Source organism: Condylostylus longicornis, unplaced genomic scaffold (assembly GCF_029603195.1).
Source record: "Condylostylus longicornis isolate FDR11 unplaced genomic scaffold, ASM2960319v2 ptg000076l, whole genome shotgun sequence".
Lineage (NCBI taxonomy): Eukaryota > Metazoa > Arthropoda > Insecta > Diptera > Dolichopodidae > Condylostylus > Condylostylus longicornis.
The window spans coordinates 2,159,040-2,303,218 of NW_026578044.1; the positions used below are offsets into that span (position 1 = coordinate 2,159,040).

At 28.6% G+C, this 144,179-nt stretch overlaps 2 protein-coding genes and 1 long non-coding RNA gene across 3 annotated transcripts in view; 2 read left to right on the top strand and 1 right to left on the bottom strand.

Annotated features, from left to right (window-relative positions):
• LOC129612727 (uncharacterized) overlaps positions 1–2,605 on the top strand; it is a 14,567-nt gene extending 11,962 nt beyond the window's left edge. The window contains exon 3 of the long non-coding RNA XR_008697271.1: positions 1,817–2,605. This is a non-coding gene — a long non-coding RNA (uncharacterized LOC129612727). The remainder of the gene's footprint in view (positions 1–1,816) is intronic.
• Positions 2,606–3,657: 1,052 nt separating this feature from the next.
• LOC129612717 (uncharacterized) lies at positions 3,658–91,202 on the bottom strand. The gene is made up of 18 exons (XM_055526473.1): positions 91,112–91,202; positions 86,547–86,679; positions 85,031–85,236; positions 80,991–81,104; positions 56,164–56,367; positions 55,534–55,685; positions 53,600–53,744; positions 45,554–45,681; positions 45,212–45,371; positions 41,136–41,350; positions 39,751–39,832; positions 33,628–33,787; positions 31,267–31,403; positions 28,000–28,305; positions 26,993–27,303; positions 14,454–14,579; positions 11,814–12,398; positions 3,658–4,002 (listed from the first exon to the last, which is right to left on the bottom strand). The coding sequence occupies exons 1-18, from the start codon at positions 91,200–91,202 to the stop codon at positions 3,895–3,897; spliced, it is 3,363 nt and encodes a 1,120-aa protein (XP_055382448.1). The 3' UTR covers positions 3,658–3,894.
• A 9,495-nt stretch (positions 91,203–100,697) lies between these two features.
• LOC129612719 (uncharacterized) lies at positions 100,698–101,846 on the top strand. The gene has a single exon (XM_055526474.1). It carries the CDS (start codon positions 100,698–100,700, stop codon positions 101,844–101,846), a length of 1,149 nt encoding a protein of 382 aa, XP_055382449.1.
• Positions 101,847–144,179: the final 42,333 nt, after the last annotated feature.

The following is a 144,179-nucleotide window of genomic DNA, read 5'->3' on the forward strand; positions in this document are numbered from 1 at the left end:
TTCCAATAAATTTTTACGATACTTTATGTGACAAAATGTTGAAAAAGCTTTTGGTGTTGACCAAACTATGATAGAAATAATATAGTGAGAAATATAGTAGTACATTTGTAACTTTTTCTATTTTGATTTCGTGTTTCCTTCTATGGACCCGACCAAGTTTAGTAAATTTAATATCATTTTCAAAGCCCGTACTGGGTTTGCGTCAATAGAAAAGAATGTGACAGGATCTTATGCAAAAGGAAACATTTGCCCGATTGCTAATTCGTTGAATGTCTGAACATGCGGAGTATTAGACTCTTTAACAAAATTCTTGATGATGATTGCCTGAAATGATTTTGTAATAAAATCAGGACAGGAAAGTCAGTTAGGTCGCCAATTTGTGAAATATCCACTTTCGAATGAGTAGTTAAACAAAATAAAAATTAAACAATATAATTTTTTTTACTACAATGAACTTTTCATGTTAAATAAATTAAGTAATTATGTAATTGTAAAGTAAAATTTTGATTATTAATTTTAATTGTTTTAATAAAATAAAATATTTTGCAATATAGAAAATTTTCAATACATAATTGATTTAACTTTAGAAAAGTTCACAATTTTATTTATTCAATATTGTTTTGTTCTACTAATTAAATTATAAATAATTTAAAATAATTTAAAAAATTTTTATTTAAAATTTTAAATTAATGATATGTATTGTAAAATTGGAAATTTTAATGAAAATACCTTAAAGGGATTTTCTTTAATAATGTGTTATTTGTAATAATAAATTATTAAATTAATCATTTTTTATTTTAATGAACAATTAGTTAGAAAAAAATTCTTTTTCTGAATAGCTCTTAACTGAATTTTGAGAATTGACTTTGAATGTTTTCTAGCAGTAATAGTAAACGTCATATAATTGATATATTTGTATCGATTTTTTAGGATATTGTACAGAATTATTTCTTCAAAATATTAAATTTAAATTATGGGTACACTTTTATTTTTTTAAAAAATTAACATTTTCTCATACTTTTGTAATTAATACTGACTTGGTTTACAATAACATAATTTTTTACTTTCTACATACTATTTTAATTATGTATACCGTTTTCGTTCTTTTAAGTAAAATGAACTTTGCTTTTTCATCTGTCTCATTGTTACTTATTTGTAATATTAATTTTTGTCTTTTCATATAAGAGAGTTTCCATTCAAAAGCATATGGCACAATAAATTACACAAACCACACTTTTAGTTTGAATAGAACGCAAGTTCTTAAAAGTTCTAACTTGACTCCCGCTGTGCATACTTACTTTTTACTGATATAGAAAAGTATTAAATTTTTATGCGAACTTTTAGAAAAAATTTTCAAAATATTTTTTTTTATTTTCAATATTTTATTAAGGAATTTGAAATATATATACAAAATTAAATATAAATTATAATAAATTTTATTAAATTATTTTCCATTTATATTTTTTTAATAACATTTGAAATCTTTATTTACAAAAATTCATATGAATTTTTTTTTAATTTTTTAATTCTTTTTTTTTCTTTTGTTAATTTCCTGTATATTTGTTTTTCATTTCTCCTTACCCAACGACATTTTTAATTTAATTACCTAATCTCTAAAATTTAACAAATTATTTTTATAATTAAAAATAAATATTTTTCTTTTTTTTTCTCTTTTTACTTTTTACATTATTTTTCCTTTTTTTTATTAATTTCATTTTATATAATTTTTCTTCTATTCAAAATTCAATCAATTTCTTGTTTTTTTAGTTTTAATATTCAATTTTTTTATAATTTTTTTTAACTTTTTTTTTTTTAGGCTATTATTATTGGTTGACAATATTAAGTTTAAATTCGAAACGAATATTACTGTTTCAACAAAATTTGGTGGAACAAATGGAATGGTTACTGTTGGTTCAATATTTCAATAAGAAAAAGCTCAATCGGAACATTATAGGATTTGGGTTTGGTAACTTAAAATTTGTAATTTTAAAAGAAAGTGATTTTTTTTGTAAAGAAATTCAGTACAGTCTTGTTCGTACAATGTTTGAGAACATTTTTTAGTGTCGATTTCAAATGAACATTCTGATATATTTTGTTAAGTAGAAATATTTTAAGTTGATCCAAATATGCCGCAAAATGCTAGTGTCATTATAAAGAGAAAAAAACTATGTCCGTTTATCAAAGTGCAGATCTAAATACTTTAATATTAATTATTCATATAAATGTTGGATTTAGGATTATTTTATCTCAAGAAATTTTATTCCCAAGAAATTTTATAAATACTTCAAAAATATGCAAAATTTTTTGAACACAGCTGATCACATTTCGCTGAACATGATCTGAACACATTTCAAATATTATATTTGAATGAAATCAATTTAGGATTTAGCAACTTAGAAATTTTTTTAATTTTATACTCGGAATAAATTAAGAAACCAAAAAACTTAATACAGTCAGCCACTAAAAATAACTTGTTGCATTTAATTATCCTAACTTTATTTATTTATTTATTTATTTTTTATTGAATATTTTAACTATTTTTATTCGAATTTTCTCCTTATTTTTGTTTTTAACTAGTTTAATTTTATATTTTAAATATACAATAGGTTTTCTTTTTTGTGTCTTTTGATTTTTATATTAATGCTCAAAATTAGCTATAAATACAAAATTAGTTTGAAAATTTTTGTTATCATGTCTACAATATTTTAGTTTTAATTTATTTTTGTTTAACTAGGTGACAATGTTATTGTTATTTTTTCTTTTTTTGTTAATTTTTCTTTTTTCTTTTTTTTTATAATTTTCTAATAAATTAATTTCTATTTTTTATTTTATTATCATTAATGCTAGTTAATATTTTGGTTTAATTGTTTAACCCTCTTTTTAATTACTTTCTATCAGTTATTAAATTTTTTAGCTTCCTTGATTTCCAAAATATAGCAATATCGCCGTTATTATCAAGTGAATTAGCTTAAACATTACTTAAAGAATTGAGTTTAAACATTTATTTGGCGAAAATTGTTAATAAGCTGAAATCGGCTTATTTATGCTTTACAACATGAATTGTTTAATTAATCTTGAACGTGAATAACTGCTGGGTTTTGGTTTACATTTAATTTGTTGAGCTAAATTTAGTCATGAATCCTTAAATTCAACTTGTATATAAATTACGAGCTCGTATTCAGCTTAAGTTTAAAATTAACTATGAATTTAACGTAGCGATGAATTTCTGAATGCACCTTATACATGAATTGCTAAATTCAGTTAAGATTTATAACTGAATTCATGGTATGAATAGCTGAATTCAGCACATACTTGAGTTTTTGAATTAAATGCAGGCAAAGTTAAGCTTAATCATCAATATTAAATTAAATGAGCTGAAACATAAATTTATTGAATTCAGATTTGACGTGAATTGTCGAATTTATTCAGCTTAGATACAAATTGATCAATTCCGTTTAGGTATGAATTGTTGAACTTAGCTTAGCCATTAATGTTATATATTTGTTATTGGATTCACCTCAAACCAATATTTCTAAACCAGATCTAAAAAGCATATTATGTACTGCATTTTGGAATTCAAAGTTTGCCTTTTATGTTAAATATTTTTTTGCTTTAATTAAAAAAAAAATTCCTTTATTTAAATGTTTTTTTTAGTTATTTAATTTTTTTTACAAATTCTAATTTTCATAATTTTTTAATTTTCCTCCTTTATTTAATTTGTTTTGTTTTTAATTCCATTATAATTTTTAATTTTCTTTTATATGAATTATTTTTCAATTTAAAAAATATAAGAATTAATTTTACATTATTTTTATATAATAATTTTTTTTATACTTTTTTATTATTTTAATTAAAAAAAAAATTTAGAATTTATTTAATTCTAATATTTTAGCGTCAGAATCTTGTTGCATGATTTCTATCTGTTTTTGATTTTATTGTATCATCACCATTTATTTGACTAGTTTCTTCGGGAACTGTTTTAAGGAGGCCTGTATTAGAGTTCTAATTTGAGAAAATAAAGAAAGAAAGGAATTTTTGAGTTATTTTTTAGTTTTTAATTTTTTTCTAATAAAAAAGTTTAAATTTTTTCTAATAAATTTAGTAAATTAAAATAAAAGTAAGAACATTCAAGCTCTCAAAGTTAAAAATCCTTAAAAAGAAACTCAGAGAATTTTGAAAGTAGTTTCATTTCTACTTTCTTTTACATTTCGGATTGGAAAAGCTATTAACAAATATATGTGTAAAATGCATCGTGCAAGAATTAATTTATTATTTCATTTAATAAAAAAATTTTCATTGCAATTCTACAAAAATAATAAAAAATTTACAAGGTTATTGAGTCTTATTTCTTCTAATAGATGCTGGCAATTTATTTAAATTTCTTACTTTATTTCTTTGATTGTGTTTTTATGCATAATAAAAAAATTTTATTTCTGCATAATGGTAGTGCACATTAAAGCTATAAAATATTTATTATATATTTCTTATTATTTTTTAGTATTTTTCTATAGTATTTGAAAAATCAAAGGAAAATGAATTAGGAGGAAAACAATACTTTGTAAAATTAAAATAATATGGTAGAATACCAAAAGAAAGAGCGGAAAAAATAATATAAAAGAGATTATTATTTAAATGCTCGTATAACCTAACCTAATTTGTGTGAAACTCTTGTCGATTAGATGCTAATTAAAATTTTACAAATCATAGCTATTTCTATAAAAAATTAATGTTAATAAGCGTAATAATCTATTGTAATTTGTCTTTGCAGTTGTTGATTATTATAAAAAACAATAATTAGCAATCGTCGCAAAATGAATTTATTATTTTACTCCGTATTGCAGTAATCCAATCAGAAAATTATGCTCTATATGCAAACTATGTGGAATAAGAAATTATTTAAGGATTTACACACTTGGTGTATGCCATTTAGACTTAAGTAAATAAATTTTTATCAGAGCACTACAATACAAATTTTTGGGTCAAACGAAAATACGAACTGAAAATAAGGATAACAATTGTAATCAGTTTAAATAACAAATAAAACATACATATTAAAAATCCGTTGAAATGCAATGACTATATTAAGTATAATATTCTCATTACATACTATGTATTTTACTTTTATATTTAGATATTATATAATTGTTTTAGAACTTGTTTAGGGTTTTATTTATTTTCAATTTACTAGTTTTTGTATTGAAAATAATTTCTACCTCATAATTTGCAAATTTTTTCTTAGTTATATTATGTACTTGTTCTAGGTACCTTGTTTTCTCTATGTATCCCTTGAAAAAAAATGTATAATATCATACTTGGATATGAATATTTTCTATTATTTTGCTTTTCTATTATAAATTATATTATAATAATATAATATTTACTATTATTATCCTTACGCTTTATATATTCTTTAACAGCATTTTACTAATGATATTGTATACTATTAAATATAATTGAGGGTATTTTGTATACAAACATTTTTAATATACAGATTTTATTATAAATTATAATGTTAAGCTAACATACCTATGTACATGTTTATATTCCCAATACTTTAAAATTCTTCTATAAAAATGTTAAATTTTAACAATAGAAATAATACGTATTGGAATTTACAAGCAAGGTTCTTCTATACATAAAGAATAAATGCATCACTGCATTATTATTGTTAAGTATTAAGGATTTCAGTTAACGTAATAAAATTTATATTTATATACATATGTATATATATGAATGTATTTATTATACTTATATATTTAAAAATCTATATCCTTATTATTCATTCATTCGTTAAAAAGGATTTATATTAAGTGAAAAATATTTACTATATAATATTGAACAAAATATTATTTTAATATTAAAAAATAAGGGTTATGGTAAAGGATTTTCATTTGAGGAAGAACTAAATATTTTTGTTATTGTGGTAAATATTTTTTGTATTTGTTACTGAATATTGAAATTCATAATATATTTTGTTGATTTATCAATCAATATGCTCAATGTTTAAATAATATTTTTTGCTACTCAACACTTTAGCAACTCCAATTTCATTGCATTTCAGTAGGTTTGTTAGTAAAACGTAAAGCATAGAATTCATAAAATGTACGATGTGATATATGCTCGTTGTCCATCTAAATTTTTAGGAGAAACATATTGTTATTGTAGAAATTTGTTCCTATGGTAATTCCAAATTAGCAATTTTAAAAGTTGAATTTAAAGTGAAAGCTTTTAAAACAATAGTTCTATAAGATTTATAAAATGCAGGAAGGCAATTTTATTAAAATAACAGCTACATTGTAATGTAGCTTGTAATTTAAAAAATATTTAAAATTCTTTTGTCCAATTAAAGTAGCACAACTTATTTTATTCGGAAAATTACTAAAAAATTCTTTAAATTTTGAATAGTTTGAAATCCTAGATTTATACTTCAAACATATTCAAAATACCGATTTATTTTCTCTAAAATCAATTTTATTATTATTTATGAATATTTCATAGAATAAAATCTAGAAAATTTTTATATAGAAAATTGCATTAAGGAGAGTGAATATCAGAAATAAGGATGCTATATATAATAGAAAATCATAAAGGATATATTATAAACAAGTATAAATATTTATTAACATAATATTTCGGTGTGTGTATTATTATATAACTACTCTTTATAATATATATATAGGTGCATAATTATTTTGTATTCTTTATACATAGGTACTTTGTTAAAATATATTCACTTGATTATATTCCATTGCATTTGAAATAGAAAAAAAATTATATTCAATGATATCTAAAATAGAAAACTAAATATAAGTAAAAAAAGAAGGATTTAAACGAAAAGATAAACAAATATAGAGAAAAAAAATTTATTTATCAACATTAAAGACTCGAATACTATCGTTGTTTTAAACAATACAGTTCGAAATATATAACCAGTGAAAGAAAGAAAACGAAAAAATAAAAATTTAAAATTAAATCTTATTTTTTTTTGTGCAATACAGAAACAATCCATTTGAATTGCTTTTCAATGTTTTTTTTCCTAGTTTTCCTTTTTAAATATCTTGCATCGACCTATAAAAAACCAGTCAAATAACAAAAATAACTATCTATATGAACACACAAAAATATTGCATTAAAGACGCATACCTATGTAAATTTGTGTTATAGCTTGGTTTGTAGTGCATACCTATGTAACATGTATACATGTTAAGGGTGTTTTTTATTTTTTTTTTTCACTTGAAATTCTCAGTGAAATAGAACTTTGATTTTGTAAACGAATTCTACAACCATATATACTTATGTTATTTCTGTTTATTTTTTTTTTTTTAGCAATTTCAAAATGAGCAGACTTGCAACAGAACAAAAAGCCGAGAACCTCTTAAGAAAATTCCTTCGGGAATTCGGGAGGGGTGATATGATTAGGAAGTTTAACTTTGATTGAAATCTCAGTTAGCTGCTGAAAGAATCAAATCCACTTAAAATTAGCGACAATCAGTTAGCTACTTAAAGGGAAGTCAAATGTTCTCCTGTATGAATGGGCAAGGACCAAATTTACAATAAAAATCAAGGATCTAAAAACTGCAATTTACAATTATTTTACAAAAAATTTTCCTGTAAATGTGATACAAACGTGTTACATAAAACAACAAAGCATGTAAAGAAAATCGTACACATTAAAATCCCTTAGAAACTAATAATTGAAATTATTTTTAAGAATGAAAAATCTGTACACAATCATAAAATACCATTTTATGCACAGACAAATAATAATGAATACTGAATACAATATAGAAATTTAAAATTCGAAAAAAGATTTGAAAAAAATAAAAAATGTAAGTGATTGTTAGAAAGCAGAATAAAAAGCAGTTGAAAAACAAGAAATTTAATAAATTTACATAGTCATTATCCTTTACGGAAATCCTGTTAAACAAATTATAATCTATATAACGAAAGTTAGAGCGAAACGAAGAAATTATGAAAAAGAAAAATAAAATAAGTTGAATTCAGACATGAATTTTTTTGCCCCCTATAATCTCGAAAGAATAAATGACAGCATTTATTAGATTTTAAAAATTTTTGTCGTTAAAATAATTGTAAAAAATAAACTGGAATGGAAGATAGCATATTGCAAGGATATCAATTAGAAAGTTTTTTTTGTATTCGTTCCACTAGGTATTTGAAGCTTTTATTCGTATATACTCGTACAATAAGAAATTTGGAATTAAAAAAGATCTAGGTAGTGTAAATTTAAAAAGAGTTTAGACTCCATTAATGAAATTTAGCAAGTCATTCACGAGTATCGAAAACTAATTGTCGAGATATTCTTCAAATGTAGTTCTCAATTTAATTAAATAGCATCAATTTTACATTGTTATAAGAATTTCAATTTTATTTACAAACTTATTAGTCATAAAACGTGTGTAATTAAGTTCTAGATTGTTCGTTTACAACCCAAGAAATAAACTAGCAATTAAGTATATGAATTATAAATGTTAAAGATTGAAAAGATCAATGTGGTATTTACTTTAGAAACATTATTAGAAATCGATCAACATTATTTAATCACATACAGTCTATTTAAAAAGTATAAGTACATATTTGTATTTTAAAATGTATTTATCTAAAACCTTATTCGTCTCATAAGATAATTTCCAGACAGAAATTTTTCACTTAAAAGTTCAATAGTACATTCATATATAAAGAAAATTTTCTTGTATCCCGCATATTACAAAATATGGGTGCACAATTTGTAAGCTATACCAAAATTTTAGACATTTTTTAGCTATTCCATAAAATTATATAGATAGTACATGCATTTAATTTAAATTCAATTTAAAATCTTTTAAACTCAAAGAAAGCAATAAAAAAAAAACAAATCGAAAAAAGTTTAATGCTACCAATAGTTTAAGCAATTTTCTTCATCCTTTACAAAAATTTTAGTAGAAAGAATTTTTATCCAAAATAATTAAGATTCGAATTATAAAATAAAAAGGACCCTGATAAAAAGGATATTTTAAAAATTAATTGATTTTAGGGTGTTCTTGAAATTTTTTCTGTTTTAAATGTTTTTTCTTATAACGAATCCAATTGGACATGTGCTGTACTTTAAAATGGTATTTTCTTATAAGGATTATAGATTAATAAAATAAAGGAAAAGCAACAAAAAAAAAACAAGGAGCAACAAAAAAAGATCGCTTTCTTCCTTAATTATTTTCTTTAATTTTGTTTTCTAATTAATTCAATTTCTTGTCAAAAAAAATGGTATATTTTAAAGGAAAAAGGATAAGAGTAAAAACAGAAAAATAAAAAATGAGACATTTTTTCAATTATCTACAATTTTCTTTAAAAAGATTTTAAATTTTTTTTTTTCGATTTTTCCTTGTTTTTGTTTTGTTAAATTCCATTTCAAATAATTGTTTTTCGAGCAATTCCTTCAGAATATTATGAAAATTTCCAATGGAATCTTGAATGAAAAGAAGAAAAATATGTGTATAAGTGTAGTGAATCGTTGCAAGAACAAAAAAAAAAGCAAAAATAAATGTTTTTATCTTGATTCCTTTATTTTTTATTCTTTATTATTTTGTTTTTGTTGTTGTGCTTTCAATCGGTTTGTTATAAAATTCATTCTTGTTAAAAGATGTTTTAGAGAAAAAATTATTTTGTCAAAAGCAGGGATATTAAATTTTCTATAAGATTATAATAATACACACACAGTAAATTTGTTGATGATCAGAATGTAATCATTTTGTGTACAACAGCAAATGGACGAAACGCTACTTGTTGTTTGAGCTTTATATTTTACGATAATAACTTTAAAAAAATATTTTTTTAGTAATGCTTAACAAAATGGAAGCGAAAAACTAGAATATTGAAAATTCTTTCTATTTTTTTTCTTGTAAATTAAAAAAAAAATATCCGTAACTTAAGAAATGAAATGTGGTGCAACAAGGATTATCAAGGGGGGAAAAATCAAATATATATGACTGGGTATTAACTGGTTATAGTGACAGAAAATTTAAAGTTACACGGGAATAAACTCCTTCATTTACAGATACACTTTGTAAGAAAATAAACTTAATGCAGTGGTTGCACCTAATTTAAAATTGTAATTTGTTTTAAAACTATTAAATATATTTTTTTACAATCATATAATAATTATTATTTCATTCAAATATTTTTTGTTGTATAAAAAAAATGTAAAAATTTCTTAACAATTGGTTTTTTTTTTTTTTTTTTTTTAGCTAAGCAACTTTAGTGAACCAGTAAATAACAAATTATGTAACAGCGGCGAATAAAAATTTTCGTTTTCATCAGAGCGAGTAATAATTCAGTTAGATATTGATGTTCCAGTGATGTTCCAGTTAGTACTACAAATTTGCTAAAGTGAGTACTAAGACTATTTTATTGAAGCTTTAGATAATTTTAGATTTAATGCCGCCAAAAAAGGAATTTTATTTCAACTCTCTATAGTATGTTAAGAATTATGAGAAAATATCATTAGGGAACGATCAGATACATATATGATATTTTTATGTACGGTTCAGTTATATTTAAATTTTTTGGAAGTAGATTAATTATTGGTTTTTATCAATGTTATTAAAAAATGCACACATGCACATAAAGTACTTATCGATTTTATCATGCCAAATGGAACGACAAGGGAAATATGATTGAATGTTTATGCCTCGAGCGCGAGATATTGCCCTTATTAACCTATACTCAAACCCACAATCATTTCAAACCCTGGTTTCGCGAGATGGTGACACGATACTGTTAACTGAAGAGTTTTCGATTCCGTATCTTTTTTGGAGCTTATGTTTCTTTTTTGGAGTCCAAAAATCATTGCTTTTTACTAAATCAATTAATTTGTTAAACTGTCAATACGAGTCTTACATGTTGTAATGTCCAGCATTCAAATTGTATTTGCATTAGTTTTTTTTAAGTATGTCAAATGTAGATTTCACTCTAAATAAGTAACGTAATAAGTCCCCAAGGAGTTTATTCTAAATTGTTTTAAATTTTTTTTTTTTATAAAGGTATAGTTTAAATAATTTTTTTTTGTTACTAAAATATTCTGAACAGGATAATTATAGAATTGTGGAAAATTATTTTAATTACGACTTTTTTTCATTTTAGCAAAAAAAAATGAAAAATCTCAAAACTGGGACAATTAAAATATATAAATATTTTTTTTTTTTGTATAAATTGCATATGAGAGTAGAATTTTAAGTTTACAATTTCCGAACAGAGCAAAAAATATAAAATAACCTTCATTGATCTGGAAAAATTATTGCAGTGTTTTTTTCTTTCTCTTTGTTTCGAATTTTTCAGAATAGTCTAAATTTTTATAAAATCCGGGCATTTTTAGGTCAATGTAATGTAAATAAAAGCCCACTGTTTTCTCTTTTCTTTTGATATTCTAAAAATTGTGAAAGTTAACCGTCAAATTGTTTTTAGGACAAAAAATAGAGAGAAAAAAAACAATAAAATTAAAATAAATACAAAAATCAAATCAACAAAATAAATTTACAAAGTCAAAAGCTAATAAAAACGATTTTCTAGGACGGTAGTTTAAAAAAATGAAATTTTTTTTTTTGTTTTATAAATATTAAAATTGAGAAAAAAAGAAATAAACAACAACACAAAAATTAAAAAAAAAACAGAAAACTTTTTGAAGGATTTTATTTATTTATTGATAAAATACACACCTATGTGTGTAGATTTGTTACAAAAACATGCAAGAACGCTCATAAAAATCAATAATTTATATATATAAAAAATATGTATATATAAAATATATTATGATTTATTCATACCGCATCAGTAAAATGAACTGCAGTAGTACCTTGCTGTTGTTGTTGCTGTTGTATTGTACCAGCTGTTGTAATACCACCAATATTTGGTACTACTACAACGGGTGGATGATGATGATGTACTGTACCACTTAATGATGGTGGTAAACTAACTACAGCCGATGATGAGACTAAACCAATTGCTATTGTACTACCACCACCACCAATATTATTACTACCGTTGATATTATTACTATTAATACCAACACTACCAACTATACTACCTCCACCAACAATCGGGTTATTATTACTAATTCCATTTAAATTTGTTGATGTTAATATACCACCACTACTAATATTACTACTGCCATCACTACCACCACCACCTACACCACTGCTACCACCACTGGTATTAGATGATCCTATACTAGATGATTGTGTTGTTGAATTTGATATTGTGGCCGGTTTATGTGACGTAGCAAAAATTGGTGGCGGAGGTGGAAATGATGTTGCCAATTGTGATGGATGTGACATTGTAACACCAGTTAATGTTGCATTTGTACCATACATTGTACTTGTTGAATACATTGGATGATGTGCCAAGTCAATCTAGTTTGTTTTTTTTTTTTTTTGGTGTTGTAATAAAAATAAATATTATTTGTGTGTGCGAATAATTGGATTTTTTTACTTACATATATAAATTTTGTATTTTATTTAATAATCAATTATATCTTATTTATTAACAGTGTTTATTGGTGAATATATTGTTTTAAAATAGGTTGAAGAACATGATTTTTTGAGTATTGGGTAAATAAATATAATATTATAATTAATGATTAAATTAAATTGTTTTATTTTTTTGAAGTTTATGTTTAGGCATGTAAATCAGTCAAATTATATTTGTTTGCGAAAAATATTTAGAAGAATAGATTCATTACATGCATTTCAGCTCACTATATTCTGAATTAGAGTGATCTGAATTACGCCATGCTCTGAATTCATAATTCTATTACACTTATTCAAAACATATCAGGTGTAGAGTTGTAAGCGTTAACATTATAAGAATAAAGCGTGGAATTTGGTTAATTTTATTTTATTATATTTGTGTCGGTAGTTAAAGCTTTTGATTTTAAAAGTAAACACTTTTACTTATCCACTTCGTCTTTTTAGCTTGGTTTATTTCTTTTGTTATTTTCGTGTTTCTTTAAACTTTTTTGACTTTAATGCAAAAATTTATTTCTCAAAAAAAGAAAAAAAATAAAATATAAAAGGAATTTTTTGATTTTTTTTTCTTTAGTTTTCAGAATCAGTTTTTTTTTTCTTTTTGTGTAAGTAAGTGGTGTTTTTTCTCTTTTTTGCATTTCATAAAATATGTGTGGCCTTCCATAAATAAAAATATACAGAAAATTGGCATAAGATTTGTGAAATCCTTCCAAGGATGTACCAACTGGGACCGATTAAAATAAATTTTTTGAAAGCGAAAAAAAGAAAGAAAAAAATAAATAAATTACAAAATAAGAGCAAAAAAGAAAAGATAAAAAGTAATACAAAAAAAAGGATTCCGATAGGAGATTTTAAGGCGTATTTGGTCGGATAAATAAAACAATAAAACTGTTAAAATGGTTTTTAATTTACGATAAAAAAAAATCCAAATCCTTTTTTTGTTATTTTGGTTTATACGCGTTTTCCTTTTTTCTCTCTTCGTTATATGTGTGCTTTAACCGTCATTACTTTTTCACTTCTGTATTTTGTTTTGGTTTTTTCATATTTCATACCAAATATTGTACATATTTTGATTTTATATTAAAGATTAAAAATAAGCAGGACTTTAAAGAAAGGATTTTCATATTTTTTTGTTTTGTTTTTAATATATAGATTTTTCCTCATATGTTCATTCGTTTTATTTTAATGCAATAGCGCTTATAACTTAAAATTTATATATCCTTATTAATTGTAAGATTAACCCTATAAAATATTAAATAACATTTAATTTAACAGGGCTTCTCAACAGAGGTTGGAAAATATATGAAATTATGATTTGAATTAAGCAACTTTATATATTTAAAAATGTAAAAGACATTGAATTGAAGAGACAATTACATATATGAGAGGATGGTGACCGAGATATAGTATGTGGAAACAGGGAAGGAAAATTAAAGTGCTTAAAATTCATTAAGAAGAAAATTTTACAAGAAAAGAACTTAAGTTATCAGTGAGTTGTATGCAACAAACTGGTATGTATGTATTTTTCTTTTTCAATTATAATTGCATAAAATAAATTTCATTGAACTTTTAGTTTAACTAGATTTAATTAATTAATTAGGTACTTCAAATACAATGTCAAGTTACATTCATAATATTTTGGAGTACAATATGTAAGCATAATATGGAGCATAATAATATGTTTTGTGACATTTTAATGACATAAACAAAATAATAATGTTGTTTTAACACTCTTATGTACATGTACAATACTTTGTTATGCTCATTTATTTTAGAATACAAATTTTAATGTCATAACATTTGGAAGTGAACTTTTATGAAAACACCACACATACCACATCTACATAAATTATATATTATTAATTATGAAATTTCATGGAAATATCTATGTATATATGTACATATGTATATAAAATTTTTCTATATAATTATTTATATTACCTGTGAATAAATATTTGGCTCTGCTCTTTTAATATCTGATTGCCTTGGACGTCCTAATGTAGCACTACAATATGGAATTCTTTGATTTGGTTGTGGGGCAGCTAATTCAGCATAATTTAATTCAGTCTAATTTATATTTTGCAAATAATTGTGTTTCAAAAAAAATTCAATCCAATTCATTGTGATAATGTAAGCATTTTAAAATTTTATTGAAATCAGAAAAAAATAGAGAAGAAGAATAAAGAATAAAGAATTTTTGTAGATCTTGTGCAAAAATTTTATTAATAAAATTTTTATGATTTACAACTATGTTTTAAATTATGAATTTTATTTTTAAAATATTTAAAATTTTTTGTTTCATAATACAAAAATAATAATAATTGATATTTGGGTTTCTTCCACGATATTTCTTATATTTTTTATTTAATCATACTGGAAATCTATGTTGGTTTATTAGATGCTTATCCAATCGCGATCTGCTCGAATTGGTGTAAGGGAGAACACATACATTATGAATAGTATTTTATAGTATTTTAGAGTATTTTAGATAGATAAATGCTTTTAGAATTCAAAAATTTCTACATATGTATATTGTTTTAAATAAATAAAAGTTTAAAAGATATGCAAAACGAAAAACTTTAATGTGAAAATCCAAAAATAAATTATATTTTTTTTTAGCCGCAAGATGTCCCATTACTCTAAAATTTTAAACTTGTCAATAATCTCATACATTATGACATGAAGAAATGTTATTCGGTTTTTTCGTTACATTATTCCGTGACACAACCCTTTGGAGCATCTTAATATTTCAGTTAAATTTCAAATTAATTAACATCAAGCAAGCATATATTACGTAAATTTATATTTTCCATGAACTTTGAAAATTTTGTAAACACTAACTATAATAACACGATTCTCATAATTTTTATTTCTCTTTCAAAATATTTTAATTAAAAATTTTAATATATTATCGACCGAATTTGTAAAATTCTCAAAATTATTATATTTGATCTTTATTAATTTTTCACAGTAACATTTTATAATAAATGTCTATTATAATGTTTACAAAGTCTTTTAATTTCTTGAAAAAAAAATTGGTTTATTAATTGAAATTTTATTAATATTATGTTTATACAATATATATTTAATTACATATCATACCTACATTTACACATTTAAAGGTCCTTAATAATTTTCTTGCAAAATATCATTATGTAATACACGTTACTTATAGTTCACTTTCCTTTGTATTAAATAAAAAATATTTGATTTATACAAATTAAATATTAATTTTTTTTTGTGTATTTTTTCACTTTTTATGCATTTAACAGTCTTAAATATAGTATAATTTTTATATAATGTGTATTATATACAATTTTTCACAATAACATTTAATTTAAGTCTCCACTAATTAAATAAATATTTTTTTTTAATGATTTTTTCCATTATAAAGGTTAATTTTATATATTTTGCAGTTATAAATATTTAAAATTATAGTATAACGGTTAAAAATATTATTTCTCGTATAACAGTTCATTTATATTGATATACATACGTACCCTTATAGGTATTATACGTACACCTATTTAAATAGACATTTTAATGAATAAAGAATGTTTGTTTTTGTGTTTTAGTGTGTATATATACATGTAAGGATATGGCTATGTAATTTTGATATTCTGTTTTATTTTTTTGTAGACCAACTTGTTGCTCAGTTCATTTGACTGACCACAATACATTATAATAATTATAATTCTTATACCTTAAAAAAAATTATAATAAAATATTAAATAAAGTGAAAAAATATTCCTTTATTATTATTATATCCAAAAAAAAAAAAACCAAAAATTCCAAAAATATTCAAAAAAAAAAATGGAGGAAAGTTATATTGTTTTTATTAAACCAACAAAAATATTGTAGAAAACAGAAAATGAGAGAGAGAAAAAAAGGTTAAAAATTAAATAAAGAAAGGTATACAAAAGTATACACATTGAATGGTAAAAAATATGAAAAATTATTAAATAATTTGAGTAAACAAGAGAGGCAAAGGTAACACAAAACAATTTAAAAAGGAAATTAATAAAAATAAAGTACTATATAAAAAAAAATAATTAAAGAGTAAAAGACCGCTTTAATAGTATGACCACTTTATTTAAAATCATAGTAGTAGAAATTTTATTCCTGTCTATCACCGTACAACTTCGAATGCAGGTATAAAATTCCCGATCGATGGATGAGGAGTCAGAACGACCCTCTACTTGAGTCGGATTCAAGCGGGTGATACGCAAAGGGAATCGGTGATCAGGTGTGGGTTTGGGTGTAGGGGGTTACCCCGGTCTGCGATTGTATGTTTTATCATTTATGTGTAATGTTTTATTCTTAATACTCGATTCTGCTGTTTGTAGTTCTCGCACCAATTTCATAAATGATATTTAAAACAATTTCTTTGAAATTATTGAAACTGTTTTTTTTTGGTGTTTGAAAATTCTGAACACTTGAAATTTTTCTAGAAAAATTTTTTTAATTTAGCTTAAAAGAGAAATTTACTACTACGGGAGAATACGTAAGATGGTCACACTATACTATTCAGATCTGTGTTTAAAGTAAGAAAAAGAAACAAAAAAGTAACAATAAAAACCAAAGTGAATAATAAAAAAAAATATTTTTGCTTTTTATGTTTTTCTCAGTTAAATAAAAAAATTTCTTTTCTTTTTTTTAATTTCAATCATTTTCATTTCTCATACCGTGTTATATTATAGGTAGACTACTACAGTTATCGACTTCGTATTGCTGCTGTTGTTCATTGTTAATATAAATGCTGTCATCATTTTTTTCTCCCTCCAAAGTACAAATTGTATTCTGATCCTCTACATTTATATTTTCATTATTGTTTTCATAGAATCCCATAGGAGTATGAGTGGAAGTATAAATGTTACTGAAGTAACGATCTACATTACTGCCGTCACCATTGTAATATAATACAATATTATAAATAGCAGCCAGTTCAGTATGGGTTAAAGTACCGCAATTAAAAATATTTTTAACTCTTGGATATTTTTTATGGGCTATTGAAGTTTTTGTCCTATATTTTGTTAATGTTTTCGTTGTCGTTCTTCTTAATATTAATGGTGATAGCGTTTGTACTCGTAATAATAATCCTGCTGTTGATAATGTTGATAGTAGTGGCATCGATGTAAATGATAGTAATGGTAATATTGGTGGTATATTATAATGTAACGGTGATGTGTACATAATTTTATTGTAATAATAATCTGTTGTTTCTTTTGTTATAGTTGAATTATTATATAGAATTTTTAAAATAAAAATGGCGTTTTTAATGATGGTGTTGTAGTAGTAATCATCCTGTACAGTGTATCAAATTTAATTTTTTTTTATATCGTTTACTTTTCATAAATTTTTTAAATTTTTTTTATTTTTTTTACTTTTTTTGTTGCAAGGAAAGTTGAATTTGAATAAACAAACTTAAATTGAAAATGTTACTTTAATGTTACTTTAGGTTTCTACAGGGGTTATGTTTGCAAATATAATTTTCTGTGAATTGTTCAACAAATTTAATAATTAGACCTGTTAAAATGCTCTAAAAACTCTAAGATAATTTGTTACATGTGTTTGTGTTTAACTAATGTTATGTGTGTACCTAGTGTTTACTGACAACTAAAAAAATGTACTGTTTTATAATATGATAAAAATCGGACAAGGTAACCTTCATTTTTTGAAAATTTTCCAGCTTTAAGTGTAAACATAAGCAGTCTCCAGTGGTCGACATTATAGTCGAATAGTCGACGTGCACCAAAACGCAGTTTTTTACGTCAACTTAACTTATTCAGTAATACAATTTTATTTGCTTAATAAAGTAATAAAATTTTGCATTTCGGTGAATACCTCGTATATTTTAATAATTTTGTTAAAATGAAAATGAAATTACATCCTTTATTCCTCTATACCTCCCTATTTATTTTGTATAAATTATTTAATTCATATGGGTACATTAAAAGCGCATTGTAGGTGTAGAATTTTTGTACTGTATAGTATATTATTGTTTACTAAATTTTATAAAACTTTAATTATTAAATTATATTTTTGAAATATTTTTTCAACAATTAAATTTCAATTTTTTGTTTTATTTGTAGTTAGTGATAATTGCAACAGAAAGTTTTTTAAATAGCTGCAACATATAGGAGCATGTTATTTTTATTCTAAGCTTGAGGACATGTACAAGGGCATAGAGTGCTTATAAAAACTCACAATTTGCAAATACCTCAGACCTTCAAAACTTAAACCGAGTAAAAACCTTAAATTAAAACATCTGTGTATAATTAAACATAGCTTACAAAGAAAAATTGGATATTATACAAAGAGAAACTAATTCCTCATTTGTAACAATCGTAACACAAACGAAATAAACCAAATATTCAGAAACGTAAAATAAAGACACGACTGTCGCCTTAGTAGGCGAATTTAAGCCATTCATGTCGCAGATATTTATTTCACTTCCAAGATCATGTGGTTTACAAGATCATGTGGAAAAATAGCTTTTCTCGCACCAAAATCAGAAAATTTTTATTTTTTGAGTTGTCACAATTTAATTGTGACATATACTAAATCGTACCCATAGTTTAAAAAGTAATAATAACAAAAAAAAAAAAATAAATTTTTTACACTTTTTTGGTCCGCTTATTGTGGCGGGTTAATTTTTTTCTTTATTTAAATAAATAGCGGATAATTTTGTTTTTTCTTGCTTTATTTTTATTATTATTTACTTTTGTGTTTAATTTTTTAACGGTGTTTTCTATTGGTAGTTATTTTTTTTTTTGTTGGTTTTAACTTTCCGGTAATTTCAATATACACGTTCTTTATTTTTTTTGTATTAACTTTATGTTGAAAACTGTTGAACACTCCGTTTGATGATAATTATAGGTAGGATACACACACATTTATGTTATTATAATTTTAAGTACACAATATTTTGTTTGCAGACTGGGGGTACGTTTAAAGTTTTGTTACCTATACATCCTTTTTTTGTTTCAATTTTTGTTTATTTTACTGTTTTTTTTTTTTAGTATTATTACTGCAGCTTAACTTTTTAATCGCACTTTGAAAGAAAAAACAATATTTGTATATATGTACTTATGTACTCGTATATATTAAAAGTGGTTTACCGTTATTATATCGTAAATATCTACATGCTTGTATGTATGTTTTTACATATGTATAATATAATTTTTATGCTTTATAATACAAACATAGGTGCATATTTATTAAATTTTTGGTTTTCGTTGTGTTTCGATTTAAAAAATTTATTAATTTTTAATATTTTCATTTTTCATTTTTTCTTATTAAATTAAAGGTTAACGGTACTTATTCCATTTTGAAATACAACAAATATAAATATATGTATGTATTTATATCGTATGCGATTGTTTTTTATTTGTGTTATTTTATATTTTCGTTATGACGATGAAAATGTTCTCAATGTCTGTACAAAATTAAAGGAAAAAAAATTAATAATAAAATACAAAAATAAGAAAAAAATAACAATAATTTTAATAATAAAAATGAACCCAAACAAAGATGGTAACAACCAAGAGCAAAACAGTAAAATAATATAAAAAGAAAAAGAAAGGTAATATAAGTAATAAAAAAATTAACTTTGGTAAAAATAAAAATTAATATAGAGAGAAAGAAACACAACAACAAACAAACAGACAAATAATTAAAATTCTCGTATAAATGTTAATACACAGTTAATGAAGGCAGGAATGAGAGGACGAATATAAAAAGACAAAAAAAAATTAATTAAATTAAATAATAATTATAATAAAACTCATTTAAGAAATAATTAAAGAAAGGTAAATAGGGATAATTTTTGACACAATTGGTTTTTGTTTTGTCTCTTATTAATTTTTTCTTATTCTCTAAGTTGATCGTCCTTTTCTCAATTTTGATCGTTATACTTATCTTTTAAAGAAAGTTCATTTAAGAGAAAAAAAGCCAAAAAGGATTACAGCAAAATTGAAAAAGAAATTTCTTTCAGTTTTCATTATTTATTTAAAACACATGCACACTATGTGTACTAGTATAAATATTAATGCCTGTGTTATATTTAATGTAAAAAAAGGTAATACACAATCAAAAATTAAGTACTTTAGAAGCAACCAGTTTCAACAAATTAAATTAATGTATTAAAAATTGTTTGAAGTATCAAAATAGTATTCGAAAGATAGCTGAGTCATAGTAGAAAGATAGAGTCTAAATGGTCTTGAAATTTTTATTTTATATTAATGAAATATTAAACAAATTGGTTTAATTTCTGAAAAATTTTTCAGGATCAGGATGAGGAGAAATAGCTGAAAAAGAATTTGGTTAAGCTAGTTATGCACAGCTTAGCGACCGGATCGGATACAGTCACGTAGACCAAACCTAGACCAAACACAGAGCTCCAATGGATATAGTGGACAAGATTATGAGCAAGAAAGGGGTGGCTACTAAACGACAACCCTCTACAGAGGAACCACCTCGGGAAGCGAAAAAATTCAGGCCACCGAACAAACCCTCAAGGGTTACGAAGCAGCCCAGTGAAATCTTGAAAAACCATTTAATCTTTGTAGTTTTACACCAGGCAAAAGATAATGACAGGGTTTTAGCAAGACAGTTGGCGGAAGGTGGAAAATCGGCTCGTGGCAAACTTTCTCCAAATCATGAAGGAAATCATGAAGGTCCGAATGCCTTACACAAAGACTAAGGTTAGCACCAAAGATGCGTCAAACTTGTGACTTGTTTGGATAATAGGTCCTTTGGCCTATACACGAAAGCCATAGTGAGATTAGATCAGATCTGGCTCAGCGTAAGACACGCAGTCGTTGCAAAGGACTATCCCAAGCATATCACGAATTCGTTTTGGATCCCAGCTAAGCATTTGATCTTAGAGATGATCCAAACAGGGAATTCCAACAATCAACTAGAGGGTAGCCAGCGTGAAGGTCACATCACTGTGAGCGTTACCAATGTGCGTCACGTGATGTGAAACAGCTCAGATACCAATACGAGAGGTAAGTTACTTTTTGAATTTATCTTAAATAATAACCTCAAACTGTGTATTAGGGGCTGAAAAATCGGTTATAGATGTAACCTTTGTCTGGCAACTTATTTCTGACTTGGTTATGAATTGAAAAGCATCAGAAGAGCATTCGTTTTGTGACCATCGATATTTAGAATTTGAAGTTCTTAGGTAAAACGCTCCCTTGATATTCAGGAACCGCAAATACGAGTAAAATACGAGTATACGACAATTATAATAAAATCTGTATACATACTACCATTGATGTTTCAATAACAGCTGGTTGAAAAATCCTTTTTGATAAATTTTTTTTCTATACAATTTAATTTTTCAACAAAACAACAGAAGATAAACGTTATTATACATTTCATCCGGGTATATTGCGATTAAAAAACTGGCAAAAATCAAATAGAGAACCAAAATATTTTTTATTCTGTTCCTGCTTTACCAATCGCATTGCATACAATAGCGGAGGTAATGTGATGACATAAAATTTCGGAGATCGATTTTTCGGTACAAATAGATTTTTTTGGTTTATTATGGTAGGCAAGAGTAAATAATCTATTTTTGAAGTGATGTTTATACCCATCAGTCTTCAAGTTCGGTTTGCTATCGAAAGTAACTGATGAACTTTTCCGGGGAATTCGGATGGCTTAAAATGAATCCCTGCTAAGAGTCCAATTAACGTTTCTAGGTATGTTAATTAAAAGCCTTCTAGAGTTCTTAAAAATTGATAGAAGTGTTGAAAAGTCATTTTCATATTTTTATGCAAGATTTTCGCTAAACTAGAAAATACAACTTGCTATTGGTTATGTATAGTATCATCGAATATTTTGTGTGTAACACTAACAAAAGAAATATTTTTTGTAACACTTGAATATTTTCACTCTAATAAGTGAGTGCATTTGTGATTGTATATGAAATTTTATATATATACTTTATATACATACTTTGCATTGTAAAAGTATATGTTAAAGCATACTGTTTTTAAACAAATAAAATTTAATATTCATATACAATTTTCCCATACAATTAATAAAGACATAAAATAAAAAAAAAAAACAAAAAGTTTATTTTTACCACGAAAATTGAATTTTTAATTGCATATAACATAATAATATTTTCATGATACAAAAAATGTATATTTGTAGTAAATAAATGTATAGTTGAAAATATAAAATAATATTTTATAATATGAGCATAAGAGTAAATATTTTTATTACATTAAATTTCATAATATAATAAAAAATATAAAAAAAAGGATTTTCCACAATTAATTGAATTTTCCAATAAAACCAAGGACCTATTACATAAAATTTTACTGAAATTTATATAAAAAGTTTTTGTTTTTTATATTTTATTCTTATTATTTTCATAATATACTATTTATTGAAGTAGGGACATTAAATATATTTTATTTATTAAGAATAACGAAGCAAAAAGGTTCATCTACACTTTTTTGCTGAATCTAGGTTTATGTTTTCGTTAATATAAATTTTTTGAAGTACAACTTGATTTCTCGACGTATAAAATCACAATTTGAAGATATTATAGGAATTACAAAGGGCCTATCTTTATTATTCATAGAGTATGAGAATTCCAAGCAGGCCCAATGACATTTGCTATACTATTTCAAACCCAAACTGTATAAACTCTGTCAAAATTTTTTTATACTATTACTTAACGAAAAATATATGGACGTATAAAATCATAATTTGAAGATATTATAGCAATTACAAAGGGCCTATCTTTATTATTCATAGAGTATGAGAATTCCAAGCAGGCCCAATGACATTTGCTATACTATTTCAAACCCAAACTGTATAAACTCTGTCAAAATTTTTTTATACTATTACTTAACGAAAAATATATGGACGTATAAAATCATAATTTGAAGATATTATAGCAATTACAAAGGGCCTATCTTTATTATTCATAGAGTATGAGAATTCCAAGCAGGCCCAATGACATTTGCTATACTACTTCAAACCCAAACTGTATAAACTCTGTCAAAATTTTTTTATACTATTACTTAACGAAAAATATATAATTGAATACGTTACCATTTCGTAAAAAAATTATAACTATATGAATAAGATTGCTATTTTCGATATATGACTGTGTGCTAAGCACAGGAGCCGATATGTTATCTTGCGTGTACATAAACTTATATTGTGTATATCAATACTTTCAATATATTTACTACACATTATAATAAACCAAATAAATATATATTTTACATAGATATAGGTGTGTAGGTAATAATTTTATTTCATTATATCAAGGAAGTCTTTTTAATATGTACATTGTAAAAAAGAAATAAGAGTATGAGATGCAATAAATATTAAATTATAAATAACTGAGCACAGGGCTACAATTTATGTACTAAAAATATAAATTTCATATATATTACATAATGCATTTCTATGTGTGTAGGTAGACTATATTGTTTTAATTTAAGTAAAATGAAAAATTACTTAACTTTAAGGGATATTTTTATTTTTTAAAGCATAAATTGTCGCGTTCTTATTGTTGATTCCTAATAGGGAAAAATAATATATTGCATATATTTAATGTTATAAAAGTTCAAGAATTATTTAAAGATTTAATTAAAGATTATCTCAATAAAGATTAGATTTGATAATTAAAATAATATCTAGTAATCAAGATTAATTAAGGTCCTCTCTGCGATTATCTACCTTATCGTGATGATTATCTGCGTATGATTGCCTTCCCTTCTTGCTTATCTTTTTGTTTGGGGTTACAGAAAACACGTTTTTGGAGGATAAGCATAAACGTAATGCTTCGAATAACACAGATCAAGTTATTTTGCGCTTTTCACATACAAAAAAGGCACTTCTTCGTAGAGGTTGTAGCCTCATTCTGCTAGTTAATTTTAGTACCAACAGAATCGATTTAAATTGTAATGAACTGTTAAACGACGCCTTGTAAACGTTCACTACAATGAATTAAGGCATTATACGCATTTTGTACACATGTACATAGTCAAACAATCAGTGATTTTTTTTACAAAACGTTAAAGCTTAAAATTTTAATTTTTACTTTATTCCTTTTGTTTTCTTTTTAAATAATTTTCTATTCAGGCTTTTGCGTTCGTATAATTTAACATGACGACCGATCAAATCCGTGTATTAAATTAACCCTAATTTATTCTATAAATAATGGCATATATATTCTTATATATGGATGTTTAATGTTTATTACTTGCACAATTTTCAATAGCCTTAGGAAACTGTAGAGCGCATAATTTTTTTTCTACCCATGTTTTTCTATTTCATTTATTTTTTGTTCTTCTTTTATTCTTCCATTCATAATATGTGCAAGCAAAAAAAGGGTTATTTTAACGAGCATTCATAAAAAAGAGAGAGAATAAAATATGAAGAAGAATGGGTATATGAAATTTAATATCATTACTAACTGTTCTTGTTTATACAACATGGGAACTATACAATGTATGATAGAGAAAAAAAACAAAACAGAGCAGATTTTAAACACAACGTTCAAGCTTTACAAATTTTTTCAAATAACAATAAATTTAGAACATACAAAGTAAAAACATAACAAAAATCAATTTTATATAATGCAAACTCCAGCCCTCCACCTAATTTCTCCTACCTGGATTTAATTTTTGTGAGTTTTGTTTTTGTCTCTCAATAATTCTCTACTTTGCTACAAACTATTGCCGCTTCCCCATCTTTTTAAATGCGTTTTACTATTATAATTTTTATTGTTTTCTTGTCTCCTTTTTTTTATTATTATTTTCTTGTCCTGTAAAAACATTAAATCAGGATGACATCTAAATTCTATACTGAATGGGGATGTGTTGTTATGCTAATGCCTGATTATTATTACTATTATATTATTGTTGATATGGTATGGTAAGAGAAGTAAAGAGAAATAGAGTAATATGATAGAGAGCGAAGAGGAGATTATAATAATGTTAGCATGTACCTACTCCTACTCATATAGATTGTTTGAACAAATGAAAAGGATAGAATATAACGTCAAAATAGATTATAAAATCTCTACTTTACATTTGCATCAGGTGAATGGTTATGTTTTTCACTATTTTTTTTTGTTTTTTTTTTTATACGAGTATACACTCATGTTCATTATATAATTTATTTATATGTGGACATTTTATAATATTGTTAAAGTGAATGAATATTTTTTTAAAGCAAAAATACCTACAAAAAAATATTCTATTTACATATTCTTGTTGTACACATTAATTTCAATAGAATATTTTTTTCTGTTTAATTTTTTATTCTCATATTTGGCTTTTTCTCTTTTGTATTTAGGTATTAAAATTTTTAAAGTAAACACTTATGAGGTGACATCAAAGTCTAAAAGTTTATGTACTATTAAAAACGATTATGAGTCATATAAAAGCGTAGGATACGAAAGAAAAGGATATACTCGTATTATCTATCATTATAAATTATAATGCATATAAGTAATGGAAAAAGTGGCGAAAAAAATAGAAGAAGGAAAATAATGCAAAATTTAGAAGAGGATATTGTTTTATATGTGGAAAGGAATGAATTTATTGCATTATATTGGAAGGTGCGGGAAAATTCAATTCAGAGTTTAAAGAAACATCGAAGGCGGTAAAGAATAAAATAAGGAGCGTTCTGTGAACTTAATTTCGAATTTTTTTTTTGTATGAGGTAGTACCGAACGATTTCTTTTTAATCGTGTGACTTTTGAATTTTATGAAATATAAACAAAATTTCAGAACTCGCACGTCATTTTTATTCACCTTTATAAATTAATTGCTACAATTTACTTTTCAGAAATTTCTTTAAATTTAAAATTCATTTAAATTAAGACCACAAATAGAATCAGTTGATTACAAAACGTGAAATTCATTGCTGACGCAACACCAAACGAGAATAATATTTTTGTTAAATATTAATTATTTGGAAAAGTTTTTCTAATGATATATCTACTTTATTATAAAATGGCGAAACCACCTATGTTAAGCTGGTGTGAAGTTTCAAAAATAAAAACTAATAAAATTGGATAATTAAGCTGACTAGACTGGACCCGTGTAGCAGAGCAAGCGATCATTTTCTAATTAATCAGCTTAAAAAATTCAAGCGCAAGGGAACGTTTCATTTAATGAAAAATGTATAAGAAACTAAAAAATGTTTGAATTTTCGTTAGTAAAGCAAACATGAGCAATCAGTAAGTATTTTAAGTAATATTATGATAGTCTATAAATTGTAATGGAAATATGTCCAGACTTAACTTATATTTTATGATCAAAGAATTACTGAAGGTTTTAGAACATTTTTTTTTTGTCAAATGCGGTATTAGTATTTAATGTAAATATTATGTAGCTATAGTAATTTATCTAATCTGTTATCCTTTTTAACTACCATATTTTATTTTTTTTAATAAGAAAGAAATTTTGCTTATTGTATTTTATTTTTACCTTGTTTGGTTGCGTTGAATATCCAATTTTACTCACTGGAATTAATGTATTATATGTTGTTATATATTGTGGTGGAGGTATTTGATGATGATGATGTGCCTGTTGCTGTTGCTGTTGATGATGATGATTTTGTAATTGTTGTTGCTGTTGTTGTTGTTGTAAATGATTTTGGACAGCTTTTTTATCAATTAAACCATATGTTATACGATCATAAGTTGATGTTACTATAGCATTTTGTTCAGCTAATGCTGCTGTTGCATAGGCACGATTATTACCTTTTGTTGTCCATTCATCATCTTCATCACGATCATCTATATACATATCATATAAATATAACGTTTTTGTAATTAGAATTTTTTATTTGTTTTAAGAATTTAAAAAAAAATTGTATAATTTCAATTTCATTGAAAGCACAACATTTGAGCAACAAAATTCAGCATTTGATTGTAGATTTGTGCAATCGGAATAACAGTGCACCGCTTTTGCATATAAGAATCTATAATGCCCCCATCTGAGCTCGGGTCATGCCCTAAAATACCCGCTCGAGACTCACCCTCCTGATAAACTTGAGCATCTTGTGAGACCTGGAAGACCCCAATTCACAAGCTATGAGAGCAAAACTTTCCAGTGTTGCATACAGCTTTCAAGATTTGTCAGTGCCCTCAGTTTCCAGGCTCAGTCTACTTAGATGCTTCCTAACTCTGCAGCGCCCCGACAAGAATCGGGTAAGAATTGTCATCTGATTCTTAACCAACCCTATAATCTTCTTCTAGCGCTAGAAAAGTCTCCTCTCCGATTCCTTTCTTACTTTATAACGAATAGTATTTGGTTCGATTCCGTAGGAGAGCTCAAATCACAGTAAAATTGATTTTAATATGACATTCATACTCTTTAACATTATAATTAGTTTACTATATTAAAGTTAAAGAGATATCACGTCTTGATTTAAATATGTATAAATGTGCAAACAAATTTTTCGTTTATTAAAATAATATAGATTTAATTACCTTGTGGTATAATATCAGGATTTTTATCAATACTATCAGCACTACTTGTTTGTAATGTATCCCTACCAATTCTAATATCTTGTACTGATTGGCCATTATGTAATGTATCACGACTAACTTGATGTGAATAATTATTACGATCACGTCCCGATGAACCTCTCATACGTACAACAATTACAATTATTAATGCAACCAAAAATATACTACCAACGGCACCAATTAATATACCAAGAAATGGTCGAATATCTTCAATAACCGGAGCATATGCTAAAGATAAGTCTGTTGAAAAGAAATGAAGAACTGGAGCTTTTCATATTAAATTTATTTTTGATAATTTTTTTTTTGTCAAAAGAAAAAAAAACGCAGAAAAAAAATATAAAAATATAATTAATAAAATTATTATTTTCAATTAACATTAATTAAAATCAAAGAAAAGAAATGAAAACATTTTACAATTTTTAAAATTTTTTATGAATTGATGAAAACTTACATGATTTTTAATTATTTTTTACTGTTATGAAAATGATTTTATTTGTTTTTGTAAATATTTATAACAGTATTATACATATATGTATTGAGAAAAGTATGGCGCTTATATACAAAAGAAATTAATATAGTGATGAGTATTTGAAATGAAATAGGAATGCTTTTATACAAATGTAAAATATTGGCTATAAATATTATAAGGAAAAACAGGCTAGAATTGGAGAATGGGGATAATTCTATCGTCTCTGAACTTAGTAAAATCCAAATCTGATCGAAAAATTCCGATCGAATTTGCGATCTTGGTGTTTTTCCCGGAACAACACTAATCTGACGATCAGGTCAATTATTAAACAACTGGAATTCATGAGCTAGCTTCAAAAAGTATTGGAATTCACTAAATTTGAAAACTGTGTGAAAAAGATATTCTGGGAAGGAACCTCTTTTTGCGGTCAATTAAAATTTTACGTGAAGAGTCAATTGGTTGAATAGGTTTATGATGCCGCAAGAATGATGTGATAGTGGACACATAGTAGCCTAATTTTTTTTATTCCTGGTCTAGGAGAAAAAGTGAGATCTGATAACACTTGGTTTGGTTTTCTTACTTTCCATTCTAATTAAAATACTTTATGCCTAAACTGCGATTGGCGATGTCGATTGTGACAGTGGCAGTACGTAGCACCAGGGGTCGGCTTTTCGGATTTCATATATTGACTTTGCCTGAATTAATATTTAAATGCGAAGGGAGACTTGCGCAGACTGGCGAAGACTTTATCAGAAATGAATCATTATAATAAACCATTTTGATTGATAAGTTTTACTGTGAAGTTGAACCCTTTCAAATCAGAATCTTGATCTGAATTAAATCAGTTCTAAAATAAACAATTAATAATACTCTTTGTAAAATTCAAAGCTATCAGTTTTAAATGCAAACACATTACTTAATTTCAATATATTTTAAGCCAATTTTCTACTTGTTTTAAATTTAAATAAAAAAAATGAAATGAAATTAAAAATTAAATTATTCGAAATGAAATTTTTTAATTATTTAATGAATATTATTCTGAAAGCTTATACATACTTTATAAACTTATGTACTTTTTTTTTTCCAAAAAAAAAACTATAATTATCGCAAAAATCATAAAAATAAATTAAATAATGAAAAAAATTGAAAATTCATTTAAATTCATCATGTATTGTAAAATATTTATGTACATTAAAATTAAGAATAAATAAATTTCAATTTAAAGAATTGAAAATTTATTTATTTATTATTTTTCTATTGTTATTTAAAAAAAAATTTTTTAAATATTTCCATAATTATTTTATTACTTCAATAAATTCATAAATCTTTTATATTACATTATATTCCAAGTTAGATTTAAATATCTTTGACGTACAATAATACAAAATTTTAAGTTTATGCTTTATAAAATCATCATTATTAAAAAACATCATAAAATAAGTACTAAGTATTAAATACGAATTACATAAACGTTATACAATAACAAGAAGGACATAAAGAAATCCTCAATCAAAAGAATATTATATTATAAAATTAAATAATAAAAAAAAAAAACAACAAAATAATCAAAGAATTAAAATAGGATTAAAAATAAAATTCTAGGCTTTTTCTTTTTTTTTTAATACAAATATAAAAACTATAACAAAAGACTTTTCTAGGTAGATATATTTAATATTCTGCATTTTATTTAGAGAAAAATTATATTCTCTCTCCTTCTGATAAACGAAAAGATGTAAACAAATAAAAAGAGAGCAGACAAACGAGGAAAAAAAGCGTAAAACGAAAAGAAAACCCATAAAAAAAAGAAAACAAAACTTTTTATTATTAATAATCCTGCAAATAAAAAGAAAACAAAAAAATAATCATAATAATTGTATAATAATATAATTATAACGGTAAACTGAAAGCTGCTGAAATGAATAATAAAGCGAAAATTTAAAAAAAAATATAAACTTTCAATTTGGATAATTCCAATTTTAATTAACCAAATTTTTTCCAGCTATTGAACGAATAATTTCGATTTGGGTGTCAAATGTAGACTTAAGATGAAATATACCAGCTTTAAGCGTTACTTGATTTGAAGCCGGCTTCACTCAAGAGAATCAAAAAATTTTGCTTATTTCGCTTGAAATGTTAATGATGACTGGAAATGTAACAGCCAAACGTCATTTTCAGACCTTCGGGCTCACCTGATGTCAAGTCAGCTGCCATATAAACGAATTAATAGTCAGACCAAAAATTTCACACATATATTATGTACACATACTATTGGTTATCAAGTTTAAGATTTGTAATTTAGTTAAAAAAAAAACATAAAACATATTGTATTGTCAAATCTGACAGCTCTAAGTTGATATATTATGTCAAATTTGATATATTTCACAAAAACGATATTTGTTTAGGTTGTGATTTCATTGAGTCAAAGGAATCAATTTTTTTTTTTTGAATTTGTACAATATTTTTGAAATTCGGTTAATTTGTTTTGGAATCACCTTAAAAACACACAAAAACAAAAAATGAAAAAAGAATGATGAACATTAAAATTTTGATTTTCAAATCACTTTTCATTTTTAACATTCATTCAATCTTTTATATAACATCTTGTGTATATGTATGTAATAATATTTAATTTTCTACTAATACTACTGTATTATAATAATAAATGTCATTGTATTTAAAAATAATAATTTTTAATTTATTCTAAATGTAAACATTTTTATAATATATTCAAATTTTTTTTTTTATTAAATTATTCTTACCTGTTTGCTTTTCAGGATCTTTTAATGTATAAACTTGCATAATGGTTGCATTACTTCTCCCTTTACTATTATGTGCAATTAAGAAAACATTATATCCAACACCTGGAACTAAACCACGTACTTCAAAAAAAGGATTTCTATATGATATTTTAGGAAAAGGATGAAAAAGAAGAAAAAAAGAAAATTGTTACAAAAATTAAATTAAATGAATGTGTATAACGAATAGGTAATGCATTTATACAAAAATCTGGGACAATAATTTAAGTTATTGCATTTTAATATTAAAATAAATTAAAAATTACAAATAATTAAAAATAGTAGATTAAAATTAAAATTTTTATTCTAATACATTTTTTTTAATTGTAGATGCTCGATTTTATACAATGTCAAAAAAGTTATACAATATAAGAAATGATCACTGGTTTGGTGGATGTAGAAGATTGTTGTTGATTGGAATAATGATACTTTGCCAACTAAATATCTATTGTATCTCTTCCTTTTAAAAAATCAGTACGTTAATTATGTCACAACAATGAAGCCAAAGCAAAGTGATGAACCATATCGACATTTTCAAGGTGACATTGTAAGACGTAATGTGACAATAGTGGAACCACCTACTACACTACTTTTGTAGTAAATTTAGTAAGACCTACAAGATTTCGAATTAATAGAACCTACAAGACTTCGAATGGTAAATTTCATAGAAGTTCCTTTAAAGTACAGTTAAATCAATCGTGAACATTTTCTACACTTATTTAAGATTATTTTAAATTTTCACCGAAACTCCGATGGTTTCTCGAAGCTTCAATCTTATTTCCGTTTACCTTCTTCGCTTTAGTAATGCCTTTTATGTTACCGCATTTCGTGAAAACCTAGACACTATGAAGAAGAAAATATCTGTTTTATGGCAGGTGTGGGTTATTTTTTATAATGTTTATTCCTACTTTGCAATATGCTTAACAAATTATTAATTCTCTTGTTTAGGTTTCTATAGAAACATAATTAAAAAATTCATGACTCATTTAAATGTAATGTTGATCTTTTCTTTTCGCTAAGCTATTTTTGATAAACCGCACACGTTTAATTTATTAAATTTTCAATATTTTTTTATTTTAATTAATTTAATTATTTTCTTTATAATAATTTTATATTATTTTTTTTTTAAGATTGTCTTAAATCTTTTATTAAAATTTATTCCATTTAATTAATTTCTACAAAAATAAATGAAAAAGTATTTTAAAATTCATTTTAATCCGAGAACGTCTCTCTTTATTATTTTGAGTGTTAAATTTCATTTTCATTTTAGTTTTTTTTTTTTTTGAAAATCCAAAGAGATTTAATTTTTGAATCCTTTTAAAGAATCGCGTTCTATTTATGCACCTACGTATAAATTTTCTCTATATATTTTTTAAATTGTTTAATTTTTAATTCTCCAGACTTAGTTCTTAATCAGGTTTTACACCTTTTTTTTTTGGAAAATAAATTATATAATAAATTTTAAAATAAATGGAAAAGAAAACCAAAACTGAATAAGGGAATAAAAAAAAGTTCTGAAATAAAATCTTTGAAAGAACTTTTTTTTATCTAAAAGTTGGTGTGGTATTGTAAATTATTCTTTGGAAATTTCTTTGAATTCAAATATTTTTCTTTTTATTCAGGTATTTTTTTTTGCGAAAAGAAACTAAATACAAGATGCATAGCTTCGCGTTTATTTTTTTTGTCTCCCCTTTTTCCAATTTTTTATATTAAGTTGAATTTTTCGCTCAAGATTTCACTTGAATACACTATTTTTTACAAAAATTTTCAGTTGATTTAAAGTAAATTTATATGGTAAAATTAGCACCTGCAGATGTAAGCAATTGCTAGAGTTGATAGAATTGGAATTAGGGAATTCAAACATAATTTTTTTACTGTCATAGAAAATGGTCAATGAAAAAAGAGCGTATTTTCGCAATATTAATACATGGATTAATATATAAACATAAGTTTATAAATCACTTGAAAACTTAATTGATCAAAAGAGTTGAGTTTCTAAAATTTTTCTTAGATCCAAGCTCAGGTCCATTGATTCGCAGTAGGAAATTTTTTTACAACATATTAAAATTGAAAGTTATTATCAATTTACCTTACTACACTGATTAAATTATTTGCCATTAGACATAATTTTTATTTATAATATAAGTTTTACAATTCAAGCTTACGACCAGTTCTCAAATTTTTTTAAAAGCATGTAATTTAACTTAAACCACAATATAATAATACTCTACGCTTTATAACATAGTATAACAATCTACATTTAAGGGTGTCCACTATATATTTATTACAATATTATTTGTTAAAAAACAAATATAATATACTTACTTTGAACGAAAGAATTTTGGATTACGTGTTGTACCATTAACATAAACCTCCATAATAAAATCTTGTTCAAGACCACCATCGAAACCTTCAATGCATTCAATTTGAAAACTTGTCGATGTTAAATTCAGTAATGTACAATTTATCAAAGGATCTGGTTCACCTAGTTTTTTGTTATAAATGTTGTTGTTACCCAAAGATACAAGAGAAAAAAAATATAAATATAAATTCAATTTCATATCCAAAAGTTGTAGAATTTTGTTACGAAAAAACAAAAATTGAAACATTTCTCCATGTTTTTCTTTTTCTCTCTAATTTATCAAGTGTTGTTACCTAACATTTTCTAACATTTTCAAGAGTTAAAGGTTCTATTTGTATACATATTTTGTAATAATAATGTGAAACATTATCTGAAGCTGAAATTTTTAGAAATATTTATATGTAGCTGTACTTGAATATTATATCAGTAATAATATAGACTTGGTTATAGTGTTAGGATATTGAATAGGAATTGTAGGTACTTAAATATTATGGCACATAGGTACATATACCAAAGATAGTGAACGTCATATTACTGTTATATACATAGGTATAATAAATATCGAGTACATACTACGTAAACGGAAAAAAATGTAATACTATTTTTATTTTTTTGAAGTGTACATTCTAAAATTAAGTTCTTGTACTCTCTTATAAGAGGATTCCCAGTTCACATATCATATCGCATATATAGAAAGTACTGCAGTGTATAATGTATTAGAATCATTTATAATTTGAAAAAAAAAAAATATTTTCAACATTTAATTCCGAAATTGTTGTGCAGTATACCAGCATACCTAAAATTTATACAAGTATTTCATAGATACCATGCTCTATTACTCATGTATGCAGATATTAAACTACGAGCATAGGAGTATTGTAGTTATTTTTTCAAATAATATGAACTATTTTGTTTTGTTAGTAGTTTCTTATGAAAAGCTCGAATATGTGTACATATATCTATGTACATAGGACACTATAAAATTTCAAAAGTTGAAGATATTGATGGAATTATACGGCATAGGAATTGTAACACTACTACATTTATTGTTATTTATATTGCAATTGCAAGAAAGGTGATATATTGTATCAATTTTTGAAATGAAAATGATACAAAAGCAATAAAAAAGTGTTTAAAAAAGAAGGAAATGGAATTATAAATTTTTACATAATTATATGTATGTATGTATTATGTGTTTGTATACGAATAGTAAAAGCATCTGAATGAAGTCCTACAAGTCCCAAGTCAATATTTTATTTCAATTGTGGTTAAGATAAACGATGGAAAAATTCACAAGAAGGATAGATCCGTTCTATACTTATTTCCAGTATTGCCTTGGGTTATGTTTAGAATATCGGGATCACAAACTTGAATTAGCAGAAGTAAAAAATTTTCAAACATTAAGTCTCTTAAACGATAACTTGTGTGTGGTATGATATTAAAACGGTTAACTTGCTGTCTTCCTTGTTTTATCTTTTTTCAAAGTTTCCATTTCCAACAACTCTGCGGTTAACTTTCCCGAGCATGGTGGAAGATGCATTTGCATGACGACCTGTTCGTGATTCGCAAGTGAAGTTCGCATTTTGCTCCAAGTAAACGAGGAAGTCGCGGCGCAAGAGCAGCTACTGCCCAAGTCAAAAAAATATTAGAAAAATACCTTAACTTGTTTTTACATGCTTTGATTATTGCACAAACAAAAATTGAAATTTGAAGAGTTTTATAGCGCAAAACAAAAATGATTTTTTAAAACTGAATTTTCAAGATTCAATCTAAAAATTGTAGGTTTTTATACCAAAAAATTTCAATTCGAACCATTGATATTGAAAAAATGTATTGGTTTTTTACAAAAAAAAAGAAAAATTTAAAATTCGTTTATTGAAGTGTCTAAGTCAGAGATTTAAGTTGGGGAACGAATTAGATGATTTTTTTTTGTTTCAAATTGTTTGAACAAGAACAAAAATTAAATTTACTATGATAAATTTTGTTGTTTAGAGTTTATTTTAGGGGAAGACAAACAAAATTTTCCAAATTTTTTTTCCAAAAATATCTTTTAATGTTGAACATATTCACATCACTATATTTAAATTCTTCATCATATATGGAATAATATTTAAATTTGCCAGACCCGGATCTGGCTTGTATGGCGCCTTGGGCGGTTTCCAGAAAGTGTGCTCCCCCTCCCTATACTATAAATAGAAAGATTGTGCTCCGCCACCAAGTACGCTATAAATAGAAAGAAAAAAATGTTTGGAAACGTAATGGAAAAAATTGGATGCGCCGTTTTCCGGCCCTTATTGCAAATGAGTACTTTGTATATATGGTAGATCCAGCCCCGACATTGACTCAAGTATAAATAGGATTGTATGTAAAAAATATTCATGATATAAATTTAAAAATAGAGATTTCTAAAAATTTGTTTTTTTTTGTATTTGTTTGCTACAGAAATTTATTGTATTCCCTTAGATTTCCCTTAGATATTATGTAAAGTTTCTATATAAAAGTTAAAAGTAAAAGTTAAAATGTATAATATTGAGAAATGCAATAAATTTCAATTCTCTTGTTTCATTGGAAGGATAACTAACAATTCCAAGTAAAAAGAGAACATATATTGTGTATATAAGCATATAGATCTTATATATTCTGCTTATTTTCAATATATGAGAACGTATAATGAAAATTTTCTAAATTTTATAACTAAAAGTACATACTCCTTATATTGCTATAAATAATGCAGGCATTTTGTAAGTATTTGTCTTCAGTATTGCACAAATTGCATACCATATACTCACTATATTTATGTAAATGTACATTATTGTATATAAATATAAATATTACCATCAATAAAAGATGATTTAGTTGAAAAAATGATTTTACAATTTAAACTTGTTACTTTATTGTAACTTAATTTGGTATGAAATTTGAATTAAAGAGGGTAGTAAAGCAATAAAGAGAAAATTTTTTAGTTGTATTTTTTGTATTTTAATTATAAAGTCAAATATATAAAATTTTATTTAGTTTATGTAAACAATTTTCTTAATTAAATTGATATAATTGCAATATGAATACATACATATGTAGTATAAAGACTCTATTTAAATATTGACATCATATCTATATCCTTATATTTACATTGATTATTTATCATCAAAAATGCAAAAAGAAAATTAAATAAAATTTTTGCATTTCAATTAAATTGCATATTACAACATAAAAATTAATTGCTTAAAGATTTAAATTTTATTTTCAGAATTCTACACTGCCAAACAATTCAAATGGAGTGAAATATGGGTTGGGTTGAGCTCAAGTTGGTGGTACCAAATTAGATCTGTAATTGCAAGGAGTTTTTAATGTTTTTCTTCTTATAGCATTTTATTCAAGTTTATAATTCTGCGAAAGTTATATACAGTATTCTCTGCAAACAGAAATTTTACTCTGCTGATTTATAAAATATCATTTGTTTTAACTAGAAATTGACAAAAAGGAAATATAAGTATTGAGGTTATTGTCTTTTCAGGAAAAATTGCGATATTTTTGTAAGTATACATTATTACTCAACAATTTGTTAATTTTTGAATATTTATTTTTTTAAGGATCAAAAATGAAACGAATTCCATTCACTTTATTTACGGAAAAAAATGGACAAATGATGAAACAAAGCAACTAATAGTCAAATAAATCAGGACTTAGAATTTTAAAGTTTGAATTCCTAATATACAATAATCCCAGCTGAGACAGCTTGTCAATAATGTAAAATATGTCATTTATGATCAATATTAAAACCAATGATCAATAGTAAAAATTAACAATTAGTCAAAAAAACCGAAGTCATCCACTGCCTTTGCCGTCTTTATTGTGGCTGCTATCATTTAATTCTATGTGTATGCATTAAAATGAAATTTGTCCAAGCTACTAACTGAATTCTGTTATACATTAAGAATACTTAATTTGATTAAAAATTTTAATAGTCTGTATTTCTTCTCTCGAAAAATATGTGCCTATCGATATAACGAATATAAAACTTTAATTGAGACACACAATTAGAATCTTGTTCTTAAAATATCTTACAGTTTTCTTTAAAGTTTTGCAAGAATCATTTTATAAAGGGGTGAAGCTTTATTAAATTCCGGAAACCAAAATGTTAAATAGAAAACTAAATATTTAAAAAAAAAAAAAAAAAAAAAAAAAAGAAATTTTTTTGTCTAAAAATTTTATTTTATTATTAATGCATGCCCATGTGTTGCATTTCATTCTTCTTGCCCTCTCCTCCAAACCACTTTCCATTTTCTTGTCTATATTTAATTCTTAAACATAAATTAATGTATAAAAGTTAAATATTAAACTTTGAAGTTAGAAAGAGAAAAATGAAGAGAAAGAAAACAAATGGACACTTTTCTTTTTCTATGTTTTTTTTTTTATTATTGTTTTGTTTAAATGATGTTCCTTTTAAAAGGATATCCTGTGTCACACTTTATTCCCTCATCCATTATTTAAACTTAATAGTAAATAAAAATTCATTTCCATTTTTCCTTCAGTTCTTATTTTCTTTTTCTTTTTCACCAATAAATATTTAAAACTAAGTCCTGAGTAAAGGAAAATATAATGGAAAAAGGATATTATATTTTTTTAAAGGTGAAATGCATAATGATATATGTATAACTATGCTTCTAGATATTCTATAAAGTGGTGCCTGTGTAACATAAAATATTTGGAATTAACCAAAAATAAGCAAATTTATGTAAAGTTTTTAAGGCAACTAAAGGAACTCTTTTACAACGTTTAATTCACTTGAAAATATTAAGAAAATTTCAATCACAGTAAAGATCTGTTGTACCTCTTGAAAACTAGATCAATCAAAGTTCAATTTCCAAAGGTGTCTAGAATTTGGGCTGAAAATTATATAGGTAATGTAGGTTTAGGTCAAACATTGTTTTCAAGATAACAATAATTTTAAATTATTTTTACTTTCTCATACTATATATACATTATTAAATATTTTCATATAATTGAAAATTCATGAATATGAACTACATGTTTTAGAACCAGATGATGAGACCTTCGTACCTTTAATTTGTTATGTTACAAACGAACTAATATTTCATTATACCTGACGAAATAAATTTACAAAGAACCATGTTCATATTATAAAAAGTGATAAATTATAGGAAGAGAAATGAATACGTATTATTATGTAAGATAAATGACGCTATTTAAAAGCTAAATAACAACATTTCATATTATTCTGTAGGGAGAAACGGAAACGATATTAGCAATTTATTTCAAATTAAATGTGAAAAATTCTGATTTTTAGTTCAAATTCTTTAAAATGTTTTTTTCTTAAGTTTTTGCAATTAAAAATTCAACTTTTCCATTTCCAATGATTTTCTTTTCATTTTCAAATAAGAAATTTCAGTAATAAGCAACAAGCTATTGCAAAAATGGTTTTTTTTTTTTTTATAAAAAATTTATTAAGTCAATGGAAAATTTCAACTCTACTTTTATGTATAATTAAAAGGAAGCTTTAATAGTAAATTTTATTCAATTTGTTTATTTTTTTTGTATGAAAACATTTTAAAAGCATGATGGAAGACGAGGTCTACCATCTCTGCCCGAAAAAGCAAGAAATGGTGGAGCACTTGTCTGAATTAACCCCTACAACTGCTCGCAAAGGCCTTGTAACCCCGATGGAAGTCTCGTGGCTTGTGGTGAGTGCTATATTGCAAATTGTCGGGAGCCTAAATATAGTGTATGTGGAGATGCGAATTATAAAAGATCATATGGGTCGACATGAGATGAACTTAAGGACCCGGTCCCTAAAAAAAAGTAGATAAATACTACTGGGTTCAACTATATAATTAGTAGTTGAATCAACCGTATGATTACTAATAGATCCACAATGGTTGCATCAAATTGCATACTAGAATGTCAAGATAGTTCAGTTAAAAGTTCGGCTATACTTTATATTAAATATTAAATGAAACATGGTATTGACTTGAATAATTTCAAAAACAGTTTGAATTTTCTAAAATAAAAATAAATATGAAGAAAAAAACAGAATATAAAAGTTGAAAAAAAAAACGAATTCTTACCAGCTGGATTGATTGTATATACACATGGTTCAGTTTGATCACCAATTTCATTGCTTGCCCAACATAATAAAGTGCCATAGTCCTTTAGATTGTATTTTTGATAGTGAAAGAAATAAGAAAAATAAAAATTAATTAAATTTTTTTTTAAGAATAATTTTATAAAACACCACCGTATTAGAAATTAAAAAAAATAAAAACTGATTATATGCACACATACAAAGATAGTTACTTCAGAAAATACCATGATAACTGAAAATAAAATAAAAACAAAAAAAAAAATTAAAAAACAAAATTAATTTTTATTAATACACTCGAAGACGAATGAAAGCTATGAAAAAATTATAATTAGTATTTTACATCGTAGGGTGGAGTGGACGATTTGCACCTTCCAACTTTTTAAGGCGCCGGGACTCGATAGGTTATCTCCGATGCGATTTGTGTACACGGAGATGGAAAGTCAAGTATATATAATACTTGGGAGTTATTTTTCATAGTAAGCTTTTGTGAAGGAAGCATTAGGAGTAACGGACTCAACTTTCTTCCAAACGGAAGTATATGCAATTAATATGTCTAAGAGCTATGGCAAATCCATATAATGAAATGGTTCTTTTTTAAAAAAATAAAAATAATTAAATAAAGTAGAAGCTATATACGTGAAAAATTAATAAGCAAATATTTTAAATTTAAATATTTTTTAGATTATTGGTAAAAAACTGATGATCGCAACAGAGATTTTGCATCAATTAAATGCAAAACCATCATTCTATTTTATCCTAAATTATAGATGAATGGAATTTTTGTCTGTAATGTAGGAATTTTGAAATAATATTTAAATATTTATAACTCGTTCTTTTTATTAATACATATTTTTTTTAGGTTTAATGGACGAGAAAAGAGGAAATCCAAAAAAACAAATCTATTAACGAAAACTCACAATACTCTAAATGTGCCTACATTCGAAAATATTTTCAAAACCAAAATAAATTATACCACAAAATGATTTTTAATAATAACTTAAATTTTTTAGAATATTATTAGCGAAAAAATAAATGTGAATACGCTGAATTATTTAAAACAAGAAACAAAAAAAAACCCACAGAATTATTAAATAATTAAACTTAAATAAAAAAAATCAAAAATAAAATTCCACGAGAAAAATTATTTATTTAATACACAAAGTAATTTTTGAATAAAGAAAAAACAAAAAACACCAAAACCAAAAAATTTAAATTCAATACCAAAATTAAAATCATTAATATAAATTGAAATAAAATAAAATAATCAAACATGGAAATTATAATATCCTTTTATATCCTTTTATAATAATATTTTTTTGAATACAAAATGTATATTTCATTTCAATATTATAATTATTAAATACATACATGTTCTGTCATTGGTGTATAATGTGCAATACTACGACTACGATCTATTGCAACTAATGATGCTGCAATATCAACGTATTCAGTGGTTGAACTATTAAATTTCCAAACAAATGAAACTTCTGATGGATTTGCTTCAACTTCACAAATAACTTTAACTGTTTCCTGGCGACCAGAACTGTAAGCTGTACGTTGACCTGGGCGACATACTGGTGCAACTGTTTTTTTTTGTTTTGTTTTGTGGTTTGTTTGTTTTTTGTGTATTAATAATTTAAATTATAGGTTGGCAATGAGAGGGAAAAAAAGAACAAAAACACACATAAAATCAATCAATTTTACTTTTAAAGTGTGAGTGAAAACTACCAAAAATTTTTTTAAATAATACTAAAGTATTTTTCTCTTTGCAAAATTAATATTTTTGTAATTAATTTACGATAATTTAAAACAATTCTGCCGTTTCTTATATGAATGACTAGTAAATTTCTGTTTATATAGAATCTTGTTTAATATGATTTTAGAGCTACCGTGGAAATTACAACAGAAAAATATCATTACAAACAATTCTCTTTGGTTAGAATGACGGGTTTTTCTAATTATTTTTACTTCGTCTACAAAATCTGCCCAATAGGTTTAGATTTTACAGTTTCGCTAGTCTATAGGGAATGAAATGAGTTTTATTCGGTCTTATATATACATATTTAATCTTATTAAGATCAGCGAAGCGAATAGTTTGGTGAATCCAAAGACATTTCAAATTACGAAAGGTGGAGGTTTTGTTTGCGAGGTCCAAAATGTTGCTAGCTCAATTTCTTAAACAAAATCAAACCAAATTTATTGCTGTCACATCAAATTGCTTAGTATTTTCCTTATTTAAAGAAAATCCAATATCATTATATGTGCATATGTATATAAAGAAAACTACACAGTATAAAAAAGTGTCACTTAAGATTTTGAAAGAAATTTTTTGAATTTTAATTTTTAATGTTTAATTTTCCGATTTGTTTTATCATCTTTTATATGAAAGGAAAGCAAAATGAATAAATAAAGTTTTAATCGGATTAAAATTTTACGATCTTTTAAAATATTAAAAATTTTTCAGTCTATTTTTATTTTTTATTGGACTGAAAAAGTACATATATATGTACATGTATTATATAATCTCAAATTTGTTAAGATTTTTAGTAAAATTTGACATATACCAACAAATTATGTATTTAATAAAAAGACAGTGTTGTCAATAGGGCTTACTTTGAAATTCTTAAAAAGTGAAGTTGTCAACTAGATATTATGTAAGTAGATGTGAATAATAATGCATAAAGGAAATTTTTGCTGATTAAAAGCAATTTGATTGCAACACAAAGATTGCTATCACTAACTGTAAGCGATTCCTAAATGCAAGTGTGAAAATTAGTGACTTATAGTCAGCCACCACCCATAGTTCATTATTTGTTATTACCCTGTTAATTTACACAGCCATTGAGTATTCCATTCTTGGTGCTCTTTGCAATGTGAGACGAATACCGATAGGGCCATAACCGACCAAAGGTCAATCTTGCATTCGACAATTGAGACCGACTTCCGCAAGTTCCCTTTCAAGTATGTTTATTATGATTTGTATATCCGCATTATGTATGAGCTAAGATAAGACACTCATAATCCCCATTTGATAAACCTCGTCTTCGTTTTAACTCTTTATTATCTTAACACCTGCCCCTGAACCCCCGCCTGACACCTGAGCGTCGTGAAAGACACCGGAACTCGTTTCCCCTACATGGCCTAAATGATCTTTAGAATATTTCTGGGAACACTCTTATAGTGTAATGCACTCCATATGCCTCCTGTTCAACCTTGCCAAGTGCTTGCTCGAAATCGACGAACGTGCAGTAGGGGGGCTATTCCACTAGTTAGATACCATACTTCTGAGGGTTTAAGAGTGGTCTTTATAGCTTAATTTAATCATAAATTGAAATAATTACTCGAAAAATTTTTAAAATTGTGATTTTTGTGAAAATTTTTATCTTTGTTACATTATAAACCACTGAAAAGTGACAACTTTGTTAGGAACGTGTTTATCTACTTTGTTAGAAGATGAGAGAAAATTTTTATTTTTTTGTATTTTTATATATTTAAATATTTAAATCCTTTAAAACAAGGATGTAAGTATATACATAGAAGCTTAACTAAGTCAATTACGGAAACAGGATATTTTAAATATAAATATAAATGCATACATATGTGGATGTATGTGTACGTTTAATATAAAATAAAGTTTAAACTTATTTCATTTTGTGGAAATTTTTTAATATGTACGTTATGGATTTCATACAAATTTTCTCTATTTTAAAGTCGCATATTAATTTAAATTTTGGTAGCTTACCACGTCTTTATAAGTGTAAGTTCATCAAATGTACATTATTTATATTGCATACTAATATTATTCCTTAACATTTTAATTTCTAAGTAATAGATAGCACGATTTTAATGAATCAAAAACTTGCTTATTCAATAAATGAATTACATTGAAGACTCAAGTATCAAGGGGTTAGTTTTTAAACATGTCACATAATACGAAAACATAATTTTTTTACACGTCTTGTAATTCAAATACGTAAATGGATTCACTTCAAAATATGTACATACTTAAATATCATTTTATTCAAATGGTTCGTTTTTAAATTGAAAAAGCAAAGCATTAATATTTTATTCTCATTATTCTTTCATATATGTAGTTTGCCAAAAAATAAAGGCTTGAATGATTTTAAATAATAATAATTATAATAAAATATGTATAACAAAATATCCAAACATATATTTTAATAATAATATATGTATTATGTATGATATTAAATTTATAATTTTATAAATTAATTCATTTACCAAAATTAAATAGTAATGAACATTATATAATAATAATATTCACAATGTTTTTATGCCAGTGACCTGATTTTGAACATTTTTATATAATGTTTGCCAATAAAAACTGTTATTCAACATAATTAAATCATATTAAATAAGTATTTTAATTAATTTTTTTCTTTTTTCATTAAATTATATAAATATAAACATTATAAAATTATATTTTATTCACAAATCACGGGAGGTTTTGTTTTAGTAGAATTTTTTTAACATTGAAGTATTAAACGAGTGTACAGTGCAGTCCGTTATAACATTCAACACTTTAACTTTAGCCAGTAAGTGGCTGCGTATTTTCAAGCATTGGTCTATCGGGCTTTCCGTCATTATTGCGATCAGTATGGCGAAAACTTCCGCCTAAAAGACATTCAACTCGTTAAGAAGCCGACACAAGGAGAAAACCCTAGAAACGACCCCCTTTCCATTCTTGAAACCAAAGGTGACTGCTTCATTGGTTCTTGTCGAAGTTCAATCTAGGTATATAGTAGTCCATAACTATCATGACCGTAAGGTCCCGGATTCCTGTACCAAGTCTACGCGAGCCTAGCAGCGCTGCTGGCCGGCCGCTTTGTAATATGAAATTTTATCCGAAAGAAATGGAGAAGCGTATTCAAGGCATCCGCAATTGTCGAACTTAACGCCCTAGTGATACCTTTGCGCGCAGTGTGCCTTCTCCATCGTCAGCCACCACATAAGCGCTTCACAGTTGTTTACAAACACATCACTATAATATCAATCTGGTGAACTAAATTAGTCTTCAATTGCTCTTGACTGACTGTTCAATTGCACATTTAACAAACTTAATTTAATATGCTCTTTAAAGTTAATCTTGGTATATTTTTTTATAATTTATAAATATGTTAATCTTAAATATTAAAAAAAATGCTATGAAAATTTGAAATTTTATGCAAAAGTCAATATTTTTTATATTTTTGTTAGTAAATGAAAATTTTAACTTGAAGAAGAAAAATATGAAAAAATTCACAAAATGCATTAAACGCCTATAGCTAATACTTCATATGTCTTAAATTTAAATGGATTTGATAAATTTGCTATACATACATAATATGTACATTGTGTTTTACATAATTATTGTTTATTAAGTGTACCTACATATATATGAAAAAAGAAATAGATTATAGTAAGTATTTGAAAAAAGAAATTACATCGAATATCAAGTTGAACTGCATTGCTTTCACCATCTCCTTCTCTATTACTACCGACACATGTATAAATACCACTACGTGCTCTACTAACATTTTGAAGTACAAGACTTTGATTTGCTACAACAATTCCTTCGGCAATATTATTTTCAAGTGGTGCACCCTAAAGAATTTAAAAAAATATTCATCAATTCCAATATTTAAACTATTAAAATTTTAATATTAAATTTTTGTTATTATTATTAAAATTTTATGAATAAATCCTTTTATAAAATATTAATTATTAATATTGTTTAAATATACACATACATATACTCATAAAAATAATAATATAATAAAACTTACATTATGCCTCCAACTAACTTTATACACCCATGGGTTTGATTTAATATTACATTCAAAAAATACATCAATTCCTTCGCGAAATGTCCCATTATTATTTGTGCCAAGTTCTAATGAAACTACTGGAATGTCTGTAAAGTTATAAAAAAAAATACAAAAAAATTAAATTTTTTAATGACTGATTCTACATAATGTAAATTATAATGAATATATTTTTTGTATATAACTGACGCTTACACTAAATGATATTTTGCAACATATTAATGCTATGAATAATATTTAGTAGGTCATTGCAATGTATACAGAACAATATACGATAATATGGTGACTTAGTTTTCCAGAATATAAAAAAAATAAAATTATGGGTCAATATGCAATGTGAATAAAGTGGAAATAAGTTTTCAACAGAAAATTGCAGACACACAGCTTTATCACTGTATGGAAACAGTTTAGTTTGCAATATTCTTGTAAAGGCACTGGCGCCCGAACAACACTTTAAAATTGTTAATATTTAACAAAAATAATTTACAATGTTTCCGCTGAGTAATCAATTTAATATTTTGAACTTGTGATTTTACACCTGGAATCATGCATAAGTAAAAATTTCTCCACAAATTCCGAATTTCACATATTCATTTAAAGCTTATGATCTGTTTGGAATTAATCACTTTGATAAACAAATACAATAAGCGCTTTTCTAACAATTGTCAATTTAAATACGGTATAATTTTTTTAAATTAATTTATTCATGTCCTTGTCATTATTATTTGTTATTAATTTTTACAACTAAATGAATTTAAAGCCATTTAATTTTCCATTATTATGACTCTACATATATATATAAGCTGAAAAAAGAAACGTTTAAAAATGACGCGATCATTTTTGAGGTTTTCAAATTTTTCATTGTTATTTTTATTGTTATTTTGGCGTTATATAATACCTTACTTGTTATAATCCTCTTTATTTCTAATTTCAATGTTACTAACAACAAACAAAAAAGAAAAAGCGCACAATGTTTCGTACATTGCTATGGTTATACGTAGAAAGAAGAAAAAAAGAGCCTGAATTTTTCATTTATTTGTTGCCAGTCATGTTGAATGAAAAAATATTTAAAAAATCTCATGGTATATTTAATAAAATTTAAACAAAGATAAGAGAAAAAAAAAAGGAAATGAAAATATCCACATACGTAAACAAAGTGAATTTTTTATCCTTTTTTTTTAAATGAAAAAGGACATTTTTGTACATCTGAAAAGTTTTTTAACTCAGCTCAGCTCTTTAATTGTAACTGAACAAAGTATTTAATTGGAGCAGTAAAAAAAAGGTCCTATAGTGCCTGAGTACATAGAAATGATAACCTGATTTTTTTACTCTAATATTGTGCGCTGTTTAAAGCAGAATCAAATTTTTATTTTTTTTTAGTATGAAATTGTCATTGAAATTAGAATAGAAACAAAAATAGAAACAGTACTAAAGCTTATAATAGAAACGTCATTTGAATAGTGTCCTTTTTTTGTGCTTTCTATGTCTATAGATACTAGGTTATAATAAAGTTTATTTCACATACCCGATTGAGGTTGTTGAAATTATAAAATAAAACAAATATTATTAGAAATTGTGTTGTAAGTTAAACATGAAGCTATTATATGAACTTGATAGAAGGCAATATGATTTATTTAGTCAACAATATTAAAAACACGTTTTATTGGACTGGTGGAAAGGCACTAGGAAAATAGAAAATTCATCCAAAGTTAATTAGTTATTTAGAGAGGGTGTCGTACCGTCAATAGTAACCCCATCGGCAAATTCAGCCAAATTCCTTGACAAAATTTAGTATATAACCCATGAACACCGCCGACACCTTCACCAATCCATCAAACCGATATCTCTCCAAAGATCTTGTTCTGGTCCGCAAGAGAGCAGAATACTCGTAGAGACAGTGTATGTGTAGCATATCCTCCACCACTCCGATATCTCGGTATTCCTATCAGACATCCGTTGAGGAAATATCCAGTCTCTTTGGCATTTTTTTAATGAACAGTGTGCATCAAAATACTGAGAAAACTGAGAGCAATACTGAGATACCCCTGCTTAATGCCAGCAAACCACACGTTTTGCTCGTTCCTCTTTCGCTATAGAGTCTTTGTTGTTGCACAAGTTCACACGCCATCCCAAACCAATATATTTCCTCACCTATAATCTTTTTCAACTCACCCAAGGGCGCAAGCACCCAACATTCAATTGTCTTCAGAAGGTTCGTACAGATGAAAAAAATTGTTGGGCAAGTAACGACTATCTGTCATAGACTATTTCCCTAAATGATTCACAATTCTAATTGCTGAACAAGTTGTATAAAAATTTTTGACACCAGTTTGTTTTCTTTCCTACAGATGGCAGCAAACCAATAAAAATCCACTTTGTTTTTTTTTTTTTTTATTTTGCGTTCAGTAAATTTAAATCCACAATTAAACTATTAATATCACTGTTATTGAAATAATACATTTTTTCGATGGAGGATATTTTGGTATTATCAACAAATTCAGGTAAATATACTAAATTATTTCTATTAAAAACATTTCAAAGATTTGAAAATAAGCCAATTAAACTTAGCAACTAAAAAACAATAAAAAAAAATTTAATTCTTCTAGTAATGGTCTTAAACGAAATTAAATTTAAAAAACAATTTAAATTTTTCGAAAATATCATCAATGGAATTATTTTTAATCCTTAATACTTTTATATTTCAATGGCGTTCGAAAAACTACAAGTAATGCTAAAGAAGTTGGTATAAAAACGAATAACAAACACAGAGTTCTGGGAGATAATGAGCCTTAGCAAACAGTAGAATTCACCATCAAAAGAAGGAAACGGAAATATATTGGGTATACATGGGCAACATGGCAACATGAAGGAGATGATTTGAAAAAGAATTTTCACCATCTGGAAAAACATGCGCAGAAAAATTGGACTTCAATGAAGAAGCTTTGAGGAAACTGTGCTCCCTAAGAAAGTGAACGAAAAAAAAGATATTTTTAAAAAAGTAGAATACGGTTTCCATAGAGGAAAAGTTTACTTTACATAACTGAATGAATGCTTGTCTAAAACGCAAAATATTTAAAAAAAATCGCCTAAAAATGAGTTCCTGTCTTTCTAGAACTGTAAATATATGTAAAAAATTTTAAGAAAATGCGTTTGTGTCGCGTATGGAACTCAAAAATTATAAGAATTCGAAATACATTGCGCGTAAGTAACTCTGAGGTTTTAGTTGCTCCATTAAATACTGTTTGAATACCTTTTACTAAAATAAGTAACAGCACGGTACCTACGGCAGTAAATTTGATATTTCATACGAAAAAAACATTTTTACATAGTGATAAAAAGTTGATTAAGATATTGAAACAAAGCGCAGTTTAAAGACTTTAAGACTCTAATTAGCCATGATATGAAGAATTAACAATGACTCATTATCACACTTTTGTTTTAACATTTTAAGTAAAGAAAAAATTGAAACAATTAAGATGCTAATTATCCTCCATTTTTTTTTTATTTTATTACGTAAATATTAATTTTATACTTGTTCTATGTGGAAAAGTTAAATAATATATAAATGTCTTTGACCTCTTGAATTTAAAAATGTAATGTTTGAGTTTTGAGATATGAAAATTACACTATAAGGAATTTTTAATTCGTAATAAAGCTAACAATGGGTAGAAAACAGAATACAAGTAAATTGAAAAAGGTCATTTTACTTATAAAAGTCATTTTTAGCAAAAAAAAAAACGAAATTTTTTTTATTATTAATATTTTTTGTAAAAAGAATCATTTCTAGAGAAAAAAAAAACCCGCTAACTGGAAAAAAAAATTTATAATGCAAATGTGTGTAAAAGTCAGATTAAAAATGCATAAAAAAAAGGATAAAAGGAAAGTTCATCGCTAGTACGACGCTTTTGAATTATGGTACATACTTCTATGTGTAAGTATATAAGGTGTACTAGAGATTAAACAAATGAAAATTCCGAATATTCCGTTAAGTTTGCCATGGTGTATAAGGTTCATTGACCTATTAGGGAACATGGTTCTGTTGTTTAGCGCGCTATACACAAATACGAAGTTTGACGACATGCATTATTGTTTTTTATAATAAAAATCCCAGTCGTCTCAAAATTGTTCGAGTAGAATGTTTACCTCCGTCATATGTGCTTTACATAAAGTGTATAAAAACAATATTCAAACTAACAGAAATATAGATATACTAGTTTACATAATTATGTATCTCACTTTTTTTACTCACTTTTATTCACCGTCAATTCAGAATTCTCCGTTTTTCTAAGCGATATTTCATTTTTAAAATAAGATTACTAATTTTTTCAATTTTTCCATTTTTTCTTAAATTATCGACTGAACGTCTCACTTTCAAACACAAAGCGAATAACTTTTGTATACATTTTAGAAAAAAACGAGGAATAATTTTTCTCACTCGAAAATTATATTGCACAAATGTATGATAACTACTCACTTTCTTTTCACTTGCCGAGTGAAATAGCACGATAGACGATCAGACCCTAATTTGCATAATTTGTGCACTATAACTTAGAATTTCAAATGTTAGTACTGAAACACTCAAATTCATTATAAATATTAAATAATAATTTCAAACGCTGTTACACTTTGTAAGCAAAAAAAAAAAATTATCAGTGTTAATTTAGCCACGCTGTGTAAATTTTATTATTATTGCAGTGTCTTTTATTGTTTTTTTTTTTGTGTATTTTTTCATTGTAAATATTAAAGTACCGTTAAATAACCCAACTTTATTATAAGAAAATAAATTTTAATGTATTGTTGTTTTTATTTCAAATGATCAAACAAAAGCAGTATTTGCAAAGTGTAAGGGATTATGATTAAAGTTTTAAGAAAGGGTCACAAGTACATACAAAACTTATACTGTGTTGGTAGGTACATTAATTTTTAATGGTTTAAGTTCAAGTAAAGTTTTAAAGGGTATAAAAAACGATTTATTAAAATTTTTATCATATATGAGTGTACCTAAATTATAAGGCTCATTATTTTAGACAAAAATATGGAAAAAAAATTGATTAATAACGTTGATTTGCTTAATTATTAGGGCATAAAATATTACAGTGATTATTAAAAAGGTTAAGAATTTAACTTGTTGATTTTGTCTCTTATCTTCCGTATCATGTAAAAATTCGTTACCACTTATTTTCAGCAGCGAAATTTTCAGTATCAGCCATCTTACGATCTCCCTTACTGTATATGCAATGCGCCCGGTAAATATTTAGCTGGAATAAAATCGAATAATTAGTTGTAATTAAAATTTTCCTGGGAAACTTTTAGTGAGTTTGGTAGACAGCCTTACTCGTAACTTAAGCTGTAAAATTTTCGACAGATTTTCTTTCAAACCCCTTGTTGACTTTTACTTAAGACTACATTATATGTCTATTCGTATATTAATCATGGTCCGTCACTTTCATAAATAATCATTCTTTATGTCTTATTATAAAATTCATCATTCTTATATTTAATTAAAATCTAATTAATAATTATAATTTTATTATTTGAAAATCATTTAAATTTTCTTCATTTCTTTCGTTTTGAAACAAAAAAAAAAAAAAGAATTAAATAATTTAAGTTTCATTGCTCTAGAAACTTTGAAATGAATTTTAAATTAAAACGAATTTATATTGAAACTTTTCCATTTTAAAAATAAACGAAAGAGAAAAAATGTAATTCACAATTTTTGACGTCATTAATCTTTTCTTTTCTTTCATTTTTTATGGTACCATCTACTGTTAGAAAAGAGAAAGAGAAAGAAAAAAAATCTAATTAAAGTACAAGCCCTAAAGCTTCATTAAATACATACACACAATAATAAATTAAAAATCTTAACCACAGAAATTTACCGCACCACAGCTACATACCGTCATCACAATTGAGCGTAACGCTATTAAAACTCTAAAATAATATAAAATTTCTTTTAAAAAAATTTTTTTTTGCTATTTCTTATATACAATTTTTGGTTTTTTTTCTTTGCCTTAAAGCATTTACAAATTTCTGCATTCTTTAATAGAAACTAAAAATAACCAGTTTTTGTTTTTCTACACCATTCATATGGCATTACCGCACCTCACTACCATTTTTTTGCTTCCATTTCATTACCAATTTAATCTTAATTTTCTAAAAGAATAAGTTCCTATGATTTAATTACAATCAAATAATTATATATATGAAAAAAAATGGAAAAAAATATGAGTAAAACTTTTTAATCCTTAAAATCATGAAAAATAACACCGCGCCATATACACATTGAACCAAACTAACTAAATTATAATAAATTAAAACAAACAAAAGAAAAAAATGCAATTTAATAGTAAATCACTAACCACCTGGTAAGCCTTTCAGCTGCATTTTCACATCATCTTTCTATAATTCCGATTCCTACTCCCTCTCCCCTCCTCTTTCTATAGTAAATACCTGTTCTCATATTTCTACGTGAAAATGAAAATAAAATTATGAAACATTAAACAATATAATTTTCACGAGAAAAAAAATATATTAAAAAATATGAGAAAAATGAAAAATGCATTTTCTTTAATTTTCAGTAAAAAATTAATTGGGAAAGAAGAGAACTGAAAAAAATATTTAAACATACGGTTGCATCGTTATACACGATTGAATACTCAAATATTGATTCTACCAAGGAAATTAAGTACGAAAAAAATTTAATCAGAAAAATTTTAAAAATTGATTAAAGAGATTTTCAGTTTCTCGACTTTGGTTTCCATCTTTAATATGCATATATTTAGTATAAGCGTTAGCTCTCTTATGTCACCGTATGAAAACAAACGCCTGTACCGAAAATTATTGTCATAAGAAAACTCAATTATAACAGGAACGAAGGGAGGGATGGCAGAACAGTAGACCTCCTTTAAGCGTAAACACTAACTATAGCGCCTGAGAGAAAAATTCATGTAATATGGAAAACACTAAAAAACAGGGGAATCCCAATTAAATTAATCCACATGATTCGAGTGCTGTACGAAGAAGTCGAGCAAACTGGGGAGCCCCAAGCAAAATTATCCGCTACTTGACCGCTGTACTAAGAAGCTGAGCTTGCGGTAGAGGAAATATAAGTGAGCAGTAAATATAATCCAATCATGGTTAAGCAGAGTTTCCGACTTTCACCGCCGCTCTTTATAATCTCTCAAAAGTCATCTGCTTACAAAAAGGAGGAATCTCACTCAACACCTAGAATATCTAGACTACGCAGACGACACCTGCCTTCTCTCCTAGAAGATAAGCAACATACAGAAGAAACTAAAACACCTTGAACAACTTGTCAGGCATGTGATTCTAGAAATAAACATAGACAAAACTAGAGCGATGATAATAAGCATCGCAGATTCGGCTACTTGGGCAGTATCATAACACCTGATGAAGGGGTCCAGGCAGACGTAATTAACTAACTAGAGAAAGAAAAAGCAGGGTTTGGCAAATTCCACCTAATGTTATTAAATTCCAACCAATCGAAAAGCAGCGAGATATCCGGAGCAACTAACCTTAGGATATTCTGGTCCTATGTAAAACTGTTATATGTGAAACTTAACTAACATAATATTTTGTTAAATGAAAAATTTTACTGTAACCTCATTAACGATATATGTGAAATTGAAAGTTTAAATTAAAAATTGTATCCAATTTAAGCATCTTTAACTTATTTCATCACAATTCGATCACATTTACATAAATACATGTGGTAATTTAATTTATTAATTATAAAATTTTTAAAGTTTATTCAATTTTTCTGAAAAATGCGAATTATTCTTTATTATTTTTATCATATATTTTCCTATAATTTTTATTATTTTTATAAAAATGAATATTGTTCAATGTCGATATGAATAAAATTAAATAAATATTCATACATAGTTATAGTATACGATAATTTATTCCAACATATACAATTGTATATATTTATGTGCATATATTTTTACAATAATATTGACATATTTAATATAAATTATTACTTACGATAAATATCCAATTTCCATCCATCTTCAATACCAGATTCTTGTATAAAAGTTTGTTCAGCTCTACATGACAAAAATTTTCCTCTATCATCAATTGTTGGTGTAAATGTTAAAATTGAAGTTGTACGATTTCCTTCTGGATTGGACTGTACATAATAATTTAAATATATATACAATTTATTGGAAAGTGTTACCAACCCAACAGTATAGTGTATAGATACGCATAATCGATGTATGAATAAAATATATAGTTTTGTTTTATATATAGTTGGTTCGGTTGCAGTTGTAAGCAAATGATATAGTAATATTCATTATTATTCATCGAGATTAATCCAATTATTTTTGATTTTTTGTTGTTTTTTTCATATTTTTATTTATTGAGAAATAAAATGAGTAAAATAAAAAAAGAGAGAGAAAAATATAATGAATTTTTTTTTTTAATCAAAAAATATTATCAGAATTTTTTTTTATTTTTTATTTTAAATTTATATAAAATATGCTGATATTATTAATAAATTCATAAATCAAAATGGAATATGTATGAGTACACGGTATGTGTGTGAGTTTGAATCTGTATTACTTAAAAAGTGTGTGTGCATGGTATTTAAAATATTTCAATTTATTTTTATTTCTTTAATTTAATCAATATTAAAACTAAATTGGCATCAATTCAAATATTGCTTTTTTTAATCGAATTTCAATTCAATGCTATTATAAGAATGAAAGGAAGGTGTAAAGTTTGAAAGAACATATAATATTGGAGTATTGGTATGTGAAATTAAATTCTAAATTTCTAATTAAATTGAAATATTGTTCTTAAACTAACTGATTTAAATAATAAAGTTAAAACAAAAGCTTTAAAAAATCTTCAAAATCTTAAAAGCTTTCATGATAATAAAAAGAAATTGTTCGATATGGAGAGTCCGTCAAAACAGAAATACTGCTAAGTAAATTGATAACATGTGCATTATATTGAAGCGTACTCCTTTTCATCTAATCCATCCCTATACTAATCATCCATAATTATTCTGATACCATCCCTATATTCTGATGAAAAATGTTAATGATTGTAAATTTATTGAATTTGGGTGACGGAGCATCTCGTCCCTAGTGGGATCTATTGTAACCCACGATTAAAATCCTTACTAGAGATATGTATCTTAATCAACTTGTGAAATGCCTAGTATAGATCTCCATCTTCCGCAGGTCCTCTGCTGCATAAAAGGTGAGGTCATCCGGAGATTCCCTCCTCTTGGGATGAATGTACTTCTACCAGAAGTTGATACCCTTCGCCTTATTATATACAAGTAAATGCCCTGTTCGGAAACACTCTCTTTCTCTCAATTTTTTTCTGAGTTCGCCTTGGTCATTTGGGCAACGCTGAACACTCTGTCATCATAAAACCATAAGTTGAGAATAACACCACCATGCCCCCATAGTTCCTTAAATGGTCTGCGCACCTAGTGGCATTAGCCACATCAAGCTCTTCATACTTCTGCCATAAAAGCCTACTATCAAACATCACTCTAAGCTCTAAGGTATTCGATTTGCGTTTTCCTCTCAATTTCTTCACCCTACACACGAATTGCTAATTTAGGAAGTTCTCCTAATGAAGGACACTCCCGCATTCTTGCTCGCAAATCAGACGTTATGAAGTGACGAAGACGAAAACGTTATTGTTATATGGGAACTCAAACTTTATACACTTCTGAAGATGTTAAGTAATTAATTGAAGGTGTAAAGAAATGAGGAATTAAAACAATATTTTAATGAAACTCGAGTTTTCATGTTCTAAATTACATTAAGTTGCAAGATGTGCGATAATGTAATAACACCGATAAAAAGAGAAAAGTACTAGTAATTTTAAGTATTGAAAACTTTTTAAAATAAATCAAGTTTTATTAATAACTTTTTTTTTCATTTCCATATACTTACAATTTCATGTGTATTTTTCATTGGTGTACTACCTTTCCACCAAGTTATTGTTGGTGCTGGTCTAGCACCTTCAACTTCACAACTCAATTGATATGAATTATCAGCTGATAAAGGACGATTTTCACCTTGTAATTTAACTGACACTGGTCGTACTGTAAATAAAATGAAAATTAAATAGAATTCTTTTTATGGAGAATATGTTTCCTTCCATGTAATATTTGCGGAAGGAACGACAATATTTTGTATATATTGAAATCAATTTATTTACAATTTTTTTGAATAACATAAATTTTAAATGTTCTTCAATCAGAAGTCTCTGTGCCTGTCTTAATTAGGAAATCACATTTTAATGTACATATGTACATTCATAGTGTTAATAATTTATTATTAAACACAAAATCGAATAACAATGTTAATTGTCATAATAAGCTGTTCTGATGAAAATTTCATTTTAGTAATTGTGACGTAGAATCAGCATTTTTTCAATATTAATTTATAATCAAGCACTTATTCAACAATTAATGGTTTTATTTTTTGTGTTACACTTTTCATTTTTCATTTTTTGACGTTTTTTATTTTTAGATACCTGCCCTTATTCATTTAATATGAAAAAAAAATTGTGGTACTTACAATTCATATCCAGTGTCACTGTACTACTAATTGGAGTTGTTAAATTATTATTTGATGCCAGACATGTCAGTTGCATATTAAGATGTTCTCTCTTTAATTTTTCAAATACTAAAACATTTTTAACACGCCGATCTGACAGTATTGTTGAAGTGTCATCCAATAAAGTGTTTTCATGCCACCAATTAACTTTTGGTAATGGTTGACCTATTATAAAAATAATATGAGAAAAAAATAATGTTAATTGTGAATATTTTTTTAATTTTTCATTTATTGTAAAATTTAAATTTTATATATACATATGTATATGTAATTATAAATGTAAAAATAATTGAAATAGAAGCATAGCCAGAAGAGTGTCAGATTACCATAAAAAAAAAAATTTAGCCTTCAATATTTAAATTAGTGATTATTTTGTTGGGTCTCAAATTAATGTAAGAAAAGTTGTCATTTACCGAAGTTCTTTTCTCAGTAATAAAATAATTGTATTTTTTTATCATAACCTAAATCTTGTCAAACCCATCAATATCAAATAATTTTCTAGAAAAAAATGTTTTCCTTCAATTACGAATACATATTTCCAAATTTCAATTCAATCTTTAGAATAACCGTATGAGTTAAATAACCGTAAAAGATAAACTGTATGAGCGACATATTGCGTAACTTTAGCCATTTTGTAAAATTTCATTTAAGAAATTTTATACTATAGAACAAATTGCTTTCATTCAATAAACAAATTACGTATAGTTAGCAATAATTTAAATGAATTTCATCTGAAAAGCCCTATACTTTATGTAAATGAAAAGCATAATATTTGAAATAGAAATACACTTTGCACATAATATGTACACGTAATTTAAAAATTTAATCCAAAAAACACAATTCTACACAAAAATTAATATTTTAAAATCAATTATTTTAAAATAAATCATAATTTATTGCAATAATCAATATTATAAATTTATCAGATCAAATATAATTATTCACAATTGATATAATCCATTATTTTTGCATACCCACACCTGAATCATGTTAAATATTACGTATTATCTATACATACAAAGCAACAATATAAATATTAAAATAATTTTTTTTTTTGCAAATATTAAATATTTTGTATTTATTTACCAAAAATAATTTCAAAGAGTGTACGCACAAATTATTCACAGATAATCAAATAGGTTAATAATTTATATTTATGGAGAAAACAATATGTGTACTCAAAAAAATCGCAAAATAATAAATAACATAATATATACTGCCTCTTTGTTCGAAGAAAATATGAGAAAACAAAAATTATTATTCTCAATACGTTACTCATAAAATATTCAACTTTTATTGATTGCAATTTAAGCAACTTATGTACTCGTTAAGGCATATATTATTGAATGAGAGGAGAGAAAATGCTAATAAATTGCATATTTGAGGATATATGTACTATATTGTGAATGTCGCTGTAGCAAATATTCCAATATTGAGGCTGCTGTTGTCACAGTGAATCCAATCCGTAATTCTGAAACGGGAAAAATACTAAACAAAGGGCAACATTATAAAATTGCATTCTGCTTTAATTTTGGTGTTGTTTTTAAGTATGGTTATAACAATTTCAACGCCACAATTACGATAATTTACTGCATAACTTTTCAAAATTTACTAAATTTATTGCATGCTCTTACAGAAATAATATACCCAAAAAAAAATTAAATTTTTAAAAACCCAAAAAAAAAAACAAAACAAGGAATTCTTTTCACGTTTCCTTTTTCCAAGTATACAATCTCATTATATTATACAAGAACATGATATAATATCCTTTGTTCTTAGAAAATACTAATAAGAAAGAATTTTTCCAATAAAACACAAGTATAGAACTCTTAATATTGTTCTTTTTCCATTGTACTTTCGTATTTTACATTCAAATCGCATCACAAACATGTGTGTGTAATTATTATAATTATAAAAAAGATATCAACTAATTCACAATTACTGTACTTAAAAAAAATTTATGTACATGTTTTTTTTGTTTCCAAAAAATGTTTTTGCACTAAATTAAATTTTCTGTAATAATACGCCGCCGCGCATTGTTTTGTATTTATAATTATGTTTTTCCAAATGTATACAATATTAATATGCTATAATAATTATTATGTACCCACATACACACGATCAAAGATAATTATTGTAATATATATGTACTATTGTATGCATGTATGCGGGTGTATAAGCGAATTTTACAAAAATAACAATTGTAAAAGTAAATAATCTGAAAGTTGATTTTGGTTTCTTTTTTTTTTTTTGTTCTAAAAATTTTTGAATAAAAAAAATTTTTGTCTTATGCTTTGCTAAACAAATATTCTTAAAAATGATGAAGGGAGGATAGGGGGCGAATTTAAATTGTTTAAGGATAATAATCAAAATCCTTATATTAAAATAATAATAATAACGACAATAGAAACAAAGAGAAATAAATAACGAATAATACGAAATTTTTCTCGGCTTTCATTGTTATTCAACATTTGCTAATTTTTCACTTTCTAAAATTTTGAATACGAGATGAACTCAGCAGCTATATCAAATAATATTATTAAACTCAAGTAAAGAAAAGTTTTTCGGACCTAAGATAGTTATGAGAAATCCTATCTATCGTCGACCCGACCACTGCGTTCCATAACATTTATAGTATATAAAAAAAACTGCACCAAATTGTTGACCGCAGACTTCCCACCTCTCTGAAAACCAACTAAAATTTTTTCAAACAATTTAGGAATAGTGTGTGTTTTACTTATGCGCTTACAATTATTAATCACATAACGGGACCCTTCTCTCACGAACAAAATTGATGGCCAACAGTAGAAGCACACCTACGCAAAATACAACAGACAACACACCATCCCGACCTGATTTAATTTTATATTTTAAAGAGAATCGCGAGAGATTACGCAAAAAACCAAAAAGAGAAAAGAAATAATTGTGGAAAAAAAATATTATATGTAAAAAGAGAAACAGGATGTGACTAAGTGAAAATAAAATAAATTGAATAAACATGACATAAGAATTGCAAAGTATGAAAAACCAAAATATAAAAAAAAAAGAAACAAAAAAATTAATAAAAACAAAAATTTTATGCTCGAAATATTCACAAGGATATTCATGACATTTATTACGCATATTTTCTTTTTTCATCATTTTCATCCTTTGAGAATTTTTTTTTTGTTTCCGTTTTCATTTTTTCTCTATTCGGTTTTTGTTTTTATTTTTCTATTTTATACCCTCTTTTTTGTAAATCTCCTAGGAAAACATTAAGTTTACGTGCAGTTTTTTGAAATTTTACATACAAAAGTTATACAATTTTCTGATATCTTCTATATTTTGAATAGATTTTCATCAAAATTGTGAGTATGTAGCAATGGTATAGTAGTAGTATTACAATAATGTAAAATATGTAAAAGTATACCTATCCAAACTCCGCAGTATTCTGTTAAATTATATGTATACAATAGCTTTTGATAAATTTTAAATAAATACAATATTGATTTCGATTTATCATCTTGTACTTTAATATACACGTTTCTCTATGCTCCACACTTCAATATTATAATCTTATTGAATGATTTTTTCAATATATTTTATTCTTGTGTATGTATATATGTATATTTGGAAAAGAAAAGTCTATTATAATGTATATTGTATGTAGGTATAATGTTACTTTTGAATGAATATGAAAAGAATTTAATCAGGTGAGAAAAATTCACTTTTAAAAAGAAGAAAAATACAACGTAATGTTGCATATAATTTCAGTGGAATAAAACGGTGACTGTATAGAATTTCCTGTATTTAAAAATTTCATATAAATTATGTAGGTTCAAAAAAGTTAAATTATATATGTATAATGTTAAAGTATTTTATTAATTTTTTTTTCAATTTTAGAAGTGAAACTTTTAAAATGAAAGGAAAAAATGAATAGTGAATATTGTATAGAAAAGTCTTCCCGTAATTTTTTTCGGAATTCCGATTAGGGAAAATCGGAGAGTTTAAATTAAAATTATTAAATATTTAAATAAAATATCTTATATTTTAAATTAAATAGGATAGCAGAAATATTTGCAATAAAATATTATAACTTATTAAACTACTATAGTGAGTGGTAAAGTTCTGTATGCCTTTGCATAAATTGCAGTTTCAAAAAATTTGAATACTTTGTATATATTTTACAGCTAAACAGGAGTCGGTTTAGAACCGGACCTCCAATTAAAAATTTTAACCTTCTTAATCTAGAATACAATTCAATACATTACTTGTAAGTTTGCATTAATTTTATACATATATTAAATATTATGAAATGCGAGATGCATACAATTTTATAGAATATACATAACATATTTAATTCAAATAATTTTTATGATCTATATTTTCTTACATTTTGTAAATTTGTTATAACATAAAATTTTGTTTATAAAAGTATTATTAAAAAACAATTTTTATATCTTATTATCTATAAAGCATAATTAAATGATATAAGAGTGAATTAATGAAATAAAATATAAAATCAAAATTGAATTCAAAAATATTATGTACTGTAATTATATTTATCAAAAATATTGATATGAATTGCCATAAATTATATAAAATCAAAATTAATAAATATATTAAAATTCGATTAAAATTCAATATTGACCTGTGACTTTTGTCCAAATTAAATACAAAAGAAAAAAAACTTTTTATATATTTTAAAACTGAAATAAGTAGGTTAAAACAAAAAAGCAAAAAAGAATTCTGATTTTCTCCACCATTTTTATTAAAAAAATATTTTTTTGTTTATGTTATTTTATTTTTTATCTTTGATTTCATTTAAAAAAAAAAATTTACTCATTCCTGCTATGGATTAATTTTATTATTAATAAAAATATATTTATTTATATAATATTGACAGTGTGTCCAAGACTCGATAGTAAAACCGATGTGGAATAATTTTTTCATCTTCTTTAGTTATTGCACCTAAAAGTAGACATATGATTAAAAGTTTTGATAAAAAGACTTGAAATAAATAACTTATTAACATTGACGAGTTCATTAAATTTAGTTGAAAACAGAAGAGCGATTTTCCCCGACGAAATGCCAAAATTAATATAGAATACACATTTTCAAATACCCAAAATGAAACTGCCGCCGCGAATTTAACCGAAGGTGGTAAAATAGAGTGAATTATTGTTTCACCATTGGCGTTTTTTTTTTGACATCATCATTGTGTGCGATATTATATGAAAAATACTGAGCGATTGATTTTGAGGTTCCGATCTTGTTCTGGATTTAACAACAGAAATCATGCGCCGTTCACCATTTTGGTTCTGTTTTTACAATTATCCTATCTGCAATATTTCCGGAGTTATAAGAAAAAGTAAAAATTAAACAAATCCACTCGCCGGCCCAATAAATTCAAAAACAAGACAGCAAATTTGAAATGTCCTCTATTATTCTTCTATTCATCTGAACTCAGTTCAGGAGTATATAACACCGAATCTCAGGCACCCTGTGCATTTATAAATAAATATATTTTCACATAATTTTATTTATTTATTTTTATTAAATGCATTTTTACTATTTTTTTTTTATTTATTTGTTATTTATATAAGTTAATTTCTTTATTTTAATATTATATCGTACATTATACATGTATAATATAATTGTGTCTATTCAATTGCTTTTAAATAATTTTATTTTTTTTTATGGTTTCATTGAAATTAAATTTATAAGTTTTTAATATTATTTTAATTCTTTTACATTGTATAAATTACAGAAAAAAAGCATAAAAAAAGAAAAGCGAATATAAAAAGAAACATTTTTTTTTTAAAAGGATTCGAACCCATAAACATAATAAAGTAACGGTTAAAAACAAAGATAAAAATTTTTTTTTTAATTAAAATTTATTGTATGCCATGTTTATTGTGTTAATAATGATAAATTGCGTTTACGCAATGAAAATAAAAAAAAATAAAATCAGAATTGAAAAAAATTAATTTTTTTTTTGTAAAGTGACAACAATTCTTTGGAATTTCCACATATTTATAAAAGAATATTACATAAAGTCATAAAATATAATTAATTTTTTTTTTAAATATATTTTATTATAATTCTCAATTTGGTTGCAAAATATAAACTTAATTACATAATATTGTTAATAATCTTAATTTGAGTCCTGAATAAATAAAAAACAATTTTATTGAAAGTCGCATATTGTGCTTAAGAGTCCTTTATTTTATTGGTTTGTGGGAGTTTTTTTTTCATTGCTAATTATTAACCCATAACGGCATGAAAGGCATTTAGATAGATCTAATTCTTTATAGATAAAAATTTAATAATAGAAAATTAAAATTATTTTCATAGCTATTGAATTTTAAGGCATTAATCTTTTAAATTACGTATTAAAAGCAGGCAAAAACTGTGATCTTGCCAATGTCGAACTGTAAATATAAAAAATAACCAAAAACTACAATTCCGTCTGTCTGGCACGCATAATTTTATAAAAAAATTTACTATTGAAAAAACATTTGAGATTGAAATGGAATAAAATATATATATTATTAAAACACTATTTTTAAAAAAAAATTTAAAGGTTTATGAGTTTAGAAAAGTGGGTAGATTGGAAAAAATACACATTCTAATTGCTTAGAATTTTCAAAACTTAATAAGCATTCTAATTTATAATTAAAATTCAAGTGTTCTCCAAAATTTAAGTTCCAATAATATTTTTAATATTTTTCCTAATTGTTCTGCAACTTATACTTGTGATGAAGTTCAAAATGAATTTATTATGTATAATTAAAAGCAAATTTTAATAAATTTCTGAATTATTTAATAAATTTAAAAAATTCTTTAATAAATTTAAAATTCTCTATTAATTTTGAAAATTCATCATAAATTATAGTTATTTAAAAAAAAACGAAGGCAAAAATTCTATTCATTTTTTGTTTGATTTTACATGAATGAGGAAAGAGAAGAATGTTATAATATTCTAAACAATTCTAATAGTTAAGAAAAAATTAGAAAATGCGGAGGAAATACGAGGAAATTTCAAAAGATCGTCGTCCACTTTTTATTTCTAAAACATTTCTGTTAATTTAAAAAGAAAAAAAAAGATTAAATTTGTTTTTGTTTTTCCTCGCATTTTCAAATAATAGAGAATTTTTCATTTGAAATAATATCCGTGCCAATAAGATGATGTGGCGTTTTTAAGAAAAAATATTAAAAAAAAAAAATTAAAATAAGAATAGAATAAAATGTAGGCAAGCATTTTTGTTTTTTTTCTGTTTACATATTTTAATAAAAGTTCCTTATTCAAGTAGAAAATTGTCCTTAAAATGAAACAGAAAATACAAAACAAAAAAACATACAAACTTAACAATAAATACAATTGAATAATAAAACAAAAATTCTTTAAAAAAAAAAGGATTTCATTTTTCAAATGAAAAATTACAAAAAAAAAGAAAAAAAAACACGAGAATAACAAGTTAACATTTTCCCCCTTTTTTTCCTATTTGTTTTTTGTTATTTTTGTGTTTATTTTTTTCCTGAACATGAAATTGTTGAGAAAATATGAAAAGAATTTTTTCAATTTTTTTCATTGCATTCCTTTTTTGTGTTCTTATTGTTTTCTTCTCGGTTTTTTTATTGTTTTTTTTTGGGAAGTCCTTTTTATTAATATCGTGGCAGTATGAGAAAAACGTCATGTACCTATTATCATACCTACAAATACATACTTGTACAATTTTTTTTTACATTATAAAAGTAAATAAATTGAAATTTATAACAATACAACAATGTTTTCAACAATGTTTTCTTTTAAATTGTTTTAATTTATATTATTTTTTTATCATAACAATTTTTCATAATGCATAATAGAAGTATGTACATTCAATATTACACATCGCGTTTACAAAATAGTCGTAGTTAATTTTTATGATTGCTAAGCTACCACTATTCCAATAATACAGGCTAAATTTCCAGTTGACACTGTAAGCCTAGGTGGTTGTGTTGAACCGAAGAGCAACTTTTCTTTTACCTATATAATTACCATGCCGCTTTCCCTTTTTTACAAATTATTTAATTAATTGATAAATAATTTTAAACAGATAATTTTATATTATTATATTTTATAAAATTTTAATATGCTTCTGGTTACAACCACTTTATTATTATAATTAATGTTATATAATGGAAATTTCAATAATTTTTTATAATTTTAGAAATAATCCATTCGAAATAACCACCTTAAACCAGCCGAACATGCAATAATAATTTTCAAGTTAATGAATAGAATTTCTTGCAAATTACGAACCTGATAGTTCACGAAAGACAATTTGGTAATTTTCTATAATTATTCCACGTGCAATATTCTTTAAAACTTATTCTTGTTTTCAAAAAGTTTTTATAAAAATCTGTCTAAAATTCTAACAGTCTTAAATTTTGATTTCCTTTTTATTTTTAACATTTGCATTTTTGGAATTTTGTGCGAATCTTTGTATATGCAGTTGCTATTACATTTTAATTATTTTGTCATTGTCTGTTTGTTATTATGGAATTATGATTTACGAGAATTTTAATTATTCTAGGCATTTACAAATTACAATTGTTTATAAAAATAATCAAAAGCAAATAGAAAAACAATATATTTTTAAAAATGTTAATTGACTAATTGAAATTCTTTTGAATTAAACAGTATAGACATGATGTAGCATTTGATCCCCCTTATTTTTAAAGTGTATTTTAAGAATACACCGATAAAATCAGGGGTTGAATTGACAACATGATTTGTTGATTTCTTTTTTTATTCTAACAGAATAAAAAAAGAAACTGTGACTTTTCAAGTAATTTGCTTGTTAACGAATATACTAAAGAGCTTTCATACTTTCAATATTATAAATTGTGACAATATTTATTGATAAGGGGAGAAGGCGATTATTATATATGTTTGAGTGTTAATGTTAAGAAAACACATAGCAAATTGTTTGATCTTTTGTAATATTGAATACGAAATCACCAGAATCAAATATACATAATTCATACTTATCATGTCAGGAAGTTCAATCACCATTCAAACTTATTTAACTTGAGAGTTTCTAATTTTTTGCCGTGTGTTTTTCTTATTTTTTCATCATCAAATTCTTCTTTTTCGGCTTTCATTTCACAAATCCTCAATATTCTATTTAAAATAATTTCTTTACACAAATTCTATTAATTATCATCTTATATTATTAGAAAATTCTAATAAAGTAATAAATTAGTTAATTTATATAATGAACTTTGATTATTTTTATAAAGTTTCAAGGTAATACCTACTTATAGAAAAGTTAAAGTATAATAAAGTTAATTATAATTATTACGATATTTAAAAAAGTAACGATAAACTTATTCACTGTGTTATTTTACATAGTATTACATAACTATAATTATTTTAATTTTAGCTTAACCATTACAAATATAATTACTTTCTGAATTTAATGAACAATAAATTAATACTAATTTCGAAAGCTGAATTGATTTCAAATCAAACCCTAATTAATTCATATAAATTGAATCCTTGGAATGTTTCATAAAATTCATAAACAAAACGGAACAGATAAGTACAATAAGGGTATTAAAATTTATACAGAATTAAATTTACTCGTTTGTAAATTATTAGAAAATTGTTCCTTACTATAATTAAAACTAATTACGATCTTGCTTGTTTTTTCACTTCAATAACTTGTTTTGATTAATTTGCTAATGATTCCATATTTTTTTTAAGAAATATCTACTGTTAGTGGCCAACTATCCCTTAATTTTAAATTTCACATCAAAAACGTATTGCATACAACGTCAAGTTTAAACTTAGCCTTCCAGAGAGTACAACAACCAGAAATTTTTGTTATCAGTTATTTCTCCAAATTTATTATTTCGAATCTATCACTAAGGTCCGGAAACAGGTACTTACTGCAATCAAAACAGCATGGTAACTATCAATCCGTTTCCCGTTAGACGATACTTAAAGCTAATGCATTCATAATCCTAAAAATAACAACAAAAGTATATGTTTAGCAAAAAATGTCAATATAAAACAAATCACTTTAATATTAAACCCAAAAATAGAAAATAATACGATTCGGACGGGTCCCATTAACTTGGTGCGGAACAGTAAAAGCAGAATAATAGTTGGCGGGTAAGCAATGGCCAGAAATCAAGCGGTTGGTAGAAAACAGACAAAATAAAAGAGGATATGTGGAAGCCACGGGCTCTCTAAGGGAATGGTAACAGGCGAAAAAAAATATTTCGAACCTACCAGACTGGTTGGTATAAAAATATAAGTTTGACACAGTGTTTCAAAAATTATAATTTACAAAATTGTCTTTATATTTTCTAATATTATAATTTCAATAATATTTAACTTATTACAAATATCAAAATTATAATGTTATTTTCGACCCTATAAAAAAATAAATATAGAAAAATATTATTATTAATATTCGTATTCGAATTAAATTTTTTTTATTCGATAACATTTCTGTGTTGAAAATTAAAATATTATTAAAAGTAACTAGATATTTACATAATTTTTCAATTATTTACAAAATATACAGTCACACATAACATATTAATAAAAAATAATATTATTGAAACTGCCACGAAGTGTACAAAATCTAAAATATGGTAGCAATTATCAACAGTTACCTTAAACTCTAAATACAAACATTTTTCTCTAAACGCATAAAACAAATAAGATTAAGTAAACAAACACACAGTAACATAACCCAGTTATTTCTGTTTATAATTTTGAATAAATATTATTATTTGAATATCTATTACTCCATATTCTATAATGATATAATTATAATAATAATAATTATAATTTTTAAAGGGAAATTCAAATAAAATGAAATTCCATTCATTCACATTTTAAAAATATTGGTGTGTGTGTGTATTTAAGGATATAAAAATAATATTGTGTTTATGCACAAATATTTTATCGGTATAATAAAGTGAATGTTTATAATTATTTACGTATGGATTGTGTACACTAAACAAACAAATGCACAGTAATTATAATAATAAATATCACATAAATGTACACTTTTTATATTCTGCAAATATGTTTGGATTAGAATACCTGCCACTTTCATTATGGATAATTATATAATTATGAAATAAAGTGATCATTTTTACACTTATTAATACCGAAAAAATATTAACAATGTATCGTTGTTATGCTATATTATAAGGACCGTAATGTGCTAGTTTAAAAATATTTTAATGTATGAGCATATAACATTTTTCAAAAAAATTTTTTATTCAAATTATTCAAAAGTTATAAATAGAATATCCTTAAGTTAATCTGACTAATAATTAGAACTTATAGTATTTTCTTAAATATTATTTGTTAAATGAAAGCAGCAGCGAACCTTCAAAATCAAATTTTCTACATAAAATAAATATTTGTGTAGCGTTTAAAAATAACTAAACGCATTAATTAAGAATCTGTAGACTACTTTCAGAAAGGAATGTACGTGCCAGCCTTTATATGTATTAAGAAATGTGCATTCGTCTAATCGAAATGATCCTTTGTGTTTGAGATTGCCTTCAAATCCAGGAATTCCAACTCCAAAAATTGAACTTTACAAATTGAACTTTAAAAATAATAGTATCATTTTGAATTACAATCAAAATACAAAACCGCAAATAGAAATTTCTATTTGTAAACAGAGTAGTTCCGCAGTAGTTCTGCGGGGCATATAACCATACATGAAACTGACGAACATATGGAGCAAGGCTTGACTAAGTGTCTTTTATCTCTCCTATCATTCGCGAAGGACTTTTGCAGTTCACTCATATCAAAGGAAAATTGAGAAGATGAAAGCAACATATGGGACGGTTCTATCCAGTTCTACACGAATGAATACAGGGTTGGAATGATACCCTTCATAATTTGGATAACTGAGTTTCCATTAACAAGGTTTTCTTCTTATGGTAAAATACAAGTAAATTTATTCCGGAATAAAGATTAGTTTCTCACTTGTGGTCGATTATGCGTTTCTCACATTATATGTTGATCCATGGTAGATGTATATTTGTATATGCATATATCACTAGATTCAAGAAAGCATAACCAAAAAAATATTATTTTCTTCAATGTCATTTCAAAAAAATATTTTGTTTTCCATTTTTTACTATATGTACACATTTCATATATTGATTATAATTATAATCGTAATGATATACTTGCATATATTTATATGGGTAGTAATATCGCAACCTCACTAATGATATTATTATTCTTCTGGAATATTTTATACAAAAATATTAACAATGTAAATAGTCACTTGATTCACAGTAATATTTTTATTTCTAATGAAAAGAATATGTAAAACAGAAAGAATATATAAAAAAATAGAAAGCAATAAAATGTTTAAATACACACACATAATTATTATTCAGCTTTTAGCATTATATGTAACATTTATGTATTCTACATATACCTAATAGTCCCATCCTTTTTAGCCTAGTGCCTCCTTAACATTGAAAATAACATGTTTTAATGGTTTCTGTTCTTCTTTCTTGCTTTCTTTATATTTAATTTAGTTTTTTTTTGGTACAATTATCATATAATTGTCATAAGATGATAAAATCCTGGTCTGATTCATATCATTAACTTTTGTTGTTTGTTTTCTGCTTAAACACAAACTTTAATACTAAGTAGGCATACATAATTATTTGATTATGTATACTTGTTCTTACATTCCTATTTTTATCTAAGTTACACTATAAGATATACTTCTCAATCTTGTATAACATCATGCTTTCTAACTCTTTATTTTCTTTAAATTGCTTGTTGTTGTTTTATGGGTGTGAGGGTTGCTTTCTTTGAAATTAATATTTTGTAATAATGTTTTACGATTTTTATTATAGAAGAAAATAGGAATAGAAGAAAATTTTTATAGTACTTCGATTTTTTTAGTTGACAGTGTCAAAATTATTTTACGAACACTGTTAATATTTTAAAAATGTAGCAATATTAGCAATTTCCTTTTGGCAATAATATTTGTAAATGTTACAAAATATTCGTTTTATTGGTTACTGGTGAACCAGAACTTTTGGAAACTGGGTATTAAATTTCCTTTTATATCCGTTATTATATCCATACATAACAATTCATTAATTGCTTTTGTTATGTATGGATCATTTTGATTCTGAATATTAAGGCTTAGAATCAAATTATAAACCTATTAAAACACTTCCTAGAAAACTGTCGTTCCGTTGTTAATAACCTTCTTTGGCCACAAAAGCAACTAATGTAATTGAAATTTTGCTCAGATTCCTAAAATGAATAATATTAAAAGGTTTATATTAAAATAAATGGTCTTTTCGGAATCAATACCTTTCATTGAAATATTTTCTGTATGGACCTTCAAATTCAGCAAATATTTTCAAAACTGTGTTCATAAATGCTGCAACCTTTTTCTAATTTAAGAAAAAATGCCTTGAAATTGATCAATTTGATGTTGGCCGTGGCATAATGTCAACCTTTTGGAAACGTTTTCCATTCATTTTTCATTCATTTTTATATTTTTCATATAGATTCAATTCTTTTTTTCCCTTTTATTTAATGATTTCTTTTAAAATCCTTTATAAATAACATGCAAATAATATAAAAGGATACATTTACAAAAATATTATAAGTAAGTAATAATAATAAAATAATTCTTACAATAGCACTGTCATAAACAAAAATATAATAATAATATCTACCTACTTGTAACATTATTATAAAAATTATTTTATATAACATGGGTGTATGTATATGTATGTTTATCCCTTTAACATTACGAATATATTAATAATACTTACATATAAGTAGTATTTTATATTTACATTTAACATTATACGCATCACTTACATGAAGGTATCTATACTATATTATTATAATATATTACTGTTTTCAACTGTTTATATAGTTACAAAATACTTAGTATACCATGCATACCTTTATTATACTCGAGTAATCTTTAATAGTATTACATTTAACCATTATCATTACCGTTACCATTTCCGTTATATTATAATAATGAGTATATGTATATATTTCTATGTGTGGGTAGTAGAGATTCTGTTATATGGAATTCATCATTTTTACTTTCAAGAATATAATAGTATTTTTTGTTCTTGTCTACTGTATGCTTTTATTTTATTATTAGCTTTACTCGAGTTTTAATGCTTAAAACAGAAAAACAAGGAATTTTTGTTCCCGTTTTTTTATACTTAAAAAAAAAAACATTTTATTTATATTTTTTTGAACGAATTATTTTTATACATTTATATAGTTTATTACTGGGAATATATTGTTATAAGAAGGATTATAGATTTTTAGAATAGAATATGATTAACTGTGCTACTGCATAGTGAATGGTATGTAAAAGAGTACCTATATTTGAATCAAATCATAATAAAATAGGGCAAAATGCAAGATATTTTTTTACACAAAGATAATAACATGTAAAAATTTCTTTACATTATTAAAAAATTTAAATAAAAGATTTAGAAAAATGGATAATTTTTTTATTGTCTGTACCTTTTATTTAAAAATTTTTTCTAGCTTTATGTTTTCTAGCTTTATATTTGCTCCTAGCAAATCTGTTTGTTCGACCGGAAATACAGAAAAATCGTAAAATCAGTGAAATATTTAGGGGCTTCACATTTAAACCATTCTTTTAAAAAAAGCTTAAAACTGACAATAACTTGTTTATTAAAAGATTTAATAAAGAACAATGGTTTTTGAAATTATGAGTAAAAGTGAGTCAAAAATTCTCAACAGTAAAGCATATTAATAATCTGCAATTATTAAATCTTATCCAAATATAAAGACAGGAAATTACTGTTAATTATTTGCGCACTGTACAAAAATCAAATATTTTTTTCTTCTCTTAAAAGAATTCAATCTAATTTTTAAATTAATTTATCTGAAAAGGATAATAAAGATGATTAAAACTATTTAGAATCCTAACCATGATTCTAAATAGTTTTAATTATCCTTTACATTTTAAAATTTTTTATTGTATTTTTACTAAATAAACTATATTTAAAAAATTAATTAAAAATCATTATTAAGATAATAATTAATAATAATGTTCCTGTACTCTCAAAAGAATTGCATACAATAAAAAGAAATCTACATCCACAAAAATCCTGAAAATCATAAAAGTTAAAAATATCATAAAAGTGAAATATACGCGAAAAATAAAAATAAAATCATTGCTTTCATTAACATTTCGCGTTTACCATATATTCATTATAAATTTCATCAGAATTTTCAATCTAATTTTATTTCGTCCTTGTGATTTTCCAATGCTAAAAACTTATTATAAATTATTAAGAGCTATTTATTTTTATATATAATATGTATGTGTATTTTATGCATTTAATGCACATACAAAATAATTTTGAAATAAAAATGAGAAAGCTCAGTTATTTTAAACTAAACAAACAATTTTCACATTTTATCAATTTTTATTCACAAGGATATTATCGTATCATCATAAAGTATATATTTGCTTTAATATTATTGTTTTAATATTGTATAAAAAATGAAGAAACTATAAAAATGATAGCATTTTATTACAAATGAATTTTTTATTCATTTAGAAATAATGTTCATTTATCATTTCCAATGTCAGAATAAAATTAAAAAAAAAGAAATCTGAAGAAATTTTTTCTTAATATTATTAGATGATTGCTTACTTTAAGAATTTAGTACACTATGACATAAAATATAAAGTAAAAAAGAAGCCAGAAAAGAAGCAGAGCTCACTAATCAAACCACAATCTCATACAGTAAATGAATTAGAAAATAGTGCATCCTTAAGGGTTTGTCAATTCATTGGAATTAACATTACTCCACATCCTTCTGAGGGGTGATGAAAAATTTCGAAAAATTTTATTCATCCTTATCTTCAACAAAAATTTGAAAGAAACTTGGCCAAGCGACGATAACACAATAACGAGAAATTGATTTATAAAAACACTACATTAGCGACTCGTAAAGTACGAAAATCTATCAACAGCTGCCATTCATAAAATTATTGCATGTATAAAATTGTACGGCGATCTGATGATAATACAGCGTGTAACTATATGTTATGAATTACCTCTTTTATTTTAAATAAATTCAAAATAACAAGCAACGGGAATTTGTTAATATAAATACAAAATAAATTTCGCTATAGTGCCATAAAATTTTCTTTTCGAATATCTTTAGCATCACGTCATTGATTTGCAAGTAAAAATAAAAAATTTATATATTTTTCAATTTACAATGTTGCATTTGAATACACAACTCTATTTGAGGTGGAATTAAAATGAATGAGTTGAAAAAAATTAACACTGATTGCATATTTTAGATTCACCTTGTTAAAGAACAGCATAAGATTGGAAACCAACTATTAAACCTGAAATCCTCTTACGAAAAAGATCCAAATGAGAGCCATAGTTGTGGCTTTGTAAAGTTATTTCGGTGTGCTATCTATTAATTCATTGAAATAATTTCAAATTGTAGATATGTATTTACTTTAGTTATTTTGATGTCATTTGCGGAAGTATTCAACAATTTTAGGTGTTCAAATATAAAAGAACCAATATTTCCAACAATTATCATGCATTAAACCTCTCCTGTGTATTCAATGTAGAGTTTACATAATTTTATTGCCCAAGCTTTAAGTAAAAATTTCCACTGAACTAGGATAATTTTTTCATGGATGCAGCTCTAAAGTGTAGGTCTGACTTTGTTCTAATTTGTGTATGTAGATGACTTTGTTCTAATTTTTCATTTTCTATCTTTAGGTTTATTTACCCATTTTTCAATCTTTATTTACATTTCACATTTTACAGCATATTCATCAAGTGCTATTTCATGTTATCTTTCTGATTCTTTCTTGCAACCAAATTAGTTACAATTACCATAATATTCACTTTTCACTGAATTCTTCACTTACTTATTTTTAAAAACCTCTTTTTCTTATATTATACCCTTATATTTAGCCCCCTAAGCGTTTTTTTTATTATAATTTTGATGCAACTACATATTTGGGAAGAGTATTTGATATTATGAAGAAAAAAGGAGCTGAAGTAAGTTTTACTGAAAATAAAGAAATTATTTATAACACCATGTAAAAGGAGTGGTGACTAAATGTTAAATGCGAATCTTAGATGAAATATACAATGGAAGATGAATGAAATAAATGGATTGCATTTTTAAAGTTACTTATGCCATCCATGTCATCATATAACATCCTTTTATTCTTTTGATATCATTATTTTAGTTTATTACGAATTATTTTTTTTTGTTTTCCAAGTAAAAATTCTAAATGAAAAAAAAATATATTGAAAAGTTTTATTAAAAAAGCTAGAAGAATACACCACTCAGATAATGACAATCGAGAAAGGAATAGAGAATTGGATGACAAAAAAAAGTGCAAAAATACAATGACATTTAAAATAGATGAAGTTGATAATGGATAAGCATTTATTGTTGTGTTTTAAATATAAATTGATGGAGAGAAAAAAATAGAATTACTGTACACCTAATAATATCATTTCTTACAAAGAGAGAAAAAAAAATTCCATATGTACACATTTTCTTAACACTTTAATTAAAGTCAAAGTACATCTACTAACATTAAAGTTATACTAATTAAGAATAAAATGTACTGAAATTGGAATGGGATTAAAAATTTCATTAGTTCCATTACATTAATACAAATATATTAAAAGTAATTATATTAATTACATTATCTTACCTGTTAGGTACTATTGATTTTACCTTTGACTATTTACTTTTAGAATAAATTTTATTGTGAATTAAGGATGCTTTTTTTTCTTGTCACCAATATTTTTTTTGTTCCTGAGCCACATTAGAATCAAATTATTGTTTTTTCTATTTGAAATAAATGGTTTCGACTAAATTTTTAGTATTTTGTTGATTACCTAACGTATTACCTCCTCCACTAACGCTAAGCAAAAAAAAAAGTAAAAACTGAACTGTAAAAAAATGAAATTGCATTTCGAAACCAGTGTTCCCACTTGGTAAAAACAAAATGTATCCAATTTCGAGAAAAAAATGTATCCAAAATGTATTCAACCTCTTAATATAGAATTTTTATACTGAGTCGTCTTATTTTGTAATATGTACAGCCAATGCATTTTCTATTACATTTAGCTTACACCAAAATATTTCTGATACGTTCTTGTATATATTATGTTCTAGATTTGAATACAGGAAAAGGCAGTACCCATTTAATAAAGTATCATTCTTAATTTCTTGTAAAAAGTTCGAATACCTGCTTAAAAAAAACCCGCAAATAACATTTCTTGAAGATAAAGCAATTTCGCGATTTTATATTAGCAGCATTTCAACTGTTTTGTAATATTTATTTAGTGTTGAGAAATAAATGTGTTAATTTTTCAGCAAAATTTTCAAATGTATCCAAGCTCAAATTTAAATCAAAAATGTATCCAAATGGATACAATCGTATCCAAGTGGGAACGATGTTCGAAACACTTCACTTAGCACTAGTGGCTAATAGCAATATTAAAATCTACTCTAATAAGCTTTTAAATGTTACTGAAATGACTAGCCGTGAAAAAACGATTCGCAATGGCAACATTGTATCGTTTACTTGTCGTAGCAAGCGTAAAGCAAAGATTTTAAAAACTGTTTTAACGTCTTTGCGAAAAGACATTGGTTGAGCAAATTAAATTAAAAATTTAATTTTCACATGTAAGTATTAAACGCAAGATATTTTTTTTTGATTTCTTAAAAAAACTGCGCATTATTTTTATTATTCATTTTATAGTGAAGCTATTAATGAGTTTGAAGTGGCATAGTTACTCTAGACACAAAATGGCTGAAAAAAAATCAAAAAGAGGACGTAAATGGAATAAAAGCCGCAATAAAGAAATGCATTTTGCTCTAGAAAGCTTAAGTGTAATCGTTATGAAAATATCCCAACCTGAAATTTAAGAGGATTATCTGTAATTAGAGAATATATGTATGCAGAATACTCCTGAGTATAAATTTTCACGTTAGGCAAATAAAGTTCCATTATCAGGTACTTATTCAAGTTGAAATTAAATTAAAAACTTAAATAAAAATTGCAAGTCATCAGAATATTTCGTACTGTAAATTTTGTGCGTAATAGCAGTATTCTTTTAATATGTCCGAAAAATATGTACATATGTACTTACATATATAACATTTATTTATGTATAAATGTTTTAAATGTTCTATATATACATGTCATAATTATATATGTATGTGTATATTTATATGTATAAATGTTGTAATGTATGTATGTACATATGTTATATACATATATAACATATGTACATACATTAATGCACATATACATACATTAATTTGTCAATGCGTACATCAAAAATGTAGGAACTTAAATCTAATAAAACTTATACTACATTATTATTAAAAGAAGTACATATGAATGTACATACTTACATATGTATTCATACATTCTCACACAGTTCCAAATTATCAACTGGAATACTTTTTATAAAACAAAGAACATTCGAAACATTATTTAATATTAAAAAAGAATTCATTTGAACAACCACGAGATTTCTGAATTTTTTTCTGCCCAACATTTTTACATTTTACGTTTCATAAAATTTCCACACTTTAGGAAATTTTCTCCAACAGACCAACAACCAACTAGTATAATAAAATTAGATTAATCTGCTTGGCTTATTTTATGATAAATTGTAACTGAACTAAAACGGAAATATTTTATTGGAAAAAAATAATGTTAAATATATTTTTCTTTTTTTGCTCCCTACATTTTTATCAGTTTTCCTTTGATTCGTGTTTTTTTCTACTTTTGTATCAATCTCTTGAAAAACAAAAATTGTAAAAAAAAAATTAAAATAAAAAATTCCCTAAAAAATTTTTTACAGGAAAATGTAGAAAAAAAGGTCCTTTGATTCAATTTTTTTTTTTTTCAATTTCTTTTTAATACTGTTTATTCCTTCATTCGGAAATATGAAATTCCTGGAATTAAAAGAATATTTTTTTCGATATTTATTAAGGACTCGTCGATTGCGTACATACGAATATGTTTTTGGTTTTTTTTTTTTTTTTTTTTTTTTGTAAGGTTCTTCGGATCCTTGCAATACATTATTATTGCATATGTTAGTATTTTTTTTTTGTTTTTCATGTGTGCCTTCATTTCATTTTTTCGCTCCATTTTTTTTGTTTTGATTTAAAATCAAATATGTGAAATCGAATCAAGGATATGTTTTTTCTTTCATATTTTTTTTTTATATTTTTAATTTTTGTCTTTCGTTCATTTTTTTGTTGTTATAGTTATTTTGTACCCTTCTGGCTTTGTTTTCCTCTTCCTCTTGATTTTTTCTGTGTTCTTTTTCTTCCTTTGCTTTTTGTTGTCAAATAAAATCAGAATTTTTTGTTTTCTCCTATAATGTTTAAGTCATTCGTTTTAGAAAGAATTTTGTTTCATTTGGCGTATTTGGTTTACAGTAAAGAACACGAAATTTAAAAATATTGACATCGGAACTACACCTAAATTTCGCCAATTGAAATTCAAAAAGGATAAATTAAATATTAAATGTTCACTGCTAGAAGTTACATACACATTTTATTTAAATATTTCCTTTTTTAGGTTCACTTAAATTTGAATGGAATATAATAACTAATCTATAGCAGTAATTCGTAAAAAATTTTTTTCAAAAAATGAGTCAGCCGTTAGTTAGATTATTACAGGGTAAGAATCATTTTGTGTATTCTTTTTCTTTTTTTCAAAAGAATGTGCAAATTTCACCATCCCATAACCTTGTTTCAGAAGGTGACAAATTCAGTCAAAAATTTAAAAATGTTAATTAATGTTTCGAGTAACAAATGAGAAATTACATTTAATAGAGTACTGGAATTGTAGTAGAATTCTAATTAGAAAGTAATTAAAGTAGAAAAGTCTTAAGTATAGAGCATAACTTTAATTTAAATTTAATCGAGTTCATATGCTATGAAATTTAGTTTTGAGTTTATCGAATTTCGGAAATCTGATTCCAAATTTGTTCTATACCAGTGTTTAAGTTTTATTAATCGTTATTTTTTTTACCATTCTATTTAGTACTCGTAAAAGAGTTTTAAAACTCACAGAATTTTAAAAAATATTTTTTCAAACAATCTGGCTTCCGCCAGATTCCAGAATTTTAACAACTGAAATTGCAACTTTTAAAATATTTTGTTTATGTTGTTCAGTGTATTAAAGAAGATTTGAAAAAAAAAATTCTAACATTAAGACAAGAAAAAAGGGCCTAAACTGGTAGAAAATGTTTGTAAAAAGAAAATGAAACAAAAAACAAAATCAAAAAATAAAAAGGATTTTAATCGAATATGTTTTCTTTCTTTTTTCCTTTTTATTTTTTTTTTTGTATTTTTAATTTTTATTTTCCTTTGTAGTTCAACAAGTTGTTAAAGGATGCTGCAAACAAGAAAAGTATTAAATTTTTAACTTCTGATTTTTCATTCTTTGCTTTTGTTATTTTGTTTTCTTTTTTTTTGTAAGGATTCGTTTTTTCATTTTAATTTTTATGTTCTCTTGTTACATTAACTTATGTAAAATGAATCCAAATTCAAAAAAAAATTTACATTTTATGGATTTTAATACATGTTCTAAGGATTAACTTGTAAGAAAATTGAAAACATAAGAAAAATATTGTAAAAAAATATTAAAGACAGGAATTTGATTACATTTTTGATTTCCAACTTAAATAACAAACATTTGAGTGTCTTGTATTTCAAATTTTTGCAAGCTATAACTTAAGATTTTTAAGAATGTTTTAAAATTGTACAAAAATGAAAGCTTATTTTTGAATTTAATTGATTAACAGTGTAATATGGCACTTATGTATTGTGAGATTAAATGAATAATATTTCCAAAAGACTTTTTTTCATTCAATTTAAATTAAAATAAATATAGGTAAATACGTTTTAATCTTTTATGGCGGTTCATTTTAATAAAATAAGTTTTTTAATCGTCTGATTAATTATATGCAAAATGTATGTATGAAACATTTTGATTTTTCCAGATATTTTTTATTGAAATTTTTTATTTTATAAACATTTTTTTTTAAATTCGGTAAAGTTTATTAAAGAAGTTTTCTCACATCACATTTAAATTCTCTTTAAGAATATATATTTTAAATCTTGCGATATCATGTAACCGTGTTGAAAACGTATCTTCAGACTAACACTTCTCCCTTTTTTTTTGTAGGAATGCGAGTGGAATCAAGCTAAATAAATTTTCTCCTGTTTGAGCGGGTAAATTAAACTTCGTCGGCGTTATTACAAAATTTCACATTAAAACTGTTATTATAAAATTTCGCAAGACTTAAATAATTTTATTCTTGGAATTAAAATTAAGAATCAAAATGAGAACAAGGCAAATCGAATGGAGAAAATAAGGAATCAAGTTCAAAATTTATAGTCAACCGGTAAGTAAAATGACACTAAAAGTTTTAAGTTGTATTAAGTTATATATTTGTTTCAGGAGTTCAATTCCAATTTATTTTTTGTTTAAATTTACTATAATACTACCAAATAATTAAGAAGTTCATCACCATTAATGTACCAGTTGAGTAGATTTCATGATTAAAACAGGTACTATTTTTAGCAAATTTCATTTAATATAATTTTATTTTTATACAATCGCATACAATTTTTATACCACACATAATTACATAGAAAAGCGTGATTTGGGAAAATTTTTATATCATCCTATTACATTCTTGTGTAATTTAATTGTTTCTAGTGCAGGTGTTAACTTAAATTTTTATATAAAATTCAAAAATAATTTATTGAACCTTGAGATTATAAAAACCGGAATATATGGCATCATCTCAGTGATTTTGTTCGATAGACGAGCGAATAACAAGCTCACTATAGATATTGGAAACGTATAATGGTTAAAAAAGGGATGATTTGGCCTAAGTTTGATTACAGTACTAAAAGTTGTTAACGAAAAGTTGTTAAAGAATTTGTTAAAGAATGGTATGTTTCATAAATTTACAACTTAACATAAAAGTATATTAAAGAATTATATAGAAATAGGTTGCAGAACAACTTGTACATTGACTATAAACCTTGAAAACAGTGGAACGGAAATAAAAATTTAAAAAGAATTTTATTCCGTTATACTTACATTTATTTCACGATATTTGTATACAAATTAGTGTCTACTTTTTATAAGTATACGTACGATCAAGCAACCGGAATTTTTGTAGTAGGTTTTTTTTTCTTTATAACAAACAACAAGAACATTGTTGTAAGTAATTCTTGAAAGGAGGCGGATATTTGTCTTCGAGCTGTTTCATTTTTCATTTAATATATTTCATTTAATATATTTTATTTAATATATTTAGTGTGAAAAATATTTGATATTACAGAACCAGGTAGTTAAATTTACGTAGCCTAAACTAACATTAGGTTTTCCCGTGACTAAATAAATTTAAAAAGTGTGCCAGTTGACATTAAGAAGTTTTTTTATACCTACTTAAATGTAGTGAATTTTACTTCCTTTTTAAATGTAGTTTCGAGAGTGTTTCATACAAAGGACTTAAAGAACAGAATTGGGCAAAATTTTAAATAATTTTTGTACATACTTTGTAACATGTAAAAATTAAACAAGCTCAATTTAGACCCATGTTATTCGTTTAATCGATTCACTTTTAAAATTATATTGAGAAAATAAATTGTTATTTTGAAAAACACAGAGTATTTTTTAATCAATAGTATATTAAATTCTCATGATATAGCCGAAAACTATTAGTTTTTGCTAATATGAAAAATATCAGATATAATAGTAAAATAAAGTAATATGTGATTTTATGTAAAATGCTTTATTTTTATAACACATATTAAATACTATGTTAAATATGTATAAGTATAACTAAAATCTTTACCGCACGTCAAAGTAAAAGAGTGGCAGACATAATTTTTCTCGCTAAATTTCATTCAAAATTCTAACAAATTAGAAAAGAGTTTTATATTCTAACAAATTAGAATAGAGAAAAAATATTAAAACCAGAGCTGAAAAATAAACATCAAGTTTTAAAAGAATTTTTTAAAAGCTAAACTTTTCGCTGCTTCATTAAAATTTTCCAACAGGAAACTGTTGGAAAAAAAGCCACAAGTAAGAACAAAAAAAAAATCTCATAGACTTAATACATAAAATTTTCATGCAGAAGTTTTCTTCCCGGAAAATCATCTTAAAACCACTTTTTTTTATTTTCTGTCACATTTCAATGTCTTCTTAGTAAAAAAATTTGTTTAGAATACTTTTCGTTTTGATTGTTCGTGCATGTTCTGTTTGATCTAGCATGTTTGTCCTTTCCACTTAGAAGGATTTAAGATTTTATACTGTCACGGATTTTAGATAGCGTTCTAATTTCAAATTATTTCATTAATATGGTTTCAATTTTTCATTTTTTACTTTCTGAAAATCATGGGTCTAATATAATTACTGTCAAGACAAATAGGTTTCTTTGAACAATAAATGTTTTTGTATTAAAAAACCAAATTTAATCTGTCTTTTATATCTTAACTGTCCTAATTTAATCACTAAGCCAATATTAAGTCAATATTTCTATCATCTTCCTATGGCTATGCAGTAAGACAAAATGTACATACAACTTGAAAAGTACTCCTTTACAAATCATTAAACTTAGATTTTTCATAAATACAAGAGAGAAAACAGAAATTTGTATACTTTCTATTGTAAACTTACCGCCAGTTGAAACACATGTTATATTTATGGAAGCTCCTTCATTATACGGTCCCAGTATATAGTGTGGTATATGGTTACCACTATCATCTAATATAACCAAATTTTCTGGTGGTACTGAAATTGTATTACAAAAAGAAAAATTTAGAGTAAGAAGGTACATATTTAATATGTATGTAAGTAAAAAACAAAAACAAAAATATTTTAATATTATAAAAATAAAAATGTTTATTTAAAGGATATAATATTACAGGATAATAATAACAAAGAATGTTATATAAAAATTAAGGATATTTTGTAGAATGTTATAAAAATTTAGGAAAGAAAAAAAAATTAAATATAAGTTTGAGAAAAGGAAAATTGAGTTTTGTGAAAAAATTTTTTCTGTACATACAGGTCGTGATTTAAAAGTAAAATAAGGTTTGAAAGGTTATCTTACATAACATTTTGTATATTATGTATTATAGATTCTTCAGAAGAACCAGTGGCATAGATATATCATCTGTAATCGGCAAAACGGCACATTTGTGCTCGTTAAAGTTCCGAGCCCTGTCACACCGGTCACGTCAGCCAACCATGTATTGAAATAGGTGATACTTCGCTATTTAGGGTTTCTTGTAGTTTATTTTTTGGCATTTCATGTTATTTAGGACCTTATTTGCACGTTGTGGATCCTATATATTGGTCTCGTAAATTAGGCCAATTTGACATTCCTAGATTATTTTCTTTTGGAGTACGTGAAACAGTGCGTACCTAATTGATGGAAGTTTTCAATTTTCCCTTATTTTTCTTTAAATTTAGAGAGCAAAAGCATATTATTTAAAGCGCTCCATATCATTTGGTTTTTACAAACATCTGTGTGCACAACTTTAATATTGTATAATATAATATTAAACGTTTATGTAACATATAAAAAGTTTTTTGATAGTTATAAAATTTTCACATGATTATTTTACGTATACGTTCACATATGGGTACACAAAAATTGTAAATATGGAATGTTATTTTTAATATACTTTATGAGTCTGTTGTTGACGCATAAATTTTTATATTAAAATGTACAAACACAATATACAAATACATAATATATATGCATAATATACGAATTTAAATAGTGGTACCACATTTTTGGTAATTTTTCTCATATACACCATAACTATTTTTATAATAAAATATGTTAACTAGTAAAAAGTTTTCGTGACAGAAAACTTAACAATTCACAAAATAGTTAATACAAACAAAAAAAAACATGCCGAATTTTGTAAAGAGAGAAAAAGTTTATTCTTGCTTTTAAAGGTTAAACTAATTATTTTTATATAAGTGTATAATGTATTTAATTTAAAATTTTAATTTCATAATATTCAAGTACTTAACTTAAAACGTGATATATAAGAATATTTAAAATTTTAGCTAAAATTTACTATTATTAGATTATGTTAGAGTTACGAGTATAAGATTTATTAGTTGTTACTTTATGATTGCTATTTTAGACATATTATAAGATGACGAATAAATTTTTTGTTCATTTAGTGCATACATACGCATTTATCAAGTAAAATTTAAATTAAAGTTAGAAGATATAAAATTAATCTTATTTTAGTTTATGAGTTTATTTAAATTTAGTTTTTCCTCCAAAAAATTTCTCATTTAATTGGAGATGTAAGGCGAAGTAGCTTCATTTCAATTGTTGTCTTACAAAATGTTTGATATTATTAAAAAACAAAGCGTAACTAGCAGTGTGTTATCAAGTCACAATACGTTTACTTATATGAAGAGATTTTAAATTTTGATGTTTATGAATTTCTGTATAATATATGTATTTTGTTGTATCTTGTATTGTAAATCAACGTTTCGGAACTTAGTATCGGTCACCTAAAATGGTAGAGCGCTGAACGTAAAATATGATTTTTAACATGTTTAAATACATTGTATTTGGAAGTCATTGGGCTAGAATTTAAAAAAGAAACACGCTTAATAAAATATCTATTAATGTTTTAATATAATTAATTATAATAGATAAGATTGCTTTTGAATATTCTTTTTAAAATATTTTGATAGTATAGAACATCAAATATTTGGTATTCCTAAAAACATATACCCATAAAATTTAAATAAGAAACAACTTTTTCAAAAAAAAAAAATTGATTTAAAATTCAGAATTTTTTTTTTAATTTTAAGTTTCATGACTAATATAATATTTTTCACAAGATTTGATATATTCAAATTGGAAATTATTCAAATTACGAGAAAGGGAAATGGGAGAAAAAGTTTAAACTTTGCAAATTATTAAAAATTTTTGTTCTTCTTGAAATGAAAATTTTATAAAAATTTCATTACAAATTAACAGGGAGAAAAAAAAACGCAAAGAAAGAAAAACCATAAAGATAATTTATAATATTTTTCTCAATTTTTTTTTTTTGTTCTATTTAAAATAAGGTACATGGTGTGAAAAGGGTATTAATAAGCGTATTAAGTCGTTTTTATATTTTATTATAGATCATTTCTAAGTAAAATTCACAGTTAAGAAAATGGCGCCCAACTTAGGGCCGATTGAGTAGTTTTAAATCATCGCGTCAAGAAATCATCAAGTTTTTTCCTAAATTTTTGCAGCGTAATATTTAAATCATGTTGCTTTTTGTGAGTGCAAATATGCAAAATTCATTCAATCTTTTTTTTTTAATTTACGAATTAATCGACGTTTAATTTAACTTTATTAAAATAAAAATCTTCTCATCCAGCGACTACGTGATAAAATCCTGCAACCAGTTATTAAAGCATCTTGCAAAGAACTGGAATAATATATTCTTTGTTTCTAACATTAGTAAATACGTAGATAAAAATAGACATCTGAATATTATTTTTGAAATTTTAAATTCTATTGTTTCTCAATTCCACCCTGTACTCTAACATAATCATAGCATAAAATGAACGTGTAAGTAATAAATTTTCTTAAATATTATAATTCTTTCATTTCATATATTTTATTTTAAATATAAAAAATAATATGAAGAACAACGTGTACATACATATATCTAGATATAGATATAATGAAATCGTAATATGTACCTATATGAAAAATCAAGTATAACAAAATGCTTACTTCCTCGTATACACACTTTATATTCGTGATACTGTGATATAGGTATAGACACTTTGGGATGGGAGAGTATTATTAGAATTTTAAAAAGTCTTAACTTAACTCACAGCTTATATGTGTTTATTTAATTATAATTATGATCCTTTATTAACAATTTATTACAGACACCATAATATATTTCAAAAAAAAGAAAAAAACTAAAAAAAAAAGAATCGAAAGAGAAGGGAAATGGATTTGTTATCTCCTTTTAATTTTTTATTTTTGTTGTTCTTTTCTGTACTTTATTTAACACGCTTTAATTTTTAAATCCTTGATGGGAACATATGAAAATAAGAATGAATGTATTAAGTATGTTAGAATAATAAAAATGTTATGGAAAAGTTAATGAAAAGTAAAGAAAATTCTTTTAATGGGTAAAAGTTTTCTTACTCGAAAATAATTTGGTAAAGAAAAACAGAAAACAAAAAATTTATTTTGGTTCATTTTCGGGATATCAAAAAAAATGAAAAAGAAAGAACAGGAAAAAATGGTTTATTTTACAATTATTTGGAGAACACTTTTCCGAACATAGCTATAATATTATTATAATTAATATAAACATTATGTAACACGCATATATTTAACAAAAATAGGAAAAAATTTATAAATTAAAGACTAATTTTATTAAAGAGAATCGAAAATTAAAGAGCAGTTTAAAATTTTTTTAGAAATTCCGAAATTTTAATGATTATTGATGACTATCTAAAGAAAGCCTTTTAGCATTATTTAAAACAATTAAGTAAATTAAGTGTTTTTAAGTCTTACTTTTATTAAATTATTAAATAATTAATATCAATTTATAATCAATCGGTTAACATATTCTCTGATTGTACCAATGTTTCAAAAATAACTTTGCAAAAACAAATTCAAAGCAAAAAAAACAAAGCCATAAATGTGATATACTTACTTATAACACGTAATTGAACTTTAGAGTTTCTTGTTGGACTCTTTTGAAAATCTACGCGACATCTGTACATCCCGCTATCTTCACTCCTTGTATTTCTGATTGTCAGTGCTGCTGGTTTACCAGCTATTAAAAAAAATGCTCTTTTACCAAGAATATCATCGACCCAATGAGAACCATTTTCAAATTTTGATGTTCTTTTATCAAAACTATAAAAAAATTTATATTAAATAAAATTTTAAAAATATCTTTGAAAAAGTTTAGAATTAAATGATTATCACTTTTTATCGACCAGGTTGGGACGATTTGACAGTCACAAGCTTAAAACAGAAGATATAAAGGAGACATTTGTGCCATATATAAAATTGGAGCTGAATAGATATGAGGATAGAAATCAACAACAAATACAAAGTCTCTGTCGTCAAATCGGTGAAGAAATCATGGGTAGCATCAGACATAAAGAGCAAGATCTCAGATAAAACTTGAACTTTAGACAACAAACAAAAGCACGTAGAAAACAGATTATTAACAAAAAATGATGCAACTTGAGAAGCTCACACAAGTTAATATGTAGAATAATTAGGAAAATGGCAGGAAGTGATAAGAAGAAATTCTATAACATAGCCAGAGAAGATCAAGTAACCGCAGAATGAAGCAATACTTCATTACTCCATAGAAAAATTGATATTTACCAACTCCAACAAGAACCACCGCAAATTAAGACCGATAACAGTAAGAATGATAATCTACGCACATCAACATTACAATTGAGCAGATGAAAAGAAAACTTTGCAGAAACCAACACCAAAAATAAAATCTACCCAAAATAATAAATTTGAATACCAAGAACTAAACATTAGTGAAGAGATTTGAATCAAAAGACGGGCACCAATCATTAGAAAAATACTGGAGATAATAAAAAAGCTAAAGCTCGCGATACGCGACAGCTGTACTCAAGAGAAACAGAATCTCTTTCAAACTAATACAAATTATAAAGGCGCTTTATATTAAAGCACTTGAGCAACACTCAAGAGACACAGAATCTTTCTCAAACTAATACAAATTATAAAGACGCTTTATATTAATGCCAAAGCTGTAATGTTACATAATAGTAAGCTCCATCATCAAAGTCAGTATCCTTCCTCAACAGGAGTCAGACACAGACTCCTTCTTTACCCGTTGCTATTCATCATTGTATTAGACAAAAGGTATGAGGAAGATAGACTTACTGCGCAACGGAATCATTTGGCAGAATCCAAATTGAATTTATATTTTTATTAAGGTAAGTTGGATCTTTATTAATTTTAAATTGAATTGAAAAAATAAGATATGAATTCGTATGGACGATTATTAGCAATAATTTAATTTAAATTAAATACAATGAATTTAATTCTTTTAATTGATTAAAGTAAAAAATTCAGGGTTGAAATGAACTGAAATGAGATTATTACAATTGCAAGGGATTCATTAAACTAGAATTTCATGAAAATTATTTAAATGTTTTAAAATTACTACTTACCTATATATTGGTTTTGAATGACCCTCTTTATACCAAATTACTAAAGCTACTCGATCTTCTGGCACCGGTGGTGTTATATTACATGGTAATCTACCTAATGTTCCTTGTACAGCTTCCGATATAATAAGAGGTCCTGAAAAGAAGAAAAAGAAAAACTTTTGTTAGCACAATATTTATAAACTTTGCGGCTTTATAAAGTTCTAGTTATATGTGTTAGAAATTTATCAATGCAAATATAAATAATATTAAAAGATTAGCTCTTTTTGATTAGCTCTTTCAATTATATTATAATTAGAATTATGAGCAGCTTGGTACAACTTCTTGCATATAAAATGTGTTTCTCTTCCCCTACTCTTCTGTCTTTCAATTTCAAAAAGTAAGCAAAAAATTCATTTGCAAAAATTCTTTAAACCCCTTGCCTACTTTATAAATTCTGTTTATTTTTGTCTCACTTAAAACTGGTTATTTATTTTAGAAATTTACTCAATAATTGTTGTCTTTCTTATTTAAATTTATTTATTTAATTATATTCGTTATTTATATACAAATTAAATTTTTGTACATGTATAAATCATTTTCATAATTTATTAAGGATTATTTGATAATTTTTCCCTTTCATTTCTTTCTTTTTCCCCTCGAATTGTGTCTAATTTTCTACTCTTAAGGAAATTAATAATTTTTCTTATTTTTTGGATTCTACTTATACAAACAACAGTTTAAAGTGTTTTCGTGAGAAATTTGATACAGATAAGATTGTACAAGGCTGAATTAAGTTATTTACTTAATAAAAATAAGTGATTGTTTTTACTAAGAGAAAATCACAAATAAAATTATGATATAGAAATTTAGCTTTACATTCTACATTACATACTCAAATTTAAATAATTATATATTGCAGGATGTAAGAACGGTACATATACAAACATTTTGAGTTCTTAGTAATTGCATTTGACCGATTTATTGAATTTAAATTCAACATTTTGTTGTTAATTCAGCTGTGTTCATGATTTGTTGTATTGTACTTAGATCCAACCAGTTTATCTTAGGCGCGTATGAACGCACGAACAAGCCCCACATTGTTATATTATCTGTATAGCATTTCCTATAGTGAACCAATATACCAGAATAGCAGAGTTTCCTAATACAATATCATTTATTTCAACTTTATTCCTTATTTACAGATATTAATCATAAAACTTTTTTTAACCTTTAATTATTTGAACTTATAATTTATTAATTTTTCTTTATACTACCATTAAAATCCTTGTTCTTCATTTTTCGTGTAATTTGAAAAATTTTATACTACAATAATATTAAATATAAGGGTGTTGTCGGAAAATATTATTATTAAAAGCTAAATATTTAAAATTACAAATTGAATCAGTGAAGTGGTATTAATATTTTATGTAAATAATATTGGTATAAATTAAAATAAAAGAGAAAAAAAGGAGGGGATTAAAAATAAAATAAAAAAAATAATAATTAGTTTTCCTTAATTCTCTTTCTTTTTCTCCTTTAAATATGGTTATTCATGCGAAATAAATTAAGAATTAAACAATAATAATAAAATACACAAAAAAAAGAAAAAAATATGAAACTCATGACCTAGCTAATTGGTTAAATTTCTATTATCATATCGCATTTTCCTCTTTATAATTTTCAATAATTATAATAATTATTATTAAACTACAGTTAATAATTAAATTAATAATTACATATTAGAATATTTCAAGGGAAAATTAAAAGTAAAACAAATCTAATTAAATTTAAATAAGATGTGATAGTCCTGTAATCTTTTTAAAATGAAGCTCCATACTTAATTTATGCACGCATTAAAAAAAAGTATATTTGAACTTACACTTAATATTTTTAAACTATTGTTATTCCTAAATGCTTAAGTACTACTATATAATGGTGGACAATATTTTCTGTACCTTCTGAGCAATTATTGCAGAATGTCTCTTTACTGTATGAGTACAATTATTCAGCAGACTCCGGTCTTGTGTGGGTCAAGCTTTATTGGCTTTATAAGTTTTTCAGCCGAATTTTCCTAGCCTAGGTAACCCCAACTGCTAGCTATTTTTTCGTGGTGACATTAATGAAAACATTTAAAAAAAATGCATGATGAAATTCGGAATATTTTAGTTTAACTGACATTTTATTTAAACTGATCACTCTACAGCATAGTACAGTAAATATTATATGTTGATAAACAATATTTAATAATAACAAGGAGCAAAAATTTTAGTACGTTAATTTTTTATTATTAATTTTGTTATTAGTTTAGTTTGTCTTCAAAAAAATAATAATGGATGCCCTTTTTTCTTCTTCCACTCCTTCCCTTCTTAATGAAATTAATCAAATGGAAAATTTTTATGCTGCGTCTTCAAAAAAAGGTTAAATTTATTCAATACAAACAAAATAAAAGAAGAAAAAAAATAAAAGGATATAAATAAAACTTATTTATTGATAGCATTGTATTTTTGATATGAGCAATGCAATTTTTGACGTATTTACAAACAGAAGTGATAAGTCACTTAGATATCCTCGGGATATAGAAATAAAAAAGATAAGTAGCTGAAAAACAAATAAATGTTAACAGAGGATACTAAACTTTATTATCAATACAAGTTTTTTTATAACGATTGGTTAAGTACATAGTACTTTTAGCAAATTACTTTAATCATAATTTGTTATTATAATAAAAAAAATAGAAGAAGGCGATTTCATTTAATAAAATTGATAGAATTTTGGTATCAAGTATAAAATATGAAATTTTGATGTACCCATACGAGTAATAATAAAATTATCTAATAACGCAAAATTACTTTTGTTACAGAGTACTGGAGCCGTAGTATTGTAGATTGTAGATTTGTACAACCGGGGTAATATTGTACCACGACCACTTATAAGAATCTATTGTGTTCTCCCTCTGAGTGCAGAATATGTCCCTATAGCATCTGCTCAAGATCTATTAAGAACTGCAAAACTCAATTTTTTTTTAACTATTGCAATATAAGGGATTCCTTGTTTTTCTAAAATCAACTTAAATTAAATTTTTAGTTTAATAATGATTAAACAAATAAGTATCTGAAGAGTAATTAGCTTTAAAATATATCTACCAATATATAAAAATAAAGGACAGCGTCGAAAATAAGGAAAGCGTATAAAGTAAAAGTAATGTGCATTGGCTATATTTTTAAACGAATAAATTCAAAAATTTTCCTTAAAGTTGAATCGAAAAATGAACCGAACCTATACTTTTCTCTCGTAAGGGTACCTTTTTATGTAACTACTCAAGAATACTCTATATAATACTATTGTACACTCCAGTTTACTTAAAAAAAATCATAAATTAATAGAAAATGTAAGAATATTTTTCTTCTTTAATATTATGTCGTCCTTTAAAAACTGTGAAAGGTCATAAAATTATGTGAGCATATACAATAAAGTCCTAGAATGAATTAGAAATGATTTCTATCATATTATTTTGTACTATTATTAGGTTACCTATACATTCACAACAGTTGTGATATCCTTATTTATATGCACACATACTTGCTTATACAATGGTATAGTTATCAGTTTATGGAATGTAAGGTCATATAAACAAGTAATGGGATGTAGAACGAAAAACAAGTAGAAGAATAAAAGAGAAAAACTTATTTGATATCCATAGTATGAACAAGTTCTATACTCAAATATTAAATACCAAAAATATAAAAAAAAGGATGTATAATAAGAATTTTCTGTAACCAGCTGATGCAGCAAAATAAAAATGGTTGGTTTTTCCTCATTCCTTATTTGTTATTATTGTAAATATTCCATTTCGGTTTTATATCAGTTTTCAAAACGTTTCTTTACATTCATTCTTAATTTAACTTCTTGATATGTTTGCTGATCTAGGTGATATTAATTAAATATGACATGGAAAAAGTTATACATTTTGTTGATAATTACATTTCTCTTTCGTATTAAATTTTCTTTTACATATAAAATTTATGAGGGATTAAAACTGGAACCATACATGAAGCACACACATAGATGAAATATAATTTCTGTTATGAAAATTATATTATTCTTGAAAAACAAAGTTACAATAATTTATAAGAGAAGTTTTAGTATAATTTAATTTTAATTTATATGGGAAAATATAAACTTCAGTAATGGTCGTTTTACTTTGTCGTTGAAATAAAGTCTTGAATTTTGTGTTAGGCTTAACAATTAACATGTCACAGCGAATGCTTATAATTGTTTTTAATATTCACTCTGTAAAGTACCACCACTCTTAAAAATAAATTTTGATATAAGCTATGTTATCAATCCACTCTAAAAGTGTGGGCAGCCAAGTTGGGTTTTATGAATTGTAAAATGATTATTTTAATATCTCTAGAAATTTTTAATTGATAGAGAAAAATGGGGCTTTCTTACCAAAACAAAGAACAAGTAGCAATGCTCCTTTCATGTTGTAAACGCCATATTTCGAATGATCAAGAAACGCGATTTTTCGGTTGATTAACATGCATACAGGAGATACAGGTCTATGGAGTAGAGGATGTTATTACCCTCTATAGATTGTGACTTCGGAAACCCATCGGGCGATAATTCAGCTGTAACCCAAGAATACCATCGGAAGTTTTCGTGACGTGATAACATGTAAGAAAAGATAAGAAAAGTTACGAATGCTTTGTTTGCAAGAGTGTCGTGGGAAAGCAGTGATGGTCGCATCATTACCCGCGAAAATCATAATTTGTATAGTCGCGGAAATAAATTATGCGGCTAACACGATACCATCGGGGATGTTACATCGTTCTGGAACCTTTTAGCGAACTGAGACCAAATATATTTTATGGAGAACTATGGTAAATAACCAAAAAGGTTGAAGCTTTACAGGCCAATTGGTTTGATATAATTATAGGGTTGGGCGTGACAATTCTTAATTATAAATTCAAATAAGAGACATTTTTTGATTTTTCCATTATTAAATATCTTTTAACTTTAGTTAAAATATACAAAGAAATTCCATTATGAAAATCAAATTTTTAATTCTTTTCAAACTAATTTTTTATGTAAACATATAATTTTAGATTTGTACAGCCGGGGTAATATAATCGGTCAATTATAGGACTGTCAATTAGGGATGCGCAGGTAGTATGGGATTGTGGGCAGGACCGGCCCAGGACCTGCATTCTAATTAGAAAAAATATTAACTTTATTTTACTTTCGGAATACATGACAAGGGACCTCACACCTATCAGGGCCCACATTAATGTTGGGGGCACGGACTTGGAGATAGTGCTCGCATCAGCGTACTTTCCGGGGGATGGAGCATCCCCTCCGCCACCAGAGGTACGGAGGCTTGTGGAGCAGTGCAATAGGAAGAGGTGGCCACTCATCATGGGCTGTGATGCAAATGCGCATCACGTTGCACGGGGGAAGCAGCGACAGCAATACTAGAGGTGAGTCCTTATTAGAATTTGTAGTTAAAGAAAACCTAGAAATATTTAATGTAGGGAATGCCCCAACTTTTGTGACTAGGGTTAGGAGAGGAGGTACTGGATATCACATTCGACAGTCCGAATGTGGGGTTTCTGGTACGCGACTGGAAGGTATCGGGGGAGGTTTCTATGTCAGATCATAGAATCATCCCGTTTTGTCTGGGTGGGTTGATGGAGGAGAAATCTTCCTTCAGAAATCCGAGGCGGACAAACTGGGAGGGATACAGAAAGGACCTGGAGGCAAAACTGTCGGGCGCCTCGGTTAGAACTGTGGCAAGGCATCCCCTGGTGTGCTTGGAAAGGGCTGTGGAGGAGCTCGGAGGATTATGGTCGATGCTTTTTAGTCGAACTGCCCCATTAGCGTGCCAAGGGATTTCACAGATGCACCTTGGTGGACCCCGCGATTAGAAAGCCTGAGAGCTGGGGTTCGCAGGCTTTTCAGTAAAGCTAAGCGAGAGGATACTTGGGAAGAGTACAAGTTCATGACAGCCTACAGCAAGGAGATCCGCAGGGCTAAGCGCAGAAGCTTTAGATCATTCTGCGGGAGCTTAGCGGAGACGTCGGCGGCTGCGTGGCTCCACAGGGCTCTGGCTAGAGACAGGGTGCCAGTGACTGCTTCTTTAAGGAGGCCGGATGGTGGCTACACGGAGAACGAGGAGCAAAGGGCTCTTCTCCTGAAGGCGCATTTCCCAGAATGTGGGAATGTGGGAATGCAGAATACCACGTCCTGAGGATTGGCGGAAAGCTGCGTGCATAATTACGGGGGAAAGGATAAGGTGGCCTGTTGGCACTTTGCAGCCCTTCAAGGCGTCGGGAGTGGGTGGGATTTCACCAGCACTTCTGCAACGCTGGCTGGAGCCAATTATGCCTTTCTTAATAAGAATATTCAGGAGGAGCTTGGCTCTCGGATATATTCCTGAGTCCTGGCGGGTGGCGAGGGTTGTCTTTATTCCCAAAGTGGGAAGAAGGGACATGGTGCCAAAGTCCTTCAGACCGGTTAGCCTCACTTCGTTCTTATTGAACACCATGGAGAAAATAATTGATAACCATGTCCGGGTGGGGGTGCTGACGAGGAGGCCGCTGAGCGATTGCCAGCATGCGTATCGGGCGGGGAGGTCAACAGAGACTGCTCTGTTTCGCCTTGCCAGTACCCTAGAAAGCACAATAGAACAAGGAGAGGTGGCGCTATGCGCGTTTCTGGACATCGAGGGGGGCCTTCGATAACACTTCTCATGAGGCGATTGCGGACGCCCTGAGACGTAGAGACGTTGATGATGGCACCTCTCTATGGATGTCCAATATGTTGGCTACGAGGGTAGCAGAGACTGCTGTGGGGCAGAGCACCCTAAGAATGCGCGTGACCAGAGGATATCCACAGGGTGGGGTTCTGTCCCCGCTAATGTGGAGTTTGGAGGTGGATGAACTCCTTGATGAGCTGCTTCGTCAGGGAATCGGTGTCCAGACTTATGCCGATGATATAGTCATCATCGCTAGAAGTAAGTTTGAGGGAACTCTGTGATATAGTCCAAAGGGATTACGGGTGGCCCTGACTTGGTGCGACACAGTGGGCCTCAGGCTTAACCTTGACAAGACGGCCCTAGTGCCTTTCACTAGAAGAAGAAAGCTGGAGCATCTGCGCACAATATACGTATGCGGAGCGGCTGTAGAGAGGAAATCGGAGGTCAAATACTTAGGAGTGGTGTTTGATTCCAAGCTTCTTTGGCGAAGTCACGAGGAAGCTGTGTGTACACGGGCAACCCGGGCACTTATGGTTTGCTGGGCCATCTCGGGCAGGTCGTGGGGCTGCTCCCCGTCTGTCATGTGGTGGATGTATACCACGATGGTCGTGTTGTTCCTTACTTATGGAGCAGTGGCATGGGCAAGAAGGGTTGCTCTTGGTACGGCTAGAAGGAACCTGGAACGATTGCAGAGACTCGCATGCGTCTGCATCACGGGGGCTATGAGAACTTGTCCAACGGCGGAAATGGAGGTGATTTTGGGACTAACCCCCTTGCAGCTTGTTGAGGAGATGGCAGCGAAGGCTGCCATTTTCAGGTTGGGGAGAAATGGAGCCGGAATAATCGGTATGAGAGATTGGGGTCGTCTTGTCGGGGAGGTTCGGCTCCTATCGTTGCTGAGTAACAGAAGGGACTGGGAGCGTGACTTTTCGGGCCTCCCAGTTGGAACACACGTTATTGGATGGTACACAGATGGGTCAAAGACCAGTATTGGGACGGATGCGGGGGTATTTGGGCCAAGGACCAAATTCTCCGAACCTATGGTAACTTTTCCGAGTGTGTTTCGGGCTGAGCTGCACGCCATTGAAATGTGCGTGCGGTTCAGCCTAGAAAGGGGGTATCTGGAAAAGGAAATAATGATTATGTCGGATAGCGGGGCTGCAATCGGAGCGCTGAACTCGTTTTCAGTATCCTCCGCGGCAGTATGGGGCTGTCTTGAGAAGCTCAATGAGTTAGGCAGATGCAGCCGGGTCACACTGTGTTGGGTACCGGGCCATGTGGGCGCCGAAGGAAATTAGGCCGCTGATGCGCTTGCGAGGAAGGGGGCAAGCACACCTTTTCTTAGGCCGGAGCCCTTCTGTGGGATCGGACGACATACTATTCGTTGGGAATTAAGGAAGGAATCAGAAAGAAGGCGGTCGGAGCGCTGGAGAAGTCTGCCGGAGCTGCCGCAAGCCAAAGAGCTCCTGGGAGGTTATGACCAGAAGCGATTTAAGAAAATTATAGGGATGGGCAAGAACCAGGTGAGAGTCCTCACCGGCATTTTGACGGGTCACTGCAGGCTTAGGGGACACCCTAGTCGGCTGGGCCTGGAAAATGAGGATGCTTGCAGATTCTGTGGGGAGTATGCAGAGACCTCTTGCTCGTTGGAGGGGGGAGGTGCTGGGAGGTGGTGCTCACTAGTTGCTTGAGTTCATCAGGAGGGTGGGTCTCGAGTGTGTATTGTAGGGCAGGCCCCACACTCGGGTGGGGGCGCACAATTGATCCTTATACGTGGTCGCGGTGCATTGTTGACCCCGTTGCACAAATCTACAAATCTACAATCTAGTATCGATCAAATAATCAATGACTATCAAAATAAAATGATAGAAAATTAACATTTTCGATATTAAAATACCAAATTCCATATGTTCCAATCAATTTTTTCAAATAACAAAATATTTTAACGATTGCAATAGACAAACGCTTTATTTTATCCTTCAAAAAATTTTGTTATTTTTATTTTTACTATAAGAAGTTGTTGTTGTTGCTTTTACTGGTAGAAGTTGGTTTGGTTATCCTTTTTTTGTTGAAACAAATTTAAAATGTATTTTTAGTTCTCAAAACTATGCTTTTATTACCTCATATCCGTAAAACTGAAACAGAAAACTAGAATTATTTTCCCTTTTTCTTTCTGATTTTATAACTTCTTCTTCTCTTTTCGTTCTTTATATTAGCTTCACGAAGAATATCCGACTGATGTTTTTCTTTTTTTCGTTTTACTTTTTGTGACTTCTTGTAACTTTGTTATGCTAAATTCTAAGCCAAATAGAATTGTAATAAAAGAAAAAATAAAGTATAACAAAAAAAAAAGCAGCAACATTTTTTTGACATAATATCTTCTCGCATGTCCTTGCCGTTATAAGAGGGAAAGTGTTGATGTTTTTTTCTTTCTACTTTTTTATTTTATTTTTTTATTTATTTTTATTTTCTTGTTACGTCAAGAACTATTAATACCGATTAGGGTGTTTATGATATCCTTGATATCCTATTTCTTCCTTCTGTATCATTTTTTGTTTTTGTTGTTGTTGCCTTTTTTTATGCTGCTATCAATGTGCTGTTCATTTCTTTGTTATAAATTGCTTTTTTTCCCCATTGGTGATACTTTGTTATATTGTTAAAACGTTATTATTATATCGTTATTTTTATTAGTATTAGTAAAAATTTTTAGATACATACATATTGCATTATACTTCTTTGAATACGATAACAAAATAAAAAAAAAAAAAAAAGAAAACAAGTGGGAAAAAGAAGGCTTAGGCATTAAATATAATTTTTATGTATTTTAAGTTACAAGTCTAATCACAGGACAAAAAAAATTTCTACTTTTTGCTTTTTTATAATTCTTACTATAGTTTCTATAGTAAGAATATTTTTCGTTCAAAAAGTGGGTACGAGTATAACAACACAGAAGAAAATCTAGTTTGATATTACGAATAGTGTTACAATATAACAGATTTTCTATAAAAGTTAGTTGTTATAAAAAATAAATTTATAAAAAGAAATTTTTCAAATAAATATGAAAGCGTTTTAACTTCTATTTAAAAAACAAAAATGGTATGGGATTAAAATAGATGTTAGGATGCCATTTTTTGTATAGACCTAAGGGCAGAACTTTGATAATTAAGTATTTTAAATGTAAATATAGTAAGAAATAGGAGGTATCGTTGATCGCCTATAACTTTGGATTCGTGTTGTTACTGGCTACTTCATCGGGCATTATCTGGTGAAATATCACCTGCACAAAACTGAGTTAACAGAATTCCTTCTTGTGAAGATTCTGCCGGGATGGTGATGAGACGGCCAAACATATACCATGTGATTGTTTTGCTCTAGTCGTCTGAAAACTGGATTGTTTGGATGGAGTTTTCTCAGTGTTAAGGAACTGGTATCTAACTCCTTTAGAGATATCTCTTGAGTTATTCTGACCTTAATTTGAAGTACATAATAATATTTAGTTTTGTCGGACATTTTAATCAACTTGTCGTATCATTATTTATTTTATGTATGATCCATCTGAGTTTTTCTAATATTTTCATCTCGTTCATTAAATTGAACATTTTTGAATAGAAAATTAAAAAAAAATTAGTTTTAGAAATTAAATTAATTGGAACGATGCGAGTTAATTCTTAATTACTTTAAATTTAGTTTAATATCCGTACTAATTTTTTAACTGAATACAAAGAGATTAATGTCATATTAATGATTAATTAATGTCCTGTTATAAGATATTTTCAATATAATTTTCTTTTATATTATACTATAAAAACGCTTTTTTATCATCCTATTTTATTATAACTAACACTTAAATTAAAACCCAAAAGAAAAAAAAAAAACAATTTTTTTTGACGGAAACTTAAATTAGAGGACCGGAACTTATTGTCTTTATATTATAGGTTCCAAGTGAATGTTAGTGAGAGATATATACATATTAAATCTGTGACATGTACACACTCTTATATATATGCATTAAAACGACGTGTTTTGTACGGAAATACAAAAATCGCTCATGTTCTTTAGTGAAACGTGCCTTATAAGATTAGTTTTTTGTTATTGTTTTCTTTCCTAATCTTATATTTTTTCTGTCTTTCCTTTTTTTTTGTTTCAATATAATAACATTAAGTTTAAATGTATTTATAGTGGAATATTTAAAGCTAAATTAGATTTAAAGTGTTGATTTCTTAAAAATGACGCAATTGACTGGAAATTCAAAAGGAAAACGAGAAAAAATCGAGTTGACCTTGTCAACTCTATGATACTGGTATGGATTTGTTATCCTATGAAATCAGCGTATAAATACGAGTATGTCATAGCTGACCATGGGCAGACTATAACCTTTAGTGGCCGAATTACCATATTAATTTATGCAAAATTTCACTACTATTGAAGTTGTATGGCAGCTACCAGAAAGAGTCAAGCATTTTCAACGACCTTCATCAAACATATTAGCCCCACTAATATATTCGTTTGCGTGAAATTTCAATATCACAGCTTTTATAGTTTCTAAGATATAGTCAAATAAATTTGGAAGTTGTATGGCAGCTACCCGAACATATCGAATTTAAATAGGGTTCTGACATTTACTATAGTAAATCATTTGTGGAAATTTGGTAAACTTAGCTCAATTAGTTTTTTAGTTATCGTTGGGACGAACGGTTTAACGATTACTTCTTAGCGTAACAAACTGTAAGGCAAATTTAGTATACCCTTCGAACATAAGTTCGTACGGGTATCAAAAATAATGATCGCAAGTTTTTTTATTAGCAAAAGCTGAACTTTTTTTTGTTTTGAGTGACTTGAACCTCAATTTATTTTTACAGTTTTTTTTTTTGCCGTTCTTAATTTTGTCCTTTATCGGAATTCTATTATAATATTTCGTATTGTTTTACTGAGAATTTTTAGGCAATTTAACATTAAAATATGGTGTATCTAACATAATTTTATTGAATTAAGCTTACTTAACGTAGTTATAATACTTAGTGACCCAGAAGAAAAAAGGTAGTTAGTAAATTACGATTAGTTTAAAAGTTCTAAATGTTTATTGAGAATTTTTTCTCGAATTAACTTTCGTGCTAAATGTGTTAACGGAAACAATAAATACGTAGCTAAAAAATTTTTAATAAAAAATCTCAAAAAATATAGGTTAAATTTAAGATGTTAAGCCAGTGAGCCTTCAATTAGTTGATCAGACCACATCGCTAAAGATCGACTATGGTAACCATTATTATAGATATGAATAGTTTAATTGTTCCAGCGGACGGCAATTAACTGCCGTGCAAAACAGCTATGTGGTCTTCTTGAAGGATCTTCGTGTAGTAAATTAACAAAACTACACAAAGTGAGTGCCTTTATTACTGTATTATTTCTTTTGTTCTTCCGCAAGAATTTTCAAACCAAAGTATTTGATAAGTTGTCTTATACTATATACAAAAAGAATTGTTGACACTTCTTTTTTTAATCTGGTACTTTAAGATAGTAGACCAGTTCGCATAAATACGTAAGTAGCTATTATTACTAAAAATACTGAAGAAAATCGTGAATTTCTAAAATACCATTTCAAGGACATTAAAAATTAATTATCAATTTAAAACAATTAAATTAATTTCAAAATTCATCACATTTTAAATTTCGTTATTCCAAAATAATAAAATATATAAAAACATTCACATCACAAAATTTTTATCCCTTTATACACATATATTCATATATATACTCACTCCTATGTAGTACAATTTTTATAAATTTGCCTACCAACGTATACATAGCATAAGTGCACTAGCACAAGAGTGTTAAAATTGTCACTCTAATGAAATAAAATATAAAGTTAATGTGAAATATTTTTGAATTTCACATTTTCGGTAATAATATTTGAAAAATAATCCTTATAAATTTTTATACTTTATTTAAATTTTCTCGTAATATTATCTTCATATATATAATATATTCAAAAATTAAACCAATAACAGTAAAATGTCAAAGTGAATATTCAGTAGCGAAGAGAAAAATGATAATTTTTACAACCTTGAATTCTTAAAAAAAAACATGTACGTGAAGTGTTTGAAAAATTTTTGAAAAATTACAAGTAACCAAAAAAGTACACAAAGTTTAACAACACATTGGTAAAAATCTTAAATTAAAAATTTGGCAATTTATTCCACGATTTCAATTGTGTTGAAATTTTTGTTTCAATTTTTGTTTTTGTTTCAAAGCGAAAAATCTTTTCTAGAATCATCAATTCTTCTTCAACCAACCTATGTACTTGTTTAAAAAAAGAATAAAATTTCTATCAAATAATTTTTGAATTTTATTAAGAAAATAATTTAAGTACCTAACCGTTTTTTTTTCCTTAATACCAATTTTACTCACAAAAAAAAAGTATTTTCAATTAAATTCAATAATTTAAAAATTTTTTTTCTTTCGATTTTTTCCTCCTTTTCTCCCAGTAACAATTTCAAAATTATGTAAAAAAAAAATATTGAAGAAAAAAATTGGGAAAAAAATTTCATAATATTTTGCAATAATCGTATATTAAAATATTTTCAATTTTTGGAAAATAAAAATATAAAAAAAAAATTTTCTCTTCTTACCAAGTTTTAGATAAAGTTAAGATATTTATAGGAAATTTTAAGACTGTTTGGGATGTTATTAAAATTAAATGAAATTTTGAAATAAAGTTTGTTCATGGCGAATACAATGTGAAATTCAAATGAAGTGCGTTTCTATAACACGAAATTCGGATGAAGTGAATTCTATAGCACGAAATTCGATTAAAGTGATAGAAAAATTCGAATTGATTATTATAATCATGACATCTGTCACTGTCAATTGCACTATTCCATTTAACTGTCACTATAAACTGTCCGTTTGTTCATCTGTTCCAGTAAAAAATTAAAAGCAAGCAATCTAAGTTTAGGTTTTAAGGAAAAAAGTTCTTTCTCATGCTCTTTCGATGGGATTCCACCTTGCCGTGGTGAAGGAGCTTAAGTAGGGTCAATGATCTTGAGAGCGATGTCGGCGGGTACTACAATTCTGTGGTATCTGGAAGGTGCAACCATGCCGATAAGGTCGAAAGTGAGACCAGAAAAACCAAGAGAATCTCACGGGCTTGAAGTAACGGCGCAAGCCAATCTTCAGCAAGTCCCATGGGCATGAAGTAACAGCGTAAGCTAATCTTCAACAAGTCCCACCCCCCCCCCAATCCAATGGTGTTATACGACCCGTGCCTAGTGGACTAGTTGGTAGCCGGGGGGTATACTGGCTACCGCGAACGGAGTCTCTCTGATACCGGGTCGCCTCAGAGAGTAACGATGACCTTATCCTGGTAAGTCGGCTCTGGCAGGATGGACTGTTTTTCCGGACACACTCGTGGGATCAAAATGGAAGATTCGATTAAAAAAATTTTAAAAAAACAAGAGCCAATTGGCACCTCGTCAGAAGACGAGATACTAGCTTCCAGTCAGGAAGCAGGTGTATCGATTGGTGGTGATGAAACCAGTAAGGTAGCAAAACCACCAAAACAATCTACACAAAAAGCTAAAGGAACCAGCCATAGTTCCAAAAGCAGAAAATCAAAAGGACCCGCCTTCGTACTCAAGAAGAGATATTCGAAGGCCATCTTCATTTTAGGCAAGATTGCCCAGAATGAAGCAGAAGGTAAAACTTCTGAAAAAGACGCGGAGGACAAAGTCAAATACCAGAAGGTAATTGACGAGTACAATGCGTATAAGAGCACGAAGCCTCAGGAGACCACAAAAAGAGTAAGGTCTCAAGATGAAGACAGAAATGCTCAAGAGAGCAAAAGGTCGAAGGTCGTCAAGCCAGGGACAACCAGACCTTCAACATCAAGTGGAAATCATGCACAGGGGAGAACAATGAGCGAGGTGGTCCGTGATCATCTCCAGTTTGGGGTGGTGGACAGAAAGTCTACCAACCTGAAGTTGTCCTCCGAATTATGGTGCAAGGTCGAAGCAAAATTATCGGAGATGGTAGTTGAACATCTCCTAACGACCGATGGCAACGAAGTCCTGAGCTTCGATTCATCTGAGGTAGTCAGGGGCTACAGGGTGATCAAATGCGAGGACCGGCTTTCCGGGGATTTTCTTAGTTCGTGTGTTGCTAAGATTAGCGATACGTGGGATGGGTCCAAGATTGAGCTCATCCCAGCTAAGGAAATTCCTAGGAGACCCCGGGCTCGTATTTGGATCCCTAAGATGAATATTGCGGGGGACAAGTTGCTAAAGGTCCTAAAGATTGCCAATCCTGAGGTGCCGATGGATGATTGGCAAATTATCAAGAAGGAGGAACCTCAGAAAAACAGTGAGTCCTTCCTACTTCTCATTAATGAGGAGAGTCTACAGCCGTTGGACAGGAGGGACAACAGACTGCGGTTTGGCATACGGCATGCCAAGCTCAAAATATTTCGAAATGCGGACCCAGAAGGGGACGCCATAGAAGAAGCGAGCCAGCTCCTTGAACAGATGGAGGTGGCTGATAAGAGCAAGAGCGATGAGGGTAATCCAGGTTAATCTCAAGCATTCGAGATTAGCCTCGGATAACCTATTGATCTTCCTAGAAGAGGAAGACATCGACATCGCTCTAATTCAGGAGCCTTGGGTGAACGGTAACAGGATAAAGGGACTGGGCACCCAGAAATACAACCTATTCTACAGGATTGTAGATCCAGCTGAAGGTAAGATCAGAACTTGTGTCTTAACTAAAAAACATATAAAAGCCTTTCTTTGCTCTAATTTCAGTACCGCAGACATGACGGTGGTGAGGATTGAAGGAAACGGCGGGAACCTATTAATGAGCTCAGTCTACATGGCTCATGATAGGCCTGCTCCACCTCCGGAAGTTCAAAACCTAGCAGAGGTTGGCGCAGCCGAAGGAGCAAGTCTGCTTATGGGTTGCGACGCCAATGCCAGACATACCCTCTGGGGCAGCACAGAGATCAACGAACGAGGTGAGTCTTTATTTAATTTTGTCTTAGATAGTAATCTAGAGATAGCAAATAGAGGCAACACCCCTACCTTCACTTTTCCTAGCACAGACAGGTTTGCTGGCTGGGAAGATGTGATAGATATAACACTCAAAACTAACAACTGTATAATCGAGGACTGGAGGGTATCTAGCAAAAGGTCGTATTCTGACCATGCCTGGATAGTCTTCACGGTGGGATTCGAAGTTGGGAATCCCAAACCTTTTAGGAACCCTAAAAGAACAGATTGGGTTAAATTCAGAGCCATCGTGCGGGCCAAGCTCATGGTCATGCCCGATATTAACAACTATATTAAGGAAGTCGAAGAACTTGATGCGCAAATCAGTAGATTTGAGAAAGTCATGGGCGTGGCTTTCAGAGCATCCTGTCCTTTGAAATATCCAAAAAAAAAAGTATCCCCCGTGGTGGAACGAAGATTTGAGTAATCTCCGGAAGATTACCAGGGATGTCTTCAATATCTGCTACAAGAATGGGTTCTGGCAACCTTATAAGGAGTGCCTGAGAGAGTATAAAAGGGCTATCCGTTCCGCAAAAAGCCAGGGTTGGAGGGATTTTTGCGGAACTGTAGAATGTACCAGGGATTCTGCCAGATTGAGCAGAGTGCTTTCCAAGGACCATACCAGTCCTTCTTTTCTGAAGGATGAGGGTGGGACATGGACAAAAACGTCTATGGAAACTCTCAATTTACTAGTGGACACGCATTTCCCGGGTAATACCGGGTCGGCTCGGGAGGCTATCCAGTTGGATTCCCTTCCGGGGCGGCCTGTGTCGAGTGAAATGGTTGAAGCTATTGTAAAGGTGGAGAAGGTTAGCTGGGCGATAGATAACTTCTCTCCATACAAAACGGCGGGGATAGATGAGATATTTCCAGCTATGTTGCAGGAGACGAAGGAACTAATAGTTCCGTGGCTTCTAAAAGTTTTTAGAAGTTGTCTTATCCTTGGATACGTGCCCAAGTCGTGGAGACGTGTAAAAGTTGTTTTCATTCCCAAACCGGGAAGAAGGGGCCATGAGGGCGCCAAAGATTTTCGACCAATTAGTTTGACTTCCTTCGTTCTAAAAGCGCTGGAGCGCGTTCTGGAGCTAGGGCTCAGGAACAGAATGAAGGAAGTTCGACTTTCGCCTTCCCAGCATGCATATTGCGGGGGAAGGTCCACAGACACCGCACTACACGAGGTAGTGAGGACTATCGAACAATCTATCCATTATAAGCAATACACGTTGGCGGCCTTTCTAGACGTGGAAGGGGCTTTCAACAATATTGGTTCGTGGGCCATAGAAAATTCTCTGACTCAGTTGGGGTTGGAAGATGCTTTGGTACGCTGGATATTATCCATGCTGCGGACCAGGATCCTGTATTCGGATCTTGGTGATAGTAGTGTCGCAAGGTACATTAGTAGGGGAACGCCCCAAGGTGGGGTGATTTCGCCACTTTTGTGGCTTGTTGTTATGAACGAGGTTCTACTGCAACTTGAAGAAAGGCGAGTGAAGGCAGTGGCATACGCTGACGACCTAGTAATCCTGGTTTCCGGCTTTGACCTTCCAACAATCAGTGGGGTTTTGGAAGGATCTCTAAATGTGGTGAGCTCTTGGGCTAAAAGATGTGGCCTTGGAGTGAACCCAGCCAAGACGGAACTTGTACTTTTTACGACTAAGACAAAAATCCCGAGCTTTGGACTGCCCCGATTGGGTGGTTTGCGGCTCAGTTTGAGTCCGGCAGTTAAGTATTTGGGAGTCATACTCGACTCTAAACTTAACTGGAAGCTTAACGTGCAAGAGAGGGTGAACAGGGCCTGTACGGCACTTTACACCTGCAAAAAGATGGTCGGCAGGAGGTGGGGGCTGAAACCTAGAATGGTTTTATGGTTATACACGGCCATTGTACGACCTATATTAACTTACGGTTCACTCGTGTGGTGGCCGGCGTTGGGGAAAGCTTACAACTGTACCAAGATCGGTAGGGTACAGAGGGCTGCATGCATAAGCATTACGGGGGCATTGAGATCGACGCCCACGGACGCTATGGATGTACTCCTCCATTTGCTTCCACCAGACATCCATATTAAGAATCTGGCCGCGGCAAGCGCCGTTAGACTCAGAGAAGCTGAGTGCTGGCACGAAAGGCCGTATGGCCACGGCAATGTCCTTCAGTCACTACCGGACGGAGTGGTTGCGGATGCTACAGACTATTGCATCCCTAGACTTGAGCTTGACAAGAAGTTTCGGGTTGAGCTTCCGTCTCGCGGGCAGTGGAAAAGAAATCTTCCACTGCAAGGCTTTGATGTTGCTCTCTTCACTGACGGTTCCAAGGATAGGAATGGGGTCGGTGCTGGAGTATTTTCGGAGACTCAGAACATATCGGAGTCATATCGCCTTCCCAACGGGTCAAGCGTGTTCCAGGCGGAAGTATTCGCCATATGGAAGGCATGCGAAATCCTGGGAAGGGATTTGGTTGTGGCCCGGGAGGTCGCAATTGTGACGGATAGTCAGGCTGCGATTCTGGCTCTAAATTCGCCAAAGATATTCTCAAAGTTGGTAGGGCTTTGCTACGATGAGCTGACGAGATTGTGCAGTCATCATAGTATCACCTTACTCTGGGTTCCGGGACATAGGAACATACCAGGAAACGAGCGGGCTGACGAGCTGGCCAGATGTGGGTCGGCATTGGACGGCTCCAGGGCCGAGCGAGTTCTTGTCCCTATAAACACCATCAAAACTGATATATACCGCTTCCAAGTGGCATGTGCGGACCGCAGGTGGAGGGGCCTGAGCACATGTGCAACGGCTAGGAAGACGTGGCCGAAATACGACCATAAGAAATCAATGAGCCTCCTGGCGATGCCTCGACCGGACATAGCTAAGTTAGTGGCTGTGTACACGGGGCATTGGCCTGTGGGGGATCATGCAGCTAGGCTGGGAATTCCCTTTAATACGTCATGCCGCAGTTGTCGGGAGATAGACAAAAAAGAGACGCTTTTTCACTATCTCTGCGAGTGTCCGGCTCTTCAAAGGGCCAGGTTGTTGTCATTTGGGGAAACGGACATGATGGATCTGGGGAACATTTCTAGTAAAAGTATCGGGGACGTAAATAAGTTCCTTAAAAGAACGGGGTGGCTCTGATCGCTGGCCCTGGACCAACGTACTTTGACAACCGGGTTTCACGAGGCGGTGGTAGCAAAACGGCACGTCAGTGCTAATTGGGGTGTTGGCCAGTCGGGTCGCACCGGCCACTCTAACCAACCAACCAACCAAGGAAAAAAGTATATTTCTTTACCTTAGTATTGGTAACAATTTAAGTTTCGTTTGTCTTTATATTTCTTTCGTATTCCTAATTTTAAGATATATATTCGATTAATTACTTCCGTTTCACCAATTTGTTTCTGATTTAAGTAAAAATTTTTCAATAAAAATAGCTTTGAATTGAATATTCATTCTTTTCTTCAACTGTAATGCTTGGGTCTCTAAGCTTTTGAGCTTTTTATACCCATGTTGTTTACTTCCAGCAAGCAATATGCCATTTTAACCCATTCCTAAATTAAGTAAATATTTTTTTTTTTTTTAAGGGCCAAAATGATGTTAAAGAAATCAATTTGTAATTTTATGAATACATTTTTTTTCTGGATGTTATAAGAAAAAAGGCTAAATTTTTTTTTTAAATTATTTAAAAGGGGTGAGGATCTAAGAGCAGCAAAGTAAATGTTATATTTTTTTTCGCATATTTTAAATCGCATTCAAACCCTTACTGATTCCTAAATAATTTAATATATATAAAATATCATAACATATGTGACTTTAGTTGAAAGAGGAAAGCAAAAATACACTTTTTTTTTGTTAAAGGCAGGCAAAGAATGAAATATTCTTAAGGATATTTATTTAAACTCTTGATATTTTGTAATAATAATGTGCTCATGTAACAAAATAAAAGAAAGTTTTCTTGTTTGTTTGTTGTTTCTTAGTTGTTTATTTTATTGCTCATTTTATTGAAATGTTTGAACGTTGTTTTCAGACCTTGTTTTTCTTAACAAAAACATTCTTTAAATAAAATGTACATATATACACTGTGTAACATGCTATTAGTTATGAGAAAATTATTTTATAATTTATTAGCATTTTATTCAACTTCTGTTATTCGAAAATTATCGATCTTGCTTTAAAAACTACTCATTTAGTTATTGGCGTGTAAGTGCATTACACTTGCGTGAAAGTACGTTATTTTATTTGACAGCTGCTTTTACTATGCATGACATTAACTGCCGTTTATTCTAATAACATTTGAATTAATTATGTGTTTATATTTTGTGGTATTTCATGGTCAAATACAATTTTATTGAAGTTTTTTTGGATATTAAACAACCACGACAACATAATTTTACAAATAGTCATCATAAATTGTGAAACCAATTTGTTTCATTTTGCTGGTATTTAAATGTGTCTAACAATATTTCAATTTTGCGTATGATCCTATAAAAAAATTGAACTCGAACATTTAATATTATTTTCGGAAATCATAATAAATTGACAGGAATTCCTTGAAAATCGAATAAAATCTCGCTATATGTCATGAAATGTTCCGCTTTACATATTTTTAAATTATAAAAACTGTACCTGAATTTGTACCAAAATGTTGAATTATGAACATAATGTAGCTACATATATAAATTAATTTCACCCTAGATAAATTATATTTATAATACATAAGACCTTATTATAAAGAATAGTGACAGAAGAATTAAAATTTTTGACATTATTTTCTTGAGTTTCTAAATGTTGTTTTGCTTCTTGAAAGTGTGGCACATCAGTTTCCTATTACAAATATTAGTAATATTTTTTTTTTAAACAAAAAAGAAAAACAAAAAGTTTGAAATAAAGTCGAATTTGTTTTCTGGAATATCTACCATTACTTTCCTTCTAATGTCACCTGTCCTACCCTTTAAATTTCTTCACTGCGAATATTTGCATTTATTTTTTACTTCGTGTTTTTTGTTTATTTATTTCTATGCTATCAATTTGTAATTTTTACTTCGTTAATCATAAAAAAATTCGATGTATGTATGGCGTATACCTACAGTGTCGACAAACAGAAGACAAGGGTATGACGACAAAAAAAATTTTTGTTTTAAAAAAAAAAATTTTCTCTTTAAATTTTTTTAATTTTAATTTGGTTGTCGAGTTTTTCTTATTGATTGTCCTTTTTTATATACTCGCGGATTCTTGTGTAGGATTTTTTTAAATAACCATTGCTAATTTGTTAATTTGTTTGTAATGCATTTATTTAACACAAATGTTTAATTTTCTTCTGCAGAAAGTGTTATTAGAGAAGTTGTACATTTTCACTATTAATCATAACTGCTAATGACATCTCTGAAACCTTTACACTTTATTTTACAGTTTTAAAAGCTTCGATTCCCATTAATGTTTTTGTTATTAGTTCGACCATATATGACAAGTATATGGTGTAGGGTTGCATTAGCACTTAATGAAGTTGGCCAAACATTTTATTCGTTCAATTTTTTTCGTTGTTTATTCTTTTTTTGTCTAAGATATTATTGTCGTGTTTACTTTTATTTTATTATTTTTTTATGTACATATATTTTTTGATACTTTATTTATCGAATATTGATGCTTTTGTATATACACATTCACAAAAAAAAGGATCTAAAAAGAGTCCTTGAAATATATATCTACTTGTGTTTTGGAGAAGGAAATTGACAAAACGAATGAAAAGAGAAAAGTTAAATAAGAAGTCAATGAGAAGTTTGCCTTTTTTTTGTTTTTCTTCTCTCTTGCTGTTTATCTCTTTTTTTAACGCTTTACAATTTTGTTTTAGCTTTTGTATGTAGGTATACAAGCTTATGTGTTTTTCGTGTTTTTTTTTTGAAAATGAGCTGATGTTGATTATAAAAATGATGATGATGATTACAAACACATATCGTATTTTATATATTGATTATAAACGATGGTTTTGTTTTGACATGTGCGACTTTTTTGCTCACTTTTTTAATTTTTCGTGTTTTTTTTTTTTTTAATCGGAATAAAAGTTTTTCTCGTCTTATATTTTCTCTTTTTTCGTTTTGTTTATTTTAGAGAATATAAAAGATTGAAGAGGGTAGAGTAGAGTTTGAATGCTCATGTTATTTGAAGATTAAATTTTCTTCTCATTCCCGTTCCCGTAATATTTTGTAACGATATTTAACAAGAGCAAGAAGAAACGGAGAGCGGAGTGGAACGGAAACGAAAAATATTTCGTTATAATTCTTTCAAATTGAAATTTTTTTTTTTAGAATGAAGAACAACAAAAATTGACAAATGAAAAACAAATAATTATGAGCACAGCAACAAAAATATTTTTGTGTGTAGGTGCATGTGTACATATAATTACATAACAAATATTCCAAAAAAAAGAACTTATTTTATCAGCTTTTTCTTTAAATGGAATTATGGCCGGAAACCTTAAGGTTTTTTTGGGTTCTTATAAATACAAAAAAAAAAATTTTCTTTTCTAGGAAAATTTTCTGTTTGATATTTCAAAAATAAAATTCTTTTAAAAGAAAACCGAATCATATTATGTAATGTAGAGAATTTTGTAAAGGGAAAATTAAAAAAAAAAGTATGCTTGAAATTGCGTCTGAACTAATTGCGGTTTTAGCAACTTCTTGATTGAATATAAAACTTTTTATTATTATAGCTCTAATTATGTAAATATTTCCAAATATAAGTACATATGTAATGTTAGTACAGTTGTTTCTAGTTCTTTGAATGGAAAACGTCGTAAGCTGTTTAATATGCCCTTTTAAATATGCCGCATATGCTTGCAAACTAACATGACACTTGCCTTGTGGTACGCTAAGTCTGTAATATATAGTTTTTTTGCGCACTTATATTTTATATTTTTGATGTGATTTTATAGCCACCTTCGCGGTCATCTCGATAATGAGATGCAATGGGGTTAGTTCACAAAGTATCTGCCTTGCTGCATTAAGACACTTTCTCAAAGCCGTAGTAATTCAGCTGCATGCAAACTCGCAACCGTTCTAGGTTCCCTCTCGTTGTTTCAAGTGTTACTTTTCTCTTCCAAGTCACCGCTCTAGTTGCCGAAGGTCCTTCAAACCTCCTAGTCTCTCCGATAAAGAAGTCGGCTATAAAATACAACACCCGAGTATCTCATCTCCGCTTTCCTTTCTGTCATTTCTACGTGAGTTTAACATTTTATCTTCATTGTACAAGTGAAGCACATCAAGGTCATTTCGCTCGATTTAAGGCTTATCATTTTCAATGTCACACCAGACCTTCAATATTCGTACACTTCTCTATACTATGTCGCGGGGAGTTCCTTCAGCAATTAGCAAACATAGAAATTTCTAAATTCAATATAAATCAATTCTTGTTTAAACTAATTTCAATACTGATACAAAAAATGAATTGTAATCTTTAGTTTTACATTTTTTTCTGTTAAAAATTTTGGAGCTTAAAAACCAAAAAACTGCAAGGAAAAACAAAACTCTGTTTGATACATTTGAATAAATTAAAGAAATGTTGAAAAAAAAAAGAAAAAAAATAAAATTAAAAACAAGACCATAAAATCTTTTTGCTTACTATCCTCAAACGTTCTTTGAATTTTGTTTGATTCATTTCTTTTAAATAGGTATCTGATGTAGATATAAAGTATGTTAGTAAACAATTTTTATATAAAAATATTCTCAAAGAAGAAGATAGATGTAAATTTTCATAAAGTAAAATTCCAGTGGCATTTTAAATGAAAAGGATCATTTTCAGTATTATTATGAAACTATGATGGTATACTGAATGCTATGATACTGAAGCAGAAACAAAAATATTAAAGATATTTTTTATTTTTATTTAGATTTTGTTTTTAATTTTTTTTCTTATTTTTCTAATAAAATCTTGTAAATCGAGTCACCATCTGTTAATATCAAAAAGGATCAAAATTTTGATTATTACTAGTCCTGTGAATAAATTTTAATTTTGAAAGAAACAAAATAAATAAAAAATAAACTGTAATAAAATAGAATGCATTACATTTTATGTGTAACAAGCATAACGTAATTGTATGAAATAAAATCAAAAAACATTGCCAGTGAAATGAAATGGGCAACACTATATTGTAGCTTAAAAAAATTTTATTTTTACATACACATGAGAGTTAAATGATACATAAAATTTCTGCATTATTGTACTATTTTATAATACTGTTATTTAATATTACATAATTTTAAGAAAAGGAGAGGTGGGATTTGAAGTTGTACTTTCTATTTACCGAAATTAAACCGATTGTTAAAATTTTCAAATATTTGCTGTGTAAGATTTGCTGTACAAGTTAAAACAAAAATTTCTAAAACTTTAAATTTTAGACATGTGGAGTTTTCCTGTAACTTAAACTAGGCCGGTAAAGGCCTGCGATTTTGCTAAATTGATATTTGTGAATAGTATTTTGAAAGAATTTATTAACAACATAAATAAAGAAACTAATATGATGCAGGGCCTTCAAAAAAGAGGTCGATGAACGGCAAGGTTGAGGGAAAGGTCGCTGAGAAACATTCCTCAACAAAACCCGAAAATGACTTCTTATCGGGATGCAGTATCACAGGTCAAGGTGGCCATCACTCGTAGACTGTGGACTCTCATCCACAATTCACTGCAGCGTTGCAAAGGGGCGGATGGATATTCGTAACATGCAACAATCAAAACACCAGGGAGTGGATAACTAGTGTCTGCAGGAAGATAAAGCCTTGGAACGGCTGCAATATCGTGGTACTGGATGGCGACGGCATGCCCAAACAGTATGTCTGCGTCACCTACGTACCAAAATACGAGACAACCGTCAGTCTCTCCAGGGACAAATTTCTAAGTAGGATAGGGAAGCAAAATCCCAGCCTCAAGATAAGTTCCTGGAGGGTGCTGAGGATGGATAAGGAAAAGGACGGGTGCTGCTCCATCACCTTTTCCGTGGATGATTCCGGATTAGAAGATCTACGGAAAGCGGAGTTCCGACTTTTCCTGAATTTCTTCCGTGTTACCGTTCGGGTTAAAGGAAGAAAATCCTCTCAAGGTGCTGGCACCAGGGCAGAACAAAATAAAAAAAAAGTGCCCACCGCGACAACGACGAGCACTTCGGGCCAACCAAAAGAGCCAAAACTCATTGGAAAGTCTGAAGTTGCTCCGAAAATGGCGGCAAGGGAAACGGAAGGACCATCGACCAGCTCGCCCAATACAAACGTCCCGGGTGAACCAAAAGGGCTCAACCCCATTGGGAAGCCCGGAACTGCTTCGGTATTTGCTGTTGGAGGGACTAGTGTGGCACCTAGGACGGCAAAAGAGGCTGTGGCAGGGCAGGCGCCCACCAAGATGCGTAAAAAGGCGTCAATAAGTGGTAAGGCTCATGTAAAGCCTTTGTTTAAAGGGCCAAAGCCCATTGACAAGAGCCGGAGGAAATGATATGGCTGTGAGGGGCATCCAAATAAATCAAAAGCATGCTAAGGCATTTAGGGCACACCGTCTGGGGAAGCAGTAATATAAACAAAAGAGGTGGGTGCGTACTTGAATTTATATATAGCAATCAATTAATGGTTATGAATGAGGGCAATAGGCCGACATTCATAAATGCAACTAGCGAAGAGGTCCTTGACATCACCCTTTGCACTGAGTTTATCGGCAGTAGGTTTAGTGGATGCCATGTCTCAAATGAGACAACCATGTCCGATCATAGGCAGATTAGGTTTAATATCATGGTCTCCGGGGGCCTGGCAAAAGAAATGTATCGGGTGCCCCAATCCACAGATTGAAGTCAATTCGAAACACTCCTCATGGATGGGATTGGAACCATTCCTGCTTCTGCTAGAACGGTGATGGATATCGAACTGGCCAGCGAGGCTGTGACGGCGGCTATTGCCTACTCGTGCCTCCGCGCTAAGCCGAGGCGGAGCAATAGGAAGTGCCCGTGGTGGAATGAAGAGCTTTCAAGGCTTAGATTAAAGACCAGAATTTCAATTCAATAAAGCCAAGACGTCGGGTTCGTGGGAAGAAGTTGGCTCCATGACTGAGAACGGAAAGCAGACGTTGGAGCTTATGGAGTCAACGCACTTTCCTGACTCGGAGATTCTTCGGAATCACTCAAATGCGGTCACTGAACCGATGAACGGGCAAGGATGCACGTTTGGTCTTCACGATGGGCAGAATTAGATGGGCCGTTTTCTCTTTCAGGCCCTTCAAATCTCCAGGTGATTTCGGGATATATCCAGCATTTTTGCAGAGGAGTTTCCAACATATCGCCAGAGCACTGTTGGAAATTTTTCGTGCCACCTATGCGTGGGGTTACATCCTTCAGGCATGGAGGGTGGCTAAAGTGACGTATATTCCGAAGGCGGGTAAGCGACCAAGTAACCACCCAGGGTCTTTCCGTCCAATTAGCCTTACTTCTTTTCTACTGAAAGCAAAGGAAAAAGTGATTGATACATTTATACAGGACGATGCACTGGGAAGCAATCCCTTGCATGAATCTCAGTACGCCTATCAGTCGGGAAGGTCTACTGCACTCGCTCTGCAGAGTCTGGTGGGGGTCCTTGAAAACTCACTGAAAGTGCGGGAGCTGGCAGTTGGCTGCTTCCTTGATATAGAGGGAGCTTTTGACAACACCCCATATCATGTCATCTGTGAGTCGTTGCACAAACGAGGGATTGATGCGACGACTAGCAGATGGGTCAATCGGATGCTACAGGATAGGATTATTAAGTCCACCATAGCTGACGATACACTCTTCATCTCCGCTGCAAAAGGGTGTCCGCAGGCCGTGGTTCTTTCGCCCCTCCTGTGGTGCATTGTAGTGGATGATCTAATCGCTGCTCTCGAGGGCTAGGAGGCACGTGTCTGGGGATACGTCGACGATATGCCCTTCGTCATACGGGGAAAATTTGAGAGCACTATTGCTGATATTCTACCGCAAAATTTATGTATTGTGCAAAGGTGGTGCGAAGGCGTTGGGTTACATATAAATCCAAGCAATTGATCGCCTTCATCAGACGCAGCAGCAGGGATAGATTAACGAGCCCACTTCTGTTTGGTGAACGTATTAGTTACTCTAGGGAGGTGAAATATCTGGGGGTAACCCTGGATGATCGTCTCCCCTGGAACACCTATATGAATAGAATTATCGAGAGGGCTACGGCGGCCTTGCGAACGTGTAGAACTTCGGTGGGACCTGAGGTGGGATCCGTCTGTGGGCAGGATAGCACTGTGGCTATATACGGTTCTTGCTAGGCCCACCGTCACCTACGCGTCGATTGTATGGTGCCGTAAGGCTCAGCAAGCGGGTGTGCCGGTCAAGCTGGAAAAGCTACAGAGGCGACCGGCTCCTACCGCTGCATTGGATGTGATGATCGGGGTGCCGCCACTGCACCTCCATATATTGAAGCAAGCTCGGCTAGCGACTTACCGACTTCTCTCAGGCGAGGACAGAGCGGGGCTAAAGTTGGTGCACAAGAATTACAGAGACTTCATTGAGAGCGATCCGATTCTAAGAATAACCATGTCGGATACCAAGATGGAGTCCGGGTGTAGGCTCAGGTGTATACGGTGTCCGCCCGGACACGCGTATATATGCAATCCTTGACCCGTATTGCACGGTGTTCCAAGCTGAAATTCATGCAATAGAGATTTCTCTGAGAATCAATTTAGAAAGGGGGTATAGAAACCGCACCATCTATATGTTCTGGAACAGCAAAGCTGCAGTGCTGGTGCTTCGTTGAGCTCAGGTTACATCCAAGCTAGTCTGGGGCTACCTTACTGCACTTGTGGACTTGGCATCGGAGAACAGAGTCATGCTCATTTGGGTGCCGGGTCACAGTGGCCATACGAGCAACGAAATTGCCGATGGGCTGACGTGGAGGGGATCTGGGGCTGGCTTTGTGTAGCCGCTGCCTTTCTGCGGTCGGCCTTCTTCCGCCTTGGGGACCAGGCTTGTCTGACTGCTCGCGGCGGAATGCCTGCAGGAGCCGGATTCGCAGTGAAGTACCACTTGCATAGGCTGGGGAAGTCGGGCTCCCCCTGTGCAGATTTTTTGGGGGCGGCTGTGAGACCGCCGTGCACATTCTTTGCGACTGCGAAGTCTTGTGATAGGGTGCTCGATCGTAGGGGGTTGCTAGAGCGCTGTGACTTTGTCTGTGATAAGATTATGACGAAGGCGTTGTTGGGATGCGATTAGGCTAGGAGTCACCACAGAGGATGTCTGTGAGTGGTGTGAGAACATCGGGGAGGTTTAGGACGTGGAATATGTTTTTCGCGCCTGAAACTACAGAATAATAACTTCTAAATTATCTTTTGGTTAATTTTTTTCTTTAATTCAATGTACGAATCCAATTTTGTTCCATTTAAATATTATTCATAATATTACTATAGCCATTTTCGTAATTAGATTTATATTTATTCCTTTCATTAATAAGTTATTATTTAATTTCATTTATCACCAAAATATTTTTCTTTTTGCTGACATTGCATTTAAAAAAGTAAGCATTAAATAGAATTTCTTCAAAATAAGTACAAGAATTATCAAAAAAGAACCAGAAAACGATCTAATATGGGGAAACAAACGAAATTGATATAAAAAGTGAGTTTTCCGCAAAAGTAATCGTAATCTATTCATAATGATTATGAAAAATATTTCAATTTCATTTTATTTCTCCCTATTTTATCTCTTTTCTGTACAAATAAATCTCCAAATAGAAGGGAGTAAAAGAGAAAAAACAAAATGAGTATGAAAATGAGAATGAAAAATAAGAATAAGAAAATGTTGACATAGAAAATATTATTATGGAGCCAAAGTTGTAATTAAAAAAGAAGTAATGATAAATACATATAGATAGGATAACCATTATTACCTCCATTTGAAATCAATATTATGGGTAGGGAACGGAAATTAAAATAATTGAACTCGCTCAATTAATTTTAATCAATTTCTAATTAATAATTTCAATTCTGTGATTTCATTTTAACCCCTTCTTATTTCTTTGTTTAACATTTTGTTTTGGCATACTCATTAAATTGAAGTTTTCTCAAAAAAAATCCGACTAGTGTTGCCAGAATAATAAAATATTTTCGTTTTATTTCTACGATGCCAGATGATAGATATTTGACTTTTTATACGATTTCCGAAATATAAAAGATATAAAAATAAACGAGGTGAAAGGAAAGAAACCAATGAATTTACAATTTTATAGTTAATTTTTTTTCATGGAGCTGTGAACTTTACGTGAGAATCGAATGAATACTCGTATGTTAGCTAGAATTACGAAAAGAAATTAATCAATCAGTGATACGAGTACCATACCCACCGATATTGCACTGTAATAGTGCGTATAGTAAAGGGCACTTTGCTCGAAATAAAAATATTAAAGTACATATATAATGTTTACAATCCAATTATATAATATTTATATTGAATTTTGTATGAACACTAACAATGCTCTGTTTATATTATAAAAAAGGAATGGCCAAATTTATTTCTTATAGCAGATTACATTGAATGTAGAGTTTTGTGTTCTGTGTAACGAATTTAAATATCTTAATCTATAAGAACATTCATATGAGTAGATATAAATAGTGTATTAAACTTTTATATCAGAAGTTCTTCCACTTCATTAAATCGACTAATTAAGATATAAATTTCTACCAGAAATATAAAATAAAAAAAAACAAGCACAAAACTAACATGTAATTTCCTCTTTATTTTTATTTTTCTCATATTGCTTTATACTTAATCTAATTTGCTATTTAATTTTCTCTACCCCCCCTCCGCCTTCTCTCACTCTTTTCTTTTTCAATCTTCTATCCAAACTCTCTTTGTTCTTTTCTTAAATCACTGTTTTCTCTTAATGACTTTCTTCAAATTTAATATTGTTTTAAAGAGAATGAAAAGCAAAATCAGTTCAAGAAATAATTAATATCTGCTAAAGTTTATTGACTTGAGTTCCAATTTAGTTTTGGAAAAAAGTAATTGGAATTCGAAAAATTCAAATCGGAAAAGAAAAAAACAAAGATAATGAAAAATATGGAAAAAAAGAAACGAAAACCAATAAATGACCGACAAAACATCAGTCTGTGGTTTCTTTATTCTTGTTTCTCATTTTATTTTATTCTTTCTGATTTTTTGATTATACGTTAAGAAATATGAAATTTGGAATTTGTTTCTACATTATTTATACTTCCACGGGAAAAAAGAAATTTCATCCTTCCTTTTATTAGACGAAATTGTATATAGCCAAAACGATAATGATTTTTACTATATATTGTCAAAAACATTATCATTATTGGCAGTATCGTCATTATCATTATTACTAGTAACCGATTTAATTTTTCTTTTACAACATGGTTGTCATTCCGAAGATATTATCAGCTTTTTGTAGATTCTATATTATTCAAACGGGGTGAAGTGCATCGCGACGGACGAACAGTGTGAATTATGCCCTTTCACTAAGTGCGGGGAATGCTTTTCAATATCTTGCTGATGAATTCAAACAACTTGTAAAACTCGACAGACCGCAACTTTTTCGCAATAAGTACGTGGTTTCCCAGTATTCGGGTGAAAGTTGCAGTATTCCAATAAAAATTCTCTCCTGGTTTTGTTCACTTTATGCGCCTCTGATCGTAATCTAATCGAAACTCTGTAGCCTTTCGAAGCTCTGGCAGACCTCTACTTAACAATTCCGTCCTTAATTTTTCACTAACGGTATATGGTCTAATTTTACAAAAGAACTCTGAGCCAAACGAGATATGCTAACCTCTTTCCCATCAATATGTCGACGGCTTCATTTCTTCCCATATTCTCATGCCTGAGCATAGTACAGCACAGTATGGCTCCGTTGCGCCTACCCAATTCATTGAACTTCCCAAGCCCAAATTTCAGCCGACGATACTGCAAATGCGGGGCTCTGATGGCGGCATGTTTGTTCGATATTTGTCAGCTTTAGTTTATTTATTATTTTTAGGAATATATTAAAATATATAAATATATTAAAAATATATAAATATAATATAATTAAAAATTAAATATATAAATATATTCAACTACACGAAATTAAACTAAAATATTTAAAGTATACTCATTGATATTTGAAATGGGAATCCAATAATATTATCAGAATTTGTAACATTTTGTAAGAAATAAAAATTCCTAACAATGTTTAATAACAATGTTGTTTAAGTCGAAATCGAACAACCAGTTGGCTGTTACATAGCCTTAAGCATTATCTTTTATATCAAATTTGATTATGGAGTAAATTTTACAAAAATATAATAAAAATATTTGCTTTCTGTCAAAATAGATTTTTTTCTTGCTGAGAAACCAGTATAATATTGTAATCATTGCTATCATTCACCAAAGTAGTCATTATTATCATTTGAAAATCATTATTATCGTCATATTAACATAGATTCAATACATTTTTTTATTCTGTTTTTTGCTCTTCATACTATTATCTCCGTCTTTTCTTTGATTCCGGTTTCACGTCCCACTTATACGTATACATAGTGATCTATTTAGAATAAATCTATTTTCATGGAGACGACACATAAGTAATGAATTGAAATTATCTAGAATCTCGTATATCCCGTTGTTATAATTATTCCGCATTGGCTTTAAATAACAATAAACATTAGGCTGGAGAAAGAAGAAGGAAGAGCAAGAAAAAAATAAATAAATAAAAATTGAAAGGAAATGAAGAAAAATTGCTGTAAAATAACAAAAATAAAAATAAAAGTACAAATAAAACAAAATTTTCTCTTCGGTTTTACCAATTTGCTTTTCTTTACTTGAATAAAAATACCGAGATTTTCTTTTTATTTTTTTATTTTTTGCTATGACGATCATCAAAATAAACCACTTGAAAAAACAAAATAAAAATTGAAAAAAAATATCATTAGAATAAAATTAATTGTTATAAAAAACACACAAAAAATGAAATTTTGAATTGGAAATTGGAATATGAAAATTTGATCAATAAAATTAATTAATATTTAAACGAAAAAGATTATGCAGTCCATGCACAACTTGGCATTAATAAAAATTATTGGATAATTGAGAAATCTCTACTTTGAAGTTCCAACAGGGAAATGGTCCTTAATGATAATATATTTTAAAAATTTTTGGCATGGTATTCTAAGTCTATGAATCTAAAAATGTTTGATTCAGATTAATCACAAACTATAAAAATGCTCCAGCAAAGACTTACATCATAACTTTGGTTTTTTTTCTTCCATTAATTTCAAATCGTTACTTTCCCAGAACATCATCAATCTGATGATCATTTCAATACTTTTCAATTTTATAAAAAACTGTTGGAATTTTTGACCTTTGCAAATTATGTTCTTGGAAGGTAATCTCCTGTTTTATTCCCTGTTTTCTTTTGAATCCATAAAATTTTATAAAATTCTGTCTATTTGGACAGTGATTTCAATAATATTCACATTTTGCATTGGAAAAAATTCTGATAGTTACGAGTATCAATAACTACGTTAAATATCACAAAATTTCTTCTCTTATAAAAGTTCAAAATATTGCAAACTTGATTTATTTTGCCTCGTCCTTCATATAACATTCTTTTACCGTTATCTTATTCAAAAGAATGAAGTACCAAAGTATTTTATGACAATAATTTACGTAAATGTTTTTTTTCTTTTTGTAAAATAATAAAACTAGTAAAATCTAGTGCCTATTGCACTTTATTTGTTTCTTTATGTAGTATAGAATCAATTTCATGGGTATAAATTTAAGATATGCGCTACTAATATAATAAATATTATTTTCAATTATTGATAATTGATGTGAAAATATAAAAATCTAATAATTATTATTATTGATATTGGGTAATAATGAAAATGTATTTTTTTTTTCACAAAATTTGGCAATAATAATAAATCTTAACTTTTCTATTCATAAGTGGTCATTGCTCTTATTGAAGAAGGATGGTAATCCATATTTTCAGCATTTAAGAAAAAACATGACACTTAATACTTTGACAACTTTCTTTGGACCCGCGCAATATGTAGATGACATAGTAATACTTGTTGACAGACACAAGTCAGTTGTGTGTTTGGACAAGTAGACAAGTATCGTGTAGCTTACGCTATCTGGAATAAAACGCACTGCGAAATATGTTTCCAAATAAACACTAGTAACACATACAAAATTTATAAATTAGCATCCGAAATAATTCCCCACAAAAAATATACAACACAGAAATAGAAGATGTCACTGAATTCTGCTACCTTGTTAGTATAATAACTACAGATGCAGGTGGTGAAAAAGACACGCGGAATACTCTGGTCGACCTCGATACAATGCCACTTGCCTAACGGCACAAAAATACGAATATTTGACGATAATCCAAAATCAGTGCTCTTATATGGAAGTGACACCTGCCTAATAAATAAAAACTATGCAAACAAAATGCCAGTTTTCATAGAAACGTACGTAAGACTTATATGCAGGGTAATTTGGCCGACAATTATCATGAACTCAGAGCTATGTGAATTGACAAGGCAGGAACCCATATGGATATAAATAAGAAAGATAAAATGGATCGGTAAAACTCTCGGAAGGCATTTAAGTAACATTTAAAGGAAGTGTAAAGAATGAAATACTCAGGGCAAGCGAAAAATGGGCAGACCAAAATCAACGTGGCGCAGAGCAGTTCACAAAAAAATAGAAGAGAATGCATAAAATGGTTTAAATAAAATTAAGATCTTTTTAATTATCCAACGATATGGTGTGTGAACATCATCATACTAATTTTTCAAAATATTTTATATTTTGAAACTATTTGTTTCAACGATTTGATAAACCATTTTCTTATTATTTTTTTCAACTATATTATTTTTCTTTTCAACTATTCTTGCATTCCATTATCTTTAAATACTCGTATGCTTCCATTTCAGGAGAATTCAAAGTTCGATTATAATAAAATAATTTACATATGTATGTATGAGATACAAATTTTTTTAAACAACTTTCTTACTGTTTTTAAATATTGTTGAAAACTTTATGATGTACTTCAAGTTTCTCCCATAGTTTTGAAATTAATCAACTAGTTTTGAAGTTTTTTTTTTTAATTTTGTAATTCTACATAAAAAAAGTATTTTACAGAAAATTACTTTACTTTCATTGAATCAGACGATTAAATCATAAGCCATTGCTTACGAGTATAAAGAATAAATTTCAAAATTAGAAAGTAGTTGCCGCATGTATCATTTTCTCTTTGGATTAAAATTTATTTTTTATGTCGAAAAACATTTTATGTTGCAAATATTCTAATGTATTAAATAGATACAATTATAGCATATACATGTATGAAAAAGAAACATGAAAAAAAGGAAAAACTCAAAGTTAATTACATTAACAGAAAGAGAAAAAAAATATTAAAAAAATTAATTTTTCTTTTATCATTCCTTGAGAATAAGAACTCAAAATTTTCGTTATTTATTTCCTTGAATTCGAGATTGTATGCTCATTGCTCGTTAAAATAAACGAAATTTTTGCCAGGAAAATCAAAAAAAAAGAGGGAAAGAGAAAGTAAATATAAATAATAACAATTTTTTTTTATTTGTAATCTTTATTTTGTTTCCTTAAAAAACTCATCCTTGTCATGATTCTTGGGATTTTTTTGCTTGCGTTTTGCTTTAGTTAGTATCCTTTTGATCATAATAAAATATTATGCGGCCTTGACTTTTAATTGCTTGTTTCTTTATATCTCGATAGCTATTTATTTTCTTATTTCTCTTCTCCATCTTTTTTCACTATATAGATATTAAATTTTCTTTTATAAAACTCTGTATTTTTTTTATGAATTATATAATTTTGTTACGTTAAAGAGGAGAACAGAAAGAAAAAAAATATTATAAGAGTAGTAAAACTAAGTAATAACATAAAAATAAAGTTGGACATTTTTAATGCTTCTTGGAATACATACCAACATACTTGCATATTATACACGTGTACTTGCATATATCAAAATTACATATTATAAGGACTACTGGGTACAAAAACATTACAAGTCAACTTGAATTAAAATTGCTGCTATATATTTATTCAAATACCATTCAATTTGTTTTTTCAATTTTTTGGATTTAGAACATACTCGCTTCCAAGGTTTAAACATGACATGACATACATAGATAGACATACATATTTCTACATAGCTATTTTTAATTTATTAGAAATTCTTTAGAATTATGATTTCGTATATGACGATGAATGGAAACTTTTTATTTGTTACAAAAATTCCAAGTATGTACAGATGTACAGTAGATATTATGTATTACTTAAATTATAATATTTGTGGTAAATACAGATACATTAAAATATTAAGTTGGGTCAAACCAATGGTTTGTATTGTAGCACTTTTCCCTTCAACAAGTGAAAATACTGTTTTTAAAAACAGTCTTTGTATATCCACCACACTATTAAAATTATTTTCATTCATAAATGAAACTATAACTAGGATTGCATATATTTAGGATGAACGATTTATACAGTCTTTGAAAGCAAAAATTAATATAAAGCGGGGTTAACATAATGCTCGATTTTAAGGGTTAATTGTATGAGTTAAGAAAAATAATTATATTCTTTAATGTCATGGAATTTACCGTTAGCTTTTTGCGTTTATAGAAATTTGAAAAAGCTTGCGGTTTCGGAAATATAAGGTGTCAAAAATTCAAATTTTATAAAGTTCAAGAGGCGATAACTTGAGAGGAGGTGGAGATGGAAAAAAATTTTCTTTTAACGAAATGAAGTATTTATTAGTATCTTAAAGCCTCTAAAATTTCAGACTTCTACAGGCTGCGGTCTAGTAGAAAAACGACATTAAAAATTTGGAAAAAACGGACTTTAGATAACTAAAATTTAACTATAGTATACCGCGCTAGGGGAAGCAAGCCATTGCCTTTCTGCGTTTGCAAAATCTGAAAAATGCTTATGCTTTCACTGCACTAAATAGTTCAAAAGGGCATTTTTATGGTTTGGGGGGGGGGGGGCTATAACTTTTAGAAGGGGGGATATAGGTAAAAATTTTGTTCTAGGGAAATAAGTTTCTAGTACAGATCTATGTACGTATTAAATTTCAGCTTTCTATCTTCAAGGGTTTAGAAGTTCTATAAACAGACACTCAGACAGACGGAACTTTTTGAAGGGGGGAGATAGGTAAAAATTTTGTTCTACGGAAATAAGTTTCTAGTAAAGATCTATGTACGTATTAAATTTCAGCTTTCTATCTTCAAGGGTTTAAAAGTTTTATAAACAGACACTCAGACAGACGGACGGATAGAGTGAAACTAATAAGCACTTTTTTTTCAAAAAATTTTTGAAAAAGTGCTGAAAATATTGGTTTTTCTTTTTTAGGCATTTATTATTATACTAAAATATGTACTTTTATATTCAATTATAAACTTTATGTTATTATTACTAAATGTAGCAAAAATATCAAAAATCTTCAATTTTTTTGTAAGTTGTAAAAATGCACTTTATAAAATTATTAAATTATCATTATATTGGTATTCCAATAAAAAAATACAGTTGTAATCATGACCTACACGTACATGAATTCAATCTTTCTAACATCGGTATTATTTTAATTCTCAAATTTCATTAAACTTATTCATTTTTTATTTGTTTCAGTGTTCAAAGGGATAGTTTTTTTTAACTTCAGATATTCCAAATCAAGGAGGAATAGAATGTTCCAAAACTTCCGTTTCTGAAAGAGTGCGGAGAAGTCGTTAATATACTAATTTTGGATACCAAGTGCCCCCATATTAAACAAGACTTTTGTTGGCATGTCAGGCTCTGCTACTTGTGATTGAATCATTCAAAGGTCTTTGCTCACAGATATGAGCTAAAGAAAGTAATATGGCTGTGAAGTGCATCCAAATAACTTTACAGAAGGCAGTATGCCAGAGTATCTACGAAGGTTGTGGCACATAGGATTGGAAAGAATCACTTCGACATTGATTTTAGACATTAAAAGTTAAAAATCAGTTCAAAAGACTTTTAGGTAAATATGCTATAACAAAGCGCAGGCTTGCATCTTTTTTAGTAGAAAACTTAAATCCTCGGAGAGTTTGAAAAAGTTTGTTGTATTCCTTTGCTATTCTTTGTAAACAACGGTCATTTAGATGAACAGTTGAAGGAGCTAGTAACCTTCTGTGGATGAAAAAATTTCGACTGTTGAATTGAATTTATATATATTAGTTAGTTAGTAATAATACTACCAAGATTGTAAAAGTGAACATAGAGAAAGTCTTTAAGATCCATTTGATACGTTGATTGATTATACGATGGGGCCCAAAACCGCACTGTCACCTCCTAGTGGTGGGCCCCGGTAATGGCGGAGGATAAAGGGGTGATTGAAACGATCAAAGTTACGTTCGTGTCGTGGTCATGTCTCGCGGCGAGCCTCTTGCTTTGTGAGTTTCAGCCCTATATCTATACGTCAGCTGACAGGCGTCCCAAGTCAAGGTGGAATAGCATATGCCGATGACTGCGTGGCTAAGGGGGAGCTTAGTCGTTAGTATGCGGACTCTGGATACCAGGCGCCCTCCAGTTTAAACGAGCCTTCCCATGGTATGCCGGGCTCTGCCATGGGTGACTTTACTTTCCCGCGCTACTCGTGGGACCAGAAATGGAAAATAACAACAACAATAACAACAGTGACAACAACAACAACAATACTAAGGACAACATACAACCACTTAGTGCTCAAGGGTCTTCGGAACCAGAGCTTCTCTTGACTGACGCAGAGGAGGAACTCCTTCTCACGCCAGTGGAGGAAAAGGCGGCGCCTCCGATGGAGACGGACAATCAGGATCCTCTCGGACCTATTATCCAAAAAACTGAGGAAGACCGGAAAAGGTTGGACATCAGGGGAAAAAAACAATATTTCTCTGGTGCATCCAAGTGGCGTATCGCGGCTTATATCAGGGATGGCATGTCCCCAGAGGAAGCTCGCAGATATGAGAAGGAAAGGCTGGAAAAGCTGAAGGCCTGCGGATCGGGTGTTGTGGCCGACCATCCCCAAAGGAGGGAAAGATCGGAAAGCAACACCCCTGATGCAGGGCCCTCAAAGAAGAGGTCGATGAAGGGCAATGTTGAGGAAAAGGTCCCTGGGAACATTCCTCAACAAAACCCGAAAATGACTTCTTATCGGGATGCAGTAGCACAGGTCAAGGTGGCCATCACTCATAGACTGCATCCAGAGAAAAGGCTATCCGAAGTCCAGATGGGGAAAATCAAAGTAGCCATCATGGATGAAATGGATAGGGTTGTGGACTCTCATTCACAATTCACTGCAGCGTTGCAAAGGGACGGATGGATATCCGTAACATGCAACAATCAAAACACCAGGGAGTGGATAACCAGTGTTTGCAGGAAGATAAAGCCTTGGGACGGTTGCGATGTCGTGGTACTGGATGGCGACGACATGCCCAAACAGCATGTCTGCGTCACCTACGTACCAAAGGACGAGACAACCGTCAGTCTCTCCAGGGACAAATTTCTAAGTAGGATATGGAAGCAAAATCCCAGCCTCAAGATAAGTTCCTGGAGGGTGCTGAGGATGGATAAGGAAAAGGACGGGGGCTGCTCCATCACCTTTTCCGTGGATGATTCCGTGGACTTTTCCTGAAATTCTCCCGTGTTACCGTTCGGGTTAAAGGAAGAAAATCCTCTCAAGGTACTGGCGGCAGGGCAGGACAAAATAAAAAACCGGTGCCCACCGCGACAACGACGAGCACTTCAGGCCAACCAAAAGAGTCAAAACTCATTGGAAAGTCTGAAGTCGCTCCGAAAATGGCGGCAAGGGAAACGGAAGGACCATCGACCAGTACGCCAAATACAAGCGTCCCGGGGGAACCAAAAGGGCTCAAGCCCATTGGGAAGCCCGGAACTGCTTCGGTATTTGCTGTTGGAGGGGCTAGCGTAGCACCTGGGACGGCAAAAGAGGCTGTGGCAGGGCAGGCACCCACCAAGATGTGCAAAAAGGCGGCAATGGGAGGTAAGGCTCATGTAAAGCCTTTGTCTAAAGGGCCAAAGCCCATAGACAAGAGCCGGAGGAAATAATATGGCTGTGAGGTGCATCCAAATAAATCTACAGCATGCTAGGGCATCTACTGATGTTCTGGCTCATAGATTTATGAAGGATCACCTCGATATCGCCCTTATCCAAGAGCCTTACATAGTGAAGGATCAGGTTAAGGGCCTAACAGGTGAGCTATTGTATGATAATACAACTGGGGGCAGGCCTAGGGCTTGCATCTTGTTTAGTAAAAAGCTAACGTATTTTCCCATTCCAGATTACTGTTCTAAGGATCAGGTAGCTGCGTTGGTGAAGGTGAAGTCCTGCGGGGGCTGGACAGAGTTCATTGTGTGCTCATCCTACCTCCCGGGGGACTGTGCCCACCCGGACGAGCAACTGAAGGATCTAGTGGACTTTTGTGGAAGGAGGAACTTCCAACTTATAATAGGAAGTGATGCCAATGCCCACCACACCGTCTGGGGAAGCAGCAATATAAACAAAAGAGGTGAGTGCCTACTTGAATTTATATATAGCAATAAATTAATGATTATGAATGAGGGCAATAGGCCGACATTCATAAATGCAATTAGGGAAGAGGTCCTTGACATCACCCTTCGCACTGAATTTATCGGCAGTAGGGTTGGTGGATGGCATGTCTCAAATGAGACATCCATGTCCGATCATAGGCAGATTAGGTTTGATATCATGGTCTCCGGGGGCCTGGCAGAAGAAATTTATCGGGTGCCCCAATCCACAGATTGGAGTCAATTCGAAACGCTCCTCATGGATGGGATTAGATCCGTTCCTGCTTCTGTCAGAACGGTGATGGATATCGAACTGGCCAGCGAAGCCCTGACGGCGGCTATTACTAATGCCTATCACGGGAGCTGCCGTGCTAAGCCGAGGCGGAGCAATAGGAAGTGCCCGTGGTGGAATGAAGAGCTTTCAAGGCTTAGACTAAAGACCAGAAAGCTATTCAATAAGGCCAAGGCGTGAGGTTCGTGGGAAGATTATAAGGACTCACTCACAAAATACAATAAAGAAATTAGGAAAGCGAAGAGAATCTCGTTTAGGGCGTTCTGCAAGGGCATTGATGAACTCCCCAGCAGTGCGCGTCTTCACAGGGTGCTTTCCAAAAAGTATGCTAGCGGGTTGGGCCTAATGGAACGTCCCGATGGCTCCATGACAGAGAACGGAAAGCAGACGTTGGAGCTTATGGCGTCAACGCACTTTCCTGACTCGGAGATTCTTCGGAATCACTCAAATGCAGTCATCGAACCGGGGGCACCCTGGCCCAGGAGGGATGACTGGCAACGATCCCGTCCAGTCTTCACGATGGGCAGGATTAGATGGGCTGTTTTCCCTTTCAGGCCCTTCAAATCTCCAGGTGATGACGGGATATATCCTGCATTTTTGCAGAGGGGTTTCCAACATATCGCTAGAGCACTGTTAGGAATTTTTCGTGCCAGCTATGCGTGGGGTTACATTCCTCAGGCATGGAGGGTGGCTAAAGTGACGTATATTCCGAAGGTGGGTAAGCGACCAAGCAACCACCCATGGAAAAAGTGATTGATAGATTTATATGGGACGGTGCACTGGGAAGCAATCCCTTGCATGAATCTCAGTACGCCTATCAGTCGGGAAAGTCTACTGTACTCGCTCTGCAAAGTCTGGTGGGGGTCCTTGAAAACTCACTGGAAGTGCGGGAGGTAGCAGTTGGCTGCTTCCTTGATATAGAGGGAGCTTTTGACAACACCCCATATCATGTCATCTGTGAGTCGTTGCACAAACGAGGGATTGATGCGAGGACTAGCAGATGGGTCAATCGGATGCCACAGGATAGGATTATTAAGTCCACCATTGCTGACGATATACTCTTCATCTCCGCTGCAAAAGGATGTCCGCAGGGCGGGGTTCTTTCGCCTCTCCTGTGGTCCATTGTAGTGGATGATCTAATCGCTGCTCTCAGGGGCTCCGGGGCGCGTGTCTGGGGATACGCTGACGATGTGGCCTTCGTCGTGCGGGGAAAATTTGAGAGCACTATTTCTGATCTTCTACAGCAAAATTTACGTGTTGTGGAAAGGTGGTGCAAAGGCGTTGAGTTAAATATAAATCCAAGCAAGAGCACTTTGGTCGCCTTCATCAGACGCAGAAGCAGGGACAGATTAACGAGCCCAATTCTGTTTGGTGAACGTATTAGTTACTCGAGGGAGGTGAAGTATCTGGGGGTAACCCTGGAAGATCGTCTCTCTTGGAATACCCATATCGATAGAGTTATCGGGAGAGCTACGGCGGCCTTGTGGACGTGTAGGAGCTTCATCGGGGGGACCTGGGGAATTAGTCCCAGAATAGCACTGTGGCTATATACGGCCCTTGCTAGGCCCATCGTCACCTATGCGTCGATTGTATGGTGCCGTAAGGCTCAGCAGGCGGGTGTGCGGGCCAAGCTGGAAAAGCTACAGAGGTTGGCCTGCCTGGGAGTGACCGGGGCGATGCGGACGGCTCCCACCGCTGCATTGGAGGTGATGATCGGATTGTCGCCACTGCACCTCCATATATTGAAGGAAGCTCGGCTGGTGACTTACCGACTTCTCTCTGGCGAGGACGGGGCAGGGCTAAAGTTGGCCCACAGAACTCACAGAGACTTCATTGAGGGCGATCCGATTCTAAGAATAACCATGTCAGATACCTGTCTGCCGCGGTACAACTTCGACCACAGGTACAGGGTTCTGTTTCCCGATCGATGGACGTGGGATAGGGGTGGTCCGGTACTTAGGTCGGGTTGGAGCGTGTGGTATGCGGACGGGTCCAAAACGGAGTCGGGTGTGGGTTCGGGCGTATACGGTGTCCGCCCGGACACGCGTATATATGCAACCCTTGACCCGTATTGCACAGTGTTCCAGGCCGAAATACATGCAATAGAGATCTGTCTGAGAATCAATTTGGAAAGGGGGTATAGAAACCGCACCATCTATGTGTTCTCAGACAGCAGGGCTGCACTGCTGGCACTCCGTTCAGCTCAGGTTACATCCAAGCTGGTCTGGAGCTGCCTTGCTGCACTTAGGGAATTGGCATCGGAGAACAGAGTGATGCTCATTTGGGTGCCGGGCCATAGTGGTCATGCGGGCAGCGAAGTTGTCGATGAGTTGGCGCGGAGGGGATCTGGGGCTGCCTTTGTGCAGCCGCTGTCTTTCTGCGGTCTGCCTTCTTCCGCCGTGGGGGCCAGGCTTGCATGCCTACTCGCGGCGGAATGCGGCCGTCACTGGCGGGACACGAAAGGGTGTCGTCATGCGAAAGTGTTTCTTCCGGCGTTCTCCGGCGGATTCGCCGCGGAGTTGCTGGGGATGAGCAGGAGCCGGGTCCGCACTATTGCGAATTTCTTCACGGGGCACTGCCCGGTGAAGTACCACCTGCATAGGCTGGGGAAGTCGGGCTCCCCCCTGTGCAGATTTGGTGGGGGTGGCGATGTTACCGCCGTGCACATTCTCTGCGACTGTCCGGCAAGCTGTTCGGCGCCGCAATTGTCTTGGACATGGGTTCCCAAGTGTTCGGGAACTGTTGTCCAACTCCCTTAGGGATATCTCAGGCTTTGTGATTGGGACGGGGATATTATAGACGGGAGAGTGGGGTGGCTACAGTAAGTCAAAAATGGCTGTGGTGGCTTGGGGGGATGCTCCTGTCCCACTCGGTTCCCTTAGAATCTACAATCTGATTATACGATTCTTATTTTATATACATGATTCACAACAAAAATCCAACCGAAACATATCCATATCAACCAACTCGGATGGTAGTTTAGTTTTTGCTTTCTAAAATTTATTTTCAAAAACTTTAAACCTTAATGACTTTAACAAGTTGAGTGCATAATAAGTAAAAGATATCACTTTAGAGCAGCTACAGACGCTAAAGAATAAAAATTGAACAAAGTTGTAAAAATTTTTTTTTAAATTAATGAATTCTCATTTTCTTTTTTGAAAAAGAAATAAAAATACCAAAAAGACATGAGAAAAGAAGAACAATACCAAAAAGACACGAGAGCAAATTTCTTTCATTGTTATCCGCAGTAATTCGCAATTATACTGATTTTCCCGTAAGTTTTTTTTAAATTTTTTAGTTTTCTTTGGTTCCGCATTTTCTTTAATTTTTTTTTTGCGGTACCTGTATGTTATCTTCTCGAAGTTTTTCTTTTATTTTCAACTTACCACCAGGTCCTTTTTTTCATTACATAATTGCATTGTGTATTCCGCGTTGTGTATACAATAGGTAGGTTATGAGATGGCAACAAATTTTGCTTATCGAGTTTTCGGTGGGAGTGCACTTTTCATGGTAGGGAAGTGTAAATAAACTATTTTTAGCAACCTGTTGGTCTGTATGTGCACGCTTGTATCTCAAGTTCGGCTAAACCGATTTTGATGAAACTTTATATGTAAGTTTATTTCCACCATGGCACGGATTGATCAAGTTTTGGGATATATCAGGCCTGGGAAACATCGCTTTTTAGCGGACCTGTTTTACATTTTTCATTATTTTAAAGAAAATATTCAACATATTTACTTGAAATTTCATATATAAATTTTGCTCGACCGTCCGCGAAAATCCCTATGTTTTGGAAGAAATCAGGCGTCGGCAACTGGACGTTTATTTTATATTTCCGGCCAAATATACATTTATACGTTTATTTTTATTGTTATTTCCAGCCAAATATACATTTTTGCGTATATAAAGAGAAATAATGAAGCGATTATTTGAAATTTAATATTTGAATTCCTCGTATTAAAACAATGAACATGTAAATTTTTTGGAAAGATCAGGACTCGAAAACTGATCTGCGGGCCGATTTTACATTTTTCACCATATCTACGGAACGAATTGATGGAATTTCTTGAAATTTAATATTTGAGTTCTGGTTATTACCGAAACTAACTGGTGGGCATTTCAGGGAATTCGGGTAGCACAAAGCGAACTCAACTAAAAGCCAAATTTACATGTTACTATGTAGGTATGTTAACTAAAAGCCTACTAATGCCCTTAAAATTGGAAAGAAGTATTTAACAGACATTTTTATAATATTTTGTAATACTTTTACTAAACTAGACAATACATATTGCGGTCGGTTATGTGCTGATCACATCAGATTTTTTTTCTTTTTACTTATTTAATAGTTTCTTTGCTATTTTTGTAATTTTCACTGTTTTATTTTTCTTGCTATTCTTTTTGTTCATTTATATTTTTATTTCATGTCCTTTTCTAGGTAGGTTTAGTCCTTTTTAATCTTTAACTCGGTACTATATATTTTACTGTTATAATGATCTTGGTCTTAAATTTTTCATTTCTTCTTTTTATCTTGTACATGGTACATAATATTAATTATGAAATTGTTATCATCGTTGATGACATAAAAAACAACAAAAAAAGCATTATGTAGGAGAGCAACAAAAACAAAAAAAAGTGAGTAAAATGAAACAAGATAACGGGGAGAAGACAGTTAGAGCAGCAGTGAACACTTGTATATAGTTAGAGACATGCTAGCTTGTATACGAGTAGTATGAGTTCAAGGGTAAAAAAATTTATAAAAATCCTATAGCAAGACCATCACATTAACTTCATTATCAAGAACGTGTAGGTACCACGGAGCAAGGGTAATTATCTAAATAATTATCGTCTTTTTGTTGTCTTATTTCAGTTTTTGGTTTTAATTGTTTTTTTTATATCCCGTTTGTTTTGCTTTCTTTTTGAAATGCTTCCTTTTTTAGTGTCCTTTTCTTAATAAGAAAAAAAGAAAACAAAAAAAGGAAAATAAACATTTGTCATTATATATTTTTTTGCTATACAAAAGCACACATAGGCACGCACACAGACGTAAAATATAAGGAAAAAAAGAAAAAAAGTTTTTAGTTTCTTCTAACATTTTGATGAATTTTGTTTTTTTTTTTTTATTCTCTTTATCGACCAAAGCGGGTGGTCCCTTTTTATTAACGTATACAATAATATAAAGTTCAAAAATGTAATTTCGGATCATATTTTACTTTTTTCTTGACATATGCTTATACTTTGTTAACGTCTATGTACAATCTGTTCTGTTTTATTTTCTTATTCTTTGTTGAACAATATTTTTATTCAATTATTCAATCAAATTATAAAAATAACGATGTTATGTGTATATTATGTAATTATAAGTGTAATTGCTTTCGAATGCGAGTTTTATATTGACAACATGTTTATGATAGTTTATGAAATATTGCGAAAGTTTTAAATAAGAGTTATGAGGACGGAAAAATTCGATTTTTAATTAAAATCACAAAGATGTAAGTGGCGTGCAATTATTTCAATAAGACACCAATTCGGGAGAGAAATGCATTACGTGCTGATAGAACAAAGTAGAAAAGGACATTTAATTATAAGACCTGGCGCTAATAGATATAAATGTTATTTAGGAGGCAGACGAACTGACCAAACATGATAATGTCTAGAACTTTGTTGGGTCTGAACTTCTCTGTACGGCCTGTAAAAATTGTAAATGAAAGCGTTTTAAGATAAACAGCTTGAAAACCTACAATACAACCTCGTTTAGAATAGTCCATCTTCTTTTGTTAACCCTAATTCTTTTGGAAATCGTTCCATTCGAAGTATCGCAAAAAACAGTTCAGTTATCAATAGTTCTTCAGTATGAAAAAAAAAAAAAACAGTTCAGGTCTGCGTGTCCATTTCGTTCAAATTCAAATAATGAATTGTGTGTCAGTCAAATTTAAAATTTAGGTAAATTTGTTGAATAAAATAATATTGTACTTTTACTTAAAAATTAAATTTTAAATAAAATTAATTTTCATTATCTTAATAAAATCATTTTATGGCTGCCTTTAATGTTTTAGAAAAATTAAATTTTTTTTATAATAAATTAAATTCTCCTTTTTTCAGTTTTTGTTTTATTCCGCCCAAAATCACAAATCAACTTTAAGAAAATTAATTCGTAATGACAGAGTAATTTTCTAAAATAGTCTGTCATATAATCTGTCTATATACACAAGTATATATATATTTATATTGCATATTTTGCGTAGATTTTTATTTATTAAACTCATTTCCATTAAGTGAAAAAGAATTGAATTTCTAATTTTCGATTATCATAATATCCACATTTATTTTTCAAAATTAAATCGATTTCCATATTGACCCATAATATAAAAATGGTCTAGTATATACAGTAAAGTATACTGATAAAGAAGTATTGCTTGAAAGACCAGTATAATGAGAATAAAAATAAAGAAAGTGAAAGAGAAACAAAAAAGGATAAAAGTTCTACATTATTTTTGTAAGAATAAAAATGAGATGTTTTTAAAGTTAGGCCCGACTCTTTCTACAAAAAAAAACTTTCTTGGCATTCTTTTTGAAAATTTTTAATTTCAAAGTAAGCGAATTTATTTATTTTTTTTTTTACTTATCTTTGGGTTGATTTCGCTCTTTTCCCTTTAATTTTGTTGTTTTTCTTCCTCTTTTTCTTATTATTGTTTTGTTTCTTTTTAATTTTATTATATTTTCGCTTAAAAGTCCCCTATATCAAGATATTAAAGAATACTTAAGAGTAAAAGAGAAAAGAATATTGATTTTCTGTCACCAGAAATTTTTGTAGGTCTTGAAATTTTTTTCCCTATTTTTATTTTGTGTTCTCTTTTTTTTTTTTATTGTTTAATTTTTTTTTCCTTGCGCCCTACTTGTCAAGTATTGCTGACTGTTTTAATTTTTTTTTTGATATCCGAATAGTCCTTTAGTTCTTACATTTAATATTATTCTAAAATACTCTTTCTTTGTTACTTTCTGGCTATATATATATATAAAGGTACTCGCAGTTGTAACAACGGTAATAATAATAGCACAAAAAGTAAAGGAAAAAAAACAAGAAAGCACAAAAAGTAAAGGAAAAAAATAAGAAAACACAAAAAATGAATAAGAACCTTTTTCTTCTGTGTTGTTCCTTTGATGAAACTTTCGTTTTTTTTTACTTTTTTCATGCTTTTTGTATTTTCTTTTTTTTTTTTGTGTTAAAGTTTTTCTGTTTGTTTCTTTCCAGTTTTTATTAGGATTTTTTTTCTTTTTCTACAATTTCCAGGAATTAAAGAAGAACAAGAAAAATAATATTATAAGAAATAAAAAAAAATAAATGAAAATATTTTTTTGCCTTAAAATTTTTCCTGCTTTGTTATTATTTATATTATAGCATTTTTGTTTCCTATATTATTGTGTTTAACACATACCACAAAAGACAAAATATGTCGCCTTATTTAAAACATAAAAAAAAATTGAAAAAATTATGCAGTGTCTATATAGATTTTAGGATGATATTTGAATTGAAATTTACCAAATATTTTCAATTTAATAAGTTTTAATCAGGATTATCCAACAAATAAACCTAGATTTATTCGTGAGACATTTGAAGTTTAACTGTTAAGAACCATGTCTCAGCATGTTGACAGAAATACGCTTTAAAAATATGTTAGAAGGTTTTTTTTTTGTGATCACTGGTAATCCTAGTTTTCTTTTTAGCAGAAATTTGCAATATTGCATCAAGGGGGAAATGGTTCAATTGTTGTCCGGCCGTAATGTGAAGTATATATTGTTCAGAGATATTGCATAGTGAACATATTTGATAACTAATGGAGTAAATAATTTTTTGAAAATATACTAATTTCTCTGTGCTTCTCATTAAATTTTCAATTTCTTTATTATCTTATTTCATAATAATTGAACAAAATAAAACATTTGATGAATATTTATGGTTTGACGATTCGACAACAGTTTTCTTCTCTCTATCCTTTACGAGTATTCTTTTTTAAAAAATTTGTTAATTAAACAAAAAGTAGATAAAAATAGAATTTGAAAAAAAAAATTGCTTATTTAATAAAAAATCCTTGTTTCTTAAATGCTTAATAGAAATTTGAGAAATATTAAAAACATCCATACAAAATTGTAGAGAATATAAATTAATCCTAAATATATGCAATATTAATGAAATAGATTTAAATTACTACTTTCTATCTTTTTCGATTGCTTGATATATCATATTTCTTTCTGAAATGTTAAGAAATGGGACTTCGTATTAATTCAAAAAAGTAGCGTAATAGCTACCATTAGTAGCAAGTAGAATAAACGGTAGTTTACTGTTTTTAAAAAGTATGTAGTGTGATATGTTTCCGCTAAAATAATTTTTCCCCAAGTATTGATAGCAAGACGGTTCTTGGGGCGTTTGGTTCCTACATTGTGAAATCTGAGTTGATGGGCCGGTGCAGGACCGCCCTGAAGTTTCTATGCAGTCTATGTAGGCTGATTTTTGCCTGGATTCCTACAAAGTTACGGCGAAGAAAATGAGAGGATCGATGAACTAGCGAGGTTAGAGCCCAATATCGATTTGATAGATTATAGGAACTCCCGGTGGAATGCCGATGGACCTAATATTGGTTTAGTGCTTGGCGGCAGCGTTGAGAGTGCCACCTCCTCTCTCTAACTAATTAAATAAATATTGCATGGTAAGGATTCCTACCACTAAGTTATTACCATCATAATAATATAGTATAATATACCTAGAAACCTGCTTTTATCAGCCTTCTATAGCTTTCATATATCAATAAATGTATAAAGTTATCAAAATCTCGATATTTTAATTTTGATATAAAAGTACAATATTAAATGCTGACTTTAAAAATTAATAATAGAATTATTTCGAGATATTAGAATGCACGTAAATGCCACACAGGCACAAATACAAATAAAAAACAAGAAAAAATTTTTTTTTTTAAAAGCCTGAAAAAATTTTTTCATAAAAGTGTAAATAAAAGCGAGAAAAAAAATATTTCTAAAAAATACCAAGGATATGGCCTTCTTTCTGTTAAATGAAAAATAGAAAAAAATAATCATGAATTTGATGATTTAATGTCATGTTTCACATTAAATATTTCTTTTATTTCTTACAATTTCCATTTCTGTTTCCTTTTTTCTTCTGATTTTCTTAAATATTTTTTTCTATTATTAAACAAGTAAATTTATTTGTTTAGAAAATGAATTTTTAATTATATACACATGTATGTATACATAAAATATAAGTTTATATTTGTAAAGAACAAGAAGATATAATAAAATAGAAGGTGAACTTTAATGTATGACGTTCAAGGATATTTTATTTATGTATAATAGAATTTAGGATGTGTGTGTGTTTGTATATAGCATTGCTTATTAATTTAAATTGAAATTTAAGTAAAAATAAATGGAGATTCAAATGTTTTTTTTAAAGCATCATTAAAATTTTTATGTATTTCTTTAAAGAATTTAATGAAAATTTTTTGTATAAAAACAATTTTTATACGGAAAGTATAATATCTATAATGTTGTTGCTATGAAAATATGGGAACCAGTGACGAAATCGCCATGCAATTCCTTTGCGACTTCTCATTACTGGCTCTCTGGCATCGTACTTGAGGTAGGGGTTTTGGCAGGGATTTTCTAAGCATCCGCGAACTGCTGTCCAATTTCCTTTGGGACATTTCCAACTTTATCTTTGAAACAGAGATATTATAGGCGGGAGCGTGTGAAGTCATTCGCGACTGCGGTGGCCCGGGGGAGATGTCCTCTTGCTGTACTCGGTTCCATTAAAAACCTACAATCTACAATATATGTAGCTATAAAAATAGACATACTTTAATATTGCATATATATTAGAGTAAAATAAGGACAAAAAAAGGAAAATTAAAATAAAAAAAAAATTTCAAAATTATTTTTATACTAAAATGTTGTTTCATTTTTGTGCAGTTTTCATTTGATTTATATATTTTCGCTTGTTACTCGAAATTCATTGGTATTATTTATAATTTAGTATTAAAACAGTAAATTTAAATTCTATTTAACTATTGTACATAGCTTTGTCATAAAAATATGTCGAAAACTATACTAACTCAAAATACTATTCAAAATTAATATTTTTATTGTTATCTTAACATTTGCCAAAACTTGTTTCAATTTAACGTCCTTTTACTAACTCCTTTTATTAAATAAAAATTTTAGACTGAAAAATTAATTTAATTTTGAATTTTGCATGAATATAGACAATATTGTAGAATAAGGCAAAATTGAAAAGATGGAAATTTTTAAAGCACTTTAATAATTGATATTGCTCAGATTTTAAAATATTTAAGATTTTCTTAAATTTTTTAGTTATCCTTTTTTGAACGCTTTTCTAAACTTACATCAATTTTATGTTTCTATTTCCACATAATTATATAGAATTATTCCGTCAAAACGGCTTTTGAATAATTTAATTTAAATAATTTCAAAAAATTCTTAAGCTACCTTCTAGCACCTATTGGAAATTGACAAATATTTTCATTTTAACACCATATATTAATTATAAAATTTTGTTTATACTTTGAATGTAAATTCAAATAAAATTCGTAAAATGCCAAAAAGTTTTAATACTTCAAAGAAAACTTTTTTAAAAATTCTCTTACTTCAATTATTATTATTAAAAAAAAAGACCTTTAAAATTTTAATATTTATTTTAAAGTTTTCTATATCCCAATTTAATTTTTTATTTTTTTTTAACATTTTTCCTTATTTTTATATTCTAGGTCAAGTTCTATGACAAAAATTTAATTTAGAACAAATAATCAATTAGGCTAATTAGAAAAAAGAAAAAGTTTGGGAACATTATTCCCAAAAGAAAAATTATTAGACTGAGTGAACGCAAATTAGAGAAAGAGGCAAAACAATGTAGACAGAAAGAGAGAGGAAGATAAAGAAATAAAGTGAAGTGGATCCCATTATCCTTGAAAAAAAAAAGAAAAAATAAAATAAAAAACGAAAAATTTCTTTCAAGTTAGTTTTTAGCACTTTTCTAAGAAAGCTTTGAGAAAAAGTTCTTAGCTTCACTGTGTCCGTCCTACCGGCCGTCTCTCCATTTGCAATACTTTGAAGTGAATTTAGCTAGACAGCTAAATCTTTGAAGTGAATTTAGCTAGACAGCTTTCATCATTATGCTAACGGTTTTAAAGTTTTTGCTTCTCATCCCAAACGTAAACAATATATTGAAATAATTGGATATATGAATGAAAGTAATTTAAATAATGTAGGAAATGGTTTTTAACAGCGATTGTTGAAGGGAATGGTGCTGTTTTATAAATCATTGGTTTGATCCAACTTTATTTCTTTTATTTTTATTTATTATTGTTATTTGTTTTTTTTTTTTTTTGAATCTCATAAATATTAATTACGCTCAAATAATATAGTTCAAATAATATAGAGAAATATTTTTTTGTTTTTTATACCCCCTAACTTTCGAAAATTCTTAATGAAAAAAGAAAACAAGGAGAAAAAAATTAAAGTTTACTTTTCTTTTTCTCTTAATTTTTATTTTTTTTTCTTATTTTTGTATATTAAAATCTGTTCACATTAAAATATATGAGAATTTCTTATTATTTTTTTTATTCTGTATATTGGGTTTGCTCTTAGTTCTTTGAATGAAAATGAGAAAAAAAACTTATGACCAAAAATACAAAGTTTTTGTCAGAAAATGTTTTAGATGTAAGATTTATATTTCTTTTTAAAAATCAGATAACTTTAAGAAATTGAAATAACATTTTTCTAAACATGTGCTGACCGTTCCACTTCCCTCCACTCTTATAATATTATATCACTCCAATAGATTATGATCATTTCTCATTGTAATATTTGAAATTGAAAAGAATGCTAAATATAGAAACCATTATACAAAACAAAATTAGAAACGAATAGCAACTACATGCACACGTCCAAACAAGAAATTTATTATTATTCGAATCTTTAAGTTTATGTGTAATAATGGGATTTACACATTAAAAAATAACATTAAATTTCGAAATAATAAATTAATTAAAATTTAAAAGGTAAAACCATTGTTACAATAACATTGGTGTCTGTCACCGGGGTCTTGTCTAAGAGGTACTGAGGTCTAAGAGGGTCTTGTCTAAGAGGCGTCTTGTGATACTGTCGTTCATGAGAGAATTGAAATACTGGGCGGCTCTGACCACATGGCGGTGGAGTCACGGTCGTCTGGATAAAGGGAATGATAAAGAGGCATAGTCCAATCTTTTCAAATATTTTTCAAATTTTATTAAGATTTTTAAAAAATTTCAAATAAAGCATTTTCTTATGTCCGCGTGATATATATATAATCTTAATTAAATACATATTTGATTATGTCATTAAAAATATGCAACTTTTTTTTATATAATTGAATCCTTTTGCATTTTTTTTAAACGAACTAATCTTATTTATTGCCGAAACAAATTGAAACTAATCTAATTAAAAGACAAAAAATTAAATGGGACTTGGAAAAGGGATGCTTAAATTAAACAAGAATCGAATATTAAAATATAGAATATGAACAATGTACAGAATAGCGCACATAATATTCGCATTAGAACATTTAAATCGATGTAATTAAATTTCGTTAAAATAGTGAATATTACTTTTCTATACCATTCAGAAAAATATTCTATAATATGCTTTTTTATTGTAAATTAATTTCCTGAAACAAAATATTTTCTTTCATTTTACAAAATTTATACTAAAACATTATTACATCCTATATGTAGATGAACATATATATTATACTGGAGGGTACATACTAAATTATTTGATAAAAAAAATAAAAGTAAAACAGAAAAGTTTTCTTTTCTTCTTCATCTGAAAAAGAGAAAGTTCTTCTCTTTGTTTTTTTTTATAAATCACAAAATAATAAGACTTTTAAGTATATTTTTTGTTTCTTTTTTTTTATTTTCAATCTTATTTTATGTATAGTTATGTAGGATCAAATAAATTGCGTATATATGTATGCGTGCATATACAAATGTTATATATAACCACCATTAAGACCATAATAAGAAAATAAACTTGAAAATTGTTTCAAATTATCATCAACATTATAAAGAATTTCCCATTCCTTTCCCTCTCTTTTTCTATTTACTGTTATACTATTGTCTCTTTCAATATATTTTCTTATAAGTAGAACATTTTGTATACGTATATTAAAATAAAACTGAAAACATTGAAAATAATAAAAACAATAAAATAAGAGAAAAAAGTAAAGAACAAACTCGCTAACGACATCCTTAGCACTGACATGACTTTCTATTCTGAGAGCTGTTGAAAATTATTTATTTCTACATATGTATATACAGATATCTTTTTTTTTCTGAACTTATTATATATTTTGAATCTAATTCAAGAAAGTATATTTTACAAAATAAATTCTCTAAAGAGAATTTTCTCTTTTTCAATATTTCTTATGTTTTTTTCTCTGGCTCTGTTTTTTTTTTTTTGTTTTGTTTCTTTTTTAAACTTTTGTTAACTAAATTTATTTGAGAATTTTACCAGAAAAAAATTAAAATTTCTTTAAATGAAAAAATAAATAAGAAAAAGAAAAATATTTTGTAATTGATCAAATCCTTGAGCGTTCTATTATCTTGTTTTGTTTTATTATAAAAATGTGGAATATTCGTTTACACGTAAATTTTTTAATGAAGAAGTATGTTTCAGTGTGTTAATTTGTTAATTTTAGATTTTATTAATCATTTAAAAATGTTATTTATATAAAATTTCATCGTCGAATAAATGATAAGATTCTTTAAGTGAAATAAGTATTTTAATAATTTATAGAAGATTTAAATATTTTCCTATCAGAAGTACACATCTACTTTTTGAATATTTTTTACCCAACGGGACACGACGCCTTCAATTTTTCCCGCAATAGGTTGCTGCATCTAATATGTCGGAGTCATTATTTCCCAAATGTTTAGTAATATTGTTTATAAAGCTTAAAATTTTTTTATATACTTTATTGCTCCTGCTTAAAATAAATAGTTCTTAAATATTTCTTAACGAAAGAAAAAATTAAGAACTTAAGTATCTAATTTTAAATCTATAAATACACTAATTATTTCTAAAATCAAAAACAAAAGCAAATATTTTAATAGAATTATTTAAAAATGTCAAAACTTAAAATTAATTTTTTATTTTGTTGTTCCTGGAAAATATCAATAAATTTTCAATATAAATTAAACTTTTTTTTGTTATTCCTCATTCCAATCAAAATCCTTTAAATACGATAAATTATTCGTTAATGTTTTTTGATTTGCATCTTTTCAAAATTTTTATACCAGTTAATCATTCTGAGAAATTTGGAGAGAAAAGTATAAGAGAGGAAAACAAAAATTCATTTTTATATCCCAATAATGAATATTCAAAGACAAATAGAGTCCTTATTTTCCTGACAAAAAATAAAAAAAATAAAATGAGAAGGAAGACGGAAAACAATCCTTCTATATTTTTTTATATTTTAATATACCAATATTTGTTTCGTACCATTTACTGTTTTTCGTATTGTTTGTGTACCGTACGATATAGATTTGGGATGAAATTTTTGCTTCCTTAATTTTTTTTTTAATAATTTAAAAAGGAAAGAGAAAACAATGAAAATTAATAACAAAAAATTGAAAAATGAATGAGAAGTTTTTCATTATTAAAGTATAAATTGATTTTTCCGCATTTATATAAAAATTTTCCAATTTAACAAACTTTGACAAAAAAAAGATTTAACAAAAAATAACATACAAAAGTAAAAAAAATTTATATGTATAGAACTAAACAATTTCCCCAAAATTTCCTTTGCTTTAGAAACAAGACAAAAAATGTTTTTTTTTTTTTTTTTTTTAATTTAAAGGCTCCCAACAAAGTTCTTGCTATCGAAAAATCTTGATTATTAAGAAAATTTTTGTAGAATTTTTAATAAAAAGAGAGTATGTTTTAGTACCTTCATATATTAAGAAATGGATAAGAACAGCTGACATAATGAGAAGACAACAGAGGGGGCTAACATTGCAATAAAACTTTAAAATGTAAATGAGATGGTCAGGCAAAATAGTAGGAATTACAGGTTATATCCAATAGATTTATAACAATCAGAGTTAGAAAATACAAGAAACATCACACTCGTGCAGTACTATCTATTCAAAAGAACTGCCAGCAAAGATATCAAACACGCACTCTACTCACAACTTTCAACAACGTTGTGCAGAATACCTAAAAATGAAATATGCATTGTAATGGGCAACTTTAACGTAAAAATTTGAAATATTAAGACAACTACAACCACTAAACATGGGCTGGGTCCGTAACAACGGAGAAAGAAAGACAGAAACATGTGTGGAACACGACATAAAGTTTGGCGGAACCATCTCGTACATCAGACAATATATTAACACATGGATATCAAAAGATGGCAGAACCGGTTTTAAAAATCTCAAAAAGAATTGACCATTCCTTACTTATCTCAGCCATTTGTAGTTAGATTAACATTTTGTTCGATTTTGACAACACAACCCTGAAAAAGTAAAACAATTTTTTTTTAAAACCAAGAATATACAGGTTTTGTATGGGAACAATCAAAATAATTTTCCATTTTCTTATGATTTGTTTTATTTTTGTTTCACTAAAAAATTTTTTCCAAACAAATTAAAAAACGCAAACAAAAAATGAAATGAACACAGAACGACAAAAATTCCTTTTTTTTTTTGTAAATTTTTTTTCAAAATAAACAAAAAATGAAAGAATAAAAAAAAACATACAAAAAAAAGGAATAAAATGAAAGTTCATGAAAGAAATGTGACCTTTTTCATTTATTGCTCTTGCTTATTTATAAAAAAATTCTTCAAAATTCTATGAATTTTAACAAAAAAAAAAAAATAATTTTTCTCTTTACCAAAATTTGTTCTACATACCAATTAAAGGATTCTTAACCTATGCTTACCGGTTCTAATACATAAAAAATTAGAGTATTTCGCGCGTAAATCTTATATTTTTTTAAAATTGTAGTGAAAAATTATTAATTTTATCCCAATTTTAGCATAACTTTGCTAAATTGCTATATTCTCAAAAAAATGTTATTTTTAAAAACGGGTTCAATTCAAAACACAAATATTTTGAATGGGAGATAATGAGACTGAAATCTCACTTCTAAAAATTCGAATACAAAATATTTAAAAATTGAACAATGTTCAATAAATTCATAGAATTTGAAAATGCATTCAAATTTTTTTTTAAAAAATTAGAAATCAGGAAGGAAATGAAATGAAATTATGTTAGTAAAAAGCACTTCTCTCTTTATATTTTTTCTTCTAATAAAACTAAGATGGAATTCGATATTACTAATAGGAATCATTAATATGAGTAATAAAAGTACATTGTGTGTTAAATTATTTTTTATAACAATATTATAAGCCATTATATCTGATCATTGGTGCAGTGGTTATGGCACCGGCCCTTTAACCGAAGGGTCTCGGGTTCAAACCCCGGTCAGGTCACTATAAAAAATTATATTCAATATTATATAACTTAATATGCAATACTAATAAATATTAAAAAACAAGTAATTTTCTAATATTCATAATATTCGATACTAAAAACTAAGAAAAATAAACAGTAAATATTAATAACCTCAAATAATTAATATAAATAAAACTACGGCAGGCTAGTCACCTACCTAGCTAACTCTCTATGACTATAAGAAACTAGGGCATGATAGATATCATGCACTAGCCCTATACTCCTCCTAGGAGTGAAGAAGGAAAAAAAAAAAAAAAAAAAAATAGGAATCATTAATATGAGTAATAAAAGTACATTGTGTGTTAAATTATTTTTTATAACAATATTATAAGCCATTATGGTTACTAATTATTTATTTTACATTAATTTTTTTACATCAACAATTTTTGTAATTAATATAAAAACCCCGTTAATAGTAACTATTAACAAATTAAACCAAAATTACCAAAATAACCACAATATAAGATGAAAAGAAAAATATATTTGGGATACACTTAGAAAAATATCTGAAAGCCAATACATTTTTTAGCTAATTTTGAGCCTATCTTTAAAATTAATTAATCTATAATACATTGAAATATGTGCATAAGATATTATTCGAAACGATATAATGAACGCTTTTTATTTCAACATACGCACGTATTTTTGTTAATAATCAAGGATACGCAAGGATATTTAAGAATATAATTTATTATTTATGGAAAAATACATGCGTTTATACATATAATACGTATGTAGTATAATATGCACCTACAAGTAAGATTTCATTAAATTTTTGTTTTTAGTTTTATTTTGTCGTCCTTTCTTGCTTTCTTTTCCCTATAGGAAATATATGTAGGCATACCCTTGTCAATAAACCTTTCAAGAAGATTATTGATAACAATATTTTGTATATTGTACCTATATACACATACACATGTAAATATATTATGGTTACTACAGTTACGCAGGTACTTGGTATATAAATGTGTGCTTATACATAGTATAATTTAAAATCGGTGGCATGTTGTGGACTCAAAAGAAAATAACCCAAAATCGAAATTTAAAACGAATAATTTCTGAAATATGTTGAAAATTACATTTCGATAAGAAAACGAGAAACCACCTATATTCCCAAGGATTGTCAACTCAATATAACAAAAAATCCAATTCTTGATATAACAAAAATTTTAAGAGTTTAAAAAAATTAAAGAAAAATTAAATTTAAATAGACTGTATAAAATACAAAATTCCTTTTACTCTTATTCATGGTTCTACCAAATTCGTAAATATGCACATCTTATGTATATATTGCTATTCATACATACGAAATACATAACATTTAAGGTTTTCATTTAATTAGTGAAAGAACTTAATGTTTTGTCCTCTCGGTAATTTATTAATAATAAATATAC

Coding starts and splice junctions, on each gene's coding strand:
- LOC129612717 (XM_055526473.1), bottom strand. CDS start 91,202: ATGTTATCACGTCACGAAAACTTCCGATGGTATTCTTGGGTTACAGCT. Junction 53,745..55,533: donor TGAAAAATACACATGAAATT/GTAAGTATATGG, acceptor TATTATGTACAG/TCCAATCCAGAAGGAAATCG. Junction 4,003..11,813: donor CAGTTCATTTTACTGATGCG/GTATGAATAAAT, acceptor TTCTCAAATTAG/AACTCTAATACAGGCCTCCT.
- LOC129612719 (XM_055526474.1), top strand. CDS start 100,698: ATGGAAGATTCGATTAAAAAAATTTTAAAAAAACAAGAGCCAATTGGC.